This window comes from Giraffa tippelskirchi, chromosome X (assembly GCF_054371585.1).
Source record: "Giraffa tippelskirchi isolate mGirTip1 chromosome X, T2T-mGirTip1v1.2.pri, whole genome shotgun sequence".
Lineage (NCBI taxonomy): Eukaryota > Metazoa > Chordata > Mammalia > Artiodactyla > Giraffidae > Giraffa > Giraffa tippelskirchi.
Window position 1 is genome coordinate 147,997,424 of NC_137289.1, and position 144,179 is coordinate 148,141,602.

At 47.6% G+C, this 144,179-nt stretch overlaps 1 protein-coding gene across 1 annotated transcript; it reads left to right on the forward strand.

The window, feature by feature from the left end:
• Window positions 1–3,441: 3,441 nt before the first annotated feature.
• On the forward strand, window positions 3,442–108,474 carry LOC145535786 (uncharacterized). The gene is made up of 9 exons (XM_081564117.1): window positions 3,442–3,486; window positions 4,193–4,290; window positions 88,894–89,170; window positions 93,024–93,091; window positions 93,537–93,655; window positions 95,272–95,423; window positions 105,449–105,588; window positions 107,256–107,333; window positions 108,201–108,474. The coding sequence occupies exons 1-5, from the start codon at window positions 3,442–3,444 to the stop codon at window positions 93,550–93,552; spliced, it is 504 nt and encodes a 167-aa protein (XP_081420243.1). The 3' UTR covers window positions 93,553–93,655; window positions 95,272–95,423; window positions 105,449–105,588; window positions 107,256–107,333; window positions 108,201–108,474.
• The last annotated feature ends 35,705 nt before the right edge of the window (window positions 108,475–144,179 follow it).

Genomic DNA, 144,179 nt, shown 5'->3' on the forward strand with positions numbered 1-144,179 from the left:
GAGGGACTCAGCCACGTATATACACATACGTGTATCCATTCTCCCCCAAACTCCCCTCCCATCCAGGCCGCCACATGACATTGAGCAGAGTTCCCTGTGCTGGACAGCAGGGCCTTGCTGGTTCTCCATGTTAAACGCAGCAGTGTGTCCATGTCCATCCCAGACTCCCTGACTGTCCCTTCCCCCAGCCTTCCCCCTGGAAACCATAAGGTTATTATAGAGTATTGAGCAGAGTTCCCTGTGCTGTCCAGCAGGTCCTTGTTGGTTCTCCATGTTAAATATAGCAGTGTGTCTGTGTCCATCCCAAACTCCCTAACTATCCCTTCCCCCATCCTTCCCCCTGGGAACCATCAGGTTATTACAGAGTATTGAGCAGAGTTCCCTGTGCTGTCCAGCAGGTCCTTGTTGGTTCTCCATGTTGAACACAGCAGTGTGTCCATGTCCATCCCAAACTCCCTGACTATCCCTTCCCCCATCCTTCCCCCTGGGAACCATCAGGTTATTACAGAGTATTGAGCAGAGTTCCCTGTGCTGTCCAGCAGGTCCTTGCTGGGTCTCCGTGTTAAATACAGCAGTGTGTCGTGTCCATCCCAAACTCCCTAACTATCCCTTCCCCCATCCTTCCCTCTGGGAACCATAAGGTTATTACAGAGTATTGAGCAGAGTTCCCTGCTGTACAGCAGGTCCTTGTTGGTTATTCCTTTTAATTATAGCAGGGTGTACACACCCATCCCAAACTTCCTAACTATCTTTTCCCCCTCATCCTACCCCCTGGCAACCATAAGTTTGTTCTCTAAGTCTGTGAGTCTCAGAAAAGCACCTTTAAAGGCCAGGTGAGGGAGGCAGGTTGTCTGGTGTGTGGTCAGCTCATGCACCGTGCTCTGACTGGCTGATGGTGAGGTAACAGGTCGGGGTCACAGGACCGACCTTATCAATCCTTACGCTGCAGTAGTCCTAGGGGCTATGGGCTCAGGGTCAGCAATTAGCTAGCTCTTTCATCTGGTGGGGGTGGGGGGGCTTAGCATCTGTAGAATAGCTCAGGAATGTGTGTCAGGTACTTCAGAAAGAAGCTATATCGGAGGACATGGGAGGGTGTGTCTGTCCACAAAAGGCCCATATGGTCTTACTGGGTTACACGACCACTTGTTTGCAGACAAATTCTGTTTTCCTAGCTCCTCATCCCTGGTAGTTGTTGCTGTTTAGTTGCTAAGGTATGTCTGACTCTTTGCGGCCCCATGGACTGTAGCCTGTAAGGCTCCTCCGTCCATGGGATTCTCCAGGCAAGAATACTGGAGTGGGTTGCCATTCCCTCCTCCAGGGGATCTTCCCGACCCAGGGATCAAACCGAAATCTCCTGCACTGGCAGGTGGGTTCTTTACTGCTGAGCCACCAGGGAAGTACCCTTTGCCCCATAGGAAGAGCTTATTTCTAACCCATGTTTCTTGCATCAACTAAAGAGAATGAATCAACTAACCCTAGCTACTGACGGCAGGGCGTTCCCTGACTCTGGGGCCTTAATGGTACCTCTTGTCAGGAGACTGAACAGGTGGTGCGTACCAGTGGTCTGCTTTGGAACTGGAACAGGGGGGACAAATGTAAGATCATTCAACGTTTGCTGGACCCCGCTCTGGAGACCAGCCGTCTCTCCTGGGCATTTATCACAGAGAATGTCTGTGGCCCATGGCAGCCAGATTTGTAAGTTCCCCAAACCGGTATTGAACCCTCAGGGGGATCTGTTAGGTTAGTTCATTCACACACTTGGTGACAAGTTCACCAGGAGTGGAAGGCGTGTCCTTCCAGCTTCTTATCAGGCAAGCACACAGCTGGCGATATTAATAGAAGCAAATGTCTAAAGTACGTTTGTCTAAAAAAAAAAATCCCATTTTTTTCCTGTAAGAATCCACTGCTACAGAGTAAAACACAAGCCAGACACAGGTGAAGGTGCACTTATTTAGTCTTGGTTGGCTAGCCGGTAGGGACATCCTCCTGAAGAGTGTGTCCAAGTGTGAGGTCTACACCCTTCCTCTTTTCAAGTGTGTGGTCCACTGTGGGGCCCACGGGTGCCTGATCACTCTCAGGCCTGTGGCAGCCTCTGTGGCTCCCTCCATCTGAGACCCAGTTCAGAGGCTGGTTCTATTGCATCTGTATTCTGAACTGGCAGCGTGGTGGGCCTTTCTTTTCTCCGACTGCGAGGCCAGAGAGGCATCCTGGGAAACCTCATTGAATAATTAATCTTTCCTTTTAAATAATTCACAAGTCCTGGTCTGCATAATTGCCGGGGACCCAAGAATGAATGAGTTGCATGGCTTTCCTTTCTCCCCTTTTGCCTGGAGGAAGGGCTAGGCATGGCTGAGTGGAACAGGACCCTGAGCGGCCTCTAACTAGATCATTATCTCAATGACATCTGAGCACGTAATGGTGAAATGATAGTCACCATCACATTCCTGCTGGGGCGGGGGGCAGAAAGCAGAGATTTTTACTTTCAACCCAAGCCCACAGTTCCTTTCCTGGCAGCCCACTCATCCATCAGGCCAACTATCAGTTCAGTTCAGTTGCTCAGTCGTGTCTGACTCTTTGCGACCCCATGGACTGCAGCACGCCAGGCCTCCTTATCCATCACCAACTCCCGGAGTTGACCCAAACTCATGTCCATTGAGTCGGTAATGCCAGGCCAACTATAGGCAAGTAAAATCAAAACATGACCGAAAACCCTCGGTTTACCACAAGGGCTGCCAAACTACAGCCCCCGGGTCAATCCGGCCCACCGTCCATTTTTGCAAATAAAGTTTTGTTGGCACACACCCACTCCCATCCGTGAACATGGAGTCTCTGGCTTCTTTCGGCTTCAGTGGCAGAGTGGAGTGGTCATGACAGAGATCGAAGGGAGAGCAAATTCTACAGAACTTGATTCTCTGGCGCCTTGCAGAAAAAGGCTGCTGATCTCTGGTTTACAACGCCACTGAAGCCATCTGTCTCTCCTGATTTGAACACAACTTTGCTAGGGCTGTCGACACTATGGAACTTCAGGGTTGAATAGGATTTCTTTTCACCTTATCAAAGGGAGGCCGGGAGGAGAAATAGAGACAAGAAGCAAGAGCCCTGAAAATCCCTCACTGGGCTCTGGGCCTTGAATATTTGAGATGAGGACCTGGGCTCTTGGGCAGGAAGGTGGTGATGGGGGGTGGGAGACAGGGGGTGTGGGGAGGGGTGGGCTACACACACTCGTAGATTTAAAGCATGAATCATGGTGCCTGGCACGTAGTAAATAGCAGGGCTCTTTGGTTGATTTGATCATTATAATGACTGTTTCCTCAAGATCGACTTTATCTTTCAGGGATGAGTTGATCACATAAATTATGATTTTCCCTGTACTTGTTGTTTGAAACCAGAAATTACGATCTTCCCCACTTGTGGAGCTGGGAAAGCTCCACCTCTGTCCGCATGGCCCTAGAAATGGTCAAAATGCCGGAGCAGCAGGCTAGCTTTGTGAGCTGGTCACTGCTTGTCTCTCCATAGACACTTGGTTCCTTTCTCCATCGGCAGAAAGCCAGCGTGCTTTGGAGCCAACAGAGCTATGTATATAAAAAGGAAATATTTCCAGTGCAGAATCCATACTATCCAGTAGGATCCCATAGTAAGCCCCCCCAAAGAGGGCGACGGAGGATGAGATGGTTGGATGGCCTCACCGACTCGATGGACACGAGTTTGAGCAAACTCTGGGAGATCGTGACGGACAGGGAAGCCTGGCGTGCTGCAGTCCATGGGGTCCCAAAGAGTCGGACACAACTTAGCGACTGAACAGCAAGCACAGCAACAACAAAAGCGGAGATGAGCAATAGGAAAGGAGAAAAATCACTTGAGATGTTTTTGCCCCAGTGACCTCATGCTTCGTCCTCGTCCTCCCCACCTTCCTCACCCCCAGACCCTGACTCTTTCCCAATATAATTTCCATCCGCTGTCTTCCTCCCGTCACTCACTAACCGCTCCCCCCGCCAAATCCTCCTCCGGAATTAATGGTCTTTACCTGGTGTCCCTGACTGCAGTCCTGTCCCCTCCAACTCACAGTCATACCGATCTTCCAAAACCAAACCCCATGGTACCACCTACCCTCCGAGAAAAGTCGTGATAACACGTGCGTTACATATAAATTGGCCCCTGGCGACACTCACTTACGAGGTTGTGCACCTTTCAGAACGTTTCCATGACCCTCGAAGGCAGCGCTGAGCCCACTCAGCAGTGCCTCTTACCTGCTTTCTGTCTCCATGGATTTGCCAAACCTGGATCATTCAGGTAAGCAAATCATACAATATGGTTTCGTGGCTGGCTTCTTTGGCTTAGCATCCTATTGTCAAGGTCTCATCCATGCTGCAGCATGCATCAGTACTTCATTCCTTTTTTTAAAATTAATTTTTTTAATATTTTGGCTGCAGCGTGTGGCATGTGTTAGTTCCTTGATGAGGGATCACCCCGGGGCCCCGTGCATGGAGTCTTAGCCACTAGACTACCAGCAAAGTCCCTTCACTTCTTTTTACCCTGGAATAATATTTCATTGGGCTTCCCTGGTAGCTCAGATGGTAAAGGATCTGCCTGCAATGGAGGAGACCAAGGTTCGATCCCTGGGTCGGGAAGATCCCCTGGAGGAGGGCATGGCAACCCACTCCAGTATTCTTGCCTGGAGAATCCCATGGACAGAGGAGCCTGGCGGGCTATAGTCTACGAGGTCTCAAAAGAGTTGAACGTGACTGAAGCGACTTAGCACTCACGATATTTCATTATAATACCACATTCTATTTATCCACTCACCTGTTGGGACTGTTGGGTCGTTTCCAATTTGAGACTATTGTACAAAGTGCACGTATCCGTGTTTCGTATTTTTCCAGTGGTCATGTATGGATGTGAGAGTTGGACTATAAAGAAAGCTGAGTGCTGAAGAATGGATGCTTTTGAACTGTGGTGTTGGAGAAGACTCTTGAGAGTCCCTTGGACTGCAAGGAGATCCAACCAGTCCGTCCTAAAGGAGATCAGTCCTGAATATGCATTGGAAGGACTGATGTTGAAGCTGAAACTCCAATACTTTGGCCACCTGATGCGAAGAGCTGACTCATTGGAAAAGACCCTGATGCTGGGAAAGATTGAGGGAAGGAGGAGAAGGGGACGACAGAGGATGAGAAAATTGGATGGCATCACCGACTCAATGGACATGGGTTTGGGTAAACTCCAGGAGTTGGTGATGAATAGGGAGGCCTGGCGTGCTGCGGTTCATGGGGTTGCAAAGAGTCAGACAGGACTGAGCGACTGAACTGAACTGAACTGCATGTATTCGAGCACCTATGTTCAGTTTTTTGGGTACATACCCAGGAGGAGAATTGCTGGGTCACATGAGAAATTTAAAAACATGTATTTTTTGGCCGAGCACCCCCCCCCCGGGAACCGAACCCACATACCCTGCATCGGAAACGCAGAGTGTTAACCACTGGGAAGTCTGGAGAATCTTATATTTAAGTTATTGAATCGTATATTTAAGTGACTGAGGCACCGTGAATGAACATGTTTCCCACCGTGGCTTACCATTTTACATCCCCACTCGTGTTCCTTCATCAACCGCAAAAAACATCTTCCCACCACCCCCTCTTCTGTTTCACACGTGCTGTCTTCTGCTCACCGTCGTCTTCCCCACCACATGCCCTCACTTTGCTATGTGCTCACGTCTCTGACTAGCACCCTCCTGTCTTCTCACTTGTTTAACCAGTTCACCCTCCCAGACTTTCCCTACAAAGCCCTCAAGTCCCAGATGGATGCCTCTGATGGACTTTGCAATCACAGCCCTCCCTGCACTGTCCTGAAAGTCATGTCGCTCACTCGTGTCCGACTCTTTGCGACCCCGTGGACTGTACAGTCCGTGGAATTCTCCAGGCCAGAATACTGGAGTGGGTAGCTCTTCCCTTCTCCAGGGGACCTTCCCAACCCAGGGATCAAACCCAGGTCTCCCGCATTGCAGGCGGATTCTTTACCAGCTGAGCCACCAGGGAAGCCCAAGAATACTGGAGTGGGGTAGCCTCTCCCTTCTCCAAGGGGATCTTCCTGACCCAGGAATCCAACTGGGGTCTCTTGCGTTGCAGGCAGATTCTTAACCAACTGAGCTATCAGGGAAGCTCCTTTCTATTTGGCGAGTGTCACCCACTAAATAGTAACAGTATCCTCCAGGCAGGCAGGGGGAACATCTGTCCTGCTCGTGACCTTACACTCAGTTCTCAGCACAAAGTTAGGTATTTGAACACATTAAATTCCAAGCATCACCCATGACAGGCTCAAGACTGACAATGGTGATTACGGGACCTGACACATGCTTCATCCTGGTTAGCAATGAGCTGGTTTCTAGCCTTCACTCCCCTCTCCTGCATCCTTATTTCTGTGTACCCATTATCTTCACGTGTCTCAGTGGCTCTGTCTTACGATGGGGTCCTTAGAAGCCATTTGTACTGAGGTAAGGGGCCCTGGTTCGACACATAACCATTTAAAACGGCTGGTAAAGAATCCGCCTGCAATGGGGGGTACCTGGTTCGATCCCTGGCTTGGGAAGATCCCCTGGAGAAGGGAACGGCTACCCACTCCAGTATTCTGCCCTGGAGAATTCCATGGACTGTATAGTCTATGGGGTCGCAAAGAGTCGGACACGCCTGAGCAACTTTCACTTTCACTTTTCACTTAAAACTGCAACGTTGTTAGATGGGTGCTTGTTAAGAATTAGATTCCTATTGCTTCTGATTTACTCTTTTTCCACAGTGTTGAACAAGCTGCCTCTATGATGCCGGTTAGTTATGCAAAACCAGTTATTGTTCAGTGAAACAAGGGTTGTTCAACCTTTGCATGCAAAAGTGAAGTCCCTCACTCGTGTCCGACTCTTTGCGACCCCACGGACTATAGTCTGCTAGGATCCTCTGTCCATGGGATTCTCCAGGCAAGAATAATGGAGTGGGTTGCCATTTCCTTCTCCAGGAGATCTTCCCAACCCAGGGATTGAACCCAGGTCTCTCACATTGTAGGCAGATGCTTTACCATCTGAGCTACCAGGGAAGTCTTTGCATGCAAAGGAAACTTTTAAAAAGAAGTCATTTGGCCTGCAATGAAATACCACATCCTAGGGGCTTCTCCAATGGTCCGGGGAGTTAAGACTCTGGGCTTCCAAAGCAAGGGGTGTAGATTTGATCCCTGGTGGCTCAGATGGCAAAGAATCTGCCTACAATGCAGGGGACCGGGGTTCGATTCCTGGGTCAGGAAGATCCCCTCAGGCAGGGAATGGCAACCCACTCCATTCTATGCTCAGCACTTTCACACACAGGTAGTTACACATGAGAAATCAGACTATGTCTACGTCAGCCTTGTGCAAGAATGTTCAAAGCTGATTTATTTACAGTCACCAAAAACTGGAAACAGTCCAGGCATCTTTCAATAGGAGAACGGCTAAATGGGCAATGACCTTGCTTTAGAATGCCTCCCGAGTGGTGCAATGGTAAAGAAGCTGCCTGCCAGTGCAGGAGATGCTGGAGACACAGGTTCAATCCCTGGGCCGGGAAAATCCCCTGGGGGAGGAACTGGCAACCCACTCCAGGATTCTTGCCTGGGAAATCCCATGGACAGAGGAGCCTGGCAGGCTACAGTTCATGGGGTTGCAAAAGAGTCGGACACAACTGAGCAGGCATACACATCCATAGAATGGAATACTACTCAGCCCTAAAAAGGAAAGAACGATCGATATATGCAACAACATATAAGGATAAACTTCCAAAACATTTTGCTGAGTAAAAGAAGCCAATCACAGAAGAGTATGTACTAAATGATTTGGGACATTCTATGAAGGACAAGTCTAATTTCTAGTGACAGAAAGTAGATCAGTGCTTGTTTCTGGGTAGAGAGAGGATTAACCAGGAAAAGTGACAGGGAATTACCTGATGATGGAAATTTTTGTATTTTGATAGTAGCTTGAGTTACACAGGCATATGTTATCACCAAAACTGATCAAACAGAACATTTAGACTTATGCATATCAGTCTGTGAAAACTAGATTTCAACCTTAAAAATGTAAAATAAAAGTCACCTTGCTGCTTGTAAATAAAAAGATGCTGTATGTGGTGGGGCTTCTCTGGTGGCCTAGTGGTTAAGAATTCGCCTTTCAATGCAAGGGACGCCGGGTCGATTCCAGGTCCCAGGAGCCCACGTGCTGGAACTACTGAAGCTTGTGAGCCCTAGAGCCCATGCTCTGCAACAAGAGAAGTCATTGCTATGAGAAGTCCACACACTGCAAAGAAGAGTATCCCCCATTCAACACAACTAGAGAAAGCCTCATACAGCAAGGAAGACCCACTATAGCAAAAAAAAAAAAAAATCTTAAGAAAAGATGATGTATGTAAATACCTCTTGTTTTTTCGTTTGTTTGTTTAATGGTTGGGTCTATGGAACAAGTTTGGGGCTTCCCTGGTGGCTCAGATGGTAAAGAAATCTGCCTGCACTGTGGGAGACTCGGGTTTGATCCCTGGGTCGGGAAGATCCCCTGGAGAAGGGCATGGCATTCCACTCTAGTATTTTTGCCCGGAGAATTTCATGGACAGAGGAGCCTGGCGGGCTACAGTCCATGGAGTCACAGAGTCAGGCAGGACTGAGTGACCGACATGTTCACTATGGAACAATTTAATTGCACAGGATCTGTGACCATATTTTAGGTGGTGATATTTGGTGGCATTCTTTGCTTTCTACTCTACAGTCATTTAATTTAAAAAAATGATGCTTAAAGATGAGATTTTTTTCACCATTGAAAATATTGCTGTATTTGAATAATTTTCAGACCCTTACTCTTGAATGCTCTTTAGAGTTAAAAAAAAAAACCTTTGTAGTATTTGTATGTTAGCTTTTGCTGTTTTGATCAATGGCTGTGAAATTTAATGGGCTTAAAAAAGACACTATTAATCTTGCTCACGATTCTTGGGCCAGCAATCTGGATTGGGCTCAGGCAGGTGCTTCTTCTGGCCTTGCTGGGCTCAGTGGTGCGGAGCAGTTACCTTCCTGCTTGTCAAGACTGAGTTAGCCATGCGTGCCATCAGCAGCTGTAATGTCTGAAGAAGGGCTAAGATTGTAGGGATCCAAAACAAGCATGATCAATAGGCAGAAGCGAGTTCATTCCGCTGTCTTCCGCAACCCCACACTTCCCATCTTAAAAAGGGCTCCCTTCTCAGGCTGCGTCTTCTGTGGAGTAGGCCTGGAGATCCTCCTGACAGTAAAAGCTAGCTGGTTTGTCCTCCCTGGCACTAAAGTAGCAGAAAAGCAAGCTTGATGTATTTTTGAAAATATGCAAGATTTTCAAAGAAGATGCAAGCCAAAAGCTAACAGGGAGGCTGTTTGGTTGCCAAGTCGTCTCCGACTCTTTGCGACCCCATGGACGGCAGCACGCCAGGCTTCCCTGTCCTTCACCGTCGCCCAGAGTTTGCCCAGGTTCATATCCATTGAGTCGCTGATGCCATCCAACCATCTCATCCTCTGTCGTCCCCTTCTCCTCCTGCCTTCAATCTTTCCCAGCGTCAGGGTCTTTTCCAAACAGGGCTGCAGGAAACTTAAGACGATGCTACAACAGAAAAAGAGCAATCCACTGTGCATTTTTCTTGTGGATTCTGGTTTGATCATCACAGAACCAAGAACAGACAGATTAACATGGTTGAGATGAACCATCGTTGCCGATTTCAGGTTTTAAGAAGTCACAGTAAGAAGGAAACTGTGATGCTTCCTTGTTAAAAACAGAAATTATCTACCTGAATGCTTAGAAGAAAAGGACAATTAGAAGCAGATGTAAGCATCTTTTAACATCTAGTTGGTTTCTTTTTATCATTTACCTATGATATGTAATACTGACTTTCCCATCTATTAAATTGAAGCAAATTACGTTAAAATAGAAATCTACCCAAGACTAGGAGAGATAGTAAAAGAGTCATTTCAACCTTGCACATGTGCATTAAGTTTTAATGTCAACAGCTAAGAATCTTGTTCTTTGGAAGAAAAGCTACGACCAACCTAGACAGCATATTAAAAAGCAGAGACATTACTTTGCCAACAAAGGTCCATCTAGTCAAAGCTATGGTTTTTCCAGTAGTCGTGTATGGATATGAGAGTTGGACCATAAAGAAAGCTGAGTGCGGAAGAATTGATGCTTTTGAGCTGCAGTGTTGGAAAAGACTCTTGAGAGTCCCTTGGACTGCAAGGCGATCCAACCAGTCCATCCTGAAGGAAATCAGTCCTGAATGTTCATTGGAAGGACTGATGCTGAAGCTGAAACTCCAATCCTTTGGCCACTTGATGCAAAGAGCTGACTCGTTGGGAAACACCCTCATGCTGGGAAAGATTGAAGGTGGGAGGAGAAGGGGACGACAGAGGATGAGATGGTTGGATGGCATCATCGACTCAGTGGACATGGGTTTGAGCAAGCTCTGGGAGATGGTGAAGGACGGAGAAGCCTGGAGTGCTGTAGTCCATGGGGTCGCAAAGAGTCGGACACGACTGAGTGACTGAACAACAGTAATCTGACATTCAAATTTCACTTTTACTTACAGAAAGATATTTCCTCTTCGCGGGCAGGGCAACGTTTTTTTTCTCCAGTGACGATTAACAGGTAATAATCTCAGTAAAATGGTTCTTCCGAAAGTCATTTATCCTAATAAAGCTGTAACGGACACTCATGCAGCAGGGTGTGAATATTCCTTCTCCACAGGGGCAGTGATGCAGATCCAGGAACAGAGAAGGAGAAATAAAGATGGTGCCGTCCCTGCCCCCACTGCGAATAAATATTTAATCTTTTCTGCTTGAGAAGTCTGATCCAGTTCGTCAGGTAATTGAGACTGTGATGTGGTGTCCTACGAGTTCCCCATTTTCGTTGCTCTTTTTTTCCACAAAGATATTATTTTCTGAAGGGTCGGATTTCTGAGTTGTAGAGCAATTGATTTAGCTTTCACATGTTACATTTATGAGTCAAATAGAAAAAAAAAAACCCAAAACCTTAGTTACATCTTTTTTTTGCTTTTTCACAGGGGGCGACAGAGGATGAGGTGGTTGGATGGCATCACTGACTCGATGCACATGAGTTTGAGCAAGCTCCTGGAGTTGGTGATGGACAGGGAAACCTGGTGTCCTGCAGTGCATGGGGTCGCAAAGAGTCGGACACGACTGAGCGACTGAACTGAACTGAATTATATCTACTTTGGGGCCTGAATTTCACCATCGAGAGTCCCTGGGTGCTTGTCAGACCTGTGCCCTCTCTTTAGACCATGCCCAACAACAGTCTGTGAACTCCCGTGACCACCAGCTAAAAAGTCCAGGCTCTATCTGGCTGTCTTGTTGTTATTTAAAAATTTTAGTCGATCCAAGTCTTCGTCTATAGGTTTTCCAGTAGTTACATACAGATGTAACTGATGCCAACTCCAACAGAATTGGACCAGAAAGAAGGTCGAGTGCTGAAGAACTGATGCTTTCAAACTGTGGTGCTGGAGAAGACTCTTGAGAGTCTCTTGGACTGCAAGATCAAACCAGTCAATCCTAAAGGAAATCAACATTGACTCTTCATTGGAAAGACGGATGCTAAAGATGAAGTTCCAATACTTTGGCCACCTGATGCAAAGAGCCTACTCATTGTAAAAGACCCTGATGCTGGGAAAGATTGAGGGCAGGAGGAGATGGGGATGACAGAGGATGAGATGATTGGATGTTATCAGTGAAACAATGGACATGAGTTTGAGCAAGCTGCAGGAGATGGTGAAGGACAGGGAAGCCTGGCGTGCTGCAGTCCATGAGGTCTCAAAGACTGGAACAAAACTTTGCAACTGAACAACAACAAAAAGTCCTCCTCATGCCTACACTTGGGCTCCAAGTCGAATAACTATCTAGATCTGGGTTTCTGCAAAGCAGACCCCGAGACAGCGTCTGAGTGCAGGCAACAGGCTGACGTGTGAGCAAACCTGGGAGGCAGCTTGGCAGACTGAGGAAATGAGAAAGGGAAGTGAAGGCAGACAATGAAGGAAGTCTCGCCAAGCCCATGAGTGTGAGCGCCATGGGCAGAGGAAGCCCCATTTCCCTGGGGCCCCCAGGGAGCTGGTGTAGCTCTGTACCTCAGAAGCTCTCCTTGTTCAGGAGGAGGGAGCTGGGGTATTTATACTCTGGCTCTCAGAGCTGTGTGCCGAGCACTGCTTTCAGGAGCCAGGTACCAATGACATCTGCCTCCCCCTTTCATGACATCTAAGAACGTCTCCAGACAGGGCCCGATGTCCCTGGTAGGTAAAATCACCCAGGCTGAGAACTCCACTGCAGAAGGAAGTGAGGATGGACTTTGACACGCAGCTCAAAGGCACCATCCCTTGCCTGAAAAATAGGTTCCTTCCCTGTCTCCAGGCAAACTCTCCTTTTAAATAATTATTTATTATATTTTTGGCTGAGCTGGGTCTTTGTTGCTGTGCGTGACAAAGTTGCTGGGAGAGGGGGCTGCTCCCCAGCTGTGGTGCTCAAGCTTGTCATAGAGGTGGCTTCTCTTGTTCTGGAGTATGTGCTCCAGGGCATGTAGGCTCAGTAGTTGTGGTTCACAGGCTTAGTTGGCCTGCGGCATGTGGGATCTTCCCAGACCAGGGATCAAACCCATGTCCGCTGCACTGGTAGGTGGGTTCTGCAACACTGTGGACCTCCAGGGAGGTCCAGTTCTTCCTTTCTTATTCATGGTCCAGCCGTGGTGCTATTTCCAGGTCTGACACCACTCTAGTCTTGATGCGCGGAGAAGGCAATGGCACCCCACTCCAGTACTCTTGCCTGGAAAATCCCATGGACGGAGGAGCCTGGTAGGCTGCAGTCCATGGGGTCACTAAGAGTCGGACACGACTAAACGACTTCACTTTCACTTTTCACTTTCAGGCATTAGAGAAGGAAACGGCAACCCACTCCAGTGTTCTTGCCTGGAGAATCTCACGGACGGTGGAGCCTGGTGGGCTGCCGTCTATGGGGTCGCACAGAGTCGGACACGACTGAAGCGACGTAGCAGCAACAGCAGCAGCAGTCTTGACGGGAGCCGTTGTGCGATGTTTTGCCGCTACTTCTGACCTTGTCAGCTCCACGTCTGGGGCACCCTCTTGGAGAGTCTGTGAACTACTTACTCTTCCCTGATAAATTCATTTTCTGTTTAAACTAGCCAGAGCGAAGGCCTATTGTGCAAAACTAAGAACCCAGACTGATACAATTGGCCTCATTAAGATTCACCCACGATCCCCTTCTAAAACCTAGGTCTTTTGTTCTTCAGGTTCAGAAGTCAGGCGGATATTCCAGGAAGAACTCACCAAGGCCAGTTCCCATGCCTGAGACCCATGGGAACATGTCAATTTCCAAGTGAATGTTTAGGTTCAATTCTGTCTCCATTATCTTTTTTTTTCCTCCCCCTTTCAGGACTAGTTGAGAAAGTTTGTAGGAGTCAAAATTCCATCTGATCTCGACACATTTATGCTTTTTGTCCTCTGGATTCCAAACACAGTCCACCCTAACCCTCTCCACTTCCCTTGTGGTCCTTTCTCCCCACTGGAGTGATTCCTTTATTTTTAACTCTCCCGAGCATCTTCTGTCTCCTTTTGCTTCTGACCCAATCTCTTTTCCACCTAATCATTTTTTTTTAATGAACTTATATAATTATTTGGCTGTTCCAGGTCTTAGTTGTGGCATTCCAGATCTTCATTGCAGCATGCAGGCTCTTTTAGCTGCGGCAGGTGGGATCTAGTTCCCTGACCAGGGGTCCAACTCAAGCCCCCTGCTTTGGGATTGCGGCGTCTTAGCCATGGGACCACCAGGGAAGTCCCTCTTCTGCACTGAAGTCTTATCCTCTTTTCCTCTTGCCGTATCTTTCTGTCTTCCCTCTCTGTCCAAGTCTCCCCTAAAGCGTCCCATCTCTGCTGCCCATCCTGAAGGTGAGGTCAGAGGCTCCCCGTGTTTCCAGGCTTTGCACCTTGGCCCCCCTGGGCTGTTCTGATGGGGTCTGCAGCATCACTGGTGACCACCCGCACGCTGAGGTGGAAATGTCTGACCCTGTACCTAGGTGGAGAGCCTGGCAGTCATATGAATGGGACCTCTGTGTTGGTAGAGCCCAGATTGCCTCAGGGCTCCGCCAGCTTCAAAGAAACTGTCCTGCATTTTCAGCAGCCCTCCCCCGCCTCCCAGCCTGTGACAACCTGCCGCCTCCCCTCGTCCCTCTTTGGAACTGTTCCCCGTGACTCATTCCTCCTGTGGGAGACAAAAGGGAGCCCTTGACTCCAGTAAAGGTTCAAAACAAACAAACAGAAATAACACATCACAGATTCCCAGGCAGGTGGGAGGAGGTGAAACGGAGGCGGCATTTTCCCACTATTGTGTGTGCGTGCGTGCCCAGTCGTGTCCGACTCTCTGTGACCCCCTGGACTGTAGCCCGCCAGGCTGCTCTCTGTCCATGGGATTCTCCAGGCAGAAATACTGGAGCGGGTGGCCATTTCCTTCTCCAGGGGGGATCTTCCTGATTCAGGGATTGAACTCACGTCTCCTGTGACTCGTGCCTTGGCAGGTGGATTCTTTACCATCTGAGCCACCAGGGAAGCCCCCCCCAAAATGAAACTGTTATTTGCTCAGTCACGTCCGACCCTTTGCAAGCCCATGGACTGTAGCTGCCAAGCCCCTCTGTGCTTGGGAATCACAAAGGGATTAAGAAATTTGCTTTAGACCAGAGAGTAAGTGGAAGGCTGGGACATGAACCCCAGCAGTGTGGCCCAAGAGCCTATGTCACAGCACTATCCTGGGCCCACCACACCCTGCAGTGCACCCCACCGTCTGCATGCGGTCTTGTGCTGCCTGCGGTAGCAAGACTCAAGATAGTCACTGATGATCCCCGCCTCCTGGGGTTCACACCCTTGCCTCACCTCCTCCCTCGTTGATACAGCTGCCCTCCGTGGCCAGCAGAATACTGAGAAAGCAACGGTGTGTGGCTTTGGAGGGCTGGGTCACGACAAACATCCCTGGGTCCCCTTTGGAGTCTTGGGTCGCTCACTCTAGGGGAGCCAGCCGCCAGTGTTGGAAGGAAGCTCAAGCTGGTCCTGTGCAGAGGGACTGTGAGGATGTCAAGTGCAGAGGAACTGAGACATCGTGTGGAGGGGCCCCTCCAGCCTCCAGTCTTTAGACGCTGTGGTCTCCAGCCTCTAAGTTTTCCCACAGAAGGCCAAACACCGTGAATTCAGGACCAGCTGTCCCTTCTGGGTGCCCTGTCTGGATTCCTGACCCGAAGGAACTCTGACGTGGAATAGATGTTTATGACCGTTTTACACCACTAGATTAGGGAAGGACTTATTATGCAGCAATACACGATTAATGTACAGCCGTTCCTGAGGACTGGAGACATCACCCTGCACTCAACTTGCTGTTCAGTTCAGTCACTCTGTCATGTCCGACTCTTTGTGACCCCATGGACTGCAGCATGCCAGGCTTCCCTGTCCTTCCCTATCTCCCAGAGTTTGCTCACACGCATGTCCATTGAGTCAGTGATGCCATCCAACCATCTGTCGCCCCCTTCTCCTCCTGCCTTCAATCTTTCCCAGCATCAGGGTCTTTTCCAATGAATCGACTCTTCTTATCAGGCAGCCAAGGTATTGGAGTTTCAGCTTCAGCATCAGCCCTTCCAATAAATATTCAGGGTTGAGTTCCTTCAGGGTGGACTGGTTTGTCCTCCTGCTGAAGCGTGAACTCGGATAATCCTGACCTCTTGACCAAGTCTGACAGCACACTGCTGCAGGAGAACAGATGAGGGCTCGGGAGCCGATGAAAGGACGCGCATGCTGGGTGCCAAGTGGCTGGCGGCTAATGTGAAATAGACAGGGAGCCTCGAAAGGTTATCTATGGCTGAAGACACACAAGGTTTCAAAGCCCAGTTAGTCACAGAGTTGCAACACTTTGGAGAGTGTCTCCAGCGGAACACGTGATGATTTCCTCCTAGAATACCTTCCTTTTCAGATTGTCTCCCAATCTATGGGATGAACGGCCAACAGCTACCTTCCTACATATGTTAGTACGTCTGCGGGACATAGTTCCCACACTCAGAAACAGTTCTGATTCACTCGTTTGTGTTGCCTGCAAATAAGCTTTTCAGGTTCCCTATTCCATTTTCATCTGTCTTTCACTTCACTGAAGTAAACCTGTTCCCGAGTGGCTTCTGGACATATTCATAACTTGAAAGACAGTTCTTGTCATGGCAATAAACTAAAGGCAACAAGGAAGTGAGAAGACACTCACTCTCCCCCAGGTTCCCTCCCCAACAGTCAAAAGGAAGATAGGAAAATCCCACTGGCTTTTTATAATATCTTAGATAATAAACCAGTGCAAGCATGCGAGCTCAGTCCTGTCTGACTCTTTGAGACCCCACGGATTGCAGCCTGTGCCAGGCTCCTCTGTCCATGAGATTCTCCAGGCAAGAGTACTGGGGTGGGTTGCCATGCCCTCCTCCAGGGGATCTTCCTGACCCAGGGATCGAACCCATGTCTCTCGAGTCACCTGCATTGGCAGGCAGGTCCTTTACCAGCTGAAACACCAGGGAAGCCAAGTAAACCAATGCCAGCCCAGAAATGTGGAAGCCTGACTGCCTTGGCAAGGATTCTGGCAGCTGGGGAGGCAGACGATTCTAAATATAATGGCTAAAAGAATTCAGCACTCGAATCACTCTCTCCACTTACCTCTGTCTCCTAGAGATCATTCCAATACATCGTGTCAGGAACAATTTGAGACAAGTGCTAGGTACACTCAGCAAGAAAGGTCCCCTCGGAAGCATCATTTGGAAGCTGGGATTGCTAAGTGGCCCAGGGATATGCTGAAAGGTGATTTCCTTGATTCAAGTGATTGGGGTGGGGAAAGGTCAATCATGGCCACATCAACAGCGAGACGAGTCAGGGGCTGGACAGCTTCTGGAAGAAACATTTTAAAGCAAAATACCCTTCCGTCTGTGACTTCCTTGGCCTCGAAGACTCAGAAAGTGTGTGCTGTTGTGCAGTCGCTAATACAGGTCCGACTCTTTGCGACCCCATGGACTGCAGCACGCTAGGCTTCCCTGGTCCATCACCATCTCCTGGACCTTGCTCAAACTCACGTGCATTGAGTCGGTGATGCCATCCAACCATCTCACCCTCTGTCGCCCCCTTCTCCTCCTGCCCTCAATCTTTCCCAGCATCAGGGGCTTTTCCAAAGAGTTGGCTCTTTGCATTCAGGTGGCCAAAGGATTGGAATTTCAGCTTCAGCATCAGTCCTTCCAATGAATATTCAGGACTGATTTCCTTTAGGATGGACTGGTTGGATCGCCTTGCAGTCCAAGGGACTCTCAGGAGTCTTCTCTGACATCACAGCAAGGGTATGGGACTGCTCTAGAACATGCGGCGTCATTCTCCACCTTGCACACCATCACTGAGGACACGGAACCTCCACGTGTGTTCTTTAAACTGCAGAGGAAAAGCCAATCGTAACACACATGACAAACACACACTCTGCACACATCTGGTTAGAATGCTCGCTGTTTCAGATACACATCACTGGTGACAAATGTTCGACACATTTGGATATAACAGAAGACACGGCAGAGAGTCCTAAATTACATTCAGGAGGTCCCCAGGGTTTGCAGGTGGGAAAACCAAACTGAAAACATTCAGATCGGAGTTGAAATATTTGAAAAGAAGTACACAGCTGTACGGCTTCCCTCATAGCTCAGTCGGTGAAGAATCTGCCTACAATGCAGGAGACCCAGGTTCAATTCCTGGGTTGGGAAGATCCCCTGGAGTAGGAAATGGCAATCCACTCCAGTATTCTTGCCTGGACAGAGGAGCCTGGCAGGCTACAGTCCACGAGATCGCAAGAGTCAGACACAACTTAGGGACTAAATCACCACCACACAGCCAGGGGGTATCTTTGCGCATGTTATTTTAGCAACCGCTTGAATACTGAGCCCTTGCTCCGTAATCACATCATGAGTTAATGCTCAGGGACACTCACTGTGGACTAAGCTTTTCACATTCCCTGCCTCACCTAATTCTCACTGCTACCGGATGGCAGAGAAAGGCACAGATGTGCTCCCAGGAAAATGACAGAACCTGTCCAGTGCTACACGGGCACTAAAAGGTGGAGATGGGGTCACCATGAGGACAGTCCACCTCCAGACCCAACTTCTTCCCCTGTCTGATGCTGCCTCTTGTACAGACAAAGACTTCTGCATATTTGCATAACGCCTTCAAATGCATCACGATAAATGCATCTGAACGTGATCACGCAATGTGTCACCCGTAAACTAGAATTTCTACCTTTTTCTGACAGTTTTATTCCCAATACAGTTTATTCCGAGTATTCTTCAAGAGGGTCAGTCACTCAGTCGTGTCCGACTCTTGGCGACCCCATGGACTGCAGCCCGCCAGGCTCCTCTGTCCATGGGATTCTCCAGGCAAGATTACTGGAGTGGGTTGCCACGCCCTCCTCCAGGGGGTCTTACCTGACCCAAGGACCGAACCCGGGTCTCCTGCATTGCAGGCGGGTTCTTTAACCGTCTGAGCCACCAAGAAAGAGTTTCCCGTGATTAATTCTTCATCTTGGCCTTGCTGCCCTAGAGCTGTTTTAGGAGTGGTTTCCCAGGCTTACACCCAAGTGGGAAACCACTTGGGTATGATAGTGGGCAGTCCACTTTGGTAGCTGCATAGTATGAGCTGATAAGTATTGGGATCTCAAAGGTAATGTTTCCAATAGGGGAAAAAAAAATATAAAAGCGCTGCAGGTAATCAATCTCTTTTAAGTCATGCTTTTACCCTTGGTCTCTTTGGCAGTTACCCAAATTATAAGACTTGCCACTCATTTCTGCTTAGTAATCTTGCTTTGAAACTCAGGAAGTACCCCTCACGCAGCCTTGTCAACGGGGAATCATTAACGCTGAGCAGACAAAATGTATATGCTTAATGTTTGTAATGAAATAAATGCCCGGGGTGCCCCCTGCGATTTAATGAGCGCACACAAGTTTCACAAGGAGGCGAGTCACAACTGCCATCTTCCATTATTCACTTTTGCACCTACAAGTAGAGACGAGGCCTGTTTTTACGAGACACGGAATGTCACCTTTTTGATTTTAAGCTCCAGCCCACCCCAGCCTAGTTCCCAAAGTAAAATGAGGTGGATTAACAGAGGAGGAAGGAGGACACCTAAGACCTTCTTTGCTGACAACTATTTACTCCCCATTGGAGAACTGGTGCTTCAAGGAAAACTAAGATGCTGACAAAGCTTTTTAGAGTTCTACTAGAATGTTAGTCGGGCTGTGCTACACTCCTGTTTTACAGGAAAAACTGGAAGCCAGGTCTTTACAGGACTCAGAAATGTGTACCCCAGCACCTGCCCTTTAGCTGTGAGAAAACGGCAACGTCAGCCTAATCGTCAATGAAATCACTGCAGATGGTGACTGCAGCCATGAAATTAAAAGACACTTACTCCTTGGGAGAAAAGTTAAGACCAGTGTATTAAAAAGCAGAGACATTACTTTGCCAACAAAGGTCCATCTAGCCAGGGCTATGGTTTTTCCAGTGGTCATGTATGGATGTGAGTGTTGGACTATAAACAAAGCTGCTACTGCTACTGCTAAGTCACCTCAGTCGTGTCCGACTCTGTGCGACCCCAGAGCCGAGCACCGAAGAACTGATGCTTTTGAACTGTGGTGTTGGAGAAGACTCTTGAGAGTCCCTTGGACTTCAAGGAGATCCAATCAGTCCATCCTAAGGAAATCAGTCCTGAGTGTTCATTGGAAGGACTGATGCTGAAGCTGAAACTCCAATCCTTTGGCCACCTGATTCGAAGAGCTGACTCATTTGAAAAGACCCTGATGCTGGGAAAGATTGAAGGCGAAGGAGAAGAGGTCGACAGAGGAGCAGATGGTTGGATGGCATCAGAGACTCAATGGACGTGAGTTTGGGTCAACTCTGGGAGTTGATGATGGACAGGGAGGCCTGGCGTGCTGCAGTCCACGGGGTCGCAAAGAGTCGGACACGACTGAGCGACTGAACTGAACTGAACTGAACCCTACACGTCACTACCTAAGGCCAGGCTTCCCCCGTTTCCTACCCTTCCTTCATCCCTTTCTCCTTCCCTTCTTTCCTTCCTCACTCCCTCCCCCTCCCTTTTCATGTGCTTCACTTAAGAATCCAAAGAACTCTAGCCCTGCTTCAAGATTCTTTATGCTGGGACTTCCCTGGTGGTCCAGCGGTTAAGAATCCGCCTGCCAATGCAAGGGACCCAGGTCAGGGAAGATCCCACAGGCGGCGGAGCAGCTAAGCCTGTGAGCTTCAAATACTGAAGCACAAGCACCCGAAAGCCCGCGCTTGGTGACAAAGAGGAGCCACTGGAGTGAGAAGCCCACGTTCTGCAACTAGAGAGTAGCCTCCACTTGCTGCAAATAGAGAATGCCTGTGTGCAGCAACAAAGACTGAGTGCAGGGAAAAAAAAACAACTTTTTAAAAAAATCAATGAAATAACTAAAACCTCAGTTCAGTCCAGTCTCTCAGTCGTGTCCGACTCTTTGCAACCCCGGGGACTGCAGCACGCCAGGCCTCGCTATCCATCACCAACTCCTGGAGTTTACTCAAACTCATGTCCATCAAGTAGGTGATGCCATCCAACCATCTCATCCTCTGTCGTCCCCTTCTCCTCTCGCCTTCAATCTTTCCCAGCTGGGAAAGATTGCTGGGAAATAAAACCCAGATTTATATATATAAAAAAAGAGTCTTGACTCTGGGATGGAAAGTTTCAGATGGTGCCCTTTGGTACCATGGGGATATCGGTTTCCCATCAAAATCACCCCTTCTTTGGAAGTGTCTCAGACTTCCCAGACACCAAACTGAATTGCATCTTCCCCACCCAGTTCTGCTCCTTTTTCATCTCGTTTACTAAAATGGATCCATCCTCCAACTTGCCATCCCGCCTGACATCTTTAAATCACTTTTCAGCTCCATCTCAGCCAATATTCATACAGAAAAGAGCACACACGATATTTTAAGCTCCCTGAAGTTTTCACAATGTAAATGCTCTCATGAAGCTGGCACCAGATGAGGAAGTGAGACATTGCTGGCGCCCTATAAATAATGTTTTCCTCTTTTGAGCTGTTTTTTTCCCCCCCAGATCTCATGAACTCTGAACTCTCTCTGTTTCCTCCTGGAACCCTCTCTCCCCTCGGGTTCATCTTCTCCTTGGTCTCTCAGTCCCCATCCACGTCCCTTCCCATCTTTTATCCTGCTCACTGGCAGCCTCAGGCTACAGAACAACCTGAATGTCATCTGTTCCCGGTTCAGAAACCCACTCTTGTTCCCTCGGTGCTAAGGGGTGAAAAGTCTACTTCCTCATCAAGAATGCAAGGTTCTCGGGGACCTGAGTGCAATCTGCATTTCCAGCTCTGCTCCCCACAGCTTTGCCTCATACAACTCATGACTGAGCCGAGTGAAAAATCCGCTGACCTCATGACACCACTCCCACGGACAGAGGAGCTACGGTCCATAGGGTCCCAGAGAGTCAGACACAACCGAAGCAACTCAGCATGATCGCGTGATAGAAATAGTAACAGCAAAGACAGCTAACTAGTCATAGATATTCAACACATGCGGGGCCCCTGATGAAGGTGTCACAGATATTCACCCTCGCAGCAACCTTAGGGGAGACATGCCACCGTCAACCCCCTTTAACGGAGACTGAGTAACTTAGCCAAGGTCACAGAACCGCATGTAGCCTCAGAGGGTCTGACCCTGGGACTTGTGCTTGTAAGCAGGACGTATACCAGGGTTTTCCAGGTCTATGATTTTACCTCCACTGTTTCACCCTGTGGGGCTTGCATCAGCAACTTTTTTTTTCAACCCACAACTGACTCAGTCTGCAAAGCTCAGCGAGTATAATTCCTCCTCCAGTCAACTCTGCTGGTTTCCTTCAACTAGAAGTGGGCTCTGACCATACCAGCCATTGTAGCTTCCCTGTGTGACACACATCCTTCGTTTAACTCATTCATTTAACGGACATGGTTGATTCTTATTATTCGCAGTAGCAATGGAAGCTCTAAAGTCGCCAGGAACCCTGATGAGTGAACACAGAACCACTGCTCCTAGGGGACAGACAAGGTTGGGTTCCTGTGAGCCTCTGCTACAATATTTCATTAATGGATCAGCACCTGTGCTTCTTTTATGCATGGGCCCTGTTCACAGACACCGTATCTAATAAATGCTACTGATTTCATTCGCACAGAGCTCATGGCCAGCACCATAACTCAGGCCTGGAGGAAGATCATCCAACACACATATTTTCTCCATAAGGCACTCAACAGCCTTCTTAGGCTTAGGAAACTAGACAGCACTTCTGCATTTGTGGCTCATTTTAAACAGTGATACCATCAGTAAAAAGCACCAACAGGCAAAAACAAAAAAAACATTGGCACTAAACGGCCTGTGAAAAACCTCAGCTGGCAACACGCTTGTCAAGCAACCAAACATTTTTCACCCTTGAGTATGTGTCTTTGAACGACTGTGAAAGCACCAGGGCTATTGATTTCAATAAATAACTCTTACTGAGAATCCACGAGTAATGAGGATGGACTCTATTCATTTCAACCTTGGGTTACCGTTATTGAGTAAGTGCCCCTCTTTCCTGCTAAGTTACAATCTCCTCAAGAAGAAGAGCCATGTTTGATTCATCTCTACGCTTCCCCCACCACAAGCCGAATGCCCTTCTCAGTTTACGGGCTCAGTAAATGATTTATTAAATTAATTAAAAGGAAAAGGAGGAGCTAGGTGGTGGTTCAGAGGTTCTTCGCTGTATCTGGCCTTCCTTCAGATATTTTTGGTCGACCAGATGGCCCAGCTTCCCTGGTGGCTCAGATGATAAGGAGTTCTGCCTGCAGTGTAGGAGACCCGGGTTCGATTCCTGGGTGGGGAAGATCCCCTGGAGAAGGAAATGGCAACCTACTCCAGTATTCTTGCCTGAAAAATCCCATGGATGGAGGAGTCTGGCAGTCTACAGCCCATGGGATTCCCAGAGGGTCGGACACGACTGAGTGACTTCACTTTCAGATGGCCTATGCCATCAAGATGCGTTCTGCAGTCTGTAACTGCCCACCCCCACCCCCCAAAGCATTTCTTCTTATTTTAGCACCAAAGGTATCGGGGAGTGAGAGGGAATGGGTATTTTTATCCTTGGAAATGTGCCATCAATGTAAACGAATGCAGCGAAATACTTTGGTGATACTCCCCAGCCCCGCGGTGATGTTTCAGGAAATCATACCACCACGCGCCGACAGTGGACCCATGACCCTGTGAAGTGGTGGGTTGGGGCGGTGGGGTGGAATGGAGGGAAAATGGAAACAGGCTCTGGGCCACTGGTCAGCTTTAGTCGTGACAGCAGCAGGGTTTTCACCAGGCACAATCCTGTCCATCCCCTCCTTCATTTTTCTTGGTTAATGCCTCCAACTCGTGGAAAAGACGTTAATGATTTCCTCCTACTGCTCCCCCCCCCCCACTTATTAAAGTTAGCTTGCCTCTCCTCCCCCACCACCCTTTACATTTTGAATGGAATGCAAAAATAATGAAGTTGTTGTGTTCAACATCCATGATCTTTAGCTATGTACACTTTATATATCAAATCAACGTGTTTTTTTTTTCCCCATTGCCATAACAGCTCTATCTCTACAATGATCATATGTGATTTTCCACTGCTACAGGAGACATGTGATTATTTTACCAAGCAAGAAAACAGGCAGCTTTGGGAGCAATTTAAGAATATGATGATGTTCAAGATAATATTTTGAGGACAGATATGTAACCAGACTTCTCAAAGTTTAAAAACAATGTCCATTCAAGATACTCTATTCAGGGCTTGTGTCAAAGGAGAATCTGATGGAGATGTCTGATTTTCAACTCTTTGCCGTATTCTTTCAGAATTTTCAAAAAATTCCACGTAAGAGAATGTGATTCGGAAAACAGAAACAAATACTACTGCAGATTGTTAGAATGGCCACGATCCTTCACTGGTTACCTGCATGCACTCCCGTTTGCAATATGACTCTGTGATGACCCCCATCAATAGGTCACATCTGTTTTCCCTTCCTTTGAATCTGGCCTGCCTGGTAACTTGTTTTGGTCAACAGAATGTGATAGCAGGGACAATGTGTGAGTTCTGGGCATAGACATCAAAAGCCTTATACCCCCCTTCCCTCTGTGAAGTCTGTGTAGTCTGTTGAGGGGGGCGGTGGTGGCAGACCAGGTATGGCAGAGAAAAGTCATCTCCTGAGCAGTCAGTCTCCAGTGCCCCTGGAAGCCAACTACAGATTCATGAATGAGCTCAGATAAGACTGAGTCCAGCCGCTGAGTTCCCTCCAGCTTACGGAATCATGAGCCAAGTAAATGGTGGCTATTTTCAGTCATTAAGTTTTTGGGAATGCTTGTTACGCAGAAAAAGCTGACTGATATAAACATTCAAACTGAAATTTAATCTAAAATTTTGAAATTTTAATCTAGTCTAAAATTTTAAAATTTTAATCTAGTCTAAAATGTTACTCTAGTGAGCAGACAAGAGTAGTCACCTGAAAATTATTTTCTAGCTACTCCAAAGCAGCAGTTTTTAGAGGAATTTTAAAAATTCTTCTTTAAAAAAATTTTGCCTTTAGCAATTACAGTAGTCTTTTGGGGGGAGTAATCAGGATTGTTAACCTTTGCCCTGTGAATATGAGTCTATGGATTTCTCCTTAGTAGGGAGCAACTGAATTGGGAATAGTGAGGAGAAAGAGAAGTGGCCTCTGACAAGGACTTTGATTACTAGGAGATAAGACAAAAAAAGCAACAAGATATCACAACCCCAAACAATGCTACTGTCTCCTAGGATTTGCATTCTGTAAGCCAACAGAGAAGAAAGAGTGTGGAGAAGGTCTAGTGGAGGATTTCAGTATGGATTTCTTATTCTTTCTCTCCACTAAGAACCTTTCTACATTTATCAAGCCTTCCTATATCTATCTTTCTAAGTAGGTAAGAGATATTTCTATACCTTATCTATTTACAAACATTAAGTGAAACATGCATAGCAATGCTAATCAGAATGGCTGTGAGAGCAAAACCTTTCATGCTGGAACACAGAAAGCTCATCTGCGATTGTTTCTATTTCATGAATTACATTAAAATCGCTCTGAGCTGTTTCAACAGTGTGTCTTCACAGAGACACATTTTGTGACCAGTTACGCTGAGCCTGATCAAGAACTGTTTCCTACGGAAGTGACAGGAGACTGAAAGAGGCAGATACAATCGATTTCGAGAAAGCTCGTTCACATCTACTGGATCTGCAGCGTTCCTTCTGCCTTTAATCCCCTCAGAAGACAGCAGTCTGGTCTTCGAGAACACAAGCAATCTTACATTCGTCTGTGAAAGCATTTACGTCCATTCTTGGGGGGTTGGGTGCGCTGAGGTCTCATGATTTTCCCAGTGAGGACTGGAAAATGTGTTCTGCTTTAATCGACATGCACGGGAAATTCAAAATGTCTAAGGACAATACATGTGCTCATCAAAGCCCACTACTGTTTCTGTTTTCTTCAGGGTGTGAAGGGAGATGGCATTCCTGTGTCTCCCTTGCAGTTGGACGATGCCAGCTGGCAGTCCTGGGGGATACCAGGGAATGGGTGAGCTCTAAAGCTGCTAGGGCTTCCCTGGCGTCTCAGATGGTAAAGAATCTGCCTGCCATGCGGGAGACCTGGGGTTCTTTCCCTGAGTCGGGAAGATCCCCTGGAGAAGGAAATAGCAACCCACTCCAGCATTCCTGCCTGGGGAGTCCCATGGACAGAGAGGAGCCTGGTGGGCTCTGGTCCACGGGGTCGCAAAGAGTCGGACACGACTCAACGACTAATACCATGGTTGTTGTACTCCCGGCTCTGGGAACCCCCATCTGACAGCCCCACGCACGCTCTCCCCTCCTGTTAGGCTATAAAATGCAGATGCTGGCAGACGGCCCAGCCCTGAGATGCGAGAGGGTGGCATTTGGAAACGATGACCCTGCATGCAAAAGAGGCACAGGTGTAAAGAACAGACTTTTGGACTCTGGGAGAAGGCGAGGGTGGGGTGATCTGAGAGAATAACATTGAAACGTGTATATTACCCTATGTGAACCAGATGACCAGAGCAAGTTTGATGCATGAAGCAGGGCACCCAAAGCCGGTGCACTGGGAGGACCCAGGGGGATGAGGTAGGGAAGGAGGTGGGAGGGGGGTTCAGGATAGGGGGAGACATGTCCAGCCGTGGCTGATTCATGTCGATGTACGGCAAAAACCACCACAATATTGTAAAGTAATTAGCCTCCAGTGAAAATAAATGAAAGTGCAAGTCGTTCAGTCGCGTCCAATTCTTTGCGACCCTACAGACTATACAGTCCATGGAATTCTCCAGGCCAGAATACTGGAGTGGGCAGCCTTTCTCTTCTCCAGGGGATCTTCCCAACTCAGGTATTGAACCCGGGTCTCCTGCATTGCAGGGAGATTCTTTACCAGCTGAGCCACAGGGGAAGCCCAAAAATACTGGAGTGGGTAACCTATCCCTTCCCCAGCGGATCTTCCTGGCCCAGGAATCGAACAAGGGTCTCCTGCATTGCCGGCGGATTCTCTACCAACTGAACTATCAGCAAAGCCCAAAATTAATTATTAAAAAAAAAAAGAGAGAGAGAAACACCAGCATCCTTACATGCCTGTGTGAAGCACAACCTCCCCTTCCGGACTCCAGAGACTCAGTAACTGGCCTGTCTGGTGATGCCCACTGGGCTGGATTAGTGGTCTTGCCCTGGTGGTTCTCTATTGGTGATGCACATTGCTGAGTTTCTGCGATGCACCTGCCTTGGAGCTAGCTGAACTGCAGCTCCTTTCACGGTCCAGTTGATTAACTCGTCCCTTAGAAATCTTACCGCTGGTTGTTTTTTCACCTAGCCTCCTGCTTGGCATCCATGGGTTAATGGGAGTGACTCGGGTCCTTTTACGCCGGTCTTGCAATTTCTCTGCAGCCCTGGAAGTCAGCTATTTTTGGCAGCTGTCCTTGGTTGACACTCTCCCTGCACCTTCAGATCCTTATGAAAAGTGACTCTACGTGCAGAGACACCCAGCTGGTGCACCCCTGGGCGTAGTGGGGAGCCTGGGGCGAAACCAAGCCAAACAAAACCCCATTTGCCTGACCTTGAATTGGTTGACTCTGCGTGTCTTTCTTATCCCAAGGATCTCCAAAGAGTCCTTTGCTCTCAGCAGCACACCCTTAAATCAAACAAAGATTTCTGAGTAGAAAGAATAGCAGAGATGTTGCTGTTTTTGCTCATGTACCCTGAGGTGAGGTGAGGTGTTAGTTGCTCGGTCGAGTCTGACTCTTTGCGACCCTACGGACTGTAGCCCACCAGGCTCCTCTGTCCATGGGACTCTCCAGGCAAGAATACTGGAGTGGGTTGCCATTCCCTTCTCCAGGGGATCTGCCCAACCCAGGGGTCGAACCTGGGTCTCTTGCATGACAGGCCGATTCTTTACCACTGAGCCACCAGGGAAGCTATGTAGCTTATCCAGTGAATATTCAGGGTTGATGCTGAAGCTCCATTACTTTGGCCACCTCATGCAAAGAGCTGACTCCCTGGAAAAGACTCTGATGCTGGGAGAGATTGAGGGCAGGAGGAGAAGGGGACGTCAGAGGACGAGATGGTCGGATGGCATCACGGACTCAATGGACATGAGTTTGAGCAAGCTCCAGGAGATGGTGAAGGGCAGGGAAGCCTGGCGTGCTGCAGTCCACGGGGTCACAAAGAGTCAGATATGACTTGGCAACTGAACAACAGCCTATTGGGAGTGTTCCTGCAGAATCCCCTGACATTTTCCTCTTTGGTGACTCAAAGTAACGCTGGGGAAACAAGAAACTGGCAGGGATAAGAAAGAAGAAAGCCCAGCCACTCTGCAACTCTGGGAAAGAGTCAAGTTTGTTCCCGTCCATCTTTGTTTGCTTGGTTCAAAGCTTTGCCCCATTAGACCCTCCAGGCCAAGAGATCTTCAGCAGGTGGGAGAGAGAGGTAAGGGGGATCACCTCCAGGAAGTGTGTGGGTTGCAAAATGTCTCTGAGGACCCCGACGGCTGGAGGGACTTCACACGCTGAAACGCTGGCTCCCGTGATGCATGTAGTGGGTTTCGCTTCCTGCAGGCTTCCCCGAAGCACTTGCCAACTTGTCGACCGTTATCACCATCCTGAACGATTTATGAAAGCTTCTCAGAAGCTATCTGAGTAATCTTTTTATTTGCTTCCTATTTTACCCTAATTTTTTTTTTTCCTTTTGCATCTAGGACTCCTGGGGTATTTTTTCAATGTTTCTGTAGTTTAAATGGAACAACTCATCTACCAAGGCAAAAAAAAAAAAAAAGAAAAAAAAATTCAGGGAAAGAAGACAAAATTTTGCCAGATGGGATCCTTCCAGAAACAAATGGGCTGCTACAAGGAAGACCAACTCCTCCTTCTAAGTGTCGTGGAGGTAACGGATGGAAGTCTGGGGGAACAGGTATGACAGGAAGACCTTGTTCTAGACGCTCAGAGATGGAGGCAGATGTCCACTCTGTCCAGCGCAAACTAATCAACCCTATGCCCCTAAATCAGGCCATCCTAAAGGAGATCAGTCCCGAGTGCTCATTGGAAGGACTGAGGCTGAAGCTGAAGCTCCAATACTTTAGCCACCTGATGCGAAGAGCTGACTCATTGGAAAAGACCCTGATGCTGGGAAAGATTGAAGGCAGGAGGAGAAGGGGACGGCAGAGGATGAGATGGCTGGATGGCATCACCGACTTGATGGACATGGGTTTGGGTAGACTCCGGGAGTTGGTGATGGACAAGGAGGCCTGGCGTGCTGCGGTTCATGGGGTTGCAAAGAGTTGGACACAACTGAGTGCCTGAACTGAACTGAATTGATCCCCCCAAAAGGAAGATGTTTACAACTACAGAGAGCGCATCGTGTTTAAGAAAGACTCCACCGGGCTTCCTTGGTGGTCCAGTGGTTCAGAATCCACCCGGTCATGCCAGGGGACATCGGTTTGATCCCTGCTTCAGGAAGCTTCCAAGGACAAACTACTGAGCCCATGTGCTGCAAGCAGAGAGTAGCTCGAGCAATGAAGACCCAGCACAGTCAATAAGAAATACAAATAATTCACCAATCTGGTGGATTTCTGTCTCAAGAATATAACAAAAGCATCTTACAGGTGGAGGATTTTTTCAAGTTAAGAAAAGGGTTAAGTCACTCAGTCGTGTCCGACGCTTTGCGACCCCATGGACTGCAGCCCACCGGGCTCCTCTGTCCGTGGGATTCTCCAGGCAAGGGTACTGGAGTGGGTTGCCATGCCCTTCTCCAGGGGAATCTTCCCGACCCAGGGATCGGACCCAGGTCTGGCCCATTGCAGGCAGACTCTTTACCAACTGAGCCACCAGGGAAGCTCAAGTTAAGAAAGTCACCTGCTGAGAAGACAGGGGTGTGTTTCCTGAGCATCAGATGCCTGCCCTTCGAGTCTTCCCTCCTATCGGACGTCGGGATTGTCACCAGGGGACACACAGAGAGTGTCTGTAGGTTTCAGCGCTTGGCTCGGGAGACTGAGAAGCGAGACAAAGCAGCACGAGGAGCTCTTAAATGTGTAGCTTGAATCCAGCGTGGCCGCAGGAGACACTCTCGGGCTAGGAGCCCGGCACCCACGTCCTCAGAATTTTGCTGCTTGACTCGTTGCTTCTGTGGCCTCTCGAGATGCCGTTAGACGCCACGCGTCGGTGGCCTGGCATTTCCACCAAGGATGTCTAAGAACCAAGCACGGCAGAGAGAACGTGAGAGGGCTCACGCCGCTTCTGGGGGGAGCTAGACTCTTGAGAGTCCCTTGGACTGCAAGGAGATCCAACCAGTCCATCCTGAAGGCGATCAGTCCTGGGTGTTCATTGGAAGGGCTGATGCTGAAGCTGAAGCTCTAATCCTTTGGCCACCTGATGCGAAGAGTTGACTCATTTGAAGAAACCCTGATGCTGGGAGAGATTGAAGGCAGGAGGAGAAGGGGGCGACAGAGGATGAGATGGTTGGACGGCATCACTGACTCGATGGACATGAGTTTGAATAAACTCCGGGAGTTGGCGATGGACAGGGAGGCCTGGCATGCTGCCGTCCACGGGGTCGCAAAGAGTCAGACACGACTGAGCGACTGAACTGAACTGAACTGAGTGTGGTTCAGGATTGCCTGGGGCCTGACACAGACATGTTGTTTCACTGGGCCAAGAGTGGGTGTGTCAGGCCACCTGGGGTGTTTGTCACAAAGGCAGCCACCCGGGATGTCAGCCTTGGAGCTCTGGTCCTCGGGGCTGGGCAGATTTCCGTGCAAGGTCTCTCTGCCAAGGAACCCTGGCTGACAAGTGACAGACTCCGGTGACAATCCTCTACGACCGCGCTTTCCAAGTTAACCCACACCGTGGAGGCCAGTGCCGGGCAAATGACTTCATGATCTTTTGAGCAAGGGACGACCTGAGTTTCGTGAAACGTACACATTTTGCCCACAACAGATCCTGACTTCTCTTTTTGGATGTTTTGCAAATTAGTCGAGAAATATACAACAGACTACAAAAATAAGGAAACTGATTTTTTTTTTTTTAAATGTACACTGCATGTTTTCCCCGTACAGACACTAACGTTCTGAAAAAGGAATTCAGCAACTGAGAAAAGTGAAAGGGCTTGAAATGCTAATTCTGGTAGAATTATTTGGGCACCCGGTTATTGCATTATCTTGTGATTGGGAAAATGTCTTCATTATTCCTTTCCTTAGCTAGGTAAAATACTGACTGATGTTGGGCTTCCTCGGTAGCTCAGATGGTAAATAATCTGCGTGCAATGCAGGAGACCTGGGTTCGATCCCTGGGGAGGGAAGATGCCCTAGAGGAGGGCATGGCAACTCACTCCAGTATTCTTGCCTGGAGAGTCCCACGGACAGAGGATCCTGGCGGGCTACAGTCCATGATGGGGTCACAAAGAGTCGGACACAACTGAGCGACTATCACTTTCACTTCCACTTAGGGGTGAGCGGGCCCAGACTCATGGTCGTGTGACACTTCAGTGGCACAAGGTCCCCATGGTCTGATTTGGCCCTGGCTTGGGGTATAACATTCGGGACTGTCATGTCGAAAGCTGTAACAGTTGTATCTCTTGAGCGTGCATCTTGAAGGTCAAGTCTGAGGATAACGCTGCACACAGCTGGGGCTGGGAGTCTCGCCAGAACCACCTCTCTGTAGGACCCTTCTCTGCCCCTGGTCCAGGACTGCTGCCCAGCTCTGCCCTGGGACACAGGGCAGTGCTTGAGGCCAGCAGACACGTGTCCTACTTGGCACCCCAGCACCCGTGACGGTCTGCCTGTGGCTGTGTCCAAGGAAGTGTGACCCTGAAAAAGACCAAGGCAGGTCAAGAGAGACTGCAGAACTGAGCAAACGTCCTCTCTTGGGCGTTGGAACACAGGCCCCTGCGTTCCCATTCCACACAAAGCCCCACTCCATCATGCCGCAGGTCTCTGTGTGAGTCACACGTGGATCTCCTGTGCTGCATCAGTGCCAACACTGCCACAGTTGATATAAATGAAAAAACACTTATCAAGGAGTGCTCCTGAATGCCACCCCCCCTCCCCCGCCCCCCCCCCCAGCAATAATCGAGCATTATTGCTTCCCTGGGAGAAGGCTCCATGGCTCAGCATTCAGAATATTAACTGACAGGAAAATGCCTCCCCAAAGAACAACTCTGGAGTACTCCAAGTGCTTCCAAGGGGAGCAAAGTGAAGAAACGCAGGGGTGCATTGGGAAGCAACAAAGGTGAGAAAAGAGGGGTGGGTGGGATTGGAGCTCCAACCTGCGCTGCCCACGGCGATCTCTAGGCATTTAAAAATATTTTTTTGACTGCACTGCATGGCTTCCCAGATTTCTGTTCCCCAGTGAGGAACTGAACCTGGCCCCTTGAGTGTGACAGCCAGAAATTCAAACCACTAGGGCACCTGGGAACTTTCCTTTTAAAAACAGTTCCCCCCACCCCCTTCCTGTGGATCTCCAAAGAAGGTAAAAGTCGCTCAGTCGTATCCGACTCTTTGCAACTCCATGGACTACACAGCCCAGGGAACTTTATCCAGGGCCAGAATACTGGAGTGGGTAGCCTTTCCCTTCTCCGGGGGATCTTCCCAAGCCAAGGATCGAACCCAGGTCTCCTGCATTGCAGGCGCCTTCTTCACCCGCTGAGCCACCGGGGAAGCCCTCCAAGTAACTTTAAAAAAATTCTGACGGGTGGACCACATCCCAAACCTAGGGAACCCAAATCCCTGGTGGTGGCTTTCTGGCCGTAGTGTTTCTGAAGCTCGGGAAATGTGTGATTTTGGAGCGGGGGTGAGTGGAGGCCCACGAGGTGCCACACGAATGGTTCTTGGGTTGTCAAGTGAGAAGAAAGGAGAGCTAGGGCAGGGCTGGTGAGGAGGAGCTTTGCAAAGGAGTAGAAGGCTGGGGCTTCCCTAATAGCTCAGACGCTAAAGCATCTGTCTGCAATGCAGGAGACCGGGGTTCGATCCCTGGGTCGGGAAGATCCCCTGGAGGAGGACATGGCAACCCACTCCAGTATTCTTGCCTGGAGAATCCCACGGACAGAGGAGCCCGGTGGGCTGCAGTCTGTGGGGTCGCAAAGAGTCGGACACGACTGAGCGACTAACACGCACATAGAAAGCTGGGGCAGGAAGGGGGAGCCCCCTGGGGGGGACGCCCGAGGTGGATGCGAGCCAAGAAGCCACCCGGTGGGAGGAGGAACCAGGGTGGGATGCTCATTCATGCCCGCCAAGGTGCACGGAGGTGGGGTAGTCAGGCCCGGGTCCCTCCTCTGGCTGAGACCCAGTGTGGGCAGAGTGGGCCTCCCTTTCTAGAACACTGCGACCCTCAGCTAACAGAAGTGACTTTTTTTTCAAGCCCACATAACAAAGACCCACACTCCCCTGGGGGCCAGCCACTGGGGGAGGAAGCTGGTTCAGCCGAGTGGGTTGAATGGGGTTCCCCGGGCTACAAGGCTCTTTTTACACAAGTGAAGATGAGCCAAAGCGAAAGTGTCAGTCACTCAAGTCAAGTCCGACTGGTTGAGACCCCCGTGGACTGTAGACCTTCCCAGGCTCCTCTGTCCATGGGATTTCTCCAGGCAAGAACAGCGGAATGGGCTGCCTTTTCCTCCTCCAGGGGGTCTGCCCAAGTCAGAGATCAAATCCATGTCTTTTACGTTTCCTGGACCGGCCAGCGACTTCTTTACCAGTAGGACCACCGGGGAAGCCCCAGGTCTGTGTTAGGGCTACCTTTTCATTTACAGTGTCTGAGAAAATTGCAGTATACTAGTGCATTAAAAAAAAAACAAACAGTTTTATTGAGATACAATTTACATGCCATGGGGCTTTCCAGATAGCTCACCTGGTAAAGAATCTGCCTGCAACGCAGGAGACCCTGGGTCGGGAAGACCCCTGGAGAAGAGATAGGCTACCCACTCCAGGATTCCTGTGCTTCCCGGGTGGCTCAACTGGTAAAGAATCTGCCTGCAATGCGGGAGACCTGGGTTCGATTCCTGGGTCGGGAAGATCCCCTGGAGAAGGGAAAGGCTACCCACACCAGTACTCTGGCCTGGAGAATTCCACGGACTGTATAGTCCACAGGGTAGCAAAGAATCAGACATGACTGAGTGTCTTTCACTTCACTTCACTTTACATACCATAAAATTCACCCGCTGTAAAGTGTACAATTCAGTGCTAATTCTCAGTACATTTTGCTATCTCTTTAATTTTAAATTTCTTTCTTTGTTTTTATTTTTGGCTGTTCTGGGGTCTTCGTTGCTATGGACAGGCTTTCTCTAGCTGCAGCGATTTCTCCAGTTGGGCTATTCTGTAGTTGTAGTGCTCAGGATTCTCTTGGGACTGGCTTCTCTTGCGGCAGAACAGAGGCTCCAAAGCGCACGGGCTTCAGTAGTTGTGGTATATGGGCTTTGCTGCCCCTTGGCACATGAGAGCTTCCCGGACCAGGGATCAAACCTGTGTCCCCTGCACTGGCGTTTGCATTCTTCACCACTCGGGCACCAGGGAAGTGTTTCAGTGTATTTCTTTTCTTTAAATATTTATTTTACGTATTTATTTGGCTCTGCGCTGAGCCTTAATCGCAGCACACGGAATCAATCTTTGCTCCAATGTACCATCTTTTAGTTGCAGCATATGGAAACTAGTTCGACAGTGAGGGATGAAACCCAGTCCCCTGTGTTGACAGCAAGGAGGCACTTAGCCACTGGACCACCCGGGAAGTCCCAATTTCAGCACATTTTGAGTTGCGCAACCATCACTCCACATCTAGTTTCAGACATTTTTCATCACCCCCAACAGAGCTGACAGCCACCTAGAGCTGTCCCCTCCTGGAGCTGACAACCACCATTTGGCTACCTCCTGTCTCTGTAGGTTAATCCATCCTGGACATTTCACAGAAACGGCATCAAATGACAGTCAGCCTTTGGTGTCCCAGCACGACATGGTTGGATGGCATCACCGACTCAATAGACATGAATTTGAGCAAACTCCAGGAGTTGGTGATGGACAGAGAGGCCTGGTGTGCTGCAGTCCATGGGGTCGCACAGAGTCGGTCACGACTGACCGACTGAACCGAACTGAACTGAACTGAACTGATAACGTATCTGAGTTGCTACCGCTTTGCAGACCCACCGGTACCTCTTTTTCCCGCTGACTCAGATTCTGCTGTGCAGACAGATCACATTCTGTTTATCCTACATCTGTTGATGGACATCCGGGGTGTTTCCACTTTTTGACTTCTGTGAACAATGCTGCTGTGAAAACTCATGGAGGAGTTTGTGCGTCTTTTTTGCTCCGGGTATTCAGATACGATCGGTCCCACTGTAACATTGATGCTGTTGATACAAAGAACAGAAAACTCACTACGCGAGGGTTCTGAGGAGATACAAGGACGGCTCTGGCATGAGTGCTCTACTGCAGAGCAGAAGCTGAGGGCTGCTGCTTTGTGAGATGAAAAGCTCCGTTTCTTTCTCTCATCTCTACTTTTTACAGTCCACGTCGAAGTGTGCCAAAACACAACTCAGGGAAACGATTTGCTCACGAAGTCTGTGTGATAGGCACCAAAGAGGGACTCATTCCAGTTCATCACCCTGGTGTTAGGAGAAGGAAATGGCAACTTACTGCAGTATTCTTGCCATGGAGAATCCCATGGAGAGAGGGGCCTGGTGGGCTACAGTCCATGGGGTCACAAAGGGTTGGACTCGACTGAGCAACTAAGCACACTCTGATATTTGTCATTAACCGGGGACACACACACACACACAGATGTCTTTTTGCTGTGGTGCCTCCCTCTCCTACCACAAAATTTGGGGCAAAGCCATTCAGTTTACAGGGAAGCAGTCATTTGCACCATGCCCCTAAAATGTGCACCTGTCTATGAATGCCAAAAGGGTGTATCTAACAGAATACAACAGAGGGAAAATTTTCACTCTTCGCCGTGAAGATTTCAGGTTTGCCGGATGTCCCAGGGAATACAGCAGGCAGTGCTTTGGGACTTTGGCATCCTGGATCCTGCCAAGATCTGGGTATTCGGGTATCTCTGGTTTTCTCCACTCCTCTGGACTCTCCTTTCTACCCCCTTTCAGGCCAGCCTCTTCTCTCATCGGAGGTCTCCAAGGACAGGAAGTTGCTCTAGGCTTGGAACGATGGGCTGACTATTCTTCTACCTTTAACACTGACTGGGTTGGGCGGTTAAGTTGCTGAGTCGTGTCCGACTCTTGAGACCCGGTGACTGTAGCCCGCCAAGCTCCTCTGTCCGTGGGAGTTCCCAGAGGAGAATGCTGGAGTGGGTTGCCAGGTCCCCCTTCAGGGGATCTTCCTTGTTTGTTAGGGGAAGCCCACTGACTGAAACTGCCCACCCTCGCCAGGCAACATAGTAACCATTTGTGCCAGCTTTGACAACACAAGAGGGCTTCCCTCGTGGCTCAGCTGGTAAAGAAGTCACCTGCAATGCGGGAGACCTGGGTTAGACCCCTGGGTTTGGAAGATCCCCTGGAGAAGGGAATGGCTACGCACTCCAGTATTCTGGCCTGGAGAAATCCATGGACTGTATAGTCCATGGAGTTGCAAAGAGTCAGACACAACTGAGAGACTTTCACTTTCTTACGACAGAAGGGCTTCCCTGGTGGCTCAGACGATAAAGAATCTTCCTGCAGTGTGGAAGACCTGGGTTCGATCCCTGGGGCTGGGAAGAGCCCCTGGAGAAGGGAACGGCTCCCCACTCCAGTATTCTGGCCTGGAGAATTCCATGGACTAAATAGTCCATGGGGTTGCAAACAGTCAGACGTGACTGAGCGACTTTCACTTTACGACAGGAGGTCCCAGTAAGGAACGCAGTGCTAATAAGCCACCACCAAGCAGAAGAGTTCGGGAGAGTTCAGAAGGAGACACCACGTCAGACCACCTCCCCGGATCGTTCTTGCTGGCGTCCACCTTGGCTGAACACCTCGTGGACCACCAGGAAGGACCCTGAGTTACAGCGATTGCCCAGAGACAATCCGGACACAAATCCCATCACCATAAAACCTAAGACTGTGAGCCACATGGCAAAGCAGTCCTCCTGGGTTCCCCTCCCTGGGTGCTCTCTGCCCGGGTGCCCCTTTAAAATCTCTTGTCAGCTCATGTGTCTCCTCGGACAATTCATTTCCGAGGGTTAGAGCCCATTTTTGGGCCCTGGAAGGGGTCCCCCTTTCTGCAACAGATCCAGGGACTGAACCCAGGTCTCCTGCACTGCAAGTTGATTCTTTACACTGGAGAGCTTCAAACAGGAAACCCACAAACCCACTGTAAGCAATAACACACTTGTCCACAGCAGGGGGAAGCTGTATCCATTTTTTTGCAAGTAAAAAAGTTACTTGTGTAACTACACAAGGGGGTAATTTAGGATACTATATTTCTTTAGGGTTAAACGAAAAGAATGTTCTGCCCTGAGGGAATGGTTAGTACACTTCTGGCATGTGAAACTTGGGGAGGTGGAATGTTAAGAAGTATGCCTTTGAAAACTATTTAGTGGCCTAGAAAAAATATTTTTAAGGCTAGGTAACAGAATCAGGATGCCAAGCTCTTTAGACAGCGCGTGAGCCCCATTTTATTATTCATCTCCCCTTTACCTTCAAGTCCCATGTTTGGATGGAAATATTTTTTTCCCTGCAGAGAAAAATGACAGGCATGTCATGCATGCAAACGTTAATGCCAGCTTCCTCCGGGAATCTATTTTCTTGGATGGAAAGTTGGCTTTGCTTCGACTTATATTAGGAAGAGTAAAGATTATTTAACAGCTACACTGTAAGGTCACAGTAAAGGGACACAGTCTTCAACAGGGGGCTTGAGAATGCACCCAAGCGTCTGTGATAACTTTGGGAAATCTGGGGGTTTAATGGCAGGGCAGGGTGACAACATACAGCCTTGACGTACTCCTTTTCCTATTTGGAACCAGTCTGTTGTTCCATGTCCAGTTCTAACTGTTGCTTCCTGACTTGCATACAGGTTTCTCAAGAGACAGGTCAGATGGTCTGGTATTCCCATCTCTTTCAGAATTTTCCACAATTTATTGTGATCCACGCAGTCAAAGGCTTTGGCGTAGTCAATAAAGCAGACATAGATGTTTTTCTGGAGCTCTCTAACTCGATGGACATGGGTTTGGGTGGACTCCGGGAGTTGGTGATGGACAGGGAGGCCTGGTGTGCTGCGATTCATGGGGTCGCAAAGAGTCGGACACGACTGAGCGGCTGAAGTGAACTGAACGGCAGGGCTGGGTAGCGGGGAGCGGTTCTCAAACTGTGCAGCCGGGAACCCCCACCACTTTGACGTTCAGCGGAAATTCACAGACACTCTCCTATGTCCACAACAGGACGGGCAGCCCTAGACGCTGAGCCTCACCTTTCCTTCACTAGATCCTCCACCTCCGTCTCCCAGGGCTCGCCCTTTACCTCTGGCCCCCAAATCCATCTATCTCCCCATCCCCCCGACGGCTCAACCCCCACCCCCTGCGGTCCCTTTTCTGTTTCTCTGCAGCCCCCACAGGCCCGCCCCGCCCCGAGAGAGCCCTAGGATTCCCCCAAAAGGAAACTGAGAGCCGGAGCAGTGTGTTGGGAGCCCAGGATTTAGAGAGAACAGGGCCAGGCGGAGATGCAACCAGTCCATCCTAAAGGAAATCAGTCCTGAGTGTTCATTGGAAGGACTGATGCTGAAACTCCAATACTTTGGCTACCTGATGCGAAGAGCTGACTCATTGGAAAAGACCCTGATGCTGGGAGAGATTGAAGGCGGGAGGAGAAGGGGACGACAGAGGATGAGATGGTTGGATGACATCACCGACTCAATGGACATGAGTTTGAGTAAACTCCGGGAGTTGGTGATGGACAGGGAGGTCTGGCGTGCTGCAGTCCATGGGGTCGCAAAGAGTCGGACACGACTGCGAGAGTGAACTGAACCGAGCTGGACTGACCCGGGCCCGCAGGCGTGGGGGCAGGGGCCGTGAGTGCGCGGCTCTTCGAAGGTCGGCGGTAACTCCTTCCCGGCGGCGCGGGGCGCCGACCTCCCGACAAAGAACAGGTCGGGCCGCCGCCCCTCCCCCGCACCCCGGAGGCCGCGGAGGCCGCGCCACCGGTCCAGACTCGGGCCTCCCCCGCCCCGCTGCGAGGGGCTGGGGCTGCGGACCGGGGGAGGGGAAGGGATCGGAGATGGGAGGGGAGGAGGGAGGAGCGGGAGGGGGAGGGGATGGGAGGTGGGAGGTGAGAAGGGAGGAGGGGAAGGGGGAGGGGATCGGAGGTGGGAGGGGAGGAGGGAGGAGGGGAAGGGGGAGGGGAGGGGAGGTGGGAGGGGAGGAGGGGAAGGGGGAGGGGATCAGAGGTGGGAGGGGAAGAGGGAGGAGGGGGAGGGGATCAGAGGTGGGAGGGGAAGAGGGAGGAGGGGGAGGGGAAGAGGGAGGAGGGGGAGGGGATCAGAGGTGGGAGGGGAAGAGGGAGGAGGGGGAGGGGATCAGAGGTGGAAGGGAAGGAGGGAGGAGGGGGAGGAGAGGGAGGAGGGGGAGGAGAGGGAGGAAGGGGAAGAGGATCGGAGGTGGGAGGGGAAGAGGGAGGAGTGGGAGGGGATCAGAGGTGGAAAGGAAAGAGGGAGGAGGAGGAGGAGGGGGAAGGGGATCGGAGGTGGGAGGGGAGGGAGGAGGAGGGAAGAGCGGAAGGTGGAGGGGATGGGAGGTGGGAGGGGAAGAGGAGGAGGGGAAAGGGATCGGAGGTGAGGGGGGGAGGGAGGAGCGGGAGGGGGAGGGGATGGGAGGTGGGGGAGGGGATCAGAGGTGGGAGGGTAGGAGGGAGGAAGGGGAGGAGGGAGGAGGGGGAGGGAATCAGAGGTGGGAAGGGAGGAGGGAGGGGGAGGGGATCAGAGGTGGGAGGGGAGGAGGAAGTGAGGGGAAAAGGGAGGGAGGGGAGGAGGGGAGGAAGGGAGGGGAGGGGAGGGGAGGGGGAGGGGAGGAGGAGGGTGGGGAGGAAGTTCAGGAGAGACGGTGTATGGAAGGCTAAGGACCAGAGCATAAGAAACCCAGTTGCAAGACTCATTAGGATGCAATTGACAATTAAAAAAAAACCCCAAAACCAAAACCCAGACCGTATAAATTTACAGTTTCCTTTTCAGCTGAAGCAGACAATGTTAAAACACATTAGCTTTTCTGTTTCGGAATGCAAATTAAAACATAGCTGAGCTCTTGGAAGGCTTAATTAAGGGCTTAAGAAAATAAGGGATTTTAAAACATGGCAGATTTTAGTCTGGGAGAAATGTGGCTTCCTTTTTTTTTTTTTAACTTAAAAAGAAAATTGCTTAATAATAAAACTGCCCAAGCCTTCCTTGAACATAACAGGAAGTCTGCTTTTTTTTTTTCAAACAACCACTTGTTCACAGACTGAGAGGGGGTGGGTTTGTGGTGGAGGCTGGGCACTCTGAGCCCCGGGAGCCGAACCACCTGCAGTGTCAGTACCTAGGGACCCTCCAAGCTTGCTCAACCCTCAGCCAAAGCACTCCTGAGCCTTTCTCCCTCTGGTTCAGAAAGGACTTTCCTAAATAGCTGCCTGGATCAGCCTTCCCTTCTCTTCCCTACTTCCTTCCTTCAGCGGCAAAGCAAAAGGGACAAAACCAACCAAAGCAGAAAAGCAGCCCCCCCCACCCCAAACCCAACTCAACCCACCCCCAACTTTGCATCAGCTGTTGCTCACATTATGTGAATTTCGTGAGCTATTTTCTGCATTCTCCTTTCCCTTGAGAGATATTTAAGGCCTTTAAATGCCATTCTGTGCACACATAACTTCAAAAGGTTTGGCACAGGAGCAACACTGGTAGATGTATAGTTCACAATCTGTTACCATCACAGTGAAGCCAGATTCAGTTAAAACAAAACAAAACAAAAAGCCTGGCTGCCTCCTCCAAGCCAGGTTATGCAACTGTCTTAAAATCCTTAACACAGTCTAGGGACTTGTCTGGGAGACGAAGGTGCCCGAGCCAACGGGGAGAAGACAGGATTTGGTTGCCTTGTGTAACTTTTTTCTTTTGGGGGGGTGGGCGGGGGAGAGGGCTTGCACATGTTTGGGTTTAGTAAGCTATACTATTTCAGTCGAACGACTGAGAAATCTCTGGCGTTGTAACTGCCTGGGCTTTGCAAATTGGGAACAAGAAGAAGAAGAAGAAGAAGAAGAAGAAGAAGAAGAAGAAGAAGAAAAAAAAGGCATCCTTAGGAACCTGACAGTTTCTGCAGGGTCTCTCTGCCTTCTGGCAGCAGAGTGGTGGTCTTAGCTTCTTCCCAGGTGGCGCTAGTGGTAAAGAATCTGCCTGCCAGCACAGGAGATGCAAGAGACGTGGGTTCGATCCCTGGGTGGGGAAGATCCCCCAGAGAAGGGAACGGCAACCCGCTCCAGAATTCTTGCCTGGAGAATCCCATGGACAGAGGAGCCCGGGGGGCTACAGTCCACGGGGTCGCCAAGAGTTGGACAGTACTGAAGCAACTTAGCATGCACTCAGCTGTTGGGTTAGGGCTCACCCCAGTGACCTCTGATGGTAGTGACCCTGATGCTGGGAAAGATTGAAGGTGGGAGGAGAAGGGGACGACAGAGGGTGAGATGGTTGGATGGCATCACTGATGTGATGGACGTGCGTTTGACCAAGCTCCGGGAGTTGGTGATGGACAGGGAGGCCTGGCATGCTGCAGTCCATGGGGTCGCAAAGAGTCAGACCTGACTGAGCGAATGAACTGAACTGATTGACTAGTGACCTCGTTTTAACTTAAAGTGAAGTGACTCACTCATGTCAGACTCTTTGCAACCCCATGGACTGTAGCCCGCCAGGCCTCCTCTGTCCGTGGAATTCTCCAGGCAAAGATACTGGAGTGGGGTTGCCATTTCCTTCTCCAGGGGATTTTCCTGACTCAGGGATGGAACCCGGGCCTCCCGCATTGCAGACAGATGCTTTACCTTCTGAGCCACCAACTGGTGACCTCATTTTAACTTCACCTCTTTAAAGACCCCCCCTTTCCACGTGTAGTCACGCTCCAGGCTACCGGGCGTGAGGATTTCAAGGTATGAATTTTGAAGGGGACACGACTGAGCAACTGAACTGACTGCCTACAATCCTGGAGACCCAGGTTCGATCCCTGGGTCGGGAAGAGCCCCTGGAGGAGGAAATGGCAACCCCACTCCAGTATTCTTGCCTGGAGAATCCCATGGACGGAGGAGGCCTGGTGGGCTATGGTCCATGGGGTTGCAAAAAGAGCTGGACACGACTGAACGACTTCACTTTCTGGGCAGCCTCGGAGGGAGCCTAAGGTTTATCCGTGGAATAGTCATGTGGGTTTCCAAGATGCGATTTTAATTGTCATTGATTGTGTGTGGCAGAAACCGCAGAGCCTTTTGCTGTGCAATGATCAGTGGTAATTATTGAAAGGAGACAGCGTTTTCTCATTCTTGGCCGCTTTCACTGGAAAGCAGTATCCCGGCTGTGAACGCTGTGATGTTGCCTGCTTCCTCGAGCCGTTCTCGGGAAGATGTCCTGAGGCCGCAGTGTGTTGGAGCGTCTGTTTCAGTTGCTGCTGCTGTTGTTCAGTCGCTCAGTCGTGTCCGACTCTTGGCACCCCCATGGACTGCAGCACGCCAGGCTTCCCTGTCCTTCCCATCTCCCAGAGTTTACTCAAACTCATGTCCGTTGAGTTGGTGATGCCATCCAACCATCTCATCCTCGGTCGTCCCCTTCTCCTCCCGCCTTCAATCTTTCCCAGCATCAGGGTCTTCAACGGTGAGTCAGCTTTTCACATCAGGCGGTCAAAGTACTGGAGCTTCAGATTCCGCATCAGTCCTTTCAGTGAATATTCAGGGTTGATTTCCTTTAGCATTGACTGGTTTGGTCTCTTTGCTGTCCAAGGGACTCTCAAGGGTCCTCTCCAGCACCACAGTTCGAAAGCATCCGTTTCAGAGGACTTTATTAACGGTTGATTCCAGCTCAAGTTGATTCCAGCGCAGGGGTGGCTGGAAGGAGTTGGTGACCTCACGGTGGTGGTGGTCATCGAGTCACTCAGTCGTGTCCAACTCTTTGGGACCCCATGGACTGTAGCCCACCAGGCTCCTCTGTCCATGGGATTCTCCAGGCAAGAACACTGGAGTGGGTTGCCATGCCCTCCTCCAGGGGAATCTTCCTGCCTAGGCACCGTCGAACCAGCATCTCCTGCATTGCAGGCAGATTCTCTACCGACTGAGCCACCAGGGAAGCCCTTGTGAAGCTCAAGATGCTTTCAAATACATGCATCAGCCTTGCAGTTCGGCCTTGGCAGGGCAGCCAGAAGGAGAGAGGATTCAGTGAAGCACGGCCATCCTTCTGGGGGGACATTCTCGCTGGCAATTATCTTGGAATGGTCAGCCACCGGCTTGGTCGCTGGTAGACAGCTTGTCTTCTGCTTTGGGGGCTGCAGGTGGTGGATGCATGTTGTCCTGGACACCCTCAAGGTGACCCCCCCCCTTTGTGCACTTTTGGGGAGTGTGGGGAGTTCTGTTGTCCCCCGAGGCTCTGGGGCAGAAGTTGCTGGTCACTGGGCGAGGCTGTTGGGGGGTGCTGGGACCATCCGGTGGCCTTCACAGTCCTGCCAAGCAGAACACTTCTAATCACCTGTACCATGTGAACAGTCATCGGCTGTCGGCAAGTGGCCAGCGATTACGTATCTGAGCTGACGCCAAGCTGTGACCCAAAGTTCCATTAGGTAATTAACGGCAGGCCAAAGGTTGGGGGGAAATGACCTTGCTCACTCCTCACTCTTTCAGTCCCACCAGCCTCCTCTGTCCGTGGAATCTCCCAGACAAGAATACGGGAGTGGGTTCCCATCTACTGTTCAAGGAGATCTTCCTCACCCAGGGATCAAACCCGCGTCTCCAGCATCTCCTGCGTTAGCGGGCAGATACTTTACCAGGAGCACAGCCTGGGATGCCCCTTTAGGCCCTTTGATTGATGTTTAGTTGCTCTTTAGTGACCGTGGCCCGCCAGTCCGTGGGATTTTCCAGGCAGGAATCCTGGACTGGGTAGCCATTTCCTTTTTCGCTTCCTGCTAAATCCTTGGGTCTTTTCTGGTGTATTTTGTTTTTATTTTGTTTGCCTTTGCTCTTGGCAGGAAAGGAAGTGAGGTGTCTGAAGCACAGGAGTAGGAAATGGGAGGAAAAGCCTGCGTGGCGATAGCAACGGAGAAAGGTGGAAATATTTGCAGAGGACACAGGTGGGTTTTGTCTGCTCCTGTGTCCACTCTGCGTCTCAGGGTTAAAAGGAGTCAAGTTTTCTTTAAGGAACATATATATAGACCTGGTATATAAAAACCAGGTCTGGCCAGACAAGATTTCAAATTCCTCGGCTACAGCGACTGGTCAGGTAAGAGTCTGTGACTCTTGATCTAGAGACAGCCGGAGGTGGTCTTTTGCCCGAATTTCTAACCAAAAAAAAAAAAAGTGTTTGTTTATAAATCCATCTTTATCACTACTTGAGACTGAAGGCGGCATGGAGGCACTGAAAGTCATGGAGTCAAGGAGTGGAGAGAGAAATACATAGTATTTCTGCACCTGGACCTTGCCACGCCTGAAGGCCACACATGAACTATCCACTTCCTTTTTTTATTAAGCACAATTTGATGTGTGTTGCTAAGGCTTGCCATTGGAAAAAAAAAAAATCCTGGATTATTAGAATATTAACCTCTTTTTTTTGTAGAGAATTACAATGATACTGGGCTTCCCTGGTGGCTCAGCTGCTAAAGAATCTGTCTACAATGCAGGAGACCTGGATTCGATCCCTGGGTTGGGAAGATCCCCTGGAGAAGGGAAAGGCTACCCAGTCCAGGATTCTGGCCTGGAGAATCCCACGGACTGTATAGTCCATGGGGTCGCAAGAGTCGGACACGACTGAGCGACTTTTACTTTTCACTTTAAAATGATGCTGAATGCTATTCAGAGTCACAGAGATTCCCTCCTTTTTTCTTTCATTAGAATGTATTATCTACAGACAAAAATGCCTTCAAGGTATGTATATTTTACTGAATAACAAAAGTAGGTACAATTAAGGAATTCCCTGGCTGTCTAGTGGTTAGGACTCTGCGGTTTTGCTGATGAGGACTCAGGTTCAATCCCTGGTCAGGGAATCTGAGATCCCACAAGCCATGTGACCCACTCCCCCCGCCAAAAAAAACACACAAAAAAAACAGCAAAAGTTCATGAAGGAGAATCCTGCCATCACCACCTCTCTTTCCCCACCAGACGTCACCACTGTTTTGACTGGGGGGACCATCATCGCTGCAGTTTTATTCCGCCTGCAACCCTTACACAGGATGCGTTTTGCATTCATGTATCATATTGCCTGTACCTTGTAGATCCTGCATGTATCACTCACGGTTCAGCTGGAAGTTCCTCTCTGCCTAGCTATATATAGTTCATCCACTCAACTGCTATCAGAGTGTTCAGCAGACGACAGTGCCACAATCTATCCATTAGGGAGGGTTTTTTTTTTTGGTACCTGAAGTTTATGGTAGAGAATTTATTGAAGTTGATCAGTCCAACAGAGCCCCTGCTGGAAACACAGTGAAACAGGATGTACCGCTCTTGGCAGAAGCCATCTGGGGTCCTTGGTCCCCATCCAAGCTGGTGATGGCTGCTGTCAGACGAGCTGCACAATCCGGTGAATTCAGGTTACCCCGGATCTCGGTCTTCCACCCCGAGCTGGGCCCTCCCGAGAGCAGGTGATGCTGTGAGCCCCTGTGTGGCTTTCCGGTCCGACCTCCAGACCCACCTGCTGGTCCCCAGCCCCTGCTGAACTCACCCTCAAGCCGATGACAGTGGTCAGCAGGCAGAAAGCCACTCATTTCTTACCTCGGCCGTGATGATGCTCACCTGCATCCACACACATCGTCCCCACCATCTCTGGGTCCAGCTGCCCTTGCTTCTCCCAAAACACCTCCCCACTGTGCCCTCTCTCCTATTGGGTCGCTCTATCCTTGGCTCCCACTCCCCACCCTGAGGTTGACGATGTCTGTGAAAGGACCTTTGCCTTGATAACCTCACCTTCAGCATCCGTGCTTCACTCGTGGGTCTTTTCAGTTCTCATCTGGATGATTGTTAAAAAGTGAGAGACGTCACTTTGCCGACAAAGGTCCATACAGTCAAAGCTATGCTTTATCCAGTCGTCACGTATGGATGTGAGAGCTGGACCATAAAGAAGGCTGAGCGCCAAAGAATTGATGCTTTGAAACTGTGGTGTTGGAGAAGACTCGGGAGAGTCCCTTGGACTGCAAAGAGATCCAACCAGTCCATCCTAAAGGAGATCAGTCCTGAATATTCATTGGAAGGACTGATGCTGAAGCTGAAACTCCAATCCTTTGGCCACCTGATGTGAAGAACTGACTCATTTGAAAAGACCCTGATGCTGGGAAAGATTGAAGGTGGGAGGAGAAGGGAACGGCAGAGGATGAGATGCTTGGATGGCGTCACTGACTTGACGGACGTGAGTTTGAGCAAGCTCTGGGAGTTGGTGATGGACAGGGAGGCCTGGCGTGTTGCAGTCCATGGGGTCGCAAAGAGTCAGACATGACTTAGCGACTGAGCAATAACCAATCTCCATTTTAGTTCAAGCCCTTTTCCTCTCTCGAAGCCAGAATACTGTTTCTGAAATGCACAGCTGATTCTGTGAATCTGTGTGCGTTTCCTAGGGCTGCTGTAACAAACGAGCATTAATGGGGCTGCAAGAACACCCGAAATGTACTCGCTCACAGTTCCGGAGGCCACGAGTATGACATCAAGGTGTTGATGAGCAGCACTGGCTCATCTTTAGCTTGGGGAGGGTCCCCCCCGAGGGGAGAGTCCCCCCCAGGGGAGGGTCCCCCCCATGTCCCTCTCTCAGCCCTGGGGGCTGCCAGCCACCTTGGCCTGTGGACCACCACTCCTATCTCTGCTTCCTTCCTTACAAGAACTTTTGGTCTCTGAGACTTGAACCTTTATCTCCTTTCTCTTGTAGGCACACCAGTCAGCGGATTCAGGGCCCACCATGAACCTGGATGGGCTTCCCATGTGGCACTACTGGTAAAGAACCTGCCCACCAATGCAGGAGACACAAGAGTTGTGGGTTTGATCCCTGGGCTGGGAAGATCCCCTGGAGAAGGGCACAACAACCCACTTCAGTATTCTTGCCTGGAGAATCCCCTGGATGGAGGAGCCTGGTGGGCTATGGTTTATGGGGTCACAAAGAGTTGGAAGGTGGTCTACAAGGTAGTCTAGAACTTCCCTTAATTTCCAAGCACCAAAGTCTTCTTCCCAAGACAGAAACTGGGTAGACGTATGGCCTTTGTCTAAGAACCAAGGTCTGTCTAGTCAAGGCTATGGTTTTTCCAGTGGTCATGTATGAATGTGAGAGTTGGACTATAAAGAAAGCCAAGCGCTGAAAAATTGATGCTTTTGAACTGTGGTGTTAGAGAAGACTCTTGAGAGTCCCTTGGACTGCAAGGAGATCCAACCAGTCCATCCTAAAGGAGATCAGTCCTGGGTGTTCATTGGAAGGATTGATGCTGAAGCTGAAACTCCAGTCGTTTGGCCAACCTGATTCGAAGAACTGACTCATTTGAAAAGACCCTGATGCTGGGAAAGATTGAAGGTGGGAGGAGAAGGGGACGACAGAGGATGAGATGGTTGGATGGCATCACCGACTCAATGGACACGAGTTTGGGTAAACTCTGGGAGTTGGTGATGGACAGGGAAGCCTGGGGTGCTGCAGTCCATGAGGTCGCAAAGAGTCGGACATGACTGAGCAACTGAACTGAACTGAAAGAGTTGGATGCGACTGAGCAACTAATGCTTTCACTTTCACGTACCCTGCTACATGCCTCCTTGCTGAAAATCATTCGGTGGTACCCCACGTCCGTTCTGGGGATGACCTACGCCCCTTGGCCTGGACCACCTTCCCCAGGCTCTGCAGTCTTACCTGCTCTACTGACGACCCACGTTCCTGCCCCTTTCTGAGTCCTTCCACCCCCTACCCTGGCCCCCACGTCTTACTGAGTCTCTGTTCTGCAACGTCTTACTAAATCTCCTTCCCTGTGGACTCCCTCACATCTCTCTAGGTCCACAGAGTGCCACGTGCAGACCCACAACTAACGGAGCACACAGCTGAAAACCAGCCCCAAAGCCAGCCGTCAGTACAGCTGACGGGAAACATGTGAGATTTTATGTGGAATGTTTAAAGTCAAAATACACCTACACGTAGGCTACTTGTTAGTGACTAAACAACTGCAGTAGGAAAAAACAGACAAAAAAAATCTTCATTAAAGAATTTGATTGCTGCTAAAATGACAACTGCAATTTCCCATTGCACACAGAAACGATTGATGCCTATCAACAGAGAAGGGGAAATTTGAGGGTGGCCGTGGAATTCGAAGATGTAAGTGGTTATTATGGTAATATTGACATGAAATTCTGGTTGCCTGAACTGGACCGTGATGTGAATGGTCTGGCTAATTCTGGATTTTCCCAGCATATTTAAATTACAGCTCCGTTCACATGTAGGACGGAATGGCCAGTTGGACCAAAAAAAAATGTACTTAGTACAGGGAACAATTTCAGGTCATGGAGCAAAAGCACATTTCACATCTGGTAGGTGCCAGGAATGTAGGAACAAGACCTGCCGTCAAGACTGTGATGACATTTTATGGCCACTTGGTTTTATTCCATTTTTGTATCTCTATTTTGAAATTTTTTTGTCGTAGTAAAATGTACAGAACCCCAAATTTACCATTTTCACCATCTTTAACAGTCCAGTTCAGAGGCACTAAGTACTTTAGCAGTGATTTTATTTCACCTTCATGAGGAATTCAAGAATGCATATAGCATAACATAAAACTGCCTTGAAACTGCAGACACTTGGTCGTCTATTTTTGTTTTTAAACCTATGAGAGAAAGAAGTCTTTATGTCCAATAACACATTTGAGAATTTGATGGACTATTTTCTTGATGTCCTCCTGGTACAGAGAGAAGAGAGAGAGAGAGAAAAAAAACTAGTTTGTAAATCTATGGACAATATGCAGGCTTCATTTTTTTCAGGGCATTTTTGTTCTTCCTATTTTGGAGTGAACTTTCTGGCTGGTTGGATAAAATAATCTCAAGATAAAGTGGGCAAGATGTCAGGAAAATAAGACTGAATCATGGTACGCATCCAGACGGAGAGCCTGTGAGGACTTAATGAGTGTCTGGAATTCTGGACACCTTTCAAGTTCTACTGGTGCCTTCCTTCACTTGTAACTACGGCTGAGAAGGCGAAATGGCGAGTGAAACCCTGAGCACCCCAGATGGGGTGGAGTTATTTCAGTCTTCTCCTGGATTCTGATGTTCATTTGGACCCAGTAACGTGCACGCAATAAAAAAAAAAAAAAAGAGTTTGTTCCAACAGAAAAATAGCCCTCGGTCTGCACAGAAACATCTTTTTTGAGCGATCATTAAATAGCAGAGCGCTGAAGTGCTTTGAATCTTGAGCTCTGCAAGTAAATTAATTTGAAAAAGAATAACACAAAGGTTCTCTGTTCCTTCTGTGAGAAAGTTTCTCTCCGACGATTTTTCATGATGAGCAAAAAGAAGAAAAGATTGCAGTAATTGCGGCCGTCCCTAGATCATTTTCTCCTTCATTTTGGGGCTTTTCTCTTCCTCCTGGTTTGAAGTGTTGTAGACAGCTTTGATCATGCTGCCGTTGCCAAGCGATTCATATTTCTGCCGAGTCCCCCTACCACTGAACCGAAAGGTCCTCTTGCTCAGCGCCACACAGTTTGAAGTTCATCCCGGGCTTTGAACTGCCTCACGATGAGAGAACACTTGGGCATTTTCTGACTATAGGAAACAGAACACCGGGCTGGGTCCCCGCAGCTTGGATTTTTATGTGAATTTCCGGACAGCTCTCAAGTTCTAAAAACGACTCGGGTCATCTCACGACGCATTCCCTAACCGTGCTTCCAGAAGGGCTGTCCTCCTTTGCCCGGAAGCCGCAAGGAGACCGTCGCTACGTCTTTCTCCCCGAACAGGAGTAAGCAAAGTTACTTGTAGTCCACCTTTATCATGGCTCTTCATTTGTGCGGACTCTTTCTTCTTTAAAAAGAAAAAATCTTTCTTTATTTGACTGAACCAGGGCTCCGTTGCAGCACCAGATGGGATCTTTAATTGTGGCAGGAGAAGTCTTAGCTGTAGCACGTGCTGTCTGGTTCCATGACCAGGGATCGAACTCTGGTCCCCTGCATTGAGAGTAGGAAGTCTTAGTCGTTGGGCCACTAGGGCAGTCCCTGTTTCTAGCGCCTTGGTGGGAAAACACACATCTTTTTTTTTTTTTTTTAAAAAAAAAAGCAAAACCTTCTTGAAAGGAAGATTACTTCTGCGTTTCAACGTGACCACTCCCTGGTTGGTGATGTCACGGCTGACCCTTGCTGAAGGGCTGCAGCCTGACCTCTGGTGTGACCCCTGGGAGCTCTTGGGCCTCATGAATGTGGCTTTAACTGATTTCCCAGGCCAGCGAGTGTGCGCATACCAGCGATTTGCAGAATCAATGAAGAATAATGAGTTAAGGCAACCAAGTGGAGTGGAAAGCGTCCTACAGAGCACCCGCCTTTTTGCTGCCTCCCACTTGCATTTTTACTAAATAGAATTCAAGGGCGGATAAAGTCCAGGCCACCCAGTTACTTCTGGATTTTGGACGCACAGTGAATGATGTTTTAATATTACGTCCATCCCAAAGAGGGCTTCCCCTGGCGGCTCAGACGGTAGAGAATCCGCCTGCAATGTAGGAGACCTGGGTTGGATCCCTGGGTTGGGAAGATCCCAGGCCGTGACAATCCACTCCAGTATTCTTGCCTGGAAAATCCCAGCTGAAAACTCACTCTTTATCTCCTTTCTGCCTCTCACTTATGACACCTTTTAGACCTACAGGGCCCAGTGTGGTAGCTGCTCGGCACAAGAGACTAGCAAGCTACTCAGCTGTGGCTCATCCCTGTTGTTAACGTGAGTTTGACTTCTGAGGCTTCATATGAAGAAAAATAAAAAGACACCAGGTTTCTGACTTTAACATGAAGAAGAAAAAAAGTTTCCCATTAATAACTTTGTGCTGTGCTGTGCTTAGTTGTGCAGTCGTGTCCGACTCTTTGCAACCCTATGCAACGTAGCCCGCCAGGCTCCTCCATCCATGGGACTCTCCAGGCAAGAATCCTGCAGTGGGTTGTCATTTCCTTCTGCGGGGGATCTTCCCCACGCAGGGATCGAACCTGGGTCTCCTGCACTGGCAGGCAGATTCTTTACCAGCTGAGCCACCGACCGGGGAAGCCCAAGGAGAACCTGGGATAAGAATTTTGTCCCGGATGCCGCAAAAGTGTCAGGGCATATGCTTCACTCACGGTCCACGTGAGATACAGCAAATCTATCTGGTAGATGGTAAAAGCACAAAACGCCAGAAATGGGGGCTGTCACACTGATAAAGCCAAAGGAATTTTTTTTACAAAGAGCTGCACAAGTAGTCAATCCCATTTTCTCAGCCAATTAAAATGTTTTCTCTGGTGAGAGCATGGCATGAAGTAACTTTCTAAGAACTGACTTCCACATGATTGGGAAATGCCCTGAAACGTACAAGCTTTCGGGATCACATTAAAAAAAAAAATACCACTGATGGGTGCAGGTACACTCTGGGGAGGTGAGACAGGGAATGATCAGTTGAGATCGGTCCATAAACGAGGTGCTTTATATATTTCTTTTACTGCCAAGGTGGGGGCGCTTAGGAGGAGTTCTGGAATTAAATATTCATCCCTGAAAGTGTAAGCCCAAGACATTTATAAATCAGAGTTTGATTGATTACCTGTTTCATGCTCTCCTTTTCAGTGCCAGGGGAAACCTGGAAATAATTTCTGTCCCTTTGGTTTCGTAGGCCGCAAATGGGGCCAAAGTGTCCGTTCTTAAGTTGAATTTCCATTTCCATGGTTATCATCTCTTTCAGCACTGCCGCACAAATGTGATTTCGCTGCAATGGAAACACTGGCTTAAGTAGCCCAGGGATTGCTGTGGGACGAAGTTAGGGCTGGCGATGGGCTGCACTTCTCAGATTGTAAGAGTTGACAACCTTGGGGGAATCTCAGCAAATGGCTTGCACACGACTGCCTATTCAGGGGCAGCTCTTGGTTATTTGGAGAAGGCAATAGCACCCCACTCCAGTACTCTTGCCTGGAGAATCCCAGGGACGGCGGAGCCTGGTGGGCTGCCGTCTATGGGGTCGCACAGAGTCGGACACGACTGAAGCAACTTAGCAGCAGTAGCAGCAGCAGCTTGGTTATTTATGTACAGTTGGGAAGGTCCCTTGGAGGAGGAAATGGCAACCCACTCCAGTATGTTTGCCTAGCGAATCCCACGGACAGAGGAGCCTGGCGGGCTACATACAGTCCATGGCGTCGCAAAAAGTCGGACACGACCGAGTGACTAATACTTGGTTTTCATTACTTTGTCAAAAATCTAGTTTTTCTCCTGGAAGAAAAGTAAGCAAAATTCAGTGGATGCTACTGTGTCTTGGGAACTTAATTTAGGACTTTTACATATTTTATTTCGCTGTTGAAACTATACACTGACTAGTAATAAAATGCAAAACCGACAGTAATATAAAGCACAAAATACTTGGTAATGTAAATTAATATAACTTTTAAAATGTTTCATTTTGTGCTCTCACTAAATCATGTATCAGTGAAACTGCTTTCTGGACTTCCATGGTGGCCCAGGGGATAAGATTCCACCTGCCAAGGCAGGGGACGCAAGTTTCGACCCCTGGTCCTTGAAGATCCCCCATGCCTCAGAGAAACTAAGCCCGTGTGCCACAGCTACTGAAGCCCATGAGCTCTAGAGCCCGTGTGTTGCAACTACTGAGCCTGAAAGCCTAGAGCCCATGCTCTGAAACAAGTGAAGCGTCCCCAATGAAAAGCCCTTGTGTTGCAACAAAGAGTTAGCACAGCCAAAAATAAATAAGCTGAAAAAACCCCAAAAAACAAAAACCCAAAACACCCTGCTTTCCAAGTAATATAGATTGAGGCACAAATCATCCATCTGATGATTTCCAAATGATCCGTCTAGTAAGTTCTAAAGTCTTCCCTGATAGCTCAGTTGGTAAAGAACCTGCCTGCAATGCAGGAGACCCTGGTTCGTTCCTGGGTCAGGAAGACCCCCCAGAGAAGGGAGAGGCTACCCATTCCAGTGTTCTTGGGCTTCTAAGTTCTAAATCATCAGTTGCCTTTTAGAAATTGTCGATGGGATCTTTGAGACAGCTGCTACTAACAAAACAGTTCCAGGATTTGATAAGAGGGAATTGTGTTAAGCTACCCCAGAAATGCGTGCGTGCTAAGTCGCTTCAGTCATGTCCAACTCTTTGCAACCCCATGGACCGTAGCCCGCCAGGCACCTCTGTCCATGGGATTCTCCAGGCAAGAATACCGGAGTGGGTTGCCATTTCCTTCTCCAGGGGAATCTTCCTGACTCAGGCCTCGAACCCAAGTCTCCTATGACTCCTGCTTTGGCAGGCAGCTTCTTCAGTGGCTCAGTTGGTAAAGAATCCACCTGCCAATGCGGGAGACCCGGGATCAATCCCTGACTGAGCAACTCAGCACATACAGCATTGGTATTCTTGCCTAGAGAATCTCATGGACAGAGGAGTCTGGCGATCTACAGTCCATGGGGTCCCAAAGAGTTGGATGTGACTGAGAGATAGTACACTTTCTTTCTTTACTGCTGAGCCACCTGGGAAGTCCCACTGCAGGAATGCTACATACTGAATGCAGGTGTTTGGAGGTGGGGCCTTTGACTGCTAATTACACCCTGAGGGTGGGGCCCTCATGAATGGGATTAGCGCCCCTATAAGAGAGACACCCTGCAGGGAAACCCACTCCAGTATTCCTGCCTGGAGAATGCCATGGAGAGAGGAGCCTGGTGGGCTACAGTCCACAGGGTTGCAAAGAGTTGGACACGACTGAAGCGACTTAGCAAGAGAGACCCTACATGGTTCCCTCTCCTCTCTTGTCGACGTGAGGATACAGGGAGATGGTGCCTTCCATGAACTGGGGAAAAGGTCCTCACCAGACAGACAGGTCTTGGATGTCTCAGCCTCCAGAACACTGAGAAATACATGTCTGTTGTTCACAAGCTGCCCCGTCTATGGTACTTTGCTAGAGGAGCCCAAAGGGACTTAGCCCAAGGGGACTTCCCCTTCAAATGACAGACCCTAATGGGTCCCAGGGTCACGGTGTGTGTTTCAGCTGCGCTGGGTGTGTTGCCTGCACGTCAATACCAGTGGACTCACCTGGACAGGTTGCCTCAGCCTTGCCCAAATGCCACCACCACCAAGGCAGCCTGCCCCTAGACCTGCCCCTTGCCCCTCCAATGCAGGGAGTCTCCACGGCAGTGGGAGGCCACCAAACCCGCTAGGCCACTGACCCCTCTGTCCACTCAGTAGCTGCCAGGAGCTTCCAGCGTCAGCCCAGAATGTACTTCTGGAGCCTTTAAAAAGTCTGAGATCCAGCTAAGAATCGTGCCCTGCATTTGGCTACGACTTCGTTCATTTCAGTTCAGTCACTCAGTTGTGTCCGACTCTTTGTGACCCCATGGACAGCATCACACCAGGCCTCCCTGTCCATCACCAACTCCTGGAGTTTACTCAAACTCACGTGCATCAAGTCAGTGATGCCATCCAGCCATCTCATCCTCTGTCATCCCCTTCTCCTCCCACCTTCCATCTTTCCCAGCATCAGGGTCCTTCCCATCGAGTCAGCTCTTCGCATCAGGTGGCCAAAGTATTGGAGTTTCAGCTTCAGCATCAGTCCTTCTGATGAATATTCAGGACCGATTTCCTTTAGGATGGACTGGTTGGATCTCCTTGCAGTCCAAGGGACTCTCAAGAGTCTTGTCCAACACCACAGTTCCAAAGCATGACTTCGTAATCTCTTTTAATCTAGAACAGTCTGTCTGCCTTTAGTTTGACGTTGTCGAACAGTGCTGGCTTGTAATCTTCTGTAAGTGTCTCAGTGGCTGTATCTGTTTCCCCATTTCTGCGTGACTCCACGAAGATTGGACATTTTTTTTGGCAAGAATGCTGCAGAGGTGTTACTGTATCCCTTTCACAGTTATAACAGGAGGATCCGATGCTCAAGATGACCTTGCATTGCTCTGGCTGACCTTGGTTGGTTGGTTAGGGCTATGCCCACTCAGTACCCTTGACAAGCGGGCACTTCCTTTCCTGTGTAAGCAATGAGTTAATGGGGGGGGCAGACGGGCCAGATCTGGGGACTCTGAAGATCTGGTCACACCCACCCCCTAACTACTCCTGTTGGAGGTACTGCCTTGATGGTGACAGAATGGTGAATTACTAATTTAATCTTTTCTAAATTACTTTTCCATTCGCCCCCACCAGTTTTATTAAGATATGAGTGACCATTAACATTGCATGTGCAGTCTTCTACAAATTCTGAGCTGAAATTATTCTAGGAAGAAGAGCTTGACTTCTGTACCCCAACTTTTCTGAATCATTACAGACTCACGGGGTATTTTGTAATTGCTGTTAGTTTTTTTTGGTTGTATGTGTTATAACAATTAGCATTATTGTTATTATTATTCTTTTTGCCATACCTTGAGGGTGGCAGGATCTTAGTTCCCCGACAAGGAATTGAACCCCGGCCCTGAGCACTGAAAGTGTGGAGTCCTAACCACTGGACCGTCAGGGGCTTTTTATTATTCTTTTGGATGCTCAAATTGTCCCCAAATGGGCCAGTGGGAGTCCTTTTGGCATGCGTGCGTGTGCACATGCTAAGTCACTTCAGTGCTATCCGACCCTTAGTCCTATATGGTCCATAGGTGACCCTATGGACTGTATAGCCCACCAGGCTCCTCTGTCCATGAGATTCTCCAGGGAAGAATACTGGAGTGGGTTGCCGTGTCCTCCTCCAGGGATTCTTTCCCACCCAAGGGATCGAACCCACATCTCCTGGGGCTACTGCATTGCAGATGGATTCTTTACCCCTGAGCCACCAGGGAAGCCTCCTTTTGGTGCCCACCCCAAAACCTCCTACATGTGACGTGATTAAAAGAACCACAAAACAGACTTGATGGTTTTTGATGTTACTGTGCTTTGCCTAGTCTCATGCTTCAGCCAGAATACACAGCATTTAACTTGTTGAACACGAATATCTTGGGCAATGATGGCACTGCATGGCATTACTGTGATGCAATTATACAAATATTATTCCAAAGCTCACCTGACCACAGAGAAATTCTGGGTTGATAAAACATGGTGGTTTACCTATTTAAGTCGAGGCTCAGGTCTGCTGAACATTTTATGACAGCAGAAAGTCGCTGAAAGTGAAGCGAAAGTTGCTCAGTTGTGTCCGACTTTCTGCGACCCCATGGACTAACTATACAGTCCATGGGATTCTCCAGGCCTGAATACTGGAGTGGGTGGCCTTTCCCTTCTCCAGGGGGATCTCCCCAACCCCAGGGATGGAACCCAGTTCTCCCCCATTGAGGGCGGATTCTTTACCAGCTGAGCCCCTAGGGAAGCTCAGAAATTCACTGAGCAACCCCTAAATGTTTACCTCAACGTGTAAGACAAAGCACCTGATCTGACTGGTTTGGGCAGAAAGGCATTTTAAAAATTTATTTATTTATGTGTTTTTGGCCGTGCTGGGTCAAAAACACTGCCTTGAGAGCTTTTCGCTGGTTGTGGCGTACAGGCTTCTCCTTGTAGTGGCTTCTCTTCTTTTGGAACCCAGGCTCTAGGGCTGACGGGCTTCAGAAAGGCATTTTTTTCTGGAGAAGTCATAGCAATACACAAATTTCATTTCAATTCGGTGCAGATCCTTCTTGTGGCATTTCTTCTGTGTGTGCATCACTCCACTGTAGGTGGTGTGTGTACAGGTGTGTGTGTGTGCGTGCGCACTGCTCCCGTGAAGATAGTATGCGTACTTGTGTGTGTCCATGTCTCCACAAACGTCCCTCTGTGTCTGTGGCTGAACACATGTACAATGTCCACTTTAGGTAACATGTGTCCAGCGTGTGTGTCTTCGTGTGTGTGGAGGGGAGGGTGGTATGTGCTTCATGGTAAGCCCGCTGTTGTTGTTCCATCGCTCAGTCGTGTCCGACTCTTTGTGACCCCACAGGTTGCAGCACGCCAGGCTTCCCCATCCTTCACCATCTCCAGGAGCTTGCTCAAACTCACATCCATCGAGTCGGTGATGCCATCCAACCCTCTCATCCTCTGCCACCGCCTTCTCTGTACTTCAGCTCACGAGAAGCTCCTTGGCTCCAAATGATAATGATCTCAGTTCAGTTTGTAGAAGTAATCTCACTCTTTTTCCTGCATTCCTTTCATGCACAAGGTCACTGAAGATGACTTCCATCCAGTTTTATGAAAAAATGTTCTTACGGTAATTTGAGGGGCTATTTCTTTCTACTTGTAAATCCCTCATGTAACACAGGGGCACTTCTGCCCCCCCATACACACACTTCATGAGCTGAGTGTGAATCTAACAACACAAAGTTAGCTTCCACGAGGCAGCAATCCTTGGTCTACACTCATCTTTTAAGTTCAGTTGCTCAGTCGTGTCCGACTCTTTGCGACCCCATGGGCTGCAGCACGCCAGGCCTCCCTGTCCATCACCAGCTCCCACAGTGTACCCAAAGTCATGTCCATTGGGTCGGTGATGCCATCCAATCATCTCATCCTCTGTCGTCCCCTTCTCCTCCCGCCTTCAATCTTTCCCAGAATCAGGGTCTTTTCCAATGAGTCAGTTCTTTGCATCAGGTGGCCAAAGGATTGGAGCTTCTTACACTGATCTTGGAGCTGGCATAGAGTGAATCTGGGAAAAATTACTTGGAGCTTCTTCTCGCTGCCTTCTCTTCTACTTCTGAGCCTGCGGGTAGGGGCGGGTCGTGGAGGGACGGACGAGCTGGGTAATGTATTACAGAAATGTGGCCTTCTTTGTGCTTGATGATGATGATAGCAGTGTCATTTAGTGCAGAGTGTGAGCTGTGCTAGAAATAGTAAACCTTCTGAGGCAGCCAAGACGTTCCCCTCACTTGCGTGTTAATCAGGCTCAGAAAAGCCTGAGGACCTCTCGCTAAGTTAGTGAAATATCATGAAGAATAATTACAGTGTGTAAAAATAGCCGGAGAACAGAACAGCAGGTCAAAAGAGTTAAAATGTGTTGTGCAATCCAGGAAGTCTGTGCAAATTCCTTCTCTTTCCAAAGATCCTCCGTTGGCGTCTTTCCCTGGGTTTCCGCCGTATCCTTGAGGGGATCTTGCGAGACGGTGCAGTAACCGCCGACCCCAGGGACTCATAACGCAGCATTTGTCTTGCTCTTGCAACATGTCACTGCAAGTTGGCCCGAGGCTCCTGCTGCTGTAGCCACATGGGGACCAAGGTAGGTGGAGATGAGGAGGGTGCGGGCGAAAAGGACATCCTTGCCGTCAAGTCTCCCCTGACCTCTTACGTTTCTCACCTTCGTGGGGGAGACAAGTCACGTGGCCAGACCCGAGTTCAGCTGGGTGGGGATGTTTAATCCTTCCCCATGGCGAAGAGGTGGGGGGACAATGGCAACAGTGACAGACTTTATTTTCCTGGGCTCCAAAATCACTGCAGATGGTGACGGCAGCCATGAAATGAAAAGATGCTTGCTCCTTGGAAGAAAAGCTATGACTAACCTAGGCAGCATGTTAAAAAGCAGAGACATGACTTTGCCGACAAAGGTCTGTCTAGTCAAAGCTATGGTTTTTCCAGTAGTCATGTGTGGATGTGACAGTTGGACTATAAAGAAGGCTGAGTGCCAAAGAATTGATGCTTTTGGACCGTGGTGTTGGAGGAGACTCTTGAGAGTGCCTTGGACTGCAAGGAGATCCAACCAGTCCATCTTAAAGGAAATCAGTCCTGAATATTCATTAGAAGGATGGATGCTGAAGCTGAAACTCCAATCCTTTGGCCACCTGATGCAAAGAGCTGACTCATTGGAAAAGACTCTGATGCTGGGAAAGATTGAAGGCAGGAGGAGAAGGGGATGACAGAGGATGAGATGGTTGGATGGCACCGACTCGATGGACATGAGTTTGAGCAAGCTCCAGGAGATGGTGAAGGACAGGGAAGCCTGGCGTGCTGCCGTCCATGGGGTCCCAAAGAGTCAAGACACGACCCAGCGACAACAGCAGGGAAGGTCCTGGAGTAATGGTGAGCACAACTGCACATACCACACTATTTATCAGGATCTGAGACACTCAGGTGCTCAAAATATATGACATCATCATGCTAATGGCAGGCCTGTTCAGCCCAGACTCGTGATAAATACCCTGTATTTAAGGCCTGCTAAGAGATCAAACATAATGTGCTCTAAATCATGACGTTGCCCTTGCCATGGGGTCGCAGAGAGTTGGACATGCCTGAGCACGCACGCAGCACAAGGCGCCCGCCACTGGTTGGTCTGGAAGATGCCCTTAAGGACCAAGTCAGGTCCCCTGGGTCAGATGCAATCCTCCCTGTCGGCATAGCTAACAAGCTAAGCCTGGGACACGCTGGCCTCCGTGTCCATTGCTGGGCAGGGCCGGGGCCCCGGTGGGAGGGCAGACAGCTGCCTCAGAAGGGAAGCAGAGGTGATGGATGAGCCATGTCCGTGACCACCGGTGGCTTCAAATCCTCGATTCCAGCTGCTGCAGAGACCAGCTGCCCGCCTCTGTCCTGACTTACTTACCTGAACTGATGCTGTGTCCCCAGTGCAATGGGATTTCTGTTGCATTCACACAGGTGAACATCCTGGGTTCACTTCTACACAGCCCCACACGGAAAAGCACAGGAAAACGTAGGAGAATAAATGCATACAATTCTAAACGTCGGATGGAAAAGTGTTCCGTCTTTGTCATAATTGGAGGAGTACTAATTCCTTTAAAAGGGGCTGTTTCGTTTCTTTCAATTCAGCAGCATCTGTGTGTGTGTGTGTCTTTGTGCGTGGTTATGTCTCCCCTACACTGCAATTCTCAACCTCAGGATGGCGGAAGGATAACACAGTTTATTTTCTTTCAGTGTTTAGGTCCTAAACTTTTAGCAGTGAAAAATCTATTACTTCTCTCTTTACAGAGTATTCCCCTTCATTAAAAAAAAAATAATTAAAACTTACAAGAAATTGAGTGTGATATATTTACGACCCAGACACGAAGATGTGTGCATGTCATGCCCGCCAGGCTCCACTGTTCAAAGGATTCTCCAGGCGAGAGAGAGTGGGTTGCCATTCCCTCCTCCGGGGGATCTTCCTGATCCAGGGATTGAACCCGGGTCTTCTGCATGGCAGGCAGATTCTTTAGTCTAAGCCAGCAGGGGTCAAAGAGCCTTGCGTTTACTTTTAACAGATGTTGCCAAGTGCCCTTCAGAACCGATCCCACCCCATTCCCCCTAATTGATCAGGGCTCAACGGCACTGCATTCACGTATCCTCATTAAGTGGATATAACTCACTGTTTCACTCAATTTTTTTTCCCCAAACTGAAACCAGGATTTCATTATATTTTTAATTTTGCTAATCACTAGTTAGGTTGAACATCTCTCTGTCTCAGCTCTGTCTCCCTCTCTGTAAAGTGTCAATTTGTATCGGCTCCTTTTTGAGTCTGTTCTGTTGAACTGTCAGCTGGCTTTCCCACAGATTTGGGACAGTTCTTTAGATATGAAGCACATTAATCCCTTTGCGGTTTTTTTTTTTTTTTTGGTAATGTTTTCCATTATTGTTCTTGTAATTTTAAAGATATTTTAAACTGTGGAAGGATTGATGGTTTTTCCAGTTGCCATGGATGGAGGTGAGCTGGACCATAAAGAAGGCTGAGCACCAAAGAATTAATGCTTTCAAACGGTGGTGCTGCAGAAGACTCCTGAGAGTCCCTTGGACAGTGAGGAGATCCAACCAGTCCATCCTAAAGGAAATCAACCCTGAATATTCATTGGAAAGACTGATGCTGAAACTCCAATACTTTGGCCACCAGATGTGAAGGGCTGACCCTGATGCTGGGAAAGATTGAGGGCCAGAGGAGAAGGGGATGACAGAGGATGAGATGGTCGGATGGCATCACTGACTCAATGGACATGAGTTGGAGCAAACTCTGGGAGACAGTGAAGGACAGGGAAGCCTGATGTGCTGCAGTTCATGGGGTCACAAAGAGTCAGACACGACTTAGCGACTGAACAACAGCAACAAAATATGCTAAAATCTACAGATCTTTCCCGTGTGATTTCTTCTGTTGCTTTTACACAGAGCAGTTCTTCGCACAGACTTGTATGGCTTCATTATCAGCATCTAGCGTTTTCATCCATCAGGCTGAGTTATAACTCTGGTGGTCTCTGGTGTCAAGATCAGAGTTTGGCAAGCTTTCTCCAAAAAGGGACTGACTGTAAATATTTTAAGTTTTGGGGGCCATATGACTCTGTGGCAACGATTTAAGTCTGCTGTGTTGTAGTCAGGATGCAACCACAGACAACACCTAAATGAATGGGCATGTCTGGGCTCCAATTAAACATTATTATTATTTTACAGAAAGAGGCACCAGAGTGTGTTGGACTAGATGGAGACAATAGGCAAATCTCCTAGTCGTGAACACAGAGTGGAGCTGTCATTAGAAAAGTTAAACAGACCATGCTCCATTAACTGCTTGCTTCAGAATAGCGTTTCGCATAACGGACTCGACAAATAACATGGTCACGTGACTGTATGTGGGCTTCCCGGGGGGTGCTAATGCTGAAGAACCCGCCTGCTACTGCAGGAGACGTAGAGACGTGGGTTCGATCCCCGGGTCTGGAAGATCCCCTGGAGAAGGGAATGGCAACCCATTCCAGTATGCTTGCCTGGAGAATCCCATGGACAGAGGACTCTGGTGGGCTGCAGTCCACAGACCGGGCTGCAAAGAGTCGGACATGACCAAAACAACTTAGCACTCATGCAAGTGACTGTGGATGAGCCCTATTTCCTTCTAGGCATTTGGGTCTGAGATTGTTCCATTTGTCAAAACACAAATCAATGACTGCAGTTGCAAGGGGCCTGCTATATTTCTCAGGCCGGCTGGCTGAGAGTCTATTTTTGGCCAAGAAAGAGAAACACAGATATGGTTTATTCTGCTGACCTGGGAAAACTGGTGACTTCAGATGAAGGGGGGATTAGCGGTCGTTTTAGGAAATGAATATCTCCGTGACAATTAACGGAAAGGCATTCACGGGATTCATGAAATGTAATTGTAAATGCAACCTCTCTGAAAAATTCTGACTGGCTCACTGGGAATGGTTACAAGTAGACTAGACAGCAGGCTGTACGTCTCCTGCCAGCATCATGTCAGACGCAGGTCCCTTCTAAAGTCTTCTTGGTTGGTCAAGGGAGTCCTGAAGAGTCAGTGGTGGTGAGGTTTGGGAACCTCTGGGTGAAGTGTCACCTGGAACATTGCGAACACATACAGCCACAGCTCCTGGTCCCTGTCGTTTATGTGAGGGGTGTATGTGTTCAGTCGCTCAGTCGTGTCTGACTCTTTGCAACCCCATGGACTGTAGCCCGCCAGGTTCCTCAGTCTATGGGATCCTCCAGAATACTAGAGTGGATTGCTATTTTCTCCTCCAGGGGATCTTCCTGACCCAAGGATCAAACCCAGGTCTCCTGCATTGCAGGCGGATTCTTTACCAGCTGAGCCACAAGGGAAGCCCATGAATCCTGGAGTGGGTTGCCATTTCCTCCTCCAGCGGATCTTCCCGACCCAGGGATCGAACTCACATCTTCTGCATCGGCAGGCAGACTCTCTACCTTCTGAGCCACCAGGGAAGCCCCACAGGAGGGTACATGAATGAGTATATTCCTGGTCCCACGTCTGTCCTCTGAATCAAACTGTCCGGGCATGGTTGCTGGCAACCTACAGACACAAGAACCCTTTGTGATCCTTCTGAGGTATCCTTGCCATCTGAGATGCCCTCATACAGGGTCTCATGTCCCACAGCGAGTCTAATCAACTGTAGGAGCTATTCCTTAGACTTACCCATTTTATGTCCAGGGCAAAGATTGTTGGGGATATTTATGCCTCATTCTACAAAATGACTCAATGGAAAAAGTGACCGTATGTTTTCAACTTAACTTCACCTTCCTTGCTTGGTTGCTACAACCATATTGAAATTCTGTGTCTAAAATGTTCTGGTGGTTACTAAGGCCAGGATTGTGACTAAAATTAACTCTGATGATCCATGTTCTCTTCATGTTACTCCTCATCTCTCTTGGTCATATTAACCTCGTTACTTTCGAGGAAAAAAAAAAAAAAAACAACAAAAGAAACACAAACCAATCAAGCAACAATAAACATTTTGTTTTTAATTGGCCTTTTTTTTTTTTAAGAATGAAAATTCTGCGCCACTATCCGGGATAGTACCAGGCTTAGGAGAGGGGGAAAATGAATTAGGCGTGACAATTTTTTTTTTCTCTTGCATGACTCTTTTGATCATATTTTCTTAGTAGTATTTGTTCAAAGGGAAATCATAGTGCTTGCATGTTGAATGGCGCCTCGGGTAAATTAAATTGGCCTGGAGTTGTTAAAAGTATTTAGAGACTCTGTTGTAACACAACACGCTTTCTTAAATATTTGTGTTTTCATCTGTCTTCCTAATGGGGCTCTCAGCTGCTGGAAGGCTGCTTACATCTTATTTGTCCCCCACCTGGGATGCCATCTGCCCCTTCACGTAGCATCCTCTGAAGGCCTGATGCTTGTGGGGAGGAATGAACATCTTCATGGAAAATTCCAGCTCATCTGCACATCAGCTACCTTTGATTTAAAAGCACGTCTCTCCCACTCAGAGAGGAACGCTGTTGTCTATTCTACATCTTAAAAAAAAAAATCCAGAGGCTGAAATCTGACTGTATGACTTTCAGACAACCTGCATTTCCACAGTGCAATAACACCCCCACGTCACCCTGCCTACATCACACTTGGGTGTTTGAATGCCAGCTGATGAGAGCTCATTTTAAACTCTCCTGCTTTAAAAACACTTTTTTTTTTCCTTTTTTCTCGAAAGAGTTCCCTTTCTGGATCCCAACAGTTTGATTTCTGTTTCAATTCCAGTGGGCTGACAGCCTCAGAGATGTTTTGTTTTTGCCTTTACTTAGGGAAGGGGATGAAATGATCGGATCTTATTTACAGTCTCTGTCTGATAAAGATGGCTTTGCCATAAAAGAAGCAAATGATAAAAAACTAGAAGTGCAAGACACTGGGTCTTAAAGTCATCCCACTACATAAAATGAAAAGAGGTCAGTTCTGGACTGCCGACGTGGGGCACGGACAGCTGCAGGTGACTTTGTTGACGACAGAGGTAAGGAGCAGACTTCCTGGTGAATTTTTCAAGTGAGTGTGTAAGATAATCTTCAAAAGTCAAGTTTAAAATTTCCTGCTTAACTTTTTGTAACCCTTCTGGCCGTTGTATAACCCAACTATTCTGTTGTACAAATACCATTAGCAAGTCCTTCTTCCAACAATACAAATACCTCTCTTCTCCTGATAAAAATCTCATTTTAAGTAAGTTGAAAGGGCTACAGGCTTCCCCACCTCCCACCCGCCCAGAGTACATTTTTTTTTTTCTGCTTTACCCTTTTCTTGTTTGCTTATCAAGGCACAATTTGCATGCAGTAAAATTCATTCTTTCTTAAGTGTGCACTTCAGAAATCTTTAAAATAAATACAGGCTGTGGGTCCAAACTGGCCCGCACATTGTTTTGTGAATAAAGCTTTATTGAAACACAGCCACTCCTACTCATTTACGTATTGTCAATGGCTGCTTTCGTGCAGCAGTGGCAGACCTGAGTAGTTGCTACAGTCTTGGTCTGCAAAGGCAAATACATTTGTTCTCTAGACCTTTACATAAAGTCTACAATCTTGGCTGAAAAAGCAAGTGAGTAGCCCACTTGTATGTGACTCTTTGCAATTCCATGGACAATCTTGGCTATAGTTCTACAAATTTTGACCAATTAACAGTCATGTAACTACCACCACGATTAAGATTTTAAAGATTTTCATCGCTCTTAACAATTAAGGAAACCAAGCAATTTCAAGATGATGCTGTGAAAATGCTGCACTCAATATGCCAGCAAATTTGGAAAACTCAGCAGTAGACACAGGACTAGAAAAGGTCAGTTTTCATTCCAATCCCAAAGAAGAGCAATGCCAAAGAATGTTCAAACTATCACACAATTGCACTCATCTCACACGCTAGCAAAGTAATGCTCAAAATTCTCCAAGCCAGGCTTCAATAGTACATGAACTGAGAACTTCCAGATGGTCAAGCTGGATTTAGAAAAGGCGGAGGAACCAGAGATCAAACTACCAACATCCGCTGGATCTTTGGAAAAGCAAGAGAGTTCCAGAAAAATATCTACTTCTGCTTTAGTGACTACACCAAAGCCTTTGACTGTGTGGATCACAACAAACTGGAACATTCTTCAAGAGATGGGAATACCAGACCACCTGACCTGCCTCCTGAAAAATCTGTATGCAGGTCAAGAAGCAACAGTTAGAACAAGACATGGAACAACGGACTGGTTCCAAATCTGGAAAGGAGTACATCAAGGCTGTATATTGTTACCCTGTTTATTTCACTTATATGCAGAGTACAACATGCGAAATGCCAGGCTGGAGGAAGCACAAGACGGAATCAAGATTGCTGGGAGAAATACCAATAACCTCAGATACACAGATGACTCTACCCTTACGGCAGAAAGCGAAGAAGAAAGTGAAAGAGGAGAGTGAAAAAGTTGGCTTAAAACTCAACATTCAGAAAACAAAGATCATGGCATCCGGTCCCATCACTTCATGGGAAATTGATGGGGAAACAACGGAAACAGTGAGAGACTATTTTTTGGGCTCCAAAATCACTGCAGATGGTGACTGCAGCCATGAAATTAAAAGATGCTTGCTCCTTGGAAGGAAAGTTATGACCAACCTAGACAGCATATTAAAAAGCAGAGACATTACTTTGCCAACAAAGGTCCGTCTAGTCAAAGCTATGGTTTTTCCAGTAGTCATGTGTGGATGTGACAGTTGGACTATGAAGAAAGCTGAGAGCCGAAGAATTGATGCTTTTGAACTGTGGTGTTGGAGAAGACTCTTGAGAGTCCCTTGGACTGCAAGGAGACCCAACCAGTCCATCCTAAAGGAAATCAGTCCTGAATATTCATTGGAAGGACTGATGCTGAAGCTGAAACTCCAATTCTTTGGCCACCTGATGTGAAGTGCTGACTCATTGGAAAAGACCCTGATGCTGGGAAAGATGGAGGGCGGAAGAAGAAGGGACGACAGAGGATGAGATGGTAGGATGGCATCACCGACTCAACGGACATGAGTTTGGGTAGAGTCTGGGAGCTGCTAACGGACAGGGAGGCCTGGCGTGCTGCAGTCCATGGGGTCACAAAGAGTCGGACACGGCTGAGCGACTGAACTGAGCTGAACTGAGTGCTGTGGAGAAAGATGGAAGAGGGGAAGGCAAGATTTCACAGAGATGGCAGAGGAGAAAAGGTAAGATGTCATAGAGGTGGCAGAGAAGGTCTTGTTGAGAAGGCAACCCTGGAGTGGAGGTCTGACCGGCAGGGTCCCAGGGCCTGTCTCACTGTAAATGTGGCAAAGCGCGCTGACGATCATGTCTCCAGCTTTGCTAGGCAGAAGTCACTGCACTCAGGCTTTCTCTAGTTTTGGTGAGTTGGGGCTACTCATTGTTGGGTTGTCCAGGCTTCTCATTGTGGTGGCTCCTTTGATTGCAGGCCACGGGCTCTAGAGCACACTGGCTTCAGTAGCTGTAGCTCAAGGACCCAGTTGCTTCACGGCATGTGGGATCGTCCCGGACCAGGGCTCGAACCTGTGTCCCCCGTGTCGGCAGGCGGGTTCCCAACCACTAGGCCACCAGGCAAGTCCACTACCTGATTACGTTTTTACAGCTGAATAATGTTGCATTGGATGGATATGACACATTTTGTTCAGCTGATGGACATTTGGACATTTTAGCCAACGGGAACAGTCACTTGTGAGTTTTTGTGTGGACGTACACATTCAGGTTTTTCGGTTAAATACAAAAAGTGGAACTGCTGAGCTGAAAAGAGGTCTGAAACTGAGTGAGACTGTGCCATTGTGCCTTTGTTTAAAAGGAAGTACCTGGTCCAAATACATTCTCTCTTCATAGCAAGGAAAGTGAAAAGGAAAGTGAAGTCGCTCAGTCGTGTCCGACTCTTTGAGACCCCATGGACTGTAGCCTACCAGGCTCCTCCATCCATGGGATTTTCCAGGCAAGGATACTGGAGTGGGTTGCCATTTCCTTCTCCAGGAGATCTTCCTGACCCAGGGATTGAGTCTGGGTCTCCCGCATTGTAGGCAGACACTTTACCATCTGAGCCACCAGGGAAGTCATAGCTTCACATTATATTGAAGGCTGCAGCTTGCATCATTTTGTAAAGGACAGAGACATAAATGATAAACAATGGTACATAAAATATTACAATCTGCCACCTCAAAAAAATATTGCTTATGGAGCTTGGAGATCCAAGTATTGATGGCAGTTTTGTTTTGAAAAGAATGCTATGACTGATGTGGTTTTTCTTCATCATGTTTATATTAAAAGTGAAAAAACTCTATTTTAATTAAAAAAAAAAAGGTCCAGAGAGAGAGAGATGGAAGAAGGGAGTGTCTGTGTGACTAAGTTTTTGCTTGTGGTTCACTCCTTCGAAGAGAGATGATGAATATGACTCTTTCTGGGAAGTTCTTTCATCCAAGAGTAAAGAATTTTGTAGCCGCTACCAAGGGAAGCGTCACAGGTCAGCCTGACATACAGAGACTTCCACAGAGAGCGGGAGCTGGGCTGGTTCTTGTTTCCCTTGGACTGGACTTTCCTTACAGAGTCCTAACGGCTCTGAGGAGGTCTGAGAAGAGCCGTTTTGGGGAATACACACGCTTCACATCCTGCCCTGTTTTCCCTCTGGACGTGTGTAAAAAATGTCAGACTGCGCCCGGTCCAACGGCACCCAGCTTCCCCACGGAGCTGTCGGCGGCATGCGGAGATTAATCATCGGCAACTGTTTATTGAGACGCAGAGGTCAAGTGCTAAGGAAATCCTCAATCTCCTGACTTTTTTTTCCCCTCGATTCTGCAAGAGACAGATTCTTTGCCCCTCTTTTCTGCAGGACGGATGAAACCAAACCAACAGAAAGAACAGGGTGTGGGCCCAACCCTGGTCTGTGGCAGCTATCTGGCAAGAAGGAAAAGCAGAAGTGAGGAACAGGCCTTGAAGGAAAGAGGTCTTCACGGATGCAACTTAACCGTCAGACTCTGTCAGTGAAAATCCTCTCTACTCTGTTCTCAGGCCACAGTGCTGTGGTTGTTCAGTCGCTGAGCTGTGTCTGACTCTCGGCGACCCCGTGGACTGCAGCACACCAGGCTTCTCTGTCCTCCACTATCTCCTGGAGCTTGCTCAAACGCACGTCCATCGAGTCAGAGATGCCATCGAACCGTCTCATCCTCTGTCGCCACCTTCTTCCTTTTGTCTTCCATCTTTACCAGCATCAAGGTGTTTTCCAAAGAGCTGGCTTTTTGGATTAAGTGGCCAAAGCATTGGAGCTTCAGCTTTACCATCAGTCCTTCCAATGAATATTCAGGGTTGATTTTCTTCAGGATGGACTGGTTTGATCTCCGTGCTGTCCAAGGGACTCTCAGGAGTCTTCTCCAAGCATCAATTTTTTTGGCGCTCACCGTGAGGTCTCACAAACAACTGCTCTAACTTAGGAATCATCCACGAATTCACGTTTTTCTCGTCCTCTGTCCTGGTAACTTATGAAAGAATAAGCACACAGATTAGTCAACTATCATCTGGAAATGGGCAAACAGGCGTTAACCACAGATCTCCAAAATTCTGAGTTTAGCACCTTGTAAGTGTTTTCATGCTTATCACATTTGGGGGGGGGGGTCTTTTTCTCTTCCCTCAATTATTGCTCATGCCTTTGCCCAGGACAGTCATGGGACTGCTGCAGAATGAAGTCATCTCTCTGGTGTGGGGCTGTGGGAGTGACTGCCGTGAAGAGAATGTTACAGCGCAGCCGCTGTGTAGCAACAGCTGCATGGATGGAAAATTCCGGAGTCTTTTCTGTTGCCATGTTTTCCATTTTTATACGTGCATGGAAATGTGCGCTTAACTGAACTCAGCTGTTTGAAAATTCACAGAAAATATGAGATAATACCTGGTCTTTGCCATTTAAGCGATTTTAAGTAAGATCAAGAGAGATGTGCTCAGTCCAAAGCGTTTATGAAATACGTACGTATTTTGTGACTCTTGTCCTCTCGTGAAAGTCACTCAGTCATGTCTGACTCTTTGCGATGCCAGAATCCTGGAGTGGGTAGCCTATCCCTTCTCCAGGGGATCTTCCCAACCTAGGAATCGAACCAGGGTCTCCTGCATTGCAGGCAGATCCTTTACCAACTGAGCTATCAGGGAAGCCCCATTTTGTGGCTAGTACTGTGCCAAAACCGAGGGAGAGTTAAGCAGTGGAATGCTTACATTCTGATTGATACAATGAGACGTGTGTGTCTGAAAAAAATATAGTTTGTTTTAAATGATGAGAAAATGAGAGATCAGTGTAGGACAATTTCATGGTTTATGAAAGTAGTAAGTTTCAAGCTACACTTTGAGGATGGATAAGAGATTTAAAAAAAAAACACTGGAGAATACATACAGAAAAGTGTATATATGTATATATCTTCAGGGTGTATAGCTTGCTGACTTTTTACAACTGAGTATGCCCATCTGCTCAGCACACAGATCAAGAAAAGAACATTCCTGGTGCTCTGGAACTCCCCCCACCTCCTGTCCCCTTCTGTGATTACCCACCTCCACTTTTTTGAACAGCATGGATTAACTGTGCTCACTTCTGTACTTTCTATACATTGAACGATGTAAAAGGCACCTATCAGATAGGAAAGAGAGATGTTGTTTTGTGTCTGAAGGACTCAAGATGTGAGACACAAATGTCGCTGCTGCGTGTGTCGGCAGACCGTTTGTTTTCAGCGCTGCGTAGTACTCTGTGGTATAATATAACCCCATTTTCCCACTTCACTGTCAACGAGACTTCTGGTGTTTCCAGTTGTAGGGAACTTTGAAACAGTGTTGCTTAACCTATTAAAGCGCCTGTCTTTTTGGTGAAAATATGTACATGTTTTTGTTGGGTATATGTTTACCCAGAAGTAGGAAAGTAAAAGAAAGAAAGTGAAGTCGCTCAGTCGTGTCCGACTCTTTGCGACCCCATGGACTGTAGCCTACCAGGCTCCTCCATCCAGGACCCAGGAGTAGGAGTGGTCCATTTTAGTAGATATGGAAGGGAAAGTGTTAAGTCGCTCAGTCGTGTTTGACTCTTGGGACCCCATGACGGAGTGCAACCTGCCAGGCTCCTCTGACCATCAATTTCTCAGGCAAGAATACTGGAGTGAGTTGCCATGCCCTCCTCCAGGGGATCTTCCTGACCCAGGGATTGAACCTGGACCTCCTGTATTGCAGGCAAATTCTTGACCAACTGAGCTAGTCGGTAATATTAATTTAATTTTATATTAAATTTAATATAATCTTAAATAAAATACTAATAAAATTAATTAAATTAAAATTAATGTTAAATAATTAAAGAATATTTAATATTAAATCAGTGAATAAAACAAAAGCTGAACTGAAACTTCAATTCTATTACCCTGGCCAGTTTTCCACACTGGGGAGCAGCTGTTATGTTAGCACAGAATGTCTGTGTCCCCGCTGAGAGTCTTAGCGGGCACCAGACAAGAGGGTAAAGTGCTGAAGAGAGGAGTGAGGACTGGATTAAACACATAGATGTGCTGTCTGTCACATCCCGTCTTGGCGGCTGCTATAAAAATGTTTGGTCTTTGATCAAAGCTGCAGCCCTGCTGTAGGGAACATTATTTGTTCCTGGTTTTTAAGCATTTCAGTCATGTCTCATAGATGTTTCCTACATTTTGTTTCTTTCACACATTATTATGATTGCTATTTTTTTCCTGGCTGTGAAATAGAATCTGGGTGGTTAGGCCATTTCCCACAAAGTCGAAAGCCATCGATCATGACTTCGTACTACACGTTGATTTATGGTTCGTGTGTGAACAAATAACTTGCCCAGAAAAATGCTGTCTGTAACCGAGGCCTCCTGGCCCCCTCTGCAGGGTAGGGTGAGGTCAGTGGCTGGCCTGGCCACTCCTGTCTGAGGGCTTGCTGCCCAAAACCTCCAGTCAGTCTGGGACGGGAAGCGAAAGAACTCATGGAGGAACAAACAAGAAAGATCCCTTTTTTTTTTTTCCCATTCATCCTTTAAGGAAAGATCTTTTTGATTAGGAAAATATTCTTAGATTCTTGCATGTTGTTGAAACACAGTAATATATTCTGCTCTTCAGGGCATTTTCTTTATCAGAATAAAATAAGCTTCTTCTGGTGAGCTCAAATAAATACAACCGTAACTCCAACAGAATCCTCTCTTCCTTCTTAGAACTTATTCCCTTTCGGTTCAGCATAAAATGAAAACAAAGCCCCTAATGACAGGCTAGCTGTATCACGTGTGTTTTGGTCATTGATTCATCCAAGAATTTTTGAAGTGAAGTGAAAGCTGACTTTGCTACCCCACGGACTATACAGTCCGTGGAATTCTCCAGGTCAGAATACTGGAGTGGGAAGCCTTTCCCTTCTCCAGCGGATCTTCCTGACCCAGGGATCAAACCCAGGTCTCCTGCATTGCAGGCACATTCTTTGCTGAGTGCTTATTACTGACCAAGCACTGAATTTGGTGACTTGATCTACATTTGGGAATGTGATGGCACTGAAACAGGTCTATCCCTCACTCTCGTGGCCCTTATAACACAGAAGCGGAAACCAGTATTTTAAGAACGCAAAAACTAAACGGCCGCAGAAAAATGTGTCACAGTTGGCAAAGACCCAACTGCCAGGGACACGGAGGTCAGGTGGGCAAAAACATTCTGACGTTGCATAAAAAGTGGTAGAAAAAGTAGTGTTGTGAAATAAAGGGGCACCCGCTTTGGGGGTCAAGGAATCCAAATTTCCTTCCTGGTGTATCAGTTCCCTGATACTGCTGCGGAACAAATGACTCCCTAGCAGCTTAAAACGGCAAATGTTTACTGTCTCATCATTTCCAGGGGCCGGAATTTGGGGGCAACTAACCCTGGAGATGGGAAAGGCTACCCACTCCGGTATTGTGGCCTGGAGGATTCCGTGGACTGTATAGTCCATGGGGTCGCAAAGAGTCGGGCACGACTTTCACTTCAGCTGTGGTTGGGACACAGGCTCGTTTCTGAGACTGCAGTTGGGATGTCAGCCACAGCTGGAGGCATCCACTGCTTTATTGAGGCTGGAGGATCTGCTCTGAGCATGGCTCCTTCGCACGGCTTTTGGTAGGAGGCCTCTGTGCTCCGACGTCTGGCTGAAAGCCTGAACCTCACTAAGTGGTCCTGCCTGGTGGACCACTCCGGCATCTTCACAACATGGCAGTTGACTTCCCTGGAGGGAGGTGTCCAAGACTGAAGCCTCACAGGACTGAGGCTTGAAAAGCCACAAACCTTGGCTTCACCCTTAATCTACTGGTTATGTCACACACTCAGGGGAGGGAACTGGGCTCCCCTTCTGAAGGGAGAGATACCACAGAATTTGTGGACACGTTTTAAATCCATGGTGCCTACCCTGCCTTCATTTTTCTCTAGCTGTGGGATTGAGAGTTTTCTCTGGGTGAGAGTTATGTTGAATGAAACCCACGCCCTCAAGGCTGCTGGGAGGATTCAGTGAGATATCCTAAGTGAAGAAAGTTTGGCAAATTCTCACAAGTTATACAAACGTTGGTCATTTAGGAAAAGAGCAGAGATACATGGGGCTTATCCAGCAGCTCAAGTGGCAGAGAATCCGCCTGCCATGCAGGAGACGCAATGTTCGATCCCTGGGTCGGGAAGATGCCCTGGAGAAGGGCATGGTAACCTACCCCAGTATTCTTGCCTGGAGAATCCCATGGACAGAGGAGCGTGGTGGGTTACAGTCCATGGGGTTGAAGAATCGGACACGCCTGAAGCAACTGAGTATGCACGCACAGAGACACGTGGAGCCTCAAGCTTACAAAATTCCCATTTATTTAGTTGAGGTCATTTGCTGAACAATGAAGAGAATCCTTGATGATGCAGCAGTGATCTGGGCGGTGGAATGTTTTCTTCGCTGTTTTCAACCTCATTCTCTTTTATCAGAAGTCCAGTTTGATACAGGTTGGAGCCCTTTGACCTTCCTTTGCTTGAACTAATTTTACACTCTTTGCATCTGTGTTCTGAGTAGATTCCCTGATGCGACTTTTCTAATCATAATGTCCTTTGTTGGCTGTTTTCAGCGTCGAGAAGCTTCTGTCTTCTCCCCTCCCCGTCCCCATGATGCTTAATTTGTTTTTCCCACCCACCTGCTATTTTTCTTCACTCCTGACATTTGCTTCCATTCATAGATGCTGCTGATCTCTGCACATCAGGGGTTTACACACTGAAAGCGTTACAGCAACACAGACACGGGACGGTAAAGAAAGGACTGTCGACAATAAAAGGGTGAGTTCTATTGAAGAAGGGCAACTATTAACGCTTCAGCGTTACACAGAGTCAGTGCGACCCTAAACCATCATGAGGGTTATCTATGAGGACTTCATGTCTGCTGATTTCTTCCTGATCGCCTGCAGTACTGATGGGTAGCAATGCTCTGAATCCCGCTTGGAATATGCAGCGTGAACACACTAGTTGTTATCTTTTACTCTCCGCTTTCTGCGTGTCTGTGTGGCTCCAGTTTTTCTATTCCCTAAGCCGCTAATGTGCAGAGATGAGCAACATCATCTGATCAGGCTTTGGTGCGGGTTTTCCCTCCTGTGAGTGCTGGACATCACATCTGTTGACATCCTGACTTCCGCCCATTTTCCCTATGTTTTTAGCAAGAGTGCTTACGTGCCTGTTTTTGGGTAGCTGTATATCTTTCCAAATACTGTCCGTTTTTGACCTTTCCCCTACGACCCTCACTTCCCCCTTTCTTCCCGAAGGGCAGTGTCAAAAAGGATGAGAGAAGTGCCTGAGGAATGACACAGAGCTGCAACAGAAACCTCCTAACGCGACGCCCTCGGCTCATTCAGTCTTTACGGAGATCACACCCTGGTCTTCGCTAGTGGCTCAGCGGTCAAGAATCTGCCTGCCAATGTAGGAGACGTGGGTTCGATCCCTGCCTCGGGGAGATCCCTTGGAGAAGCAAACGGCAACCCACTCCAGTATTCTGGCCTGGGAAATTACCTGGACAGGGAAGCCTGGCGTGCTGCAGTCCGTGGGGTCACAAAGAGTCGGACAGGACTGAGCGGCTAAACCGCAGAAACAACCCTGTTCTTAAGAATTGACTCGTCTACGCCAAGTGCTATCCGTTAGAAGGAAATGAAGCACAGGTTTTATTTTTTTCCAGAACTTGCTGTTAGCATTTCTGATTACTGGACTTCCCCATGCCTGCCAGATTCCTTTAGGCTTCTGTAACGACAGCTGTGGAAGTACGGCTGTGGGTGTACACGTTGCTATCAAGAAGTAAGTAAGACAGGCTCTCTGTTGACAGACTGTTCACCCACTCTTGTGGACCTAAGTATCTTGATGCTTCTTCTGTGCCATCTGCTAGAAGACTGAAGATCTGGACATCTAATATTATTAGGTTTGCCATCAACTAACAGGGATTCGGTGGGGGAGTCCAGGGTCAGCATCACCACTGCAAAGCACGACTGCTTTGCCGGATGACAAAAGGAAAAAAAATTAAAGGTAGGATTGTGGGTAATTTAGTCCATTTGTTTAACCTTCAGATTCATTGTTTGAAAAATGAGATAACGGCATCAATGCTCTTTAGAGACTCTGCAATCACTTTTTAAAAATTTGTTAGTATTATTTTTTTACTTTACAATATTGTATTGGTTTTGCCATACATTGACATGAATCCGCCATGGGTGTACATGTGTTCCCCTTCCAGGACCCCCTCCCACCTCCCTCCCCATCCCATCCCTCTGGGTCATCCTGGTGCACCAGCCCCGAGCACCCTGTATCATGCATTGAACATGGACTGGTGATTCGTTTCACGTATGATAATTTACATGTTTCAATCCTATTCTCCCAAATCATCCCACCCTCGCTCTCTCCCGTAGAGTCCAAAAGACTGTTCTATACATCTGTGTCTCTTTTGCTGTCTCACATACAGAGTTAGCGTTACCATCTTTCTAAATTCCATATATAGGCATTAGTATACCGTATTGGTGTTTTTCTTTCTGGCTTACTTCACTCTGTATAATAGGTTTCAGTTTCATCCACCTCGTTAGAAAGGATTCAAATGTATTCTTTTTAATGGCTGAGTAATATTCCATTGTGTGTATGTACCACAGCTTCCTTATCCATTCGTCTGCTGATGGGCATCTAGGCTGCTTCCATGTCCTGGCTATTGTAAACAGTGCTGCGATGAACATTGGGGTACACGTGTCTCTTTCAATTCTGGTTCCCTTGGTGTATATGCCCAGCAGTGGGATTGCTGGGTCATATGGCAGTTCTATTTCCAGATTTTTTTTTTTTTTTAAACTTTAAATTAAATTTTTGGATGCTGGATGGATATCTCAGAAAAAAAAGAAAGAAACTAACCGAGAGATGTCAATCAACAACTGCAGCGCTACACTGTGGTTAAGTGTTATCCAGGGATGTTTTCTCAGAAAGTAATGTTTTTCAGGAATTGTACATAAACCAAAGATGATATTTTTTAAATTAACATTATCACCATTCTTTTTCTCCTCCTAAGGTGCTTTACTGTGGAAAGAAGCTACAGAATTCACCTGTGTTGTGCTTAGGTGTTTTATCCCACTCAGGTACCTATCTTCATGTATGCAACATTTTAATAATTTGACAGTTCCTCTGCAACCATTTCCCTCTTGGTCGTGGTGGTATTTAGTCGCTAAGTCATGTCCGATTCTGTGATCATGTCCGACTCTGTGACCCCATGGACTGTAGCCCGCCAGGCTCCTCTGTCCATGGGATTTCCCAGGCAAGAGTACTGGAGCGGGTTGCCATTCCCTTCTTTGTGTGATCTCTGGGTGGGGAAGTGGTATCATTCCCACCCGGGGATTGAACCCCTGTCTCCTGCATTGGCAAGAGGATTCTTTACCACTGAGCCACCAGGGAAGCCCTAACTCCTTCAGTGCAGTTCAGTTCAGTCGCTCAGTTGTGTCCGACTCTTCGCGACCCTATGGACTACAGCACTCCAGGCTTCCCTGACCATCACCACCTCCCAGAGCTTGCTCAAACTCATGCCCATCGAGTCAGTGATGCCATCCAACCATCTCATCCTCTGTCGTCCCCTTCTCCTCCCACCCTCAATCTTTCCCAGCGTCAGAGTCTTTTCCAATGAGTCAATTCTTTGCATCAGGAGGCCAAAGTATTGGAGTTTCAGCTTCAGCATTGGTCCTTCCAATGAATATTTAAGACTGATCTCCTTTAGGATAGACTGGTTGGATTGGGACTCTCAAGAGTCTTCTCCAGCACCACAGTTCAAAAGCATAAATTCTTCGGTGCTCAGCTTTCTTTATAGTCCAACTCTCACATCCATACATGACCACTGAAAAAACCACAGCCTCGACCAGACAGATCTTTGTTGGCAAAGTAATGTCTCTGCTTTTTAATATGCTGTCTAGGTTGGTCATAACTTTCCTTCCAAGGAGCAAGCGTCTTTTAATTTCATGGCTGCAGTCACCATCTGCAGTGATTTTGGAGCCACCTTTTTGAGGTTTTGTTATACTTTGAAACGAGTGTTAAGAGTATAAGGTATAAACCACCCACACAGGACAGTCCCCAGTATCCTGGGAATTCTATTATGTCATGACCCATGGATAGATGATAAAATGGTTTGTTTTAAAGCCCCTGAGAACAGGCGCCCATGTTGGCTGTATCTAGTGATTCAAGTGACCAGTGATTCGTGATTCAGGCTATGGCTATGGGTGTATGAGGCTGTGGTGTTATATTACACTTCACAGGTTCAAATCCTTGTCCCCTGTTGGACTGACTACTCTTATGAGCTGGGCAGCATTCTTTAGTCTCCCTGAGCCTCGAGGTTCTTTCTGTGAAATGGGAATAACCCACACGGGTTGCTGCTGCTGTTGCTACTTAGTCGCTTCAGACACAGTTGTGTCCGACTGTGACCCCATGGACTGCGGCCCACCGGGCTCCTCTGTCCATGGGATTCTCCAGGCAAGAATACTGGGGTGGATTGCCATGTCCTCCTCCACCCAGGGATCCAAACTGAATCTCCTGCGTTACAGGCAAGATTCTTTACCTCTGAGCCACTGGGGAAACCCAACTCACCCTGGTCACCGGAGATCAAGTGACTAACAGCACCGTAATGCTTAGATCAGCTCTCTGCTCAGAGAAAGCGCTCACTAAACATCAGACAAACAAAGAAAAAAGCCAATTTGTGCCACTTATTTATCCCCTGATATAAAGGATAAAAACAAAAACCCAAACCACAAGATAGCAGGAGAGTCACTGAACTGAGATGTCCTTCCTTAATTTTTACAGGCTATTTCCTTGCGAAATTAGAGAGTGGACTTTGGGATGAGAAGGTGGTATTTGTGGGTAGAAAAAAATGTCTGGATGAATAAAGGACTCTTAAAGTATTCTGCATGCAGGGTCATTACCCAGAGTATAGCAAGTGTTTTTCTGCCACTGGGAAACCCCCTGCTACCGTGGGAGAATCTTCTTAATTTCTGTTTTAAATTTTGTTGTGCATAACAGGCTGTGTTCTCTTTAGAGGCCTTCTAATATTGGATGGGCTCATACAATTTTAAGAACTGAGTTACTACACCTATCTGTGAGCTTTCATATATTTTGTTGCATGAATGTCATTTGATACATTTGGCTACAAGAGAGATTGGTACCCTGATAAGAATTTTGTGGCAAGATTGGAAATATGTCACAAAATGCAGCAAGTGTGGTTCAGAGGACTCTCTTTACATACAGATAATTTGTTTCTTAAAAACCCATCAGGCTTGGCATATCCAGAAGTTTTATTTGTAATATAGCTTTAAAAATATTCAGTCCTTTACATGCACAGAGTAAAGGAAAAACATGACTTTAATCCTTCTTCAGTGCAAATATTTGATAGAGCATTTTAAATTTTATCTCAATATTTTCCCTCAACTTAATTAAGCTCTCTTTCATGGAAAAATTTAAATCACACTCTACATGGATTCAACTTGATTAATATTTTTTTGTCAATTAAATTACATATCACATAATTTCAAAACTCACAAGGATTGCTGGCAACCGTATCTAGCCAGTTATGGGAAATTTCAGAGAGGAATACAGACCAACTCTGCTCCTTTTATCAGAATACAATTAGAAAAAGGAACTGTCGGAAAAGGTACAGTGGTTCTAAGAAGAAAAAAGTTAGCTAATGTGCAAAGTATCTACGTTTCATTTTTGACACTATAAAGACCATCAGTAAAAAAAAAAATTTTTATCTGGTTCACTGAATACTCTGCTGGAAGGGCTAACACTTTGTTAAAAAAAAAAAAAACCTTTATCTGTTGGAGTTGAATCCTTTTCTCGGTAATCTGTGTTTGATATGCATATATGTGTGTTTTCCAACTACTATGGCTGTGTAACAGAGCACCCCCAGAATGCAGTGGCTTAAAACAATAGTAATAATTTCTCATCTTCCAGGTGGCTCAGCTGGTAAAGAATGTGCCTGCAATGCAGGAGATGCACGTTTGATCCCTGAGTTGGGAAGATCCCCTGGAAAAGGGCATGGCAACCCACTCCAGTATTCTTGCCTGGAGAATCCCATGGACGGAGGAGCCTGGCGGGCTACAGTCCTTGGGGTCGCAGAGTCGGTCACCACTGGGCAATTAGCACTGTTTATCTATCTCTCATAATTTCTTACCTCCCAAAGTTTCTATGCATCAGGAATTTGAGAGTTATATATTAATAGCTAGGTGATTCTGGCTCTGTTTTCTTCAAGAGGCTGCAGTCAGGTTTTGACCAGGGCTGCAATGATCTGAAAGCTGGGGGTGTGGTTCCCAGGGAGCAGCCTGACTTGATTGGCAATTTAGCTCCTCTGTTGCCTTGCCAGATGCTGCTTGAGTGTCCTCACCGAGTGTGGACTACACAAGGGCATGAATGCAGCTGGTGAACATCCCTGGGGCCATCTTGGGTCTGGCTCCATGGAACACGTGTTTCCATCACATGCATGTATCGGTGTTTTAGAGTGTGCTTGGTAAAATACCAATTTTCCCACAAACGAATGGATGTGATCTACTTGGGGGAAAATAATTTAAAGATTTAAAAAGAACAAACACAGCAAGTTTTGAGAACCATGAACATGATGGGCTTTTGCACACAAGAGTGGCTTTAAAGGCACTTCCTTCTTAAAGGGCTTCCCTTGTGGCTCAGCTGGTAAAGAATCTGCTTGCAATGTGGCAGACCTGGCTTCGATCCCTGGGTTGGGAAAACCCCCTGGAGAGGGGAAAGGCTACCCACTCCAGTATTGTGGCCTGGAGAATTCCATGGACTGTATAGTCCGTGGGGTCGCAAAGAGTTGGACACGACTGAGCGGCTTTCACTTTCCTTCTTAAAGGAATAACAGATTTAAAAGCTGTTATGTATGCAATCGTTCGTGAGCTTGGAATTACGCTTTTCTCCTTTGCTTGGCTAGAAGTTATATACACTTGAGGACTTTAACACCTATTCAAGGAACTGGTCATTAGATACAGAAAACCTCTGTTTGTGTGCTATGATTCGATCATGGCCTCACTGATATGGAAGAGAATCTGGGAAATTTGGGATCTGCAAGCTAAAAAAGTCTGGCGTATGACCGATTCCATAAAACCTCTCCACCCCTGGAGGCTGTGGAAGGAGCATGCTGGCGTCTGTAAATGTGGTAGAAAAACCCCAAATATCTGCGTCAGAGTATCTGAAGCACTTTGAACCCACTTTGTATTTGAACCCACCTCGGGGGTTTGTGGCTCAGATGGTGAAAAATCTGCTTGCAATGCAGGAGACCCAGGTTCGATCCCTGGGTCAGGAAGATCCCCTGGAGGAGGGCAAGGCAACCCACTCCAGTGTTCTGGCCTGGAGAATCCCATGGACAGAGGAGCCTGGTGGGCTACAGTCCACGGGGTCACAAAGAGTCAGACAAGACTGAAGCAACTTAGAACGCATGCAGACACCACGACATGAAGCAAGCCCTAATGCCTCATTAAAGTCAGCCTTGGAACAGAAACTCTATGTCCCCTGTGTAGAAGGACTCTGGCGCAGGCTGGAGAACGAGCTAACTGCAGAAAGGATTAATACGGAGAACGCCATGCCCAGCTTCTCGAGTCCCTAGTCTCTCTGACTGGGGTTTCGTACGACCAGATTTCAACAGTGGGGCGACTCTCCAGCTCATCCAAACCGAACCCAGCGGGACCTTCTATTTCGTTGCTTGATTTTTTCTTCTGTAGTGAAACTGGCTTTCCTGACCAACCAAATTTGGAAAATGGAATGATGGGTTTGCTCTCCACCTCGAAGAATTTGTCAGGAAAAACAACCTTACCAGGAAAACAAAACAAACTCCCAGCCCTGACCCCCAGTTTTACCTCTTCAATAAGAAACCACAAAGAGACAGGGAGCTATGACAAACACTGGACAGTTCTCTGAAAAGATTTAATGGTAATTTGTCTTCAAGGTACCAAAAATAACACGTGCAAGTGAGATAATACATATTTTTAATTAGTTATTTTGGGGGGAGGGGATGGAGTCTTGTCCAGGCTCCATTTGCTAGAAGCTTATTTTTATCTGGGCTCTACCTTTTCTAAAACTGTTGCAGAAAATTATTTTCTCAAGACATCAAATTCTTGGCTCCAGTTATAACCAGACAGGCTGCAGCGTGTTTTTTTTTTTTTAAAGTATCTTTTCCCTTCTTGTTTCTCATCTTTTATTTCTCAAAATACATGTGCTTTTTATAGATATGGGAGCCATTTTCAGATCAGGCGCTCTGAAAATAGTCTGAATCAGAATACATTAGGGGAAAAAAATCATCATTTACCCACAGAGGCACATCATGTTTCATTTTATTAAAAGCAGTACACAGAGGGTGCAGACAGGAAAAAAATGAGGTGGAGATTTTTTTTCCCTCCGCTATTCTTTAAGCCAGAGTTTTGTTTATAGGAAATGTTTTTTAATGTTATATGGCTACTTTGATTAAAAATAAATGTAAGCACAACAAGTTTCCTTTCTGCTTTTTTTTTTTTTAACTTCTCCTCAAATATCCTCTGGGGGGGGGGTGGTTAAAGTCCACAGGTCATATTTTTAAAACAGTCTCCTTTTCCAATGTGGAATTAACCTTGGATCGGTTTCTCTTCTCCACTCCCATTGACTCTCTTCAGCTTCCTGCCCTTCATACTTCTACTTAACGATTATAGCGGTGGCTCAGACCCGTATCCAATTTAAGTCTCCACGCTGCGTGAGATGATTATTTTTCATAGAACAATACTGTGATCACATCCTATCTGACCAAAAGCATGGAACACTTTCTGTTACTGTTAGGTAAAGTCCAAACACCTCCAGGTCAGCCCTGATGATCCATTAAAAACCTGGCACTGTGATGCATGCAAATACTCTAAAACCCACCAACTGCTCCCTTGGGCTCTGGTCTCAGAGAAAAGAAAATTATGTTCACACAAAGATCCACGTATGAATGTTCACAGCTGCTTTATCAGTGATTGCCCCAAACTGGAACCAGCTCCCTGTGCCCTTCAGAAGATGGATGGTTAAACCAACTGTGGTATGACTATACTGTGGAATATTACCAGGCAATGAAAAGGGACAGGCTGTGGAACCACACAACAAATTGGATGTATCTCCATGGAAGTATGCTGACTGAAGAAGGCCAATCAGCCATTAGCTGAAGGCTGTTCCGATGGCAGGATTATTCCTTGGCATTTCTGATTTGCTGCTCACAAGAGCAAGAGTGCAGTTGTTGCCACAGAAAGGTCCCAGCCAAGAGTCGTGGGTGTCAGCAACTGAAGGATGGCATGTCAGACGTGAAAATGTCTGCGCCAAGGGGATGCAAGTAAGACTGAAGGTGAGAATGAGGAACTCCACCAGAAATGGAATAAAAGGACAAGGAGATGGATAACAGGACAGAAAGGAAGGGACATCAGAGGACCACTCGAGTAGGTCCAATATCTAAATAACAGGAGCTCCAGAAAGAGAGAAGAAAAAAAAAAACCCACAAGGAATAAGTCATAAATAATTTTTTAAGAAAATTCCGAGAAAGTAATTTCCGCTTCTGATAGGCACACTGTGGCAGCTTAGTTCTGAAAGGTCTCCTCCTCACAGAAAACATGCAAAGCTACAAGGAAAACGACGGCAACCTGCCAAAGTCGCGTTTTTAGTGAATCCAGGAGTCAGAGAACATTGGCAGACTTCAAATCACAAGCACAGCTCGCAACGTCATAACCGGCAGGAAGCCCGCGCAGTTTTACATTATCCCAGTGCAAACAGTGTTATAAAGTATCAGGGAAGAGCCATCTGGGAGTCATCTACGTAGAGCTGGTATCTGAAGGCACTGGAATAAGCACTTTACCAAAGAGAGGAAGTGAAGTGAAGTGAAAGTTGCTCAGTTGTGTCTGACTCTTTGCGACCCCATGGACTAGACAGTCCATGGGATTCTCCAGGCCAGAATACTGGAGTGGGTGGGTAGCCTTTCCGTTCTCCAGGGGATCTTCCCAACCCAGGGATCAAACCCAGGTCTCCCGCATGGCAGGTGGATTCTCAACCAGCTGAGCCACAACCAAAGAGAGGAGAAGGGGCTTATCAGTCAGTGGCAACTAAAGGTGCTCACAGATTCACGTAGTAAGTTCTGATATGGGATGGGACCTGTGGATCTGCATTTCCAACAAGCCCCTGTGTGACGCTGACACTCTGAGTAACAACATCCACGGAGCAGACTTTGAGGAACAAGGTTTAGAGCAGCACTTTCAGCCTCGGTTGCACGTTCCAAGCACCCAGGGAGCTGTAAAAAGTCTTCAGAATTCAGCCCAGAGCAGTCCATGGACTCTCGGGGGGACCCAGGCATCCCTGGTCAACTGCAGCTGGGAAGGCAGAATCTGGTGCTAGCTACTAGAGAAATGCAAATCAAAACCGCAGTGAGGTTATCACCTCACCCTTGCCAAATGGCTATCATCAAAAAGTCTACAAATAATAAATGTCGGAGAGGATGTGGAGAAAAGGGAACCCATGGACACTGCAGGTGGGAACGTCAATTGGCCTGGCGGTCACTATGGAGAACAGCATGCAGGTACCTCAAAAAACCAGAGCTACCGTATGATTCAGCAATCCTACTCCTGACCGTACGTCCAGAAAAGATGAAAAGTCGAAGTCGAAAAGACACATTCTGCCCGGTGTTCACAGCAGCGTTATTTACAGTAGCCAACAGACGGAAGCAATGCAAGTGCTTATCAGCAGATGATTGCATCAAGAAGATACGATTTATACATAGTTGGAATATTAGCTATTAAAAGAACAAAATACTGCCATTTGCAGCAATGTGGATGGACTTAGAGAATATTATGCTTAATGAAATGTCAGATTGAGAAAGACAAACAGTACCGTATGCTATCACTTACATGTGGAGTCTAAAAAATAACACAAATGAATGCATATGCAAAATAGAGACAGACACACGGGTGTGGAAAACAAACTTGCAGTATCCAGTAGGGAGAAGGGAGGAGAGAGGAACAAATAAGGTGTATGGGATTAACAGATGCAAACTAGTATACATACAATGAAAGTCAGTGTTAGTGTCTGATCTTAGCGACCATACGGACTATACCCACCAGGCTCCTCTGTCCATGGGATTTTCCAGGCAAGAATACTGGAGTGGGTTGTCACTTCCTTCTCCAGGGGATCTTCCTGACCCAGGGGTTGAACCCAGGTCTCCCGCGTTGCAGGCAGATTCTGTACCACTGAACCACAGGGGAAGCCCAAAGTCAAGTGATTTATCCTGGGCCACTGGCAAGAATACTGGGGTGGGTTGCCATGCCCTCCTCCAGGGGGTATTCCCAACCCAGGGACTGAACCCAGGTCTCCCGTGTTGCAGGCAGATTCTTTATCACTGAACCTCCGGGAAGCCCCTTTTGTAAACGAACTATACTCCAATAAGAATAAAATAATACTTTCCAGGAAAGAGGGGGGGAAATAAAGGCAGAATCTCAGAACTAGGCTGTAAACGAGATGCCTTTGGGGTCACATATGTACCTGGAAGAGGGAAGCAAGCTGGCTGCAGTGGAAGATGGCTGGCAGCCCCAGGAGGGGGCCGTGCGGAAATATGGACCCAGCTGCTTTCAGATACGCAGTCTGTCAAGAAGGCCAGGCACTCAGATGTGCGCGTGTTCAGTCCTGTCCGACTCTTTGCGACCCCACGGACTGTAGCCCACCAGGCTCCTCTGTCCATGTCCATGGGGTTCTCCAGGCAAGAACTGTGGAGTGGGTAGCCGTCTCCTTCTCCAGGGCATCTTCCTAACCCAAGGATGGAACCTGGGTCTCTTGCATTGCAGGCGGATTCTTTAACATGTGAGCTACCAGGAAGACCCCAATATATATATACATACACACACACACACACACACACACACACACACACACACACACCTGGGTCTCTTGCATTGCAGGCGGATTCTTTAACATGTGAGCTACCAGGAAGACCCCAATATATATATACATATACACACACACACACACACACACACACACAAAGGTGGCACTCAAGAGTACACACACACACACACACACACACACACACACACACACACAGGTGGCACTCAAGAGTGTCCAGGGAGGGGTTTTCTCATCCCCAAGACAGAGGTTTGGTAGATCCATTGGATGGAGTCCAGGAATGCCAAACACCTGAAGTGCTGCAGAGCTCTGCACAATGAAGACTTATCCTGAAAAAACGCAATGGTCCCACCAGGGGCACTTCTGAACTTGAGGAGGACAGCTTGAAAAACTGACTTGGAAAAACTCTCCATTTTATTTCCTAGACACAATGATCTATAGCCAGCTACCTATGTACCTTTCCATTCATCTGCTATTTGTCAATGTACACACATAAAACTTTTTTTTTTTTTTTTCTGGTGAAGACGTATTCGAGGCAATGGCAAAATGTATACTGTCAATGGCCTTGTTTATTTTTTTTAAGTTTGACACCGTATTACACATTTAAATTTATGTATTCAGATCAACCCATGAAAAGCTCCATGAGCACCTCCGACTAGGCAGCTTGTTTCTCTGCCTTCACGACAATATTCTTTTATTCATTCATTAATCTACACGACACACTCCTGAGTACACTCTCACGGATGGTGCCTGCCGAGTGGCCCATAAATCATCCCATCTTTCCACTTTTTTATTCAGATGATTCTCTAATGCTCTGTTAACAATTTTAAAAACGCCCAGTGATATACAATGAAAAGAATTACTTTTTACAAGCTGCCTAGGTAACTTGGCTATATGTTACGTGAGGATGTACAGACTTGTCGTGTAAAGATATAAATTTATATTACACAGAAGGAATATAAGAGAAATAATGCTGATTAGGCAGTATCATACTGAACAGTGACAATGCACATTAAGAAAGAAAAACGGAAGATAGAATTTTAAGTCTTTGGACTTACATTGGAAAAGACCCTGATGCTGGAAAAGACTGAAGGCAGGAGGAGAAGGGGACGACAGAGGATGAGATGGTTGGATGGCATCACTGACTCGATGGACATGGGTTTGAGCAAACTCCGGGAGTTGGTGACGGACAGGGAGGCCTGGTGTGCTGCCATCCGTGGGGTTGCAAAGAGTCAAACACGACTGAGTGACTAAATAACACACAACCTGAGGTTCTATAACGGGAGATTCTGAATGTCAACAGAATGCACACTACCATCACAGTTATTCAAGTTTAAGTCTTTACAGGCTCTCAGTTCTGTGATCACTAACATAAAGAAGAATCCACAATGTGATGTGTATAAGGGCTGTTTCTGATCACACTGTCTGAAATCATCTTACGGATTTCTATCTCAGCCCAGTTCAGTTCAGTCGCTCAGTCGTGTCCGACTCTTTGCGACCCCATGAACTGTAGCACACCAGGCCTCCCTGTCCATCACCAACTCCCAGAGTTTGCTCAAACTCATGTCCATCGAGTCGGTGATGCCATCCAACCATCTCATTCTCTGTCATCCCCTTCTCCTGCCCTCAATCTTTCCCAGCATCAGGGTCTTTTCAGATGAGTCAGCTCATTGCATCAGGTGGCCCAAGTATTGGAGTTTCAGCTTCAGCATCAGTCCTTCCAATGAACATGCAGGACCGATCTCCTTTAGGATGGACTGGTTAGATCCCCTTGCAGTCCCAGGGAGTCTCAAGAGTTTTCTCTACCACCACGGTTCAAAAGCATCAATTCTTCGGCACTCAGCTTTCTTTACGGTCCAACTCTCACATCCATACATGACCACTGGAAAAACTATAGCCTTGACTAGATGGACTTTTGTTGGCAAAGTAATGTCTCTGCTTTTAAATATGCTATCTAGGTTGGCCATAACCTTCCTTCCAAGGAGTAAGCATCTTTTAATTTCATGGCTGCAATCACCATCAGCAGTGATTCTGGAGCCCAAAAAAATAAAGTCTGACACTGTTTCCCCATCTATTTCCCATGAAGTGATGGGACCAGATGCCATGATCTCAGTTTTCTGAACGTTGAGCTTTAAGCCAACTTTTTCACTCTCCTCTTTCACCTTCATCAAGAGGCTCTTTAGTTCTTCTTCACTTTCTGCCATAAGGGTGGTGTCATCCGCATATCTGAGGTTATTGATATCTCTCCTGGCAATCTTGATTCCAGCTTGTGTTTCTTCCAGCCCAGCGTTTCTCATGATGTACTCTGCATATAAGTTAAATAAGCAGGGTGACAATATACAGCCTTGACGTACTCCTTTTCCTATTTGGAACCAGTCTGTTGTTCCATGTCCAGTTCTAACTGTTGCTTCCTGACCTGCATACAGGTTTCTCAAGAGACAGGTCAGATGGTCTGGTATTCCCATCTCTTTCAGAATTTTCCACAGTTTATTGTGATCCACACAGTCAAAGGCTTTGGCATAGTCAATAAAGCAGAAATAGATGTTTTTCTGGAACTCTCTTGCTTTTTCGATGATCCAGCGGATATTGGCAATTTGATCTCTGGTTCCTCTGCCTTTTCTAAAACCAGCTTGAACATCTGGAAGTTCACGGTTCACGTATTGCTGAAGCCTGGCTTGGAGAATTTTGAGCATTACTTTACTAGCATGTGAGATGAGTGCAATTGTGCGGTAGTTTGAGCATTCTTTGGCATTGCCTTTCTTTGGGATTGGAACGAAAACTGACCTTTTCCAGTCCTGTGGCCACTGCTGAGTTTTCCAGATTTGCTGGCATATCGAGTGCAGCACTTTCACAGCATCACCTTTGAGGATTTGAGATAGGATTTGAAATTCCATCACCTCCACTAGCTGTATTCTTGCCTTGAGAACCCCATGAACAGTATGAAAAGGCAAAAAGAGAGGACACTGAAAGATGAACTCCCCAGGTCAGTAGGTGCCCAATATGCTAATGGAGATCAGTGGAGAAATAACTCCAGAAAGAATGATGGGATGGAGCCAAAGCAAAAACGATACCAAACTGTGGATGTGACTGGTGATAGACGCAAAGTCCGATGCTGTAAAGAGCAATATTGCATAGGAACCTGGAATGTTAGGTCCATGAATCAAGGCAAACTGGAAGTGGTCAAACAGGAGATGGCAAGAGTGAACGTCGACATTCTAGGAATCAGCGAACTAAGATGGACTGGAATGGGTGAATTTAACTCAGATGACCATTATATCTACTACTGTGGGCAAGAACCCTTAGAAGAAATGGAGTAACCATCATGGTCAACAAAAGAGTCCAAAATGCAGTACTTGGATGCAATCTCAGAAACGATAGAATGATCTCTGTTTGTTTCCAAGGCAAACCATTCAATATCACGGTAATCCAAGTCTATGCCCCGACCAGTAACGCCAAAGAAGCTGAAGTTGAACGGTTTTATGAAGACCTACAAGACCTTCTAGAACTAACACGCAAAAAAGATGTCCTTTTCATTATAGGAGACTGGAATGCAAAAGTAGGAAGTCAAGAAACACCTGGTGTAACAGGCAAGTTTGGCTTTGGAGTACAGAATGAAGCAGGGCAAAGGCTAATAGAGTTTTGCCACGAGAACGCACTGGTAATAGCAAACACCCTATTCCAACAACACAAGAGAAGACTCTACACGTGAACATCACCAGATGGTCAACACCGAAATCAGATTGATTATATTCTTTGCAGCCAAAGATGGAGAAGCTCTATACAGTCAGCAAAAACAAGACCGGGAGCAGACTGTGGCTCGGATCATGAACTGCTTATTGCCAAATTCAGACTTAAATTCAAGAAAGTAGGGAAAACCACTAGTCCATTCAGGTATGACCTAGATCAAATCCCTTATGAGTATACAGTGGAAGTGACAAATAGATTTAAGGGACTAGACCTGATAGACAGAGTGCCTGATGAACTATGGACAGAGGTTCGTGACATTGTACAGGAGACAGGGATCAAGAAAATCCCCATGGAAAAGGAATGCAAAAAAGCAAAATGGCTGTCTGAGAAGGTCTTACAGATAGCTGGGAAGAGAAGAGAAGTGAAAAGCAAAGGAGAAAAGGAAAGATATTCCCATCTGAATGCAGAGTTCCAAAGAATAGCAAGGAGAGATAAGAAAGCCTTCCTCAGTTATCAGTGCAAAGAAATAGAGGAAAACAACAGACTGGGAAAGACTAGAGATCTCTTCAAGAAAATCAGAGATACCAAGGGAACATTTCATGCAAAGATGGGCTCAATAAAGGACAGAAATGGTATGGACCTAACAGAAGCAGAAGATATTAAGAAGAGGTGGCAAGAATACACAGAAGACCTGTACAAAAAAGATCTTCACGACCCAGATAATCACGATGGTGTGATCACTCACCTACAGCCAGACATCCTGGAATGTGAAGCGGCTGCGACGGCCCGGCGCAGAAGCGAGGCGGCTGCGACGGCCCGGCGCAGAAGCGAGGCGGCTGCGACGGCCCGGCGCAGAAGCGAGGCGGCTGCGACGGCCCGGCGCAGAAGCGAGGCGGCTGCGACGGCCCGGCGCAGAAGCGAGGCGGCTGCGACGGCCCGGCGCAGAAGCGAGGCGGCTGCGACGGCCCGGCGCAGAAGCGAGGCGGCTGCGACGGCCCGGCGCAGAAGCGAGGCGGCTGCGACGGCCCGGCGCAGAAGCGAGGCCGAGAGGTGCTAGGCCGGGCCGGGGGCCGGGGGCCGGGGGCCGGGGGCCGGGGGCCGAGAGGAGCTAGGCGGGGCCGGGGGCCGGGGGCGGCGGCCGACAGGGGCTAGGCCGGACCGGGCCGGGGGCCGGGGGCCGGGGGCTGGGGGCGGCGGCCGAGAGAGGCTAGGCCGGGCCGCGGGCCGGGGGCCGGGGGCGGTGGCTGACAGGGGCTAGGCCGGGCCGGGGGCCGGGGGCGGTGGCTGACAGGGGCTAGGCCGGGCCGGGGGCCGGGGGCGGCGGCCGACAGGGCCTAGACCGAGCCGGCGGCTGGGGGCCGGCGGCGGTGGCCGGCGGCGGTGGCTGACAGGGGCTAGGCCGGGCCGGGGGCGGCGGCCGACAGGGCCTAGACGGAGCCGGGGGCCGGGGGCGGTGGCCGACAGGGGCTAGGCCGGGCCGGGGGCTGGGGGCGGCGGCCGACAGGGGCTAGGCCGGGCCGGGGGCCGGGGGCGGCGGCCGACAGGGGCTAGGCCGGGCCGGGGGCCGGGGGCGGCGGCCGACAGGGCCTAGACCGAGCCGGCGGCTGGGGGCCGGCGGCGGTGGCTGACAGGGGCTAGGCCGGGCCGGGGGCCGGGGGCGGTGGCTGATAGGGGCTAGGCCGGGCCGGGGGCCGGGGGCGGTGGCTGACAGGGGCTAGGCCGGGCCGGGGGCCGGGGGCGGTGGCTGATAGGGGCTAGGCCGGGCCGGGGGCCGGGGGCCGGGGGCGGTGGCCGACAGGGTCTAGACCGAGCCGGGGGCTGGGGGCCGGCGGCGGTGGCTGATAGGGGCTAGGCCGGGCCGGGGGCCGGGGGCCGGGGGCGGCGGCCGACAGGGCCTAGACCGAGCCGGGGGCTGGGGGTCGGCGGCGGTGGCTGACAGGGGCTAGGCCGGGCCGGGGCCGGGGGCGGTGGCTGACAGGGGTAGGCCGGGGGCCGGGGGCGGCGGCCGACAGGGCCTAGACCGAGCCGGGGGCTGGGGGTCGGCGGCGGTGGCTGACAGGGGCTAGGCCGGGCCGGGGTCGGAGGCGGTGGCTGACAGGGGCTAGGCCGGGCCGGGGGCCGGCGGCGGTGGCTGACAGGGGCTAGGCCGGGCCGGGGCCGGGGGCGGTGGCTGATAGGGGCTAGGCCGGGCCAGGGGCCGGGGGCCGGGGGCGGCGGCCGACAGGGGCTAGGCCGGGCCGGGGGCCGGGGGCGGTGGCTGATAGGGGCTAGGCCGGGCCAGGGGCCGGGGGCCGGGGGCGGTGGCTGACAGGGGCTAGGCCGGGCCGGGGGCCGGGGGCGGTGGCTGACAGGGGCTAGGCCGGGCCAGGGGCCGGGGGCCGGGGGCGGCGGCCGACAGGGTCTAGACCGAGCCGGGGGCTGGGGGCCGGCGGCGGTGGCTGATAGGGGCTAGGCCGGGCCGGGGGCCGGGGGCGGCGGCCGACAGGGCCTAGACCGAGCTGGGGGCTGGGGGTCGGCGGCGGTGGCTGACAGGGGCTAGGCCGGGCCGGGCCGGGGGCGGTGGCTGACAGGGCCTAGACCGAGCCGGCGGCTGGGGGCGGCGGCGGTGGCTGACAGGGGCTAGGCCGGGCCGGGGCCGGGGGCGGTGGCTGACAGGGGCTAGGCCGGGCCGGGGGCCGGCGGCGGTGGCTGACAGGGGCTAGGCCGGGCCGGGGGCCGGTGGCGGTGGCTGACAGGGGCTAGGCCGGGCCGGGGGCCGGGGGCGGCGGCCGACAGGGCCTAGACCGAACCGAGGGCTGGGGGCCGGCGGCGGCGAGAGGAATTACCCAAGGCCCAAGGAAAGAGAAACCCAAGTAAGACGGTAAGTGTTGCGAGAGGGCATCAGAGGGCAGACACACTGAAACTAAATTTACAGAAAACTAGCTAATCTGATCACACGAACCACAGCCTTGTCTATCTCAATGAAACTAAGCCATGCCGTGTGGGGCCACCCAAGACGGACGGGTCATGGTGGAGAGGTCTGACAGAATGTGATCCACTGGAGAAGGGCATGGCCAACCACTTCAATTGTGGTAACATTCCATTAAAACTCACCCTGGTTTCCCAGGCTTCTCCACGCTTTCCCATCCCAAGGAGCAGCACATAGGTTCCACGTACAATAATTCACATTCTTCCATGTACGATAATTCAGAATAAGCACCAGCTCTTTACTATGGCATGGTAGAGGAGCCGAACCCCACCCCCCAAACTCCTGCCTTATTTAAATCCTTTTTGATGCCACTGGTCAGCCTTTCCTAAAATATGCTCAGCAGAGCAACAATTCTGTGAGCTACGGTGAATAGATTCTACAAAGAAAAAGAGTTTCTGTGTCCGTATAACTTTGGGCTATACCTGGCTAATCGTGTTAATTATGCTGGGGTTTGACTGCCTGTGACAAAGCTGAAGTCACTCCATGTTGTCACCAACACCCCAGGCTGTCTCCCTCCCCCGCCGCCGTCTTCAGCTCACACCCTCAGTGTTCATGCTCACTGCCTCCTTTTGCAAGACGGTTTCCCCAAATGTGTGTGTCCGAGAGTCAAATTAAAAACAGGAGGGAGGAAGAGGAAAAATGCTTCCAGCAGGAAGCTAGAAATCTCCTAGATTCCAGCAGAAAGCTAGAAATACTCCTGAAACCTCCAGGAGTATGCCCCTTAGGTCTCATCACCTCAAACGACACCCCAAAGCTAGCTGCAGCTTCAAGGGAAGCTGGAAGGTGAATATTTTTTACAAAGCACTGTATGGTGGGAAACTAAATCAGCCTTGTCTCCCTGAGAATGAAGGCAGAAGCAACCTGGGGAGGTCAGAATCGGTCACACGGAGCCAAAGCTTTCTCACAGCCATTTACTTAAGATTTTGCTTTGTGCGGTGGCAAAAGGGAGCAACATCGATGTCTTCTTGTCCAGCGTAAAATTCTCATTTTTCACGGAGGAACTCGAAGAACTATTATTGTCCTGGAAAAAATCTGCTTTGGGCAGAGCTGCAGTAATGCGTGATTTCTGGGACAGCCCTGTGTTCTGAAAAGGAGCCACACAGAGAAGGTTTGAGGAAGACTTGGGGTTCGGTGAATCCTGACCTCACTCCTAAGGAGGGAAGGCTTGGAACCCCACTTGAGGCACCCCACCTTTGAAAGCGTGCATCTAAGAGAGGAGCCCCCCAGTAAATAGCCTTCAAGAGCAAGGAGGCTTGCATCTGTGAGACCCACAAGCATTGGCTCTTGACAGGCTCACCTCTCAGATTGGAGCCCCAAGGCTTGGTGAGGAACCGGCGTGTGTGTGTGTGTGTGTGTGTGTGTGTACGGTGCTTATTTGCTCATCATGGAATGTCTCCTGAGATGCGGGCATCTGGTTTGACACACGTCCCTGGAAACTGCTGGGGTTTTCCCAGCTCAGTGAGATGATGCCAAATGCCATCACCTCCTTCTTTTTTGTTTTTTTCTTTTATTAAAAACAAAAAAAAATTCTAGATCCAGAACTTTCCACAACAGGTGAGAAAGTCAGATCCACCCAGGAATGGGCTCTGGATTTGTATTGGTATCCCTCTGCTTATAGCAGTATTTCAGGGAAAGGTCATGGGCACCTGTGAGGTTACAGAACTCTGCTTTAGCCTCTGACCTGGGTCTTTGCTTCGTGATTAGCCATCATTCACTTGACAGCCTGGAGACCTATCCTGATCTGCAGCCAACTCCTATCTCAGGGAGTTGTGTGGATTCTCTTTCCCCAGCTTCTGCCTGGAGTCTTGCCCCAAGCTGAGTGGACCGTTTGGTAGGACAACACTGCCATCTGTTTGACTCCGGGCAATTCTCTAGCTGCCTCGGCCATTCACAGGATCGGATTGCCTTTGATCTTTGGTATTTTCGTTATCTCAGGAGGACCCTGTGATTTGCCGTACACCTTTGGATGCTGAAATTTGCCCTGGGGGTCTTTCCGGTACAAGGTGAGCCAGTCTCCAGCCCTAGACGAGGTCCTGACCCTTCTTTTCCCAGCAAGGGTCCAGCGGGTCTATGGGGTTGGAAAATTCATTGCTTCCTGGGAAACAGTATGGCTTAGTCAGCATCCAAGATGACACCCAAGGAGTCGCCCCTCCTGATAGGCACTGTCTTTGTGCCGTTGCCTGCTCATCAATGAGGGCTCGTCAGTAGGATAACTACTGATAGGATATTGTGGACCTCTTAGACAGTGACTTTAGCAGATGGATCACAAAAGGCATTGCCACTCACCTGGCTCCTGGGAGAAGCCAGTTCTCATGTCATGAAGACAGTTAAGCAGCCCCATGGAAATGTATTTGTGGTAAGAACTGAGGCTTCCTGACAACCAACGAGCACCAACTTGACAGCTCTGTCTACACCTCTTCTTGAAACTGGATCCTCCTTCCTTCCTAGTCAAGCCTTCAGATGACTGCAGCCCTGGCTGAGGTCTTGACTGCAGCCTCCCAGGAGACCCTGAACCAGAAGCGTACAGATAGGCAGCTCCCCAATTCCTGATCCGTGGAAACTAGGAGGTAATGGTCATGCGTGTTTTAGAGGGCCACGTTTCAGTGCCCTTTGATAGAGAGAAACAAGAAGTATATATAATAGTTCAGGGCCCAGCCGTGGCCACCAGAACTTTTTTTGCAAAGTCCACTGCCTTTTTGCTAGACGATTATAATGTTTATGCTACAAAAGCGCCCGTATAGTATTTTCCATCTGGGACATGGATGAAAAGTGAAAGTTAAGGTCGCTCGGTCACGTCTGACTCTTTGCAACCCCATGGACTATACAGTCCATGGAATTCTCCAGGCTAGAGTACTGGAGTGGGTAGCCTATCCCTCCTCCAGGGGATCTTCCCAACCCAGGGATTGAACCCAGGTCTCCCAGATTGCAGGTGTATTCTTAACCAGCTGAGCCACCAGGGAAGCCCAAGAATACTGGAGTGGATAGCCTATCCCTTCTCCAGGGGATCTTCCCCACCCAGGAATTGAACCGGGGTCTCCTGCATTGCAGGTGGATTCTTTACCAACTGAGCTATGAGGGAAGCCCGGGACATGAATAAGTATTTTTCAAGTACTTAATATGTTAAAAGTACCTTAGTACTTAGAAATTCAGTACTTCTTAGTATTTATTAATTTGGAAACATCAGACATGATGTGAGAATGCAAAGACAAAACGTGGAATGGTATGTAAAATGTAATTGATATCAAAAATGTAATTGAACTGAAATGAGCATGTCGGCTCCGGAGCCAGACATTTCCCCACTGAGTTTATCTGAGACCCTGGATGGATACGATAGGCTGCTGGAATTGGTATGATGTCTCTTTCATCCTGCTCTTTATCTTTTGAGGGTGAGATTTCTTTCCTTCTCACTTGCAAAGATATAACATGAGAGCCCTTCCCAGGAGCCAGAATGGAAGCATGTATTGTAGATGAGAAATTGTATGTTTCGTTGTAGGTGAGAAATTGTATGTTTCCTCTGTAAAGAGTGAAGGATTCACAGTAGTATATCCGAGAGAGGCAGGTTGGACGGGTTAGCATCCAACCTGGCCTCTGGACCCTGGACAGGTCGTTACTTTTGTGCATCTCTGTGCTCCTTTGTGATTGGAGAGAGGGCAGAAGCTTCTTGTGAGGGTTTGATAAGATCCTTCACCGGGCCTGCTTCCATTCTATTCTGTTTTTGTTGTGGTTATGATACACAGTTAAACTGCTGTAAGTAACTGCGTTATTAAAGGCAAACACGGTTATAAGGGACAGCTCAAACAGCGTGCATTACAGTGCACAATAGAACCTGAGCCTGATGCATCTCAGCTGATATTTAACCAAATCAAATTGCAATGTGGTGACCGGCACATTCACTTAGCATGATTAAAACAAAAATATGGTCATGTATACACCAGGATTACCCTGAATTTTTACCTGTACAATTAGCACAAAGGATCTTTTCATCCTGGTTATCAGTTGCTAAAAGCATAATAAATTGTTCCTGGGGCGGACAAAGCTAAAGTGAAACATGATCTTCCCTGTCAGCCCTGGAATGAAAAACTAAGAATCCATGTGTCACTCAGAAGGATTTGACACAACATGTAAATAGTTTTTGAAAATCCAGTGCCTTCATTCAGTGGCTTTGTTGTTGTTTTTTTCCTAGTGAAGACAGCATAACAATTTAACGTTAACTCCTCGTGAACATCTCTGACGTTCAGCTTATTTGCTTTGGAAGGCGTAGGACAAAAACAGCGTTGAAATTAATCGGAAACTCTTGATAGAATGGGGGATGTCAGACATCGGAACTCGCTGACGGTAACTCTCACGGTTGTCCCTTCGGGTGAAATTTATACCAAAAAATAGAAGCTCTTTCCATTTGAGAGTTTGCAGTATGAAAATGAGGTTTCGTTTGCAAGTCGATTCGTCCCGGTTACTTGGGATTATCTGATAAAGATCAGGACCAGAGGCCCATCTGAAGCTCCTGCCTACCTGTATCCCGCTTCCTTCCCCCAGGGACCCCTCCTTCCTGCTAAGCTCCTTCTGTTTGTACTCTGCAGATCCAAGCCACGTTTTAATAGGGATGGTGAAGATGTTTGCCAAGCACCCAGACAGCCAGAAGACCGCTGGCAGGTTTGCGGTGTCATTTTACTGAAAATACTGCAGGCGGGTTTTTTTTTGGGGGGGGGAATATATTTACATAAGAGGGAAGGCTTAAAAGGAGAGATAAAGGCGGCTTTCTTCCGAGGGCTTTTATCCCGGCAAGCATCCGGAAAACCTTTAATGATGGATTATTCTTCGCTCACGCCCAGGGGAGGCTGAGTCAGGTCTGCAGAGAGGGAATACAGCGTATGCCACGCACAGTCTGGCCTCTGGTCCTTTCCCCTCTCATCCATACGTGGGCACCTGCCTACCTACCAGGAGGACCTGGACCTAGTTCCTGGTGCAGAGAGCAGGTCCCTGTCTCCTGCTCTCTGAGCTGATCTAATTTTATTTGACTGGTTTTCTGTGTTGTGCTTGCTTCATGATTTTGTCAGTTTGGCTCAAGGGACCTTATTATTATTATTATTATTTATTTTTCCAGGAGCAAACCTGGGAATACAAGAAGTTTGCGTTTATTATGCTAAATTTAAGGATGTCCCTGGTGGCTCAGATGGTAAAGTGTCTGCCTACAATGCGGGAAACCCGGGTTCAATCCCTAAGTGGGGAAGATCCCCTGGAGAAGGAAATGGGAACCCACTCCAGTGCTCTTGTCTGGAAAATCCCATGGATGGAGGAGCCTGGTGGGCTACAGTCCATGGGGTCGCAGAGAGTTGGACGTGGCTGAAGCAACTTGGCACGCGTGCCTACGAGCTTGAGACTGGACCTTGGCTACTTGGGTGAGAGAACACATATCAACCACCTTGAATTGGTGACGGAAGCGTAGTGTCAGCCCGGGGTTCAAAGTCTCCGTCTTGAGAATGTTGTTGCATCAGCTCTCAATGGAAAAAAGTGACCTCTGTCTTGAAGGAGGCCCTTCACACCAATCTGCACTCTTGCAATTTGTTCATTCTTGGAAACAGAGTTTATGAGCGTGTATGGGTATGTCTGTGTGTCTGTATGGCTGTGCATACTTAAAAGGTAAACTGAGGCATGTTAACAATTTTAAGAGTCTAGTTGAGCAAACATTGATTTGAATCAGGCCTTGCCTAACCAGAAGTGGTTGGGAGTGCTCACTGACAGGCAAGAGGTAGACTTTGGTAGAGAAGAAGCAGAAGCAAAGTAAGGAAATTGTTGATTGTTTGTAGCTTCGAGCCCAGTTGGCTGTTTTGGGTCGGTTGTGCTTAGGTTTCAGTTTGGTAACCTTGAGGCCTTCACAGGCTTAGATTTTGGTTTTTGACTAGGCTGCCACCGAATTAGAACCCCCTAAGTCTTCTTTAGAGCCTTGTTATTTGATTAATTTAACAGTATGCCCATGGGTGCCTCTGTCTGCGGGCACACGTCTGTGTGCATGCATACATCCATGCATCATGTGTGTGCACGTGCAGGCATGCAGATGTGTATATGTGTATACGTGTATGCGTGGTGCATCTGTGTATGTGCGTTTATGCACGTTTATATTTGTCTATATTATGCATGTTTATATTTGTTTATATATTGGGCTTCCCTCATAGCTCAGTCAGTAAAGAATCTGCCTGCAGTGCAGGAGACCTGGATTTGATCTCTGGGTTGGGAAGATCCCGTGGAGAAGGAAATGGCAACCCACTCCAGTATTCTTGCCTGGAGAATCCCATGGACGGAGGAGCCTGGCGGGCTACAGTCCATGGGGTCGCAAGAGTCGGACACAACTTAGCTAAGAGACAGGGAGAGATTTGCTCATTGTACACAACCTGTGATAACCTCTCCTTTAGCCTTTGTTTTCCTGCTTCGGCTGCTTGCTTGATGTTTGTAATCAGAAATAATTTCGAGGCCCCCCCGAATGCTAGACGGCAGCCTCGTGGAGTTAATGGGTCAGGAGGGGCAGGCTGATTATGGAAGAGAGAGGTTATTGAGACACGACTCCCGGCAATCAGGGGCAGCGAGAAGGAACGGTCCTGGGAGCAGGTTGCCTCCCCCCGCTCACTCGAAGTGGGAGGGTGCCCGTTGCCTGGAGACCGGGGGTGAAGCTCTCAGGTAACAAAAGATACTCTGGGGCTCCTGTGAAGGGCAACGGGCTGGCAGGGGTAAGGTGTCTGCGGAGCTTTGAGTGGCCCCATGCCAAGCACTGGGCTTCAGCTTGCTGTGTAGACTGTAGGAGCTGTGTAGTTACTGGTACAGCGGACAAACCAGCACCGCAGCGGACCACCATGGGCCGTCTGCTCAGCCACAAAGAGACTGACTGGTCTTGGAGACGCTCCTTTTCCACTGTGTACCTTTCTATTCATTTCCTTTTTCTATTCACTCTCCTTTCTCTTCACCCCTTTCCACCCTTGCCTGTCCCCCTCCCTTCTTTAAAAACAAATTAAATAGTTATAAAATCATTTTTGTAGGCAACACTCATGTTCAGATGACAAATCTGGCACAGTATTTATCATGATACATCACTGTGTTTTTCCTGGAGATGTAACATTCACTCCTCAAGCTTTCCTTATCTTTATTCCCATGTTTTGCTCAATTTCCTACTAAGTCATCTTCTTCTGTTTTTTTGAGATTAGTGTAATCTTTACTCAAAAGCTAGGTAAGCATAATACAAGAACAGAAAATTATGTATCATTTCACTTACAATACAATATAATAGATAATACAATATAATAATTGTATATAATACAATATAATACAAAAAGTATTTTTGTATACTGTTCATGTAGCTAATTTATGTAGCTAATAGTTTATTTTCAAAATAAAGTATAGATATGAAAGTATGGATACAAAAAGTATAGGTTCAAAAAGTATATCTATACTTTTTACATAGATAAATAATATAAATAAATAGAAATAAATTAATCTAATAAATATTAATAGTAATAAATATTATTAATAAATATGATAAATGCAAATAAATTAAATAATATAGATAATATAAATAAATTCTGCCTGATAATCCTGTACATATATATATATAATGCTGAATTCATGTAGCTAATACTTTACTTTCAAAATAAAATATAAAAGTATGGATACAAAAAGTACGTCTATACTTTGTATCTGTCTAGCTATATATTTATGTACAGAATTATCAGGCAGAATTTATTCTAGGAGTGCAATGATATTTAACATGAGAACATTTTATCAGTGATGAATACTACATCATTACACTGAAGAGCAAAATCAAAAATTTTAAGTACATACAGAAAAAAAAAATGAGACAGTTCAACACCTCATCATAAAACCTTTTTGGGATTTCCAGTAGCTGAGACTCCGAGCTCCCAATGCAGGGCCCAGGTTCAATCCCTGGCCAGGGAAGTAGAACCCACGTGCTATAACTGAGAGTTCACATGCTGCAATGAAGACCTGGTACAGCCAAATAAATAAATAAAATATCTTTTTATTTTGTAAAAAAATATTTATGAAATATTTCTACAAATAAAGGAAACGTTTTATTAAACTTGGAACTCAAAGAAACTTCCTCAACCAAATAAAGATTACGTTCACAAACCTTTCAACTTTCAACACGCTCCCTTTTAGGAGGTCTAGGTACCCATTCTCTCTATTGTTTGTAAATCATCTCCTTAAATGTAAAAGCTTGAAATACCCGCTACTGACAGTATCATCCGGGCCGAGGAGGCTCTAAATTGCATGTCCGGTTGGCACAGTTCAGTTCAGTTCAGTCGCTCAGTTGTGTCTGACTCTTTGCGACCCCATGAATTGCAGCACTCCAGGCCTCCCTGTCCATCACCAACTCCCACAGTCTACTCAAACCCATGCCTATAGAGTCGGTGATGCCATCCAACCATCTCATCCTCTGTCGTCCCCTTCTCCTCCTGTCCCCAATCCTTCCCAGCATCAGGGTCTTTTCCAGTGAGTCAACTCTTTGCATCAGGTGGCCAAAGGATTGGAGCTTCAGCTTCAGCTTCAGTCCTTTCAATGAACATTCAGGACTGATCTCCTTTAGGATGGACTAGTTGGATCTCCTTGCAGTCCAAGGGACTCTCAAGAGTCTTCTCCAACACCACAGGTCAAAAGCATCCACAGAAACACAGGCAGCTGACCAGGGTGCTTTAAAGAATGATGCTGATTTCTGGGCGCTGGCTGTGCTCCGTGAGTCATCTGACAGATAGTCAAGGTGAGGCTAAAATCCCCCACGCTTCCTGGGGGCCTTGCAGGCTGTCTCAGCGCTGTGTTTGCCTTGTTACCCATCACCCTTAGTCCTCGGTGACAGCCTTGCTCAGTTTCTCTCCAGTCACCGAAAGATCACGTGAGCTCTCCTGAAGGCGGCACAGTACCCGGCAGCTGCGATTCTAACCCGAGGAAGCCGGCCTCCCGTCCGAGTCCAACCTGTGCCGGAGCCAGACAGGTGTGAAAGGAAAAGTTGCAGCAACACAGCTCGAGTGAGCCTGGGACTCCAGGGACAGCAATGAAGGATGAGCTTGCAATCGGGATCTCAGATCTTCCCCGCGGCTTATTTCGTTCAACTCGAGGTGGTTTTGCAAGAGCGGGTGAGGGGGAGCCGGTTGGAAGGATGCCCTCTCGGGCACTTCCCTGGTGGTCCAGTGGGCTCCCAATGCCTGGGGGCTGAGTTCCATCCTTGGTCAAGGAAACTAAATCCCACATGCCACGACTTAAGAGTTCACACGCTGAGACTAAAGATCCCCCATGCGGCAACGAAAAATCACGGCGCCGTTGGAGCGCGGGTTGGAAAGAATTTCCAGACACAAGAGTATTTCAGAAATGAGTGAGTGTATTAAGAGCAAGCAACACAGATAATGACAGCACAGCAAGTTCAGCAGGCCGACGCCCTGATGGATCAGGGAGAGCCAACACCCTTGGTGGGGTAGAAGCCAGTTTTTATAGCCTCAGGACAAAGAAAATTCCTGCTGGAGGGTGACATTGGGTGATTGCTTAGGCTGCTATAGAGGGTGAATGAAAGTGTCAGTCATGTCTGACTCTGATCCCATGGACAGAGGAGCCTGGCGGGGGCTACAGGATAGAATACTGGAATACTGGAGTGGGTTGCCATGCCCTTCTCCAGGGGATCTTCCCACCCCGGGGATCAAACCCAGGTGTCCTGCTTTGCAGGCAGATTCTTTTACCCACTGAGCTACCTGGGAGTCCCATAGTGTGGGTATTTCCACCTACAATGAGGTCAGGGAGCTGCCTGGTTACAATCGGGTAGGGGGCGAGGGGACTCATAGCAACGTTTGCTATTGGGGCTCAGTCAGTTCCAAGACGACCTTGATGCAGGACTCCACCTCTGTGGCCTTGGTACAAGACTCTACATCTGTGACCTTGATGTCGGCCTCCACGGATCAAAGGTCCTGTGTGCTGCAACCGAGACCTGGCATAGCCAGATCAATAAAAATTAAAAAAAAAAGAAAGAAGCATGCACCCGTGGGACCTGTTTGGGACACTCTGGAAGCAGGTGGGGGCCACCCTTGGTGTCCAAACCGGCCCTCCTCCAGGGACTTGCGGATTGTCGTGGGCGCTGAAGTTTGGGACTCGTGGCTCTGCAGTGTTTGCAGATTCTGAGGTCGCTTTCTTTCCTCCCACAGTATGATCCCTACGTAGCTGGGCCCAAGAGGGTTGAACAGGAGGAAGAACTCAGATACCCACGGCAGAGGGGAGGGCACGTGACAGACAGCTCACGTGGTCGCTACCCACGTGGTCATCAGTTCTCCACCTCTCTGCCACCTGGGTAAAGGCCGATAGTTGGGTTATAATTATTCCCGAGCAGCACCTTTCTCCTCAAAGGGTCACAGCTTGGGGAATTGCACAGGTAAGAAGCTGGTTTTTAAATTCTGCTACAAACTCCAGATTCTTCCTACCCACTCCAGACCCGGCAGGCTCCTCACCCCTAGGAGGCCGATTTTAATGAGAATTGGTTGCTGAACCAGGAGGCAGGGCTCTGGGGTTCGGTCACTCCAGGGTCTCTCTCTCTGGCTTTCATTTCAGTGACGGCCTCAGGCAGGTTACTGCAGGGCCCTGTGAGTTCACTTCAGAATGACCCAGAGCTTTGCTGGCACGACGAGACTGCTTTTATTAGGCCGTTCCACAGTCTGGTGGATTTCGTGATTAGAAAGTAATTTCATTCCCTCAAGTATGCGAAAGACCAGGCTACACTGGCAGAACATTGTTTCAGTGGCCGCCGCCTCCCAGCTGAGACTTAAGAAAACAAAAGAGACAATTTTGCATGATAATATTAGCAAATACGTCTTCCATAAGCTCCGTCTTCACGCCTTTTGAACTGCATTATCTCCTCCCCGTATTGTTGACTTACTTGCATAAAGGATTTTGCTGTACCAAGTAGGGGAAAATTATTTCACACTTGCTTTGATCGGAAATCTGTGGAGGTAGTTAAACCATTCAGTGTATTCAGATGTGGTTAGCTTTGCTAAGGGAGGGGAAAGACATCACATTATTAGCATAAATCAGGAGGCTTAAGTGCTGTCTTGCATATTTTCAGATGGATTTAGAAAGCAGTTTAAATGTAAGAAGGTCAAAGATGCTGGGAACCTAAAGCATATGAGTTGTTCATTATTTTAGCAATATTCTAATGTGTCATCTGACATCTAGATTATGTAAAGCCAAAATTAGGTCACCATGACAACCATCTGTGCCATTAATTCATTATTATGAGTTAATTTGGATCAGGATCTTGGCTACATTATGAAATGTTTGGTCTTTGTTCTGCCTGAAGGCCATTTGGTGGTGATTCGCATTACTTCCAGTTTTTGGATTTGGGCAGCAGCTAATGTTGCCTTTTCTCCCCCCTCCCATTAAAAGGAATAATCACTTGATTATAGAATTTGTAACTTCACATAATAGGTTTTGGCTTACAATTTTGGGGGGCGGGGGAAGGTTGGTGCCAATAGTATGTCCACGACTTAATGATAATAATAAAATAACTTGTTTTTAAAAACACCTTGAAGCTTTGACAGAGGATGAGATGGTTGGATGGCATCACTGACTCGATGGACATGGGTTTGGGTAAACTCCGGGAGTTGGTGATGGACAGGGAGGCCTGGCGTGCTGCAATTCATGGGGTCGCAAAGAGTCAGACACGACTGAGCGACTGAACTGAACTGAACTGAACTGAAGTTTTGAGGATTTTATTTACTGATTACATCAAGTCGTTGCCCAGGGAAGTATATGGTGTCAGGGAAAGTGAAAGAGTAGTTGGTAGGCCGAAAGTAAATTATGGCTGGAAGAGCAAAAAAAAAAAAAAAGACCTAAAATTAATAAAAAATGTGTGGCTTCATCCAGTGGCAGTCACTTACAAATGACAGCAATAGTTGCCCAAAGTGTAGTCATGAAATTAGTTTGATGTGGGAAGCTAATATATACTGTATCTTGGGACATACTAGCTGGCCTGCAGGGAGCTATGGTGGGCCCCCAGGAATAAGCCTGCAGGAGTCTGCTGGGCAGGTTGTATGTGAAAGCCAGTAAAAAAAGAAAACAAAAAAACTCAAGATAAGAAAAAAAACTCATGACAAATTATAAACCTTTAATGCAGGTGTAAAAAGTTCTTGAAATGTTCTTGAAAAGTTCTTGAAAGTAGTTTTCATCCGTTGTATCATTGCTCTGTCAAATTATGTTAAGTATGTGTGTGCATGCTAAGTCTGACTTCAGCTGTGTCCAACTCTTTGCGACCCCATGGACTGTAGCCCGCCAAGCTCCTCCATCCGTAGGATTCTCCAGGCAAGAACGCTGGAGTGGGTTGCCATGCCCTCCTCCAGGGGATCTTCCCGACCCAGGGATCGAACCTGTCTCTCTTACGTCTCCTGCGGTGGCAGGTGGGTTCTTTACCACTAGCGCCAACTTGGGAAATCCAGTGTTAAGTATACCTAAGAGTATGTGAAGGACAAGGTTGAGTTTAGGAATTCAAGTATGGAGTTGATGAAAACCTTGAAGCACATATTTTGTTTTCAGGCAGAGAAAAAGGATCCATTAATCAGAAAGTGTCAGATGAAACCAGTTGATCTATATATGGTGGGGGATAGATAGGGAGTAGATTCATGACTTTTTATCCTAGTGTGGAGAGAGCGCCAGAAAAGATGGACTAGTGGGAATTGTTTTCGGCTTTGGGCTCAGACAGACTTAGTAAAATGCTGGCTCTGACTTTGTTATGGCAGCCCTGGGAAGCTGGTGTGTAAAACAGTGAAATGATAAATCACCAGCCAAGGAAGTGGTTTTGAATCCCAGCTGCTACAGCTGGGAAGCAGCGGTGTTTATACATGAGATGGAGAAAAGCATAATGGAGGCAAGTGTTTGGCAGAAATGGTGGAAACCTTCCAGATCACACAGAAGCCAGAGGATTCCTTCTTCTGCTTAGTACTTTTGTGGTTGAGCAAAACCTTCCGAGTTCATGAAGAGAAGAACAAGGAGGTCTTCCCACTGCAGTCCACGGGGTTGCAAAGAGTCCAACAGGACCCAAGGACTGAATAACAACAACAGCCTGTGTTCTCAAATCACTGTGCTGCTGCTGCTGCTGAGTCACTTCAGTCGGGTCCGACTCTGTGCGACCCCATAGACGGCAGCCCACGAGGCTCCGCCGTCCCTGAGCTTCTCCAGGCAAGAACACTGGAGTGGGTTGCCATTTCCTTCTCCAATGCATGAAAGTGAAAAGTGAAAGTGAAGTCGCTCAGTCGTGTCCGACTCTTAGCGACCCCATGGACTGCGACCTACCAGGCTCCTCCTTCCATGGGATTTTCCAGGCAAGAGTACTGGAGTGGGGTGCCTTTGCCTTCTCTGTCTCAAATCACTGTAGCTGCTGTATTTACTGAGATCCCTGTGTTGTATGAACTGATGAACAGGAACTGCAGAAGCAAAGAAAGTAGATGAAGAATTGCCAACTTGTTACTTGGTTTAGCCAGAAACACGGAAAAGCCTGACCACTGAACGTATTGCACCTGGAGAAGCAAAATGTGGTGTTTTGACAACAGAAAGGAACCCGTCTGGCTTAGACCAAAGGTTGGTTAACTTGTACCAGGAAGGGCCAGATGGCTAATATTTTCAGCTCTTTGAGGCGCACAGTCTGTTGTAAGGATTCCACTTGGCTGGTGTAGTGTGGAAAGCAGCCACAGAAACATCTAAGCCGGTGAACACGACTGCGTTCCTGTAAAGCGTGGTGCATGGACACTCAGATTTGAATTACATGTGACTTTCACGGGTCACGATGGTGGCTCAGTGCTAAAGAACCCTGCTGCCAATGCAGGAGATATAAGAGACACAGGTTCGATCCCGGGATCGGGAAGATCCCCTGGAGGAGGGCGTGGCAACCCACTCCAGTATTCTTGCTGGAGAATCCTATGGACAGAGGAGCTTGGCAGACTACGGTCCCTAGGGTCACAAAGAGTTGGACACGACTGAGCGGCTTAGCACATCCAGCCTCCCCTGCTCTGAGCCACCATCATCTTTCTTCTGCAGCCCTCTGAACTCTGAATATTACTTTTATACATATCAACTGTAGTTAGAGGTGATTTTTTTGGCGGGAGGCAGTAAAGGAGACATAAAGGGATCTGCAGATGAATAAGAACTGTGAGCAACAGAGGACCTGAAGTAGAACCAGGTGAAGTGAAGTTTGCTCAGTCGTGTCCGACTCTCTGCAACCCCATGGACTGCACGGTCCATGGAATTCTCCAGGCCAGAACCCTGGAGTGGGTAGCCTTTCCCTTCTCCAGGGGAATCTTCCCAACCCAGGGATCGAACCCAGGTGTCCCTCATTGCAGGCGGATTCTTTACCAGCTGAGCCACAAGGGAAATCCTGAAGAAGGACCAGCTGGTCTGTTTATCAGTGACAGAAGACAGGAGGAGGAGATAACTGTTTCTGAGCGAAGAGATCAAGCCTGGCTTGCTCGATAACAATTCGGTGAGAAAATTCTCCCTGGGCTTCCAGGCTGTGTGGCATCGCTTGACAGAGTCTTGCCTCTTGCAGGGGTCCGCTGGGTGAGGATGATGGAGAGGGAGGCAGCACAGAATGTTCTTAAGTGACTTGGAGGGAGGGGGAGAAACCAGGTTTGTGCAGATGCCTTTCGAAGGCCTTGGGGAGACATTTCGCTGAAAAGCAAAATAGCACTCCGCGGTGAGGGCCAGTCAGCCTACCCTGGAGCGATAATGCGAATGCCTGGGGAGGCTTTTAAGGTGCAGGTTCTGATCCTGTAGTTCTGAGTGGGACTGAGATCCTCCACTTCTTTTTTTTTTGGTTTTCTTTCTTTTATTTTAGGCTTCCCTGGTGGCTTCGATGGTAAAGAATCTTGCCTGCAATATGGGAGACCTGGGTTTGATCCCTGGGTTGGGGAGATCCCCTGGAGGAGGGCGTGGGAACCCACTCCAGTATTCTGGCCTTTTTTTCCCTCTTCTTTCTTTGTCTTTTTAAATTGAAGTGTCGTTGACTTACAATAGTGTGCTGCTTCCGGGCATATAACACCGTGATTCAGTTATTTTCGCAGTCTATAATCCATTATAGGTTATTACAAGAAATTCAGTATAATTCCTTGTGCTATACTATGCTTTTTTTTAATTAAAAAGAGTAAAATAAAAAATTGAAGGATAGTGGATTTACAAATGTTGTAGCAGGGACCCAGGGGCTTCCAAAGCGGTGCCTGTGGGTAAGAACCCACCTGAAAATGCAGGAGACGTAAGAGACACGGGTTCCATCCCTGGGTCAGGAAGATCCCCTGGAGTTGGGTTGGCAACCCACTCCAGTATTCTTGCCTGGAGAGTCCCATAGACAGAGGAGCCTGGTGGGCTGCTGTCCAGGGGGTCACATAGAGTCGGCTGTTGGAATCACGTGGAAGGTCGGCCACGCTGAATAAACACGCACCTTGTCACCTTGGGACCAAGAGGGGCGTCGGTGCTTTTCTGGAAGTTCCGTGTGTGCGTCTGTCTTGCAGTCATACTGGCTTTTTCAAGCAACAGGGCTAATCTGCTCTGAGATATCATCAGGCCTCATCAGCTAAAGTCTGACAGGGGAGCTGTGCTGGGTGGTGCTCACTCCAGACTGAAGCCTGTGATTAAGATTTATCCCTGAGCGTCTGCAGAGCCTCAGTTCCCATCTGGCCCGGAATTGGGCCCTTATGGCAGAGCTTGTCGGCGGGGAGCTTGTCGGTGGGGCTGATGGGAGTGTGTGCGCTCCTCCGCTGTGGTTAGGAGCAGCGTTGGGAGCGGGGGTGGTGTGCAGATACTGAAAGCCCGTCCAGGGTGTGAGAGACGGGTCCTAAATGGCTCGTCCAGCAAATGGTACAGAGAGGAATCTTCAAGGGACTTCCCTGGTGGCCCAGTGGTTAAGACTCTGCGCTTTCAATGCTGGGGACGAGGAGCGCATTCAATCTCTGGTTGGGGAACAGATCCCGCATGCCTTGTGGTGCTGCCAGAAAGGAAAATAAAGGGGGGTGGGAGGGTGGGATCTTGGAGATGGAACGTGGAGTGCGGTACAGTCACAACCAGGGAGCTTGAGACTGGCGGGTAACGGAGGCTGAGCTTGGACATGGAGCTCTTGCATCAGGACTGATTGATTCTTGTGTGTTGTCCTCGCAGCTTCCTGGCTGGAAGGCCCTTGGATAGCAAGGCTGGAGTGTGGAAAACCCTGTCTCCTCACAGTATGGACGCCGTCCGGTGAGTAGAGACGGTCGACTGTGCACATGGAGATATTTTGACGCCGTATTTAGCATTTCATGGAAGCAGTCCATGTCTCCCGTGTAGAGAGACCCAGGGAAGTCATTTCAAGCCGGATGGATTTGGGCGTATGCATTCTTGATTTTGGGCTTCCCTGGTGGCTCAGTGATAAAGAATCCGCCTGCAATGGGGGAGACTCGGGTTCGATCCCTGGGTTGGGAAGATCCCCCGGAGAAGAAACTGGGAGCCCACTCCAGTGTTCTTGCCTGGGAAAGCCCATGGACAGAGGAGCCTGGCGGGCTACAGTCTATGGGGTCCCGAAAGAGTCGGACACGACTTAGCTACTAAACCACCACCACCACTGCATTCTTGATTGTACAACTTGGGTTCACCATGCTTCCTTACGGGAGAGCATTTAAGTCAGGAGTAATGAGAACTGTTACAAATAAAATGTGGTCTGAGTTCTCTTTGATGCTGGTAAAGTGGAGGTTTATGTTTGGAAAGTGTATATGGTTGCCTGTCTTAACTGTAGCCCATCAGGCTCCTCTGTCCATGGGATTCTCCCAGCAAGAATATTGGAGTGGGTTGCCATTTCCTTCTCCGGAGAATCTTCCCAACCCAGGGATCGAACTCAGGTCTCCCGCATTGCAGGCGGATTCTTTTCCATCTGAACCACCAGGGAAGGCCAGATCTGGTTGTCTCTCTTAATTGTAAGGTTTCCTGCCTAAAGATAATGTCCTTGTGGTCAGACACAGCTACTCCCCTTCAGAAGACTTCATCTCTTGGACTCTTAGCACATGCATAGCTATCTTCCACATTGCTTCGGGGTGTTCCCTGGTCTTTCTTAACTTTACCTTTTCACACCAGGTAGACACCGTGGGCTTATCGATATGGATCCGAAACTGTCACCATCAGCATGTTTCATTTATCTGGTGGCTCCGACATGAAACATGGGGACGTCCCTTCCGGAGAGCCCTAAGCCCATGCAGCCAGGTTGCATTAACCCTGACTGGTTCCTTGCTCTCTGTAAGGGGGCATTGCATCTAAAGGAGCAAGGCGTTAGAGACAACTCCCAATATTAACAAAACAAGAAGAGAAAACACGTAATAAAACTGCAGTGTGAGAGGTTCAACTCTAGAAAGTCCAACTGCAATTTCTAGCAGGACCACTGGTTCTGAATGTATCGTTTAACTGGGAAGTCAGGCCAGTGCTCAAACGCTAATAAGCCAAACCATAGAACTGATCCAAAATAAACAAGCAGAGGGACTTCCCTGGTGGTCCAGTGGGTAAGACTCTGAGCTTCCGCTGTAGGGGATGTGGGTTTGATCCCTTCTCGAGGAACTAAGATCCTGCATACTGTGTGGTGGGACTGAAAAACAGACAAAACAAAAACAACACATTACATATAAAATAAACAAGCTGAGCAAAAAAGTATATGTGCTTGTAATACACTTTGTTCAGTTCAGTTCAGTTCAGTGGCTCAGTCGTGTCCGACTCTGCGACCCCATGGACTGCAGCACGCCAGGCCTCCCTGTCCATCACCATCTCCTGGACCTTGCTCAAACTCACGTGCATTGAGTCGGTGATGCCATGCAACCATCTCATCCTCTGTCGTCCCCTTCTCCTCCTGCCCTCTATCTCTCCCAGCATCAGGGTCTTTTCCAATGAGTCAGCTCTTCGCATCAGGTGGCCTAAGTATTGGAGTTTCAGCTTCAACATCAGTCCTTCCAATGAACACCCAGGACTGATCTTCCTTAGGATGGACTGGCTGGATCTCCTTTGTACATAATACGTTTATATATGTACTTATGTAATACGTAATCTTCACAGTTGATTGTAATAGATATTACGACTGATTTTTCAATACACTATATTAGAGTAGAATGCTTATTGCACCCACACCATTCTTCCAAATATTTTAATGAAAATATTATGCTTGCAGTTAATTTTTCTTGACTATATTTCAAGAAACATATAAATTCACTCAACCTGGTTTATAAAGTACTAATTACACGTCAGAAGTGAAAACAGTATTTCAAAGTCAGTTTGTCCTTGGAAAGCTTTGCTTTGCTTTAGTGGCAGGTTTCAGCCGGCACCTTTCGTGGTGTTTATCATGTTTTTTAAGTTATGTCTGGACTAGCTCGGTCTGCCAGGCAGTGGAGAAATAGCCCTGCTGTCTCAGATTCAAACTTTAATTTGCCCGCAGGTGTTTAAGCATATGAGGGGGAAATTTTCTTTACCTATTTTGAAAATCTGAGGCTTCTGCTTTTTACTTTCATCTGACATTGTAAACACTTCCAAGTGAGGAAAGATACAAAGCTGCCTGACAAGGAAGACCCATGATACAGTCTCTGTCTCTAAGGAGCTTGCAATCAAGTCAAGGCAAGTAAAAGAGAAATACAGGAAAAAGATACCTAAGAATTACAAGCAGAGAATTAGAGTAGTCAGTTCTTAAGCACTGGAAAATAATTTGGGGCAGGGCTTACGAAAGGTGCTTAGAAAAGGAGCTGCAATTGGAGTAATGTATTTATTTAGTTTTGAGTTGAAATATAGTTGATTTGCATCACTGCAGATGGTGAGTGCAGCCATGAAATTAAAAGATGCTTACTCCTTGGAAGAAAAGGTATGACCAATATGACAGCATATTAAAAAGCAGAGGCATTACTTTGCCAGCAAAGGTCCGTCTAGTCAAGGCTATGTTTTTTCCAGTAGTTATGTATGGATGTGAGTGTTGGACTATAAAGAAGGCTGAGCACAGAACTGATGCTTTTGAACTGTGGTGTTGGAGAAGACCCTTGAGAGTCCCTTGGACTGCAAGGAGATCCAACCAGTCCATCCTAAAGGAGATCAGTCCTAAATATTCATTGGAAGGACTGATGTTGAAGCTGAAACTCCAGTCCTTTGGTCACCTGATGGGAAGAGCTGACTCACTGGAAAAGATCCTGATGCTGGCAAAGATTGAAGGCAGGAGAAGGGGACGACAGAGGATGAGATGGTTGGATGGCATCACCGACTCGATGGACAAGAGTTTGGGTAAACTCCGGGAGTTGGTGATGGACAGGAAAGCCTGGCATGCTGCAGTCCATGGGGTCGCAAAGAGTCGGACACGACTGAGTGACTGAACTGAACTGAACTTGTAGTCGATTGTGGTAATTTCTGCTGTACAGAAAAGAGACTCACCTCTCTGTCTCTCTCTCCACACACACACACACACACACACACACACACACACACACACAGACACATTATTTTTCTTTCAACATTTTATACTCTTTGACAATCTTTTAAAAGTCATTTTGTTTATTTTTGGCTTTGCTGGGTCTTTGTTACTGCGTGGGCTTCTCTCTAGCTGCAGTGAGCAGGGAGCTACTCTCTATTTGTGATACACAGTGCTTCTTATTGTGGTGGCTTCTCTTGTTGTGGAGCAAACAAGCTTCAGTAGTTGCAGCAGTTTTGTGGCTGCCAGGCCCTAGAGCACAAGCTCAATAGTTGTGGTTTACGGTGTTGGTTGCTTTGTGGCAGGTGGGATCTTCTTGGACCAGGGATCGAACTCACGTCTCCTGCATTGGCAGACAGATTATTCACCACTGAGCCTCCAGGGAAGCACACACATTCTTTTTTTTTTAAATAATCTTTTACATTATGGTTTAACCCAGGACATTAAATATAGTTCCCTGTGCTATCAAGTGGCACCTTATTATTTGTTCCATATATGATGGTTGAGTGAGTGAGTGAGTGAAAGTTGCTCAGTTGTTTCCGATCTTTGCGACCCCACGGACTATACAGTCCATGGATTTCTCCAGGCCAGAATGCTGGAGTGTGTTGCCACTTCCTTCTTCAGAGGATCTTCCTGACCCAGGGATCGAACCCAGGTCCCCCGCATCACAGGCAGACGCTTTGCCGTCTGTATGAGTTCCCTGAGTCACACAGCAAATTCCCTTGGGCTCCCTATTTGACCGATGGTGATGTAAGTTTCCATGTTAGTCCCTCCATACATCCCACCTTCTCCGATCTAGCCAGGACCTCCTGCAGTGCAGGGTTACGGGTCTCCTCTTGGACGGCACAGCTGCACGGTCGTTTTCCTCTAGTCTTCACTGGCTCCCAGTTCACACGTCTCAGGACAGTGCCCTGCGATGTGGTGGGGATGCCTCCACCGCCCCCGGCCCCTATAGCAACCGCCCCAGCTCCTGATGGGGCCTGGGGGTGGGGTGGCGCTGGTGAGGATGAGCTTGGCTCTCTTCCGCCCCAGCTTAGCAGACAGCCCTTTCACTCGCCTCCAGCCTGAACTCATGCAGGGCATCCATCTCTGGCTTGTTTCCCCAGTTACAGGTAATTAGTTCTGGGCTTCTCCACGCTAGCGCTGGAAATTGCATCCCTGCATCTGCCCTGTTATGAAACCGCGCGGCTGCCTCTAGACAAAACATCTTCTAAGTGGGATTTGCTCTCAACTTATCAGGGTGTGTGGGAGGCAGTAAACCCAACCAGTGGGGGTGGGAGGTCTATCTATCGTGGAGAAATATACCGCATGGCTGAAAAATGGCACCCGGCAAAGCCACGAATTCAGCACATCTTGATACAATAACCAGGGTTAGGGAGTAAGCGTTTCTCTTTTGAACTCTCCTTTCAGAGGTGGGGTGAGCCATGTAAATTTTCATAGCAGAGATTTGTATATTTTATGATTTCCCGTCCTGACCCTTCTCGCTTTCCAGCTCTCCAGGAGACAGGCTATTTGCGTTATATTACTGGCTTATTTGAACTTGTGCAATTCAAATATGATTCTTTTTAAAAAAAAAAAAAAAACTGTCACACATCCAGGGTCTCATTCTGGCAAGGGCCTTTGGTGTATGGAACTCTACTAAGATTCCAAACACTAAGATCTGGAAAGGACTAGCTGTCTGAAGGCCATAAAGATTTTGTCTCGCATGTTTCCAGACCTGGAATCCAGACTTTATACGAAGCTGATTTGTACATTGGTGCCAAGATCTGATGCAGGTTCTGATCCCGGCAGAGGTGGAGGGTCAGGGGGAGCCATCCTAGTGTGCTCAGGTCTGTCCCCATCTTCACTTTCCCTTCCAGGAGGGGCTTCCCTGTCCCCTCTCAAGTCCACACCTGTCTCCCAACCACCTCTCCACCTGCCAGATTTAAAAAAAAAATTTATACATTGATAAATGATGGACTAGACCTTTATATACATACATATACCTACATGTGCTTTTAAAAAGACGTTTTATTTCATATTGGAGTATAGCTGATGGACAAGCTTCCCTGGTGGGGCTAGTGGTAAAGAACCTGCCTGCTGTTGTGGTTCGATCCCTGGGTTGGAAAGATCCCCTGGAGGAGGGCACAGCAACTCACACTCTCAATTCTTGCCTGGAGAATCCCCACGGACAGAGGAGCCTGTTGGGCTATGGTCCATAGGGTCACAAAGAGTCAGACAGGGCTGAAGTGACTTAGCACACACACGTGTATGGCTGATTAACAGTGTTGTAACAGTTTCAGGCAGACAGTGAAGGGACTCAGCCATACATACACATGTATCCCTTCTCCCCCAAGCCCCCCTCCCATCCAGGCTGCCACATGACATTGAGCAGAGTTCCCTGTGCTGTCCAGCAGGTCCTTGTTGGTTCTCCACGTTAAACACAGCAGTGTGTCCATGTCCATCCCAAACTCCCTGACTATCCCTTCCCCCATCCTTCCCCCTGGGAACCATAAGGTTATTACAGAGTATTGAGCAGAGTTCCCTGTGCTGGACAGCAGGTCCTTGTGGGTTCTCCATGTTAAGTACAGCAATGTGTCCATGTCCATCCCAAACTCCCTATCTGCACTCCCCCTATTCTTCCTGTATACTTTAGTTTTTAGAACAGTTTTAGGTTCACGGCAGCATTAAACAGAAGGTATAGAGATTTCCCATAGAATCCTCGCTCCCCCCATAGCCTGCCCCTTTGTCAACATCCCCCATCAGAGAGGTACATTTGTTCCAGTTGATGAGCCTACATTAACACGTCATTATCACCTGAAGTCTATACTACCTTAGGGTTCGCTCTTGGCATGATACCTTCTTCATGTTTGCACAAATGTATAATGACAGGCATCCATCATTATTGTATCATACAGACTGTTTTCACTGCCCTAAAAATCCTCTGTGCTCAGCCAATTCTTTCCTCTCCACATGCAACCACTGTTGCTGTTTCCCCTTTTGCAGAATGGCGTACAGTTGGAATGATACCGTATGTAGTGTTCTTAGATTGGCTTCTTTCATGTAGCGATATGCATTTAAGTTTCCTCCAGGTCTTTTCATGGCTTGATAACTCATTTGTTTGGGACTCCGAGTAATATTCCATTGCCTATATGTACCGTGGCTTATTTGTCCATTCACCTACTCAAGAGGGCTTCCTAGGTGGCTCAGTGGTAAAGAATCCACCTGCCAGTGCAGGTGTCCCAGGAAATGAGGGTTCGATCCCTGAGTTGGGAAGGTCCCCGGGAGGAGGACATGGCAATCCACTGCAGTGTTCTTGCCTAGAGAATCCCACGGACAGAGGAGCCTGGTGGGCTACAGTCCATGGGGTCGCAAAGAGTCAGATGCGACTGAAGCAGCGTGCACACACATACCTGTTAACGGACATCCTGGTTGCTTCACAGTCTCGGCAGTTAAGAATAAAGCTACTCCAAGGGGTAAAGGGGGGAGGATGTGATGGACCTGGAGACTGGGACTGACACATAGACACTGCTGATACTGTGAATGAAATAGGTAAGTGATGAGAAACGATTGTGTAGCTCAGGGAACTCGACTCAGTGTTCCTTGGTTACCTGAACGGGAGGGAAGTTCAAAAACAGATGGGATCTATGTATCCGTCAGTTCAGTTCAGTCGCTCAGTCGTGTCCGACTCTGCAACCCCAGGGACCACAGCACGCCAGGCCTCCCTGTCCATCACCAGCTCCCAGAATTTACTCAAACTCATGTCCTTCGAGTCGGTGATGCCATCCAACCATCTCATCCTCTGTCGTCCCCTTCTCCTCCCACCTTCAATCTTTCTTAGCATCAGGGTCTTTTCCAGTGAGTTGGCTCTTTGCACCAGGTGGCCAAAGGATTGGAGTTTCAGCTTCAGCATCAGTCCTTCCAATGAATATTCAGGATCGATTTCCTTTAGGATGGATATATGTATACATATAGCTTATTCACTTTGCTGTTCAGCACAAACTAACATAACACTGTAAAACAACTGTACTCCAATAAAACTTATTTTTAAAAAGCTCCAAAATTTATGCTTAGTAATGGAATAGACTTTTCTATTCTTGAGGAAGATTTAAAGAAATCTCTTTCTCACTATTCTCAGTCACTACTGTTTTCCAAGATTACCTGTCCTTTTTGGATTAGTCATTCAGAAATGATGATTTAATAGATTCTCATTGGCACATCTGAAGTGACCATGATTCCTAATTTTATTGAAAAGGGAAATATAGTGCATAAACTTATGAGAGTTTTAAAAAAAAGAATATAGCTTTTAATATATACTATAAACATCCACGTGCAAGGTTTTGTATAGACATAAATTTTCCACTCATTTGAGCCAACGCAAGGGAGCACAACTGCTGGATCCTTTCCCTTCATATATTTTTGTATCTTACAGAAGACTGAGGGTTTAGGGGTGGACCTACTGCAGTGTAAAGAAAGGACAGTCTAATGTGAAAACTTGTGAACTGGCTTGTGGTGTTGGATGTGCCAGGGATAAGAGACGTCTCGGGTCCCTTTGATGCCATTCCTGGGTCCTGGTAAGACACTGTACGTGTGGATAAACCTGGCTCATGGACAACAATTGGCTTCAGAGGCCGAGCTACTGCATGAGTTAAATGTGATTTCATCACAAGCTTGCTCAAAAAGACAGTATTTTTCTCGTCTCCACCTCTGCAGCCTTGGCCTGCCATTCTTGGGCTTTCTCCACTGCATTTCAGTACTATTGCACCCCAGGCTGTATGTTTACGGAATGGAAATTGCACACTCGGATGTCTTATTCTCTGAGCACAAATGAGCGACTAAGCACAAGGTGCTTGGCCCTGCACTGGACATAAAGTTAATTTTTCCTGCTCTTGGTTGGGTCAGAGGGGAGAGTTTGTCTGGGTGGTGAGGCGTGATACTCCATGGACAACCGCTGAGCCCCTTTTCTCCTCATCCAACTAGTATTGTCAGCTTTTTTTTTTCTCTGTTACTCTAAATGCTTTTAATGAAAACAAATGTTTTTTTAGTACTTGTGATTTTTTTTTTTTATAGCAATGTTTACTTGAGCATAACCGAAACCATACAGTAGGGTGATCACCCACAGTTTGCATAAAGCTAACCTAACCTCAGACCAGTTAGCACGTGAAGAAGCACAAACGGCCAGCCTGGTAGCTAGCAGCAGGCTACCCCCCTGCTCGGGGCCGTGTGGGTACTGAGGCACCCAGAAGCTACCACACACGTGGCTGTGGGAGTCTCAACCCCAGTGTGTGCCCAGGGTCTTCTCTTTGGGACCCTTTTCTCTTCCTAGCTGCTTTTCTCTTTCTCCATACAGGGTCTAGCCTGTATGTTTCCTGTTGGCCAGGGTTCTTCTCAGAGAGGGACGTGGTGGAGATGGGACTCATACTGAAGTTCTTCTCATTTTGCCCTCATCTTCTCACTTTGCCAGCAAAGCTCCATAAGGTCAAAACTATCGTTTGTCCAGTAGTCACGTACAGATGTGAGAGTTGGACCACAAAGAAGGCTGAGTGCTGAAGAATGGATGCTTTTCAACTGTGGTGTTGGAGAAGACTCTTGAGAGTCCCTTGGACTGCAAGGAGATCCAACCAGTCCATCCTAAAGGAGATGAGTCCTGGGTGTTCATTGGAAGGACTGATGTTGAAGCTGAAATTCCAATACTTTGGCCACCTGATGTGAAGAACCGACTCATTGGAAAAGACCCTGATGCTGGGAAAGATGAAGGCAGGAGGAGAAGGGGACGACAGAGGATGGGATGGTTGGATGGCATCACTGACTCCATGGACACGAGTTTGAGTAAACTCCGGGAGTTGGTGATGGACTGGCGTGCTGCAGTCCATGGGGTCGCAAAGAGGCGGACACAACTTAGTGACTGAACAACAGCAATGTTTTTGCCAGAACTGTTACAGAGTCCAAACTAGCTCTGTTCCCTGCACAACAGGGCAATAAAATGGGAGACGAGGTGTGGAATCAACGAATAATGACTTTATCTGGGAAGCGAGGACTCTGAGGAGGTGGCAGACTAACGTCCTAGAACACCATCTTGCCAAGTCAGGATTCAGGCTTCTTTTATACTAAAAGGGGAGGGGTTTTGGCTGCTACCCGCTTCTCGGTGTCAAAATCTTTGATTCCTGCAGCCGTCCGTGTAAGTCGGGTCACGATGGTCCCTTAAGCCTTCAATAAGACAAATGTTGGACTTCCCTGGTGGTACGGTGGTGAAGAATCTGCCTGCCAACGAAGGGAACGTGGGAATATCGGTGGTCTGGGAAGTTTGCACGTGCTGAGGACCAAGTAAGCCTGAAAGTAGTGAAAGTGTTAGTCACTCAGTTGTGTCAGACTCGATGCGACTCTATGGACTATATCCTGCCGGGCTCTTCTGTCCCTGGGAGTCTCCAGAAAAGAATATTGGAGCAGAGTGTCACTTCCTACTCCAGGGGATCTTTCCGACCCAGGGATCGAACCCCCTTCTCTTGCGTCTCCTGCATTGGCAGGCAGGTTCTTTACCAGCTGAGCCACCAGGGAAGCCAAGCTAAGACCTGTGCAAAGTTAAAAAAAAAAAACAAAACAAACTGCTGAACCTGGGCTGTAGAGCCTGAGAGTCACAACTACTGAGCTCACATACTGCGACTAGCGAAGTCCATGGGCCCTGGAACCCATACTCCACAACAAGAGAGGCCGCCTCAACAAGGAGCACATTGCAACTAGGGTACCTCTGCTTGTTGCAACTAGAGGAAAGCTGGCTCACGGCAGTGGAGACCCAGCACAACTGAAAATAAATAAGAAAAAAAAAAAAAAAGATGGTCTACTTTGTCATTGGGCTTCCCTAGTGGCTTGCTAGTAAAGAAGCTTCCTGGAGGAGACACAGGTTCAATCCCTGGGTCGGGAAGATGACCTGAAGGAGGCCATGGCAGCCCACTCCAGTCTTCTTGCCTGGAGAATCCATCCAATGGAGAGAGGAGCCTGGCGGGCTACAGTCCACAGGATCACAAAGAGTCGGATATGACTGAACAACTAAACAAGGACCACTTTGTCATGATGGCAATTTCCTGCCACGGTTTTAGCAGGTTTGAGTGTCTAACGCTCCCTTTGCCGCCACAGGGAAAGGCTGAGGTCAGGAGTCAGGCAACACTTTTCTGTAAAGGGCCACAGAGAACATATCTGCCGCTTCTCAGATCTACCTTGTGAGTGCGAAAGCCAGCACGAACCAGTTAATGGCTATGGCTGTGTTTCAATAAAACTTTATTGACAAGGACGGCCCTGGGTTTGTCCTGCACCCCATTGTCTCGCTTCCCCTGGTTTGAAGTGAAAGTGAAAGTTGCTCCATCGTGGCCGACTTTTTGTGACCCCACGGACCATACAGTCCATGGAATTCTCTAAGCCTGAATACTGGAGTGGGTAGCCTTTCCCTTCTCCAGGGAATCTTCCCAACCCAGGTCCTCCCGCATTGCAGGTGTATTCTTTACCAGCTGAGCCACCAGGGAAGCCCAAGAATACTGGAGTGGGTAGCCTTTCCCTTCTCCAGGGTAATCTTTCTGACCCAGCGATCGAATTGGGGTCTCCTGCATTGCAGGCGGATTCTTTACCAGCTGAGCCACCAGGGAAGCCCTCCTCCGGTTCAGTCTGCATATAGATCAGCTAGGGAGCTCGTTAAAATGAAGCTTACATTTCAGTAGACCAGAGGTGGGGGAGAGGTTCTGTGCTCCTAACAAGCTCCCAGGAGATGCTGATGCCGCTGTATCTTAAAACACGGGTCGAAGACCGAGGCTTTCGATAACATCCGCTTTTTGTAAATAAAATTGGCAGTTGCAAGGAACCAGGAGAGGCTGGTGATGCTTCCAGTGAGCCGTACAGTTTCACGGAATTTCAGTGACAGGGCCGGAAAGACTGTATCTAAACTCAGAAGAAGACTGTGGGAATGGTGCTTTATTTAGAAGCGTCTTCTAACCAAACCAGACCCGCAGATATGGGGTATGTCCTATCAGCTTTCCTGGAACCCATTTACTTCTGAAACCATCCTGGAAGAATTGCAGTCATTAAAAGGGAGCCTGGTTTTCCGTGGATCTCTCTGTGACCTTCCAACACCTAGGGACAATGCAGGTGTACTTATCAAATTGTGTTCAAGACAGGGTCTTACTGGGAAACAGATGTCGGGTCAGAATTTTCCCACGTGTGGGAGGGCTGACATCCTGCAGGTAGTTCAGAGTCAACCTATTCATAACAACGACTTTTCCAAATACCGGAGCTCAAAGATGAGGGACTAATTGCTTTCAGATTTGGGAAAGGTTAAAAAAAAAAAATGCTTTCCAGAGCAAGAAAGAGACATCTGAAACTATCTCGAAGAGGATAAGCTTTCTCCAGGGTCTTCCTCTAAGCCCCTCACTGTGTGACTTGCGTTCTGACCGCTCCGCATACTTGAAGGCTCAGTGTGGATCATCTCATTGGAATCACCACTAGCTTTCCCCAGCCCCCTTTCTCTGCCCCCTACTCTGACTTTCATCTCTACCTAGTTCCACTAATTCTTTCCATACGGAAATTAGACGTTGCCAAATTCGAGAGAACCAACCCCCCCCCAACCTCCTTTTCTCTGGTGGATTGTTGGAATCAATTCCATGTGTATAACTTATCTGGCATTTTTTTTTTTTTTGACATGTGGTTGAGGAGGTCTGGGATTATTTTAAGTTTCAGGTTTTAAACATCACAGGCAGCTTTGACCCTCTTGGAGGATTTGCTACTATGGGGCGTTCTCCGGGGACATTCACGTAGGGATCAGGTTTCTGCCTGTCATTTCAGAGACCTCTGTCAAGGAAAAAAAAAAAAAGACTTTATGTTGGTGACTGTGCAAGGCGGCTGTTTCGGCTAACCTTTCTTCTGCTGTGTTTTTATGACGTGAAACTGACTTGACATGAAAGGTCCTGACTGTGGCTACTTCTAGCTCTGGGTCCCCTCGGAGGAAGCGTGGCCCCAGGGTTAGACCCAAGAAGTGTCTCAACGGGGTCTCCCTCTCGTTCTGATGTCTCCGTGTAGACGTTTTGTCATTTTGTAGAACACGTGTAAAGGGCTCAACCTTACAAAAGGTTGTTGGAGATAAAAGCGTGGTTGGTGATTGCAACGTGATGACCTCGGCAATGCCTGGAGATTGACACGTTGCCTTCACCTTGTACTTCTGAGAGCGAAGAGCCTTAAAGTGGGCCAGCAGAACTCCCACCAAAGAGAGAGGAGTGCTTTGAGACCTCCCTTCCCCACCCCGTGAAAGAGCAGAGAGGGCTGTTTTGCTGTGACTTTCCGTGCAGAGTTCATTCCATAGACTGGAGTCAAAGTCATTTTCTTCTGGGTACCGCAGAAGGTCAAAGGATCTCTCGTGCTTTGGGCTTTGCCTCAGTATTGTGACTCTGGACACTGACCCGTGTCAGGCTAGGGGTTTGTTGTTGTTTAGTTGCTCAGTCCTGTCTGACTCTTTGCGACCCCCATGGACCTCAGCACGCCAGGCCTCCCTGTCCATCACCAACTCCCTGAGTCCACCCAAACCCATGTCCATCGAGTCAGTGATGCCATCCAGCCATCTCATCCTCCGTCGCCCCCTTCTCCTCCTGCCTTCAATCTTTCCCAGCATCAGGGTTTTTCCAGTGAGTTGGCTCTTTGCATCAGGTGGCCAAAGGAGTGGAGCTTCAGCTTCAGCTTCAGTCCTTCCAGGGAATATTCAGGATTGATTTCCTTTAGAATTGACTGGTTTGATCGTCTTGCTGTCCAAGGGGCTCTTGAGAATCTTCTCCACAGTTCAAAAGCATCAGGTCTTTGAAGCTCAGCCTTTTTTATGGTCCAACTCTCACATCTGTACATGACTACATGTTAGGGGGAATGTTCATAAAAGAGCTTGTGTATGAAAATTTTATGCTCTTGAAATAATCCCCCATTATTGATTTAATCTTGGCTCCACCACCAACATCTGAGTCTTGGTTTCACATTTAAAACTATCTACCTTGAGGGGTTCTTTTGAGAAAGAACATACAGATACAAACATCTGTCATGCAGCTAAGTTCGCTTAAATAGTAACCATTGGTTATAAGCTATTTTGAACTCATCATAGAAGCGACTCAGAAGATTTCTCCTGGTGAAGAGGAGAAAAATTAGCATGAGGGTATCTGCTTCCTTTCAACTTTTGCTGGTCATGGCGATGCCATTTCTAGAATGGATCGTTTCTGTGGTAGACTGTGTGGACACAGGCTAACTCATTGTCCCGGGTACATGTGGGAAATGCATGCAGATGAGCAAATACATTTAATAATGAGTTTTGACACCTTCTGAGAAACCAGGGGAGCTGTACTAGGCGACTGTACACCTGGCTGTCGTCAACACAGGTGAAGGACCAGCTACTAGGAGATCCTGGGATGTCCTATGTGTGTATATATATCCCACAATCAGAAGAGTGGACGATACACAGAATCTCACTGTCTGCCGGCACACAGGCTTCTCCCAGATGGCCCCAGAGGACAGGACCGGCCGCATTCTGTCAATTCCAAAATGTACATTTTGGTAGGATTTCACATTCTGAAATCAGAGTGCTTCCTACAATCGGCCGCATCTCATAATTGCTGGTATCTTTTTCTTTTTGCTTAAATGTTTGTCTTGTGCTTGAAGCCCTGTAATGTTTGGTGAAATATGGCAGATTTGGGCTCCTGAAGTTAGAACGCTGGATCGCTCAGTCGTGTCTGACTCTTTGCAACCCCGTGGACTGTAGCCCACCAGGCTCGCCCGTCCATGGGATTCTCCAGGCAAGAATACTGAAGTGGGTTGCCATTTCCTTCTCCAAAGTTGGAATGAGAATGCAGTAAACTGCGGCTTCTCTGGTGGCCCAGTGATTTAAGACTTTGCCTTCCAGTGTAGGAGTTGCCAGTTCTGGTCTTGATCACAGAGCTGAGATCACACTTGCCTTGCAGCTGAAAAAAAAACCAAAAACAAAAAACCAAGTATAAAATAGAAGCAGTATTGTAACAAATTCAATGAAGAATTGAAAAATGTTCCACAAAGGAAAAAAATCTTAAAAAGATAAGAAGGATGCAATAAACTGAATTACTTCTGTCTTCTGCAATTAGAAGGCCAGAGAGGGAAAAAGAGATGAAACATTTGTGCTTTTGCCAACTGTCATGTCTGTTCATAGGAGAGAGGAAAGGTCAGGTTCCTTTCTCTAGAGCTGTGCTTGTGAAGAGGAGTTCCCAGGCAGTATCAGCATCTCAACATTCAGAAAACTAAGATCGTGGTATCCGGTCCCATCACTTCATGGCAAATAGATGAGGAAATGGTGGAAACAGTGGCAGACTTTATTTTGGGGGGTTCCAAAATCACTGCAGATGGTGACTGCAGCCACGAAGTTAAAAGATGCTTACTCCTTGGAAGGAAAGTTATGACCAACCTAGACAGCTTATTAAAAAGCAGAGACATTATTTTGCCAACAAAGGTCCGTCTAGTCAAGGCTATGGTTTTTCTAGTGGTCATGTATGGATGTGAGAGGTGAACTATAAAGAAAGCTGAGCGCCGAAGAATTGATGCTTTTGCACTGTGGTGTTGGAGAAGACTCTCGAGAGTCCCTTGGACTGCAAGGAGATCCAACCAGTCCATCTTAAAGGAGATCAGTCCTGAATGTTCATTGGAAGGACTGATGTTGAAGCTGAAACTCCAATACTTTGGCCACCTGATGCGGAGAGCTGACTCATTGGAAAAGACCCTGATGCTGGGAAAGATTGAGGGCGGGAGGAGAAGGGGACGACAGAGGATGAGATGGTTGGATGGCATCACTGACTCGATAGACGTGAGTTTGAGTAAACTCCGGGAGTTTGTGATGGACAGGGAGGCCTGGCGTGCTGCAGCCCATGGGGTCACAAAGAATCAGACACACAAGACCGAGCGACTGAACTGAACTGATCTGATCAGCATCTCTCACGACCTCGAGGGTCAGAAACTCTGGGAGCAGCCCCCACAGGCTCCAGCTGATCCTGACGCACGCTCAGTATGAGCGCCACGGAACCGGGGCTCCCACAGCTGTCTTCCTGGAGTGTCATCAGAAGCATCTGGTGTGGGATTGCCGACATCCTTCCCTGACTTCACCTTCTGCCAGATCGCAGCTGGTCTCTCCTTTGTCTTTATCTGTCCTTGCTAAGTTACAGGGCAGCACTCTGTCCTTCCGAATCCCACCTCTTCCGTGACTTGTGTTTCGGGCTCCTCCTTCCATAAATGGTGTTCTTCTGCTGGTCTGGTCTGGGTCACCTTCTCTCACTCTGCATGCTTTCTCTGGCCAGTCCTCTTGACGCCAGAGGTGTCAATCCAGTTCTCTGCCAACGGCTTCTGGATTTCTGTCTACAGTCTGGGTCTTTAGTGTCCTCCCCCCAACATAAACCCGTGAAAATTCACACATCCTTCACATGCAACACTCTAACGCGGGACTCCTTGGGACTTCCCTCGTGGCCCACTGGTTAAGAATCCGCCTGCCAACCCAAGGGACACAGGTTCGATCCCTGGTCCGGGAAGATTTCGCATGCCTTAGAGCAACTAAGCCCTTGGTCTGCAACAACACAAACCACCGAGGTGAGAAGTCCACACCCCACAATTAGAGGGTGGGCCCCACTCACCGTAACTACAGAAGACCCTTGTGCAGCAACCAGGAGCCAGCACAGCCAAAAAGAAAGAAATGAATTTAACAATAAAATAAAAATGGTACTTCTTGTCTTCTTCCTCAAACCATTTTTTCTTTCTTTCCTGATTTCTTTATCTTAGTAAGTTCCAGCATCAAACCGATTGCTTCAAGTGAAAGTTTGGGTGTTTTCTTTCTCTATCTCAACCTCACGTTCATTACCTGCCATCACATCATTCTTACCTCTTAACAGTCTTTCCAAGGCTTTCTCTCCTGTTCACGCCCACTGCCTGTGGCCCTAACTGGGTGTGTTATCATCCCTTTTTGAAATATTGTATGAGTCCCCCCCCCGCCCCCAGCCTCTCTGGCTTACTCCGATCCCATTTAATCTGTCCATGTTGGTCAGATTAGAGTAACATTTCTCATGTGCAAAACTGGCAATGAAATTCCTTTTTTTTTTTATTTTAAAAAAGCAGTCTTCACTGTCTCCTCATTTGCTCAGTGATATTTCCATGTCCAGGTCCCTTTTGGAACTCTAGTCTTACCAGATTATCCCCCAAGTTGGGAACTGCTGCTTACAGATTTTCATTTCGGAAACTCACAGCCCCCTTTGGCATTTTTTAGATGTTTCGGAAAGCCCTGCAGTCAAAGAAAGTCATTTAGATTTGACCTGGCATTTCTCACGGTCTCGGGTGACCCCGCACCTCCCACACTTCGGCCTTGTAACACCCCATGGCTTTTGTGTTTTCAGTGCATTGTGGGAAGGGGCTGTACTTTCCGAGCAAGGCGAGTCACAGGCTGACCCCGGCTTCCTCTTCAGCCTCATTTTCCACTACTCCCCCGAACACATGTTGACTGACATTGATTTTAAAGTTTCATTTCTTAAACATGTCACGTTTACCTCACGCCCTTGGGCTTTTAGCCTTTGTTTTTTCATCTCTGAACGAAGTGCCCTCTAACCTTCTTGTCATTCGGGTGTCAGCTCAACTGCCATCTCCTTCAGGAAGTCCTCCCTGACTTCTCTAGATACAGTTCAGTTTAGTTCAGTCGCTCAGTCGACCCCATGGACTGCAGTACGCCAGGCCTTCCTGTCCATCACCAACTCCCAGAGCCTGATGCTCATGTCTATCAAGTCGATGATGCCATCCAATCATCTCATCCTCTGTCGTCCCCTTCTCCTCCCGCCTTCAATCTTTCCCACCATCAGGGTCTTTTCCAGTGAGTCAGCTCTTTGCATCAGGTGGCCAAAGTACTGGTGTTTTAGCTTCAACATCAGTCCTTCCGATGAACACCCAGGACTGATCTCCTTTAGGATGGACTGGTTGACTCTCCTTGCAGTCCAAGGGACTCTCAAGAGTCTTCTCCAACACCACAATTCCAAAGCATCAGTTCTTCGGCACTCAGCTTTCTTTATGGTCCAACTGTCACGTGCATACGTGACTACTGGAAAAACCATGGCTTTGACTAGACAGACCTTTGTCTCAAAGTAACGTCTCTGCTTTTTAATACGCTGTCTACATTTGCCATAGCTTTTCTTGCGAGGAGCGAGCGTCTTTTAATTTCATGGCTGCAGTCACCATCTGCAGTGATTTTGGAGCCCGAGAAAATAAAGCCTGTCACTGTTTCCACTGTTTCTCCATCTATTTGTCACAAAGTGATGGGACCGGATGCAGGTGCCCGCATCTGCAGGCTTTGTATCTTGTTTACGCATTCATCACCATCATCTCCTTACAGGCTGTAACCTTCTTGAGCACAGTGACTTTGCTCCAGCAGAGTGGCTCCTTAGCACAGAGGCTCAGTAAAGACTGGTTGATGGGGGGCAACCCCCTGGGGGTCCAGTTGTTAGCCGTCTGCGCTTCCACCGCAGAGGATGTGGTTTCCACCCCTGGTTGGGAAACTAAGATCCCATGTGCCGCTTGATGTGGACAAGAAATAAATAAAAATTTAAAAGAGACTAGTTGATATGAAATGAGAATTTAAGTGATTGAGTAATGGTGGTTTCTGTCTATAATCAGGGGCTTCCCAGGTGTCACAGGTGGTAGATAACCCGCCTGCCAATGCAGGAGTCGTGGGTTCCATTCCTGGGTCGGGAAGATCCCCTGGAGGAGGGTATGGCAACCCACTCCGGTATTCTGGCCTGCAGATCCCATGGACAGAGGAGCCTGGTGGGCTATAGCGCATAGGGTCTCAAAGCGTCGGACACGACTGAGTCGACTTAGCACACAGACATGGGTCTATAATCATGTTTGGAGCTACTCCTTATAAAGCAGTGAGAAAGTGCTTTGCTCACTGCAAAGGAGTGCTTTCAGCTGGTGTGTGTTAACTCATGTAAGCCTCCTGCTGCTCCTGTGAGCAGGCGCTAGCCGCGTTATCCCCGTTGTTCAGATGTGCTGAGCGTGAGGCGTGGTGGGTACGGCCGGCCTGTTCTTTGCAGCCGGAGGTGAGGGGAAGCTCTCATCTCTGTGGGGCTGTCGTGGGAGAAAGAACAGATATCCTTAGGTGGCACTTCTCTAGAGAAACAGGATAAATACTTGGAATGATTTTGTTTTTTTTTTTCCTCATTGAAAAGGAAGACTTTCTCAGTTGTCCCCTAAGAAATTGAGTACTTCTGTTTTGCCAGGAAACTGGCTGCTGGATATTGCTTGCAGCTTGCTGGCAAATTTAATAGAATCATTGTTCTCATCGGTTATAGCATCCTGAACTGTTGGTGCTGAGGGTGTTCTTTTTTTTTTCTTCTTCTTTTTTTTACTCTTTTTATTTATTGATTTGGTTGCACTGGGTCTTAGTTACAGCATGACGGGTCCTTAGCTGGAGAGAGTGGGATCCAGTTTCCTGACCAGGGATTGAACCCAGGGCCGCCTGCATTAGGAGCCCAGAGTCCCAGCCACTGAACTGCCAGGCAAGTCCCCGAGGGTCTTCTTTTAAATGAAATGGGTCATTTGATAGCAGTGGTTCTCAACTGGGGATAGTCATGCCCCCAAGGAGACTTCGGGTAATGTCTGGAGACATTTTTTTTCCACATCATTTTCAAAAATAAATTTATTTCATTGGTGAATAATTGCTTCCCAATTTTTTAAATAAATTTATTTCATTGGGGGATAATTGCTTCACAATACTATTTTAAATCATTTTTAGAATAAATTTATTTCATTGGAGGATAGTTACTTCAAAATGTTTTTTTTATCATTTTTTACAAATTATTTCACTGGAGGATAATTCCATCAAAATATTTTTGTCATTTTTTAAAATAAATTTATTTCATTGGAGGATAATTGCTTCACAATTTTTTTTATTATTTTTTTAAAACAAATTTATTTCACTGGGGAATAATTGTTTCACAGTATCTTTTTAATCATTTTTAAAAATAAACTTATTTCATTGGCAAATGATTGCTTCACAGTTTTTTTGTCATTTTTTTAAAATAAATTTATTTCATTGGAGGATAATTGCTTCACAATGTTTTTTTTTATCATTTTTTACAAATTGTTTCATTGGGGAATAATTGCTTCACAATATCTTTTTAATCATTTTTTAAAATAAACTTATTTCATTGGCAAATAATTGCTTCACAATTTTTGTGTCATTTTTTAAAATAAATATATTTCATTGGAGGATAGCTGCTTCACAATGTTTTTTTTAAATCATTTTTTGCAGATTATTTCATTGGAGAATAATTGCTTCACGATTTTTTTATCATTTTTTAAAAATAAATTTATTTCATTGGAGGATAACTGCTTCACAATATTTTATCATTTTTTAAAATAAATTGATTTCACTGGAGGATAACTGCTTCGCAATATTGTGTTGGCCTTTGCCACACATCCAGATGAGTCAGCCATAGGTTTATGTGTGTCCCCATCCTCCTGAACCTCCCTGATCTCCCAGCCCTTTCCTCAGCCTCGACCCCCAGGTTTAATTACAGAACCCCGCTTTGATTTCCGGGAGTCATACAGCAAGTTCCCATTGGCTATCTGTTCTACATTTGGGAGCGGCTGTGCTTCCTGGAGACATTTTTGTTGTCACAACCGAGCAGAGGTCCTCCTGGCATCTGGTGGGTTGGGGGTATTGAGGGGTGGCCCGGGATGCGGTTCCAGCACCCTCCTACAATGCACAGGGTACACTCACCCCCCCCGATTTCCTCCCCACCCCCACCCATGACCAAAGGAAAGAGTGATTTGCTCCAAATGTCCACAGTGATGAGCTGAGAAAAACCTGTTTCATGGTTTGATGTTGGAGCTTACAGGGAAAGAGAAATATCAAACAGAAAGCCTGAAGGTCTGCACATAGCAGTGGAAAGTGGCAACTGAAGGAGTGTGGTCAAAAGTGGGAAAAGCAGGCTGAGTTCCCCCCCAACCCCCTGTTTTCTGTCAAACCGTATAACTTATGTGTTAATTCTGGCATGGAAACTGGCTTTTATTAGATTTTGTGTTTTTGGTTCTCTTTCCATCTTGACTTTAGGCAGATGGCTCATCTGACCTCAGTTGTACCACCAGTAGTGTCATGGTTCCAATCAGTGTCATGTCTGTAGTAAACAAATGCTAGGGGGAAAAAAAAAGGTAGAAAAAGGAATGTCCAAATGCTTTGCATGTGTGCGTGCGTGCTAAGTCGCTTCCGTCATGTCCGGCTCTTTGTGACCCTATGGATGGTAGCCCGCCAGGCTCCTGTGTCCATGGATTCTCCAGGCAAGGATACTGAAGTGGGTTGCCATTTCCTCCTCCAGGGGATCTTCCCGACCCAGGGATCGAACCTTCATCTCTTATGTCTCCTGCATTGGAAGCCCCTTTCAAGAGCTTTAGCTTTTGTTACAGATGACTACAGGTATGAGGGTAGTACCAACAGAGTCAACCCTGGGTACATCTGCACATGATCTAGAAACTTCTTTATGCCTAGTGTTTTATGCATCCGATCTACGATGTTAAGAGTTTTGGTCTTAACAAAGAGTTTTGATCCGTCTGGTGAAAATGCCCTATTTGTCGTGACCGGTCAGCAGAGCAGGGATAGGAAGGTCAGGGTCTCAGTCTGGTGTGAGTCTGCAGGTGATGGAGCCATAATTTGTGAATACATACTTGTCATGTAAGGTAGTATGGTTTCCTACGTTTGATCAGAGATTGTATTTTAGGCAACAGGCTATAAGTGGCCTTACTTTTTTTGGGTTTTGAATTTGAGATTTTTTAAAAAATTACTTGCCTCAACTTCAACTCTGAATATTTGAAATAAAATTTTAACCCAGCCTTCTTGGGTGAATGGAAAAAAAAAAATTACTAGACTGAAGGAGACCCTAGGTTTTAATGAGCACAACACAATAGAAACTCATCAAACAGGGGCTTCCCTGGTAGTCCGGTGGTTAAGAATCTGCTTTGCAATGTCAGAGACACTGGTCCAATCCCTGGTCCAGGAGGATCCCGTATGCCAAGGAGCGATGAAGCCCATGCACCACAACTGCTGAGCAAGTGTCTAGAGCCCAAGAAGCACAACTCCTGAAGTCTGTGCACCTTAGAGCCGTGCCCTGCAACAAGAAAGCCACCGCAGTGAGAATCCTGTGCACCTCAACCAGAGAACAGCCTTCACTTGCCGAAACTAGAAGAAACCCACGTGCAGCAAAAAAGACCCACCAGAGCCAATAAATGAATGAATCTTAAAAGTCATCAAACTAAAGGAAAGTGACTACCTTAGCACTCCATTTGGTGTCGGGAAAGGAAAGCAAAGTAATTCCCAACCTTGAAAGGTGGGATTAGGGAAGGAGGGCGGTTCAGTTACCTGCAAGAGACCTTTAGACTATTTATACTTGTTTCTGGAAATCCGCAAGCAAAGTGCGCTGAAGAATTTTCTCTCAATGTCGTTCTTGAGGAAGAGTCCTAGAAATGTCATTCTTGGAGAAATGTCCCAGGATGACACTAGCAAGAAAGAGGATCGTTTTCAGTAAACGGGGAAAGGGGAGTCAGATGCATGCCTAGTGTGTCTCAGGTCTGATGGCTTCAAGATGGATAAGGCTTGGCCAAGAAATCAAATGTGTGAAAAGTCTTTCAGGTATATTAGGGAGAGGGAGCCAGTCAGAGTAGACATCTCCACAGGCAGGCAAACGTCAAAGGAGGTGTTTGTAGGAGTCAGTTGCGTGGGGGAAGAAAACACTAGAACGTTTTGAAAGAATAAATCAATAAAGGTCAATACTGGGAAGTCTCTAGCCCCGTCCCAGGGCTCACACCCAAGCTGCGTGGTAGATGTGCATGTCAGAAGCGGGATGAGGGGCCTCTCCCTGGCTGTTCGGTGGTTAAGAATCCACCTTGCAAGGCAAGGGATGCGCGTTTGATTCCTGGTTGGGGAAGGAAGATCTCATAAGCTGCGGGGCTACTAACCCGGCCCGCCACAACTACTTGAGCCAGCGCTCCGGAGCCTGTGTCCTGGAGCTGAGAGGGTCCGCGTGCCACAACAGAAGATCCACAGACGCAACAGAGATTCCAGGTGCCACTGTGAAGACTCCTGTGTCCACGGGATGCTCCAGGCAAGAACACTGCGGTGGGTTGCCATGCCCTCCCCCAGGGGACCTTGCCGTGTGAGCCATCGGAGAGACCCCTAAGACCCGAAGCACCTATATAAATAAATTTTTTGTTTTTTAAAAAAAAGAAGCAAAATGAGAGAGAATTCAAGGAGAGAGTGCCCAGAGTACCGGCGCGTATCTCGCCTTACCCGAGTGTGGGTAGGCAATCTAGAGATCACGTCGTTGAGTGCATGCAGTGCTAACACCCGGAGCACATTTGACTAACTTAAAAAAGATGTTTGAAAACACACAGCCTGTTGAAGTCAAGAGTAATCCTCCAAGCGCAGGAAACCACGAGAAAATGGCTCATTTGTATTTGATACTGTGATGTCAAAACATTATGCCTGTCGGATCTGGCCAAAAGTTAACATTCTCCCCTGGGAAAAAAGAAATAAAAATTATCAAGAAGGTTATATGGTTTTATTTCCAAGTTTGATAACAATAGATGTTTCCCTATGTACATATTTGTGTGGTGAGATATTCCTGACTGACGTTACTTACTGATAAGTCATTTGTAAATAGGTAAATAAACATATTGCAACTGCAAGCTCCAGCCTGACCATAAAGGAGAACTGTGGTCTATGACACAGTCCTTGTGTTTCTTTCTATTGACTGATCGTTTTTTCTTCTGATCTTCGATAATGCGTAGTTTACATCCGAACACATCCATTTTAACGATTTAGTTTGAGATTTGACAAACGCTTACAACCCTGTAATCAATACAGAATTGTTCTTTCACCCTCGAAATGTCCTCTCTCGTCCCTCTGCGGTCAACGCCTCCCCCATCCTAGCTTGTGGCAACCACCTATCTTATCTCTGTCCACAGTATTGCCTCTTCCAAAATCTCATGTAAAATAAATCATACAGAATGAGGCTTCGGTATCTGGCTTCTTTCCCCTGGCTTAAGATCCCAGAGGGTCGTCCAACTTGTGGAGAGCATCAGCAGTGTTTTCCTTTAATTGCTGAGTAGTCTGCCCTTGTATGGGTATACTTACTGGAATTTGTTTATCCACCCATCAGGAGAGGGACATTGGGCTGTTTCCAGGTTTGAGTGACTGTGAATAAAGTCACTGCACACATTTGCACCCATGTCTTGGTGTGGACACGGGAGTTCATTTCCCTTGTAACCCAGCATTGTGACTGCTGCTTCGTGTATATTCTACAGTTTAAAAAGTCTGCCAAAGTGTTTTTCAAAGTTGCTGTGCTGTTTTATTTTCCGCTATGCATGAGATTCATTGCTCCACATCCTTGAGAGTACTGGGTATGATCAGTTAAAAAATTATTCATTTAATAGTGAATTATTATTTTAATTTGTAGTTTCTTAGTGACTAAAGACCCTGATTCTGGGGAAGATTGAAGGCGGGAGGAGAAGGGGACGACAGAGGATGAGATGGTTGCATGCCATCACCGGCTCAACGGACATGAGTTCGAGCAAACTCAGGGAGATAGTGAAGGACAGTTGGCATGCTGCAGTTCATGGTGTCACAAAGCGTCTGACATGACTTAGTGATTGAACAAAAACAGCAATGAGTAAAGATGGTGAATATTTTCTCTTGTGATTATATGCCATTCTTATCTGTTCTTGGGTGGAGGACACTTATACTTGTTGAGTGACTATATTTATATGTGTAGAATGACATTTGTGTTGATAGGAATTTTTTAGTGTTAAGTGAAATAATCATGTGAATTTTTTTCCTTTTTTTTTTTTAAGCCCCATGCCTGGTAGATAGCTGTTCCTCAACTAGAACTCTGGTTGTTTGTTTTAAAATAAATGGATGATGGGACTTCCCTGGTGGCCCAGTGGCTAAGGCTCCAAACTCCCAACGCAGGGGGCCCGGGTTTGATCCCTGGTCAGGGAAATAGATCCCACATGCCACAACTAAAGTTTCTGCATGCCGCAGCAAAAAACTCCCCATTCTACAATGAAGGTAGGAGAGCCTGCTTGCCAAAGAAAGAGATAAATGTTAACAAAATAAAATAAATGGATGGTTATTGGACAAAGAGCGAATTAGGGGTTATGAGAATGTGACAGACTGAAGGATGTTTTTGTCTCGGTTTTTCATGAAGGTGGACCTGGAGCCCCAGGTCCAAAGACCTGTGGGAAACGGGAAGGGGGTTGATGAAACCTTGACTATGGAGATGGCTGGCTGGAGAATGTTCCAAAGAGCTGAGAAAATTTGCCACAGTAAGAAATCAGCCCATAGCTCATGGGGAACAAGTAATCCTCAAGGATGTGCAGATGAGAATCTGCACGTTGTAAGATCTGAATTTCAGAAATGTAAATTGGAGAATTCTCTACCATGTCCTTTACCATGGGCTTGCCTGATGGCTCACCAGGTGAAGAATCTGCCTGTAATGCAAGAGTTGCAGGAAACGGGGGTTCAATCCCTGGGTCAGGAAGATTCCCCTGGAGGAGGGCATGGCAACCCACTCCAGTATTCTTTTTTTTTTTTAAATAAATTTATTTATTTCAGTTGGGGGCTAATTACCTTACAATATTGTAGTAGTTTTTGCCATACATTGACACGAATCAGCCGTGGGTTTACATGTGTTCCCCTTCCTGAACCCCCCTTCCATCTCCCTCCCCATCCCTTCCCTCTGGGCCATCCCATTGCCCCGGCCCTGAGCATTTGTCTCATGTATCGAACATGGAATGGTGTTCTGTTTCACACATGATAATATACATGTTTCAATGCTATTCTCTCAGAACGTCCCACCCTCACCTTCTCCCTCAGAGTCCATAAGACTGTTCTATGCATCTGTGTCTCTTATTCTGTCTTGCATATAGGGTTATTGTTGCCATTTTTCAAATTCCATATATATGCATTAGTATACTGTATTGGTGTTTTTCTTTCTGGCTTACTTCACTCTGTATAATGGGCTCCAGTTTCATCCATCTCAATAGAACCGATTCAAATGTATTTTTTTTAAAGGCTGAGTAATATTCCATTGTGTGTATGTACCACAGCTTTCTTATCCATTCGTCTGCTGATGGGCATCTAGGTTGCTTCCATGTCCTGGCTATTGTAAACAGTGCTGCGATGAACATTGGGGTACACGCGTCTCTTTCAATTCTGGTTTCCTCAGTGTGTATGCCCAGCAGTGGGATTGCTGGGTCATATGGCAGTTCTATTCCCAGTTTTTTAAGGAATCTCCACACTGTTCTCCATGGTGGCTGTACTAGTTTGCATTCCCACCAACAGTGTAAGAGGGTTCCCTTTTCTCCACACCCTCTCCAGCATTTATTGCTTGTAGACTTTTGGATAGCAGCCGTTCTGATGGGCATGAAATGGTACCTCATTGTGGTTTTGATTTGCATTTCTCTAATAATGCCACTCCAGTATTCTTGCCTGGAGAATCCCCATGGACAGAGGAGCCTGAGGGGGCCTATGGTCCATGGGGCAGCAAAGAGTTGGACACGATTGAAGCGACTTAGCATGCACTTCCATTTAACTTGTTTTCCCTGAATTCTTTGAGAAGTGTCCATATAAGCAGCCTCCTGTCAAGTCAAGACTGCTGTCATCTCAAAACCTAAAGAGAATGGAGGAGTCCACTCTGTAGACTGCTATAAAAACAATCATCACACTGGGCACAGTCACCTCCATGGGGCTGATGAAACCCCATGGACCCACATATCTTTTGCATGAATGCATCACAGGACCTGGGATCCTCACCATTTGTCCTTGACACCTGACCTTGATCATCTTTGCTCTGTTGCCCATCATTCTGTTAGATGGATGTTACTTGGTCAGTCGTGTCCGACTCTTTGCAACCGCATGGACTGTAGCCCACCAGGCTCCTCTGTCCATGGGATCAATTCTGTTTCTGGGCTCTTTATTTCTCCTATTTCCTTTTTTTTTTTTTTTTTTTTTGCAACTGTAACTCTCATAATTCCCCACGGGGGCATAAATACAGTCTGACAACAAGCCAATACTGCTAAAAAAAAAAAATAGGTGCACTAAAAATGGGAAGTTTCAACACATTTAACACATATTGTGGAATTACTCTTTATTCAACACATTGATGGAGCACCTATTGCCAGGAATTCCTAGGCACTGCACTTACATTTGGGATAATGAATGTATCAGTGTATGGAAACACACAGATACCCAAGGATCACAGGTCTGCAGGCCAGTGGAGGGAGGAGGACCGTACACAATCATGACAGATGACAGAATGATATGCTGTGTGAGAAGACTCTAAGCGCTCTGCAGAAGAGCTCTTTAAAACGCTTCTGTGTAGGCTGGGAGGGGTTGTTGTTGTTCAGTCGCCAAGTCGTGTCCAACTCTTTGCGACCCTGTGGCCTGCAGCATGCCAGCCTCCTCTGTCCTCCGCTATTTCCCAGAGTTTGCTCAGACTCATGCCCACTGATGCAATGATTCCATGCAACCATCTCATCCTCTGCCATCCCCTTCTCCTCCTGCCCTCAATCTCTCCCAGCATTGGGGTCTTTTCCGATGAGTTGACTCTTTGCGTCAGGTGGCCAAAGTATTGGAGCTTCAGCATCAGTCCTTCCAATGAACACTCAGGACTAATTTCCATTAGGTTTGACTGGTTGGATCTCCTTGCAGTCCAAGGGACTGTCAAGAGTCTTCTCCAACACCACAGTTCAAAAGCATCAATTCTTCGGTGCTCAGCCTACGTTATGGTCCAGCTCTCATGTCCGTACATGACTACTGGAAATACCATAGGTTTGACTAGATGGACCTTTGTGAGCAAAGTGATGGAGTTGTTACCCTTGTTAAACCTCTGGCATGCTCTTCCATGGCCAGGCCCATTGATACCACAACTGGGTTTTTGTCCTTATGGGACAGAGTAGAGAGCTGTGAAGCTGTAGTGTTGAGAAAGCATCAAAGGCATGAAGCCAGGGATAGGCATGAAGATAGGGAGCTTGGGAACCGTCTGCTACAGAGACAGACAGCGCCACTGACAATGGGAGAAGGAGCCTTCTGCCTTCCGCTGGGAAAGCTACTTGCGTTCTCCTGATTTCAGGTTAATGTCACACCACAGTTTCTGGGGGGTGGGGGCAGAGCATAGGGAAGACGAAACAGAACTCTCAGACATAAATACTGTCCGTAATGAAGTCTGATTGCTGTGGCTGTAAGCACCGATCAATACCTTCCATGACAGAAGACCTGAAACGGCCCCAGATGAACCTCAGGCATGCGTCGGTCTTTTTGTTGCGTTGTTTTTAATTCCACCTACAGATGAGAGTTTCTTGATGTGTTGCTTTTGGATCTTTCACTGCTCGGTTTGATTATGCAGAATATTGTTCTGCTTTTCCTCTCTTTTTTGGTGATAAAACATGCCTGGCTGTTTTCTCAGGGACAGCAGTACCTCTGCCCTGCTGCTATATAACTTGTGCTCTGAATATTATTGAACAGAGAGGGCTCACTTGGCAGGCATTCATCATGACCTGGGTGGAAAAAGGACTCCTCCCCCACAGGCAGGCTCTGCCGGGTGATTCAGTTTTCATCCGACACATAAAACAGACCAACAAAATTTTTTTTTTCTCTTACAAGCAGGATAGAATCTTGTAATGCCATAAGCCATCAGCAGACACTTGTGCTTGCAAAGTTTGAAATACAATGCCTTTTTCTCTTAAAGCTAACGATTTCATTAGGATGAAGGTTTTCTGCATGAAATGGATTTCTTTGCTTCTCTGCAGAGTTTGAGTGGTGTGTAATTGAGCCTTTAGGTAATTCAGTTCAGTTCAGTCGCTCAGTCATGTCCGACTCTTTGCGACCCCATGGACTGCAATACAGCCAGGCCTCCCTGTCCACCACCAACTCCGGGAGTTTACTCAAACTCATGTCCATCGAGTCGGTGATGCCATCCAACCATCTCATCCTCTGTCGTCCCCTTCTCCTCCTGCCTTCAAGCTTTCCCAGCATCAGGGTCTTTTCTAATGAGTCAGTCCTTTGCATCAGGTGGCCAAAGTACTGGAGTTTCAGCTTCAGCATCAGTCCTTCCAATGAATATTCAGGACTGATGTCCTTTAGGACGGACTGGCTGGATGTCCTTGCAGTCCAAGGGACTCTCAAGAGTCTTCTCCAACACCACAGTTCAAAAGCATCAATTTAGCCGTGACTGATAGGCTAGGTGCTTTGAGGATCAGATGCAGTCCTGCCCCCTCTCATTAATATTGTGTGCACTGGCCCACGGGCAGGCGTTTGCCAGCCTCTGGGGAAGGTGATGAGAAAAGATATCAAATGTCAGTTAGAAGCTGGAACTGCAGTATCAGATACACCTGGGTTTGTGCCCCCAATTTTTCCCCCATGATTTCTTGTGTGATCTTGGGCAGGGAGTTAGCCTTTCTTTCTCTGTTTTCTTTGTGTCTGGTCTTAGTTGTGGTACATGGGCTTCTTGCTGTAGCTGTTGGCACATTGGGCTCAGTACTTTCGACTTGTGAGCTTAGTTGTCCCACGGCATGTGGGATCTTAGTCCCCGGACAAGGGATTGAACCTGCATCCCCTGCATTGAAAGGCAGATACTTAACCAGTGGGCCGCCAGGGAAGTCCTGACATTTCTGCCTGTCGCTTTTTGGGTTCACTCATCTTTTAAGACAGGAAGGGCATGATTTCACCAGGTTCTGTAAAGATTAATCATAATATACGTAAAGCGTTTATCCTGGCATAGTATAAATGACCTTGTTGGTAGAAAATAATTATGTTAAGTTATTTAGAGCTTTACCTTTTAAATGGGCTTGCCGGGTGGCTCAGCGGTAAGGAATCTGACTGCAGTGCAGGAACCACAGGAGACGCAGGTTCGATCCTTGGGTTGGGAAGATCCCCTGGAGGAGGGCATGGCAACTCACTCCAGTACTCTTGCCTGGAGACTCCCGTGGACAGAGGGGTGTGGTGGGCTATAGTCCATAGGTTCACAAAGAGCCAGACATGACCGAAGCAGCTTAGCACACATGCATGCACACAGACAGTTATTAAAATCCACAGCTGAGTCTATGTCTTGGGCATAAGATCTTTGCTTTCAGAAGCATCACAGGACAGAGCTTTGCGAAGTTTTGTCCTGTCCACTGGAATAATGTATCTCGGCGTTATTCACAGATAGAAATATTTTCTCCCAGATCCTATGTTAGTCCTAATTTTTTCAGAAAAGACGTAGAAACTTGAGTGTTTTCCTCGGACTGTAGTTCTTTCATCGGTATGCATCTGTTCCACTCGTGTTTAAGAAAAGCAGTTCATTTCAAAGATGTAGCTGGCAAAAACAGAGTGTAAACCCTTCTGTCCAATACACCATTGATGTCTCAAAATAAAAAATAGAAAAAAGGCCTCAAGAGCAGCAGAGCAAATAGTTAACTATTTTTATTTGTTTAACTATTTACTTAACTATTTTAACTAATTTTTTATTTAATAATTAAATTAAAATAATAAATATTTTAACTAATATTTATTTAACTTAATATTTATAATATTTATAAATTTTATGTATTTATATAATATATACAAATTTATATATATTATGTGTATATAAATTATATTATATATTGTATAATATATATTATATTATACTATACATCTAAATTTATATTATATAAATTTATATAAAATGTATTTATAATAAGTTTATAAAATTTATTAATATTTATTTAACTATTATTAACTATTAATTAATATTAGCTGTTATTAACTATTATAGTTAACTAATATTAAATATTATTAATAGCACCACATTTCAGATGCTGAGCCCTCATCATGGCCAGAAATTGCTTTCTCTCTCATAGAATATGTCTTTGAAACTTCCGTCAGAACTGTCATTGTATCTGGTGGCAAACCACACGAAAGGGTTCCTTTATCATGATGTAGTAATCTGTGAAATGGCTCATTTAATATTCTAAGGGCTCATGAAGAATTTTGCTTTAAAGGGACTTAAAAGGCTAAACAATTGACCACATGTCAGATGAGGCCCTGGGTGGGCACTATTTTCCCTGAGAACGGCTGTGCTCCAGGGCCTGGGTGGGAATGACAGGCGTGCGTGCTAAGTCACCTGAGTTGTGTCCAACTCTGCCAGCCACCCCCATGGACTGTATTCCACCAGGCTCCTCTGTCCTTGGGATTCTTCAGGCAAGAATACTGGAGTAGGTTGCCATGCCCTCCTCCAGGGGATCTTCCTGACCTAGGGACCGAACTCACATCTCCCACATTGCAGGCAGATTCTTTATCAGCTGAGCCACCAGGGAAGCCCAAGAAGACTGGAGTGGGTAGCCTTTCCCTTTTCCAGGGGATCTTCCTGACCCAGGAATCGAACCGGGCCCTCCTGCACTGCAGGTGACTTCTTTACCAGCTGAGCCACAAGCTGAGCCATGGGGGAAATCCCAAATGATGGGCATCTCTCCCCATCTCTATATTGCCCAGGGAGTTCACCTCCCTGCTGTAAGCTTCCTTGTCAGTCATTGCCTCTCTTTTAGGACAGTCCCAACCCAGGAGCTTTTCAGATGAAGAATCTGAGCCCCTGGAAGGTTTGCAGTGGCGGGGATAGGGGTATCTTAGTGGTGGGCATCTCTCGGCGGTCTTGCAGGTCATAGTGGAAGAGTCCTCTTAGCAGCTCCTTGCTGGCCAGCGGACTGTGTCAAGGTCACTTTCCCCATTTGGCTAAGATCAAGTCTATCACGAGCTTTCCAGGTGGCTCAGTGGTAAAGAACCTAGCTGACAGTGCACGAGACACAAGAGATGCGCGGGTTCGATTCCCTGGGTCGGAAAGATCGCCCGGAGGAGGAGGTGGCAACCCACTCCAGTATTCTGGCCTGGAGAATCCCACGGACAGAGGAGCCTGGCGGGTTATAGTCCCTTGGGTTGCAAAGAGTTGGATACGGCTTAGCGACTAAACCGCCATCAGCAATGGGCAGTTAGTTTTCACGTTATGAAGACTGTGTACATACACACGCGCATGTCTCAAAACAACACTGGAAGAAAATGCATCCAATTTTTTTCATATAACTTTAGTTAAAGCAGTCATCAGGAAGAAACTGTTTATGGCGTCAGATGCAGACAACTTATTTTTAGAACAAACACCTTGCACTTTCAATAGGAAAAAATAAATGATTATATGCGTTGGAGGTATGAGATAAAATTAACATGAGGCGGAGAGGAACAATGCAGATTGTGTGGGTAGGAATTTATTTCCCTTTTGGCTTCCAAGAATCAGCGCTATCAGAGTAAAAATTGGCCCTCTTCAAGAGAAGACGAGGTTTCGTGCCAGCTTTGTTTTATCATTATTCTTCATGCTATTATTTTTGGCTTGCACACAAGCTGCCTTTCTGCAACAAGGATTTGAAAACGGTTCTCCATGTTTGACGTAAATGTAGAGTCTGTCCATTCCTGAGCCTGCATGTTTTGCAGAAATATCATGCACCAGCATCTTTGTTCTAGTTTGGAATGGATTCAGGAAAAATGTCTTTGGCTCCAAAATGGCTTTAAATACAGTCTGGACGCTCTGGGAGGCTGGGCTGGGTTTCAGCACGCTTCCCTTCGCCCCTTGCAGTAAGGTTGGAGACCTGGCGGTGTCACTGAGACCTGGGCCTAGAAATAGACACAGCTCCGTTTCTCCATGCTACCTGGCCTCTGGCACCTTTTGCACAGAGACGCGTCATCTGAAAGCAACGTAAGACAGTCACACGTGAAAGGCCGGAAAAATAGAGCGAGGAAGGAAAGTCTATCTCACCGAGAACTCCTCGCTCACCTCGCCAAGATTTACAGCCTGTGTGCGCCTGATTCAGGCTACCCTGGGTTTCAGGAACTGGTGGACGCCAGAGATAAAAACAGGAGGTTGGCTTCCCATGGGGTTTTGCAAGTTCCTCTGCAATCCTGAAGGCTTTTAGTTGAGTCTTCCAGTGGTGATGGGCGTGTGGACGCCAAGGGTGACTTCTCTGGCGTCCGATGGCCTATTTGACCCAGAGCCCCAGGGGTGCTGATTGCCTCTCTTCAACTATTGTCTCCTTGTCTTTTTTTTTTTTTTTAATTTATTTATTTTAGTTGGGGGCTGATTACTTTACAATATTGTGGTGGTTTTTGCCACACATTGACATGAATCAGCCATGGGTCTACATGTATCCTTGTGTTTTGATGTGCGAGTAGCAGCCCGTTCTCTGGGTTCCTCCTGCCTGCCTTGCTTAGTCCCATGCTGGGGCATTTGCACATGCAGCATTCTTGATTTGCAGCCCTTTTCCCCGGAGGGGCGGGGTGCTAGTGGTAAAGAACCCACCTGGCTACGCAGGAGACAAGAGAGGCGGGTTCGATCCCTGAGTCAGGAAGATCCCCTGGAGGAGGGCACTGTATCCTACTCCATTATTCTTGCCTGGACAATCTCCACGGACATGAAGTGAATGAGCGCGCGTGCACACACACACACACACACACACACACACACACACACAGACACACACACACAGACACACACACACAGACACACAGACACACACACACACAGACACACACACACAGACACACACACACACACACAGACACACACAGACACACACACACACACACACACACACACCCCTCTTCATTTCCCCAAGAGGACTTTTCTGACCGTTCATGCTCAGGTACCCTCCCGATCCCCACCCTGAAATCTTTCTCCGCTTACTATGCTGTAGTATATAAATGATGATATGTTGAGTAAATAAATTCATCCATGAATGTGTTCCTAACATAGGAGATTTGATTTGGGTGATGTATCATACATTACCTGAGTTCAACCCCTGGGTGGGGAAGATTCCCCTGGAGAAGGGCACGGCAACCCACTCCAGTATTCTTGCATGGAGAATCCCGTGGACAAAGGAGACTGGCAGGCTGCAGTCCGTAGGGTCACGAGAGTCAGAGACGACTTAGCGACTAAACCTCCACCACCATCACATGTTAGCTGCGTATCAGTCTACTCAAGAATTTTATCTGACTCTTGTAGCAATGACATACACGCATAAATCCTAAAGGTGATCTGTCTGTCATGTATTCATCCATCCATCCAATCATCTACCTATTCACCGATCTATTATCTATCTCTCCGTCTAGTCTCTTATGCATATATGTCTATCTGTGTATCTATCTGAAGAAGGTTCTGAATAGTAAGCACCACCCTGGGAAGGGTGACCCTGGTTTCCATGGATAGTATTAGCTAAGAGGTTAGACTTGAGATGAGCTTAGTTGCCCTGCAGCACGTGGCATCTTCCCGGACCAGGGATTGAACCCATGTCTGCTGCGTTTGCAGGATTCTTAACCAGTGGACCACAGTGGGCATCCCACAGGTTCTTTTATTTGTTCAACATTATGTTTAATTCACATTGGTATGACCTGATATAGGCACAGTAAGGATCTGAAAACTTCATCGTCTTCTGTTATCCCACAGCAAGACTGACGTAGGAGGACAGCTTGCAGGTGTTACAGCTTTGTGCTCCTGGCTTTGCAAGAGATTACATCTTGCAAAAAAGAAATACACTGAAAGAGATTTTTTTTTTAAAAAAACTGGATCAAACTCCAGTCTCAGGGTTTTTACATGGAAACCAACTTGAAAGAGAATTCTGCCAAACAACTTGAAAACAAGTCACGGCCAATTGGTTTAAAATCATATTCGCTCACTTGATCTGTTTCTATACATAACTTGGAGTGGAATCTATGAAGTTCTACTGAAATGTGTGTTCCATGAAACATGGATGCTGGTCACTTTATCACCATATAATCACCTAGAACAAGGGCTTTCCTGGTGGCTCAGACAGTAAAGAATCTGCCTGAAATGTGGGAGACCTGGGTTTGATCCGTTGGTCGGGAAGATCCCTCAGGAAGGGAAAGGCTACCCACTCCAGCATTCATGCCTGGAGAATCTCCACGGACAGAGGAGCCTGGTAGGTCACAGTCTGTGGTGTCGCAGCGTCGGACACGACTGAGCGACTAAGTACACGTAGAATATAGTTGATGATGTCGTCATAGGTGGTTTTATATTTTTTATTCTCCACCCTGCTGAACAGAAACAAGCCAAAGGTCAAGACTCTGTATTTTATTATTTTTAAAAATTCATTTATTTTAATTGGAGAATAATGACTTTACAATATTGTGAGTTTTTTTTTTCTATATATCAACGTGAATAAGCCACAGGTATACATATTTTTAAAAGTCTAGACAGGATTTTATTAAAAAAATTTTAAAATTTTAAGAAACTTTTTATTTTGTATAGAAATGTAGCCAATTAGCAACGTTGTGATAGTTTCAAATGAACAGCAAAGGGACTCAGCCATATATACACATGTATCCAGTCTCCTCCAAACTCCCCTCCCATATATATACATAAATATATAATATATATTATATATAATAAGGGCTTCCCTGGTGGCTCAGCTGGTAAAGAATCCACCTGCAATGAGGGAGACCTGGGTTCGAGCCCTGGGTTGGGAAGATCCCCTGGAAAAGGGAAAGGCTACCCACTCCAGTATACTGGCCTGGAGAATTCCATGGACTATATAGTAATTAAAAAAAAAAATTATTCACTATATATGTAATAAATATATTAATTTATGTTATATGGCATACACATGGTATTCCTCCTTCTCTGTCTGACGTACTTCACTCAGCATGACAATCTCTAGGTCCAAGACCGTGAGAAAGAAAGCAAGCCAAGATTCTTCTGCATATTTTAAACTCTTCTCTTCGGTAGCCAGCATCACCTGCTGAAGGAAATTCCATAGCTCAGTGGTGATCATCTCCTACAGGCAATTTAAACTAATTAGGGGAGAAATGTCCTAATTTACAAGGGAAAAGACAGTTGTCTTGAGCGTAATTAACTTCTGCCACGAAAAATGCATACATTAGGATGTTACCTTCAAGAATTAATTAGTTTGCCTTTGACTATTTGTCTTTTCCGGAATGCTGCTTACTTCAGAATGTAATTAAAATATTTAACACATAACAAATCAAAAATCATCGCCGTTGCTGTTTCAAAGCCAGCATGCAAGAGCGGAAATGCTGGTTTGTAAACGAACTGTGCGTCTCCTCTTAATTTCTTTGGACAAAGACATCGGGCCTATATTTTGCGATAACGTCTGCTTTCACGCTAAATTTTCTGGTGGGTTCGAGATCGAACCGCCTTGTACCTTTGCTGTGGGTAGATAAAGAAGCAGTAAGTGACTTTTCCTTCTCCTCTGGCTGATCTGTGGGTAGTGAGCACTGGATGGCGTGTTTTGACGGCCCCACAATCATCTCCAAGCGCTTGTGTTTCCAAGACACGCAGCAGAATGTCAGGGACGGCCACTCTGTTCAGTTGACAGAGTGGAGACGGCGGATCCTGGCAAACTCTCTGATCCCATATGCTCTAGAAACTTGCTGTCCTTTTTTTTTTTTTTTTAATTAATTATTTGGATTGCACTGGATCTTCTTTGCCGACTTGCTCTAGTCGCAGAGCGCGGGGCTGTTCTTCGTTGCGGAGGCTGCTCGTGTTGCAGAGCACAGGTTCTATGGTGAGTGTCCTTCGATACTTGCAGGTACGCAGGCTCAGTTAGCTACGGCTCTCGTGCCCTAGCGCGCAGGCTCGGCAGTTGTGGGACCCCGGAATTGGTGGCTCCGAAGCGTGTGGATCTTCCCGACTGGGGATCCGATCCACGTCTCCTCCATCGGCAGGTGGATTCTTATCCACTGTGCCACCCGCGAAGTCCAAGTCGCTGTTCTTTATTAGAAAAAAAGTGAAAGCGCTCAGTTGTGTCCGACTCTTTGTGACCCCGTGGAATTCTCCAGACCAGGATACTGGAGTGGGTAGCCGCCTTTTCCCTTCTCCAAGGGGATCTTCCCAACCCAGGGATTGAACCCAGGTCTCCCGCATCTCAGGCGGATTCTTCACCAGCTGAGCCACCAGGGAAGCCCTCTTTATCAGGAGGTAGAATCGATTTCCTTTCTCCTTAAACCTGAATGGGGCTCTATGACCAGCAGAAAAGACAGAACGTGGTGGAAGTATGGTTTCCTAGGCTAGGTCATAGAATTCAGCATGTTCCCACGTCTTTTCCCGAATATTCACACTCTCGGAATCACACCATGGTGTGAGGAATCCCAGGGAGCTTGAAGAGGCCTTGTGTAGGCTGCTCAGCCAGTAGCTCCTGCTGCGATCGGAGCAGACAGCCAGCATCAGCTTCCAAACACATGAGCGTGTAATGCTGGGGCTTTCCTGGCGGCTCAGATGGTAAAGTGTCTGCCTGCAATGTGGGAGACCCAGGTTCGATCCCTGGGTTGGAAAGATCCCCTGGAGAAAGGAATGGCAACCCACTCCAGTATCCTTGCCTGGAAAATTCCATGGATGGAGGATCCTGGTGGGCTACAGTCCACGGAATTGCAAAGAGTCAGACACAATTCAGTAACTTCATTTTCTTTTCTTTCTTCTAAAATCATCTCTTCAGATGATTCCAGCCGCCGCCTTTGAGCTGCCGCTGTGAAGACCACCAGGGGCAGAAACAAGCTGCCTCCGCCAATT

Bases quoted from the DNA above. Each gene is read 5' to 3' on its own strand.
- LOC145535786 (XM_081564117.1), top strand. From the start codon at position 3,442: ATGGCCCTAGAAATGGTCAAAATGCCGGAGCAGCAGGCTAGCTTT. The intron at 4,291-88,893 runs GTAAGCAAATCA...TGGAATGTGAAG, and splicing joins GCCAAACCTGGATCATTCAG to CGGCTGCGACGGCCCGGCGC. The intron at 89,171-93,023 runs GTGCTAGGCCGG...TCGTTATCTCAG, and splicing joins CGCAGAAGCGAGGCCGAGAG to GAGGACCCTGTGATTTGCCG.